General features: G+C 38.2%; 1 non-coding gene and 1 pseudogene across 1 annotated transcript; one reads left to right on the top strand and one right to left on the bottom strand.

Moving 5' to 3' along the window:
- Positions 1–9,362: 9,362 nt before the first annotated feature.
- Positions 9,363–9,468, bottom strand: LOC119505834. The gene has a single exon (XR_005210869.1). It is a non-coding gene; the product is annotated as a U6 spliceosomal RNA (small nuclear RNA).
- Positions 9,469–31,105: 21,637 nt separating this feature from the next.
- LOC119545377 lies at positions 31,106–96,363 on the top strand (annotated as a pseudogene).
- Positions 96,364–144,179: the final 47,816 nt, after the last annotated feature.

The raw sequence follows: 144,179 nt of genomic DNA, 5'->3' as shown, positions 1-144,179 counted from the left end.
TACACACAATTTCCTTTTAAAAAACATGTTGCCTAAGCTGGCAATGGCTGTCTTCTTTCCACCTGCGTCCCATTGAAAATTTCATGGGCTTATTTGCCAGTGTAATTTCCCCAGACAATGCATTCTCCTATTTTTCACTGAAATTCTCCAAAAGTAAAATTGGAGAATGAATGAGGGTAGGGAAAATAAATGTGTTTTCAAGAGACCTGAGTTAGATTATCCTGCTGATTATTTCCTGCCTTATTTGAAAAGCAAAGTGAAATAGAAAATTGAAGCTACTCTTTAAACAATCCAGTTTTGCACCCTCATATCTCTCCAAAAGGGGATAAGAAAAGGTCTTTGTTTAGAACTCTTTGGACCTCTCGGATTTCTCTGAGCTTCTGTCAGAAACACTGGCTTGGCTTCTCCAGTTGCAGAGCAACTAATCGAGAACTGCAATGTTTCATCTGAAATTCTGGATGAGAAGGAAGTCATAATTCCATTGTCTCTCATGATTCTGGAGCAGGACTCAAGAATAAACTTCTCAGGGATTCTGCCATGTTTAAGGAGTTGCCATATTTTAAGATTTTTCATAGTTTGCATATGCTTGTGTTCTTCAACTCAGGAAAATGTTGGGCCATCAGTAATGACTTGGGTTCTTAACACTGATCCTAAATAACATTGTCCGTCTGTATGCTGTGTTGGGATTTATAAAATGCTTTGTCTTGTCACCCAGTCCCTATCATCCAGCCACATTCCCCTCCCTTGAATATGTGTTCTGCACTTTTAGGAGTATTTGAAATTAGGACATATATTTTCCTTTTGTATCTTTGTGCATTTACTTATCCTTTTTTCCCCATCATTCTGTACTCTGTGAGCTATTGCTGATCTTCCAAGACTCATTTCAGGAATCATGTTTTCCATGATGCTTTCCCTGACATTGTCTTCCCCTCCTGCTCACCCCAGTGAAATGTTACATGTTCTTTCTGCTCCACTCCCCTAGTATTCAATAACTGCTATAGCATAAACCTGTTACAGTGTATGTAGATGTGGTTACTTCCCTGATGGCTCTGAATGCTTTCAGGGAGATGATTTCACCCCCTTCATCTTTGCAGCACAGGATTTTGCAGCAATGCCTGACAGAGTTTGTGATCATTAAGGATGTTTATTTTTAAGTAAATTAGTGAAGTAGACAGGATACATTTTAACATCCTTATTTTCACACCAAGAATAGGAGACTTGGAAATTTGAAAGATGTACGTTAGGATGCAAAGCTGACAAGTGGAGGGATGGGAGCTTGGATTCCAGTAACCTGACTCCAAGGAGAATGGCTTTTCCAACTGGGATATCTGACCAATTAGAGGAACTCACATCTATACTGGTTCTACCTTATTGAAATGAAACGAGCCATGTGTTCTCACTGATCCATGCTGTTCTAGTTTGCTAATGCTGCAGAATGCAAAACACCAGAGACAGATTGGCTTTTATGAAAAGGGGGTTTATTTGGCTACACAGTTACAGTCTTAAGGCCATAAAGTGTCCAAGGTAACACATCAGTAATCGGGTACCTTCACTGGAGGATGGCCAATGGTGTCCGGAAAACCTCTGTTAGCTGGGAAGGCACGTGGCTGGCATCTGCTCCAAAGTTCTGGTTTCAAAAATGGCTTTCTCCCAGGACGTTCATCTCTAGCAAGCTTGCTCCTCTTCAAAATGTCACTCACAGCTGCACTGAGTTCCTTCTCTTTGAGTCAGCTCATTTATATGGCTCCACTGATCAAGGCCCACCCTGAATGGGTGGGGCCACACCTCCATGGAAATATCCCATCAGTTATCATCTACAGTTGGGTGGGGTGCATCTCCATGCAAACAACCTAATCCAAACGTTCCAACTTAATCCCCACTATTATGTCTGGCCCACAAGATTGCATCAAAGAATATGGCTTTTTCTGGGGGACATAATACATTCAAACCGGCAGACATGCTAATTAGGTATTACAAAAGGGAAACAGCAAAGAGAGGTTGCTAACCTTGACTCTGGAACTAAACTACTGTTTAGCTCAAATCCCAGCTCCTTACCTGCTGCCAGTTGCCCTCTCTGTGCTTCCAATATAAAATGAGGATAATAGCCCTCATTTCGTGTGGTTGTCATAAGGGTTAAACAAGTGAATATAAATAAAACATTAGAACAATGCCCAGCCAATTAAGTGCAATCTCTATCTGTTTGCTACTTTTATATACATTTTTTTGTTACAAAAAATGGGGAAATGAAGAATTCCTTAGTAAATGTGAAGCTTGGTGTATTAAATCTTTCAGATCAAAGATGGGAATAATTGAAATGTGCTTAGTGGTGAAAAGGTCGAGGATCATTGGATATCCTGCTTGTCCTTCTGGATGAACTTTAAAGATCATCAAGTAAAATCAAATATACAAACTGAAAATGTCTCCTTTCCAGGGAGGGACTGATGGAGGGGTCCAAGCAGATTTTCTAGTTGCTGGGAAGCAATGTTGGCAAAGAAAACATATAAGCAGACATCATTTTGAGTGAATACTCCCTTTGCAATAGTCACTGTAAAGCTATTAAACACGCCTCCAGATCAAAATTTACAGCAGGATTGGCAGATAAGATTCACAGTTCTTTGGTTCAGAAGGGGCCTCCTGGGGTTGCCCAGGGAATGTTCAGAGAAGCCTCACATTGCAGCGCTATGTCTTATTTAAGTGATATTACCCATGCTAAGGACTGCTCTGAAATGCAATAGAAATAAAGCATAAGGGGGATACAATAAAATCCAAATAAACTAAAACAACATGCCTGTTCGGGGAACCACCAGAGCACCTTGGAGTCACACTGGTGAAATAACATGTCCGAATTAGGCAATTAAGTCAGAGTCCTCATTAGAGAATGTGGGGATCCATAAAGGGACTGCTAGCTTTGAACAACAACAAATGGGGTGTTGCTAAGTCCTGTTGTGCATTTGTGAGATCCCCGAGTGGAAAAGGAATAATCAAACAAATATCCCAAGATCAAGAAAGAAATTGAGACTGCCTACTGCTGGCAGTTAAGAGGCAGCATGGAAGAGGAGAATCAGCATCTGATTAAAGTCAGAAAATCTAGTTCTTGTTTCAGCTGTTTGTTCATAGCAACCCGATTTTAGGAAGTTAGGTTCATCTCTGAATTCTGGTCTGTAAATAGGGATTCTAACACCAACTGCTCAGCAGGCTTGGGGTGAAAACCAAATGAGGCAATGGATGTGAAAGTTCTTTTGAAACTTTAAAGTCTTAAAAAAAAGTTGTTTCCCCAAATAATTTTTAAAGCAACCCCCAACACCACATATTTCCCATACACAGAACCTGCTTTTTTTTTTATTTCAAGGAAGATTGAAAATGGGTTGCTTATTTGCAGAAAAAAGGATAAAGCAAGAAAAAGTAATGGAGCTAGGAACAAAATGGTTCGTGTTTAACAAGTGAGCAAAGACAATTGTGCTTTGTTTTTTGCTCAAATATATCCTGGGAGGCTATGTAATTGAAAATTTCTGACTCTTAAATGAGCACAGACCATAATTTTTGAAGAGGCCTTGCTTAGCATGATTTCTTCGGATTGCACTCTTCAGACCTTAAGGGGAAATTGAATGGAAGGCGTAGGTTTCCATTAGGTAGCAATTTTCCTCTGGCTGAGTAACTCGGGATAATACCAGCTGTGACAGTAGGAGCCTTGCCAGCCGCCCAGTGGCACTGGGAGAGGATAATCTGAGCCGCAGGGCTTGTTTTTCAGACACAGTGCCCCTGACTAAATTGAGAATGGGGCCCACAAACCACAGTATGCATTAGAGTATAGTTATTTTTCATCCAGAAGCAGAAGCTTAACTTCCAAACTCGTGATGTTTGTTTGACAGACTGCAATTTGGGGGGTCAGAGTGGGAGTGGGAGTGGGAGATGGATCCTAAATGCAAACTGGCATTTACTGGAATTCAATGATGCTTTCAATCTGAAGCCTCGAAAATGTCTTAGAGGCAGGGAAATTTCATTTTCTGCCTATTAGTTGTTGAATTATGCCTTTCTTCCACGTATAAGTCAGGTCTTCTGAATTTGTCATCTAATCTCTTTTCCCCCTCATGATACCCAACTCTTTGTGAGATAGTTCTTATGTTTTATATTCAAGGCCATTAGGTTTTCAACAGTTAACATTGCCTCTAATTAATCTATTACAGCTTAAACATTAAAAATATTTTCAGTTGAAAAAATACTTTTATTTTGTGCTGTAATTGAATCTCCTCAAGCATTTTTGATGTTTTTTGATGTTTTTTTGCTACGTGTTCAGGGAGCTCTGCTTGTCCCACATCCCTCTGGATGCTGGAGCCCCTTAGGCATATTGTTTTCTTTATTTACTCATGACTCATCTTTGGGGTTTGGGGCTGTTTCCATTTGCTAATGCTGCCGTTTTGCAAAACACCAGAAATGGATTGGCTTTTATAAAAGGGGTTATTTGGTTACAAAATTACAGTCTTAAGTCCATAAAGTGTCCAAGGTAAGGCATCATCAATAGGGTACCTTCACTGGAGAAAGGCCATTGGTGTCTAGAAAACTTCTGCTAGCTCAGAAGGGACATGGTTGGCGTCTGCTTGCTCCCAGGTTGCATTTCAAAATGGCGTTCTCCAAAATATCAGCTTCAGCTTTCAACAGCTGTCTTCAAAATGTCTCTCTTAGCTGCAGCACCAAGCTCCTTCTGTCTGAGCTCTTATAGGGCTCAGGTAAACTAATCAAGACCCACACTGAATGATGGGCCACACCTCCATGGAAATAATTTAATCAAGGTATCAGCCACAGTTGGGTCGGTCACATCTCCATGGAAACAACCTAATCCAAAGATTCCAACCTAATCAACACTAAATATGTCTGCTCCCACAAGACTGCATTAAAGAACATTGCGTTTTGGGGGACATAATACATCCAACTGGCACAGGAGCCAATCCCAAGGGTATGGGAATTGCAGTAGTCTCATTCTCTGAGGGCCAGTAGCACAGCAGGGGATGATTTGTCAGTCTCCTTTTGAGGTCCCAAGGAGAAAGCTTTTCTGTTGCTCTTGTCATCTCAGCTGCAATAGCTAAGGGGTGGGGGGCAGGGGTGGTCTGCAACCTGGCTGCATATGGGTTTTACCTTAGCAGCCTACAGAAAGAACTGATATCTAGTCCCCATCTCTGATTTAATTAGTGTGGATTCCTAGACCTTGGGCTAGACACCGGGCTTCTGATACTTTCATGTACCTGTGAATACTTGAGCAGAAATGCAGATTCTGATTCAGGATGTCTGTGGTGGGGTCTGATTTTCCTTTTCTAACAAAATCCCAGGTGCTGCTGTTGCTGCTGCCCAAAGTAGCTCAAACACTGGTGCTCAAACTTGACTGTTCACTGGAATCATCTGGTAAAACTCAAAAATACTAATGTTTATCTCCCATCCCCAGAGATTCTGATTTAATTGCTCTGGGGTTTGGCCTGGGAGATTGGATTTTTTAGAAGCTCTCCAGGTATTTCTAATTTGGAGAACTTGGAGAACCACTGGGCTAGAACTTTCCAAGCCTCAGGGCTAGGTTCAACTCAGCTGCTTTTTTAATATCCCTGTAGCCCCTCAAGAATTTCCCTTCCTTTCAGGGATCCTTGGCTTTCAGGGGACCAACCTCTCTCCAGGTTTCAAGGTGTTATACTTCATTTCCCTGGGCTTTTTGCTGCCATACCCAAGCTTCCTTCTATCTCACAGAGGAAAAGTTGTGGGACTGCTCTCTTGACCCAGACCCCATCAGAGCCCAAGACATTAACTCTCCAGGCCCTTCCTGGGGGGCACTTAAAAAACCTAATAGTTGGCTTGAAATTGGGATGACAAGGCAGTAGTGGTAAGTTTCACTTACTACTCTGTTCTCCAAATCCAAATATTTAATTATGAAGAGTTCTTTATTATTCTGTTTTTTTTTTTTTTTACGTGTATAATGTGTTTTTGTTTTATAGAAGTAATGTATTCTGAAATGTTTCTGAGGACTCTAGCTTTGTTTTTCTTATTTTGTCATTTTTAAATTTCTCTCCTTTTTTCCCCCCAAAGGCTATTGCTGTCTTTTTAAAATCTTGGTATTTCCCTTGCATGCTCCAGCCTTCCTCAATGTCTCATTTTGCTCGTATTGAGAATGGGGTGGTATCATCTATGCCATCTATGCATCATCTATGCATCATCTATGGAGCTAGTTACAGTTTGTTTACTGCCAGGTTTTCTTTGGAGTAAGGGGCAGAAACTGGCTATGATGTTAGGAGACATTTAAGTGATAGAATGAGGAGGTATTTATCCTATGACACCAGCCCCCAGCCTTAGCCCCTTAGTTCTCTGCAGGTGATTGCTTTTTCTGGGATTGACCATCAAGCTTCAGGCCATTAGAGGCCGGCAAGGGAGGGGGACATGTTTCAAGTATTTTTATGCACAGACCTTCATGTTCTGCCCATTTTTAGCCCTCATTATTCCTTCCTTTGTCATGCTTGCTTTTTACCTCTTGCAGTTACCAGGCTGATCAGCTTCTTCTTTACTGAAGCTCATACCAGGTGCTCTAGGCTGTGGCTTCATCTAGATGATGCCACATCTAGGAAGAGTCTTGCGTTTACCTCCCATTGCTTATTGCTGGCTACTCCCTTCTTTCATTTGTTGTGGGCTTACACTTCCTAAACATTCCTCTATTATCATGAAAGAGTCTAAAGAGGAAGATGAGGATCTGCCCTATTGCATCAGAAACACCACAGTATGATTTGATGGCTGCATAATATTCTGTTTTGCTGATGCACCATATTTTTTTTTGTTCAATGAATCCTCTATTTTAGGGATTCAGTTTTTCCCAATTTTTTTACAGCTCTAAACAATTTTACAATCAGTGACCTTACAGTAAAATCTTGGTATCTTGGTGCAAATCCTGTAGGTAAAGTCCTACAAATATAATTGTTAGATTAATTTATATACGTTTAAATGTATTAATATTAATATGTTAGGCTCAAATCCTTTCAATGTAAATTGCATTAATTTACAGTGCCCATTCTCCAGTGCTCTCTGCAATACTGAGCAAGAGAATTCATTCATTTTTTTTTTTTAATTTTCTTGGTAGTTTTTTTTTTTAATTTATTGAGCTATATTCACATACCATACAGTCATCCACAGTGTACAATCAGTTGTTCACAGTACCAATATACAGTTGTGCATTCATCACCACAATCAATTTTTGCTCGTTTTCATTACCACAACAAAAAAGAATAAGAATAAAAGTTAAAGTGAAAAAGAACACCCAAAACATCTCATTTCTCCCATCTCTCCCTATTATTTGTTTACTTTTTGTCCTCATTTTCTATTCATCTGTCCATACACTGTATAAAAGGAGTGGGATCCACAGAGTTTTCACAATCACACAGTCACACAGTGTAAGCTATATAGTTATACAGTCGTCTTCAAGAATAAAGGCTACTGGGTCACAGTTCAACAGTTTCAGATATTTCCTTTTAGCTATTCCACTACATTAAAACTAAAAAGGGATATCTAAATAATGCATAAGAATAACCTCCAGAATGACCTCTCAACTCCATTTGAGATCTCTTGGTGACTGAATATTTTGTTTCCTTTCTTTTCCCCATTTTGATCAAGAAGGCTTTCTCAATTCCATAATGCCAGGGCCAAGCTCATCCCTGCAAATCATGTCCCATGTTGCAAGGGAGATTTATACCCCTGGAAGTCATGTACCACATCATGGGGAAGGCCGTAAGTTTACCCGCAGAGTTGGCTTAGAGAGAGAGGCCACATCTGAGCAACAAAAGAGGTTCTCTGGGGGTGACTCTTAGGCACAATTTTAAATAGGCTTAGTCTCTCCTTTGCAGTAACAAACTTCATAAGAGCAAGCTCCAAGATTGAGGTCTTGGTAGCCCTCAATGCTTGTGAGAATATCATTAATTCCCAAGGTGGGGAAATTTAATATTTCCACATTTTCCCCCAGTCCCTCAAGGGGGCTTTGCAAATATATCTTTATTCTCTGCCCAAATTACTCTGGGATGTATTGAGGCTTCACACTAACCTGTATAAACCAACCAGATTTCACTCCCTATTCAACGTTCCATGTAATTATGTTGTTTGAATAAACTGAACTTTCAAGTTAAATGTTACAAAAAATATAGATTTTTGCACCTAATACAACATCTCTTCCTTTTGTCTCACACAGATGTTGAAGTTTTAAAAACACTGTCACTATCGTCCTTTACCCTTAAGTCTGATTTGCCTTAGTCCTAACCAAGTCCATTTTGTTCATATCTCTATGAACTCTTTTTTCAGACTCCTTAACCTTTGCTGTATGGGGTCATGCTGACATTCATAGCTGCCAGACTCTGGCTCTGAGTTTCAGGTGTCACACAGATACCAAAAGTTCCACAGACCAACCAGGTTATACGCAAAGAGCTCAGCATCTCAGAATTTAGAAATAACCATTTCAAGTCACGAATAAATGTAACTGTTCCAAGAGCTTACGATCTAGGAACCTTTACAATAAGCCTTTTCCTGATAACCTACGCTTTCAAATTCAATTCTCAGAGTTTGCACATTATAGTTAGTCCATATCAGTGTGGCATTATAATGTTTTTCTTTTCATTTCTGGTTTATTTCACTCAACATACTGTCCTCAATGGCCATTCACCTCACAACTTCACTCCTTCTTGTAGCTCCTCAATATTCCATTGCATGTATACACCACAGTTCACCATTCTGTTCATTTGTCGATGTACCCTTGGGCCACCTCCATCCACTGCAAATAGTGAATTCTGACACCATAAACCCCACTGTGCAAATGTCCATTCGTGTCCCTCTTTTCAGTTCTTTCAAGTATATACCCAGTAACTGAGTTGCAGGACCATATGAAAACCCCATGCTGCGCTTCCTGGGGAACCACGACACTGCCCTCCAGATGGGCTGCACCATTCTACTTCCCCACCAACGGTGATTAGGTGCATCCCTCTCTCCACATTTTCTCTGGCACTTGTAGTCCTCTGTTTATTTTTTGGATGGTTTTATTCACACACCATACATTCTATCCTAAGTAAACGATCAATGGTTCCCTGCATAATCACATAGTTATGCATTCACCAGCACTATCTATATAAGGACATTTCCATTTCTTCCACAAAGAAAGAGGAAAAGGCAAAAAAAGAAAAAAGAAAAAGAAAGAGAAAAAAATGACAACTGAAAAGCAACAAAAGAAAAAATAAAATACAATACAATAAAAAAGTCAGACAACAACAACACTAACACCAATAATCCCATACCTGTCCCTTATATCCCCCTCTTACAGACATTTAGCTTTGGTATATTGCCTTTGTTACAATCAATGGAAGAAAAATGCGGAATGCTTCATGAATTTGTGTGTCATCCTTGCACAGGGACATGTTAGTCTTCTCTGTATCGTTCCAATTTTAGTATATGTGCTGCTGAAGCAAGCACAAGATAATGCATTCTTAATCTTTGTTAACCACCCTATATTAAAAGTACTCCCCCATGCAAACCAGTTACTCGCTGTTATTTTACCATAATACCTCTTCTTCCTAGCACTTATCCAACATAGGTTTAATAGTCCCTCCCACACTTTTCCAAGCTCCATGCCTTCAGGGACATTGCCCACACTGCTGTACTCCCTGCACCGAGATACTTGCCTGTAGGTGCACAGTATTTTCTGAATAAAAGAATATGGGGGAAAAGCAGGCTCTTGAAAGCATTTCTTAGTAAACACCCTGATCTGTTTTGAATGGCTGAGTTTGTAAATATTTGATTTTTACTCTAATTCTCATGACCAAAAACCACCATGACACCTGAGCCTTCTATTCGACATAATTATAAATACAAGCCAAGCAACAGAGGGCTTATCAACTGTGAGAACCCCTTCAATAGAGAGATTTATTTGTATCTATGAAAGGGTAGAGGACCATCTGGTAATTATTGCACGTGTCCCAGAATTTATCCTTATTGAACTGACTTCATTGCAAGAATATGCACACTTAACTATCTTTTGTCTTTAATATAAGCTCTTTAACCCCACGCTGATCTTAAGTCTTCTTTTCCTGTGAATTTAATGATAGGAAATGGAATTACCAAATCTGTACAGATGTCAGAGAACCAGCCTTGCAGACAGCTGGAAGAAACAGGTGTGTGGAAATCCAGGGACTATTAACATATCTAAATGAATAAGTGTTGGTAGTTACAAAAGTAATTAAGAATAAAAGAAAGCCTTGTGAAACTGCTAACAAAAACATTGCTGTAATCACTGCCAACTTATTTTGTGAAGCTTTCTCAAAAATGGGAGCATTTTATATTGAATATTACTTTTTGCCTTGTAATTTACATAGGTATCTTTAATGAACAACTCGTTCATAGTTCCGCTGAGTCCTTCCTGTGTATATTGCTGACATCCTGGAAAGAGCAGTATCAGCAATTTAGAGTCTGCAGTTTTCCTCCTGAATATTTATAGAAAGATTTCAAAAGCATACGTACCAATTTTCTTTAAGACGTCTTTGTAAAATGGCTGTGTTTTCTTCTATGCTGTTTTTCTAAACAACTTTAGAAAAAGAAAATGGGGCTGTTCTGCCATGGCTTTTTTGTTGTTGGGATTTTCAGATTTAACCCCGTGAATGCCTCCATGTAACATTTTATGACTATTTTTTTGTAATTATAATAGAAGTACATGCTTATTGTAAAGGAAAAGAAAGGAAGTTACTTAGAAATTAAATCATTAATGAAGTAACCACAGGGAGAAGGAATGCCATATATGTATAATATAAAAAAGTCTTATCAAGTTTAAAAAAAAATGCATGTTCTGTGTGTGTGCATGTGTGTGTGTGTTTAATATCTCTATTGATGTATGATTGATGTACAATAAACAACATATTTGTAATGTGTATATTTTTATGTCTTGACATATGTATATGCCATGAAATGATCATCACAATCAAAATAATAAACATATCCATTGCCCTCAAAACTTTCTTGTACCTCTATGTAATCATTTTCTCCCTCCCTGGCCTGCCTGCTCTCATCCACAGACAACCACTATCAATAATATATTAATTTGCTTTTCCTAGGATTTTATGAAATGGAATAATACAGTTTGTATTCTATATTGTCTGGCTTCTTTAATTTAGCACAATTATTTTAAGCCACATCTATGTTGTACTGTATCAATATTTCAATCCTTTTTATTGTTGAAAGGTGTTCCATTGTATGGATGTACTATAGTTTGTTTATCCATTCACCTGTGGATGGACGTTTGGACTGTTTCCAGTTTTTAGCCATCACAAATAAAGCGATGAATATTTGTGCACAAGTCGTTGTTTGCTTTCATTTTCCTAGGAGTGGAATGACTAGATCATATGGTATATGTATGTAACTTTTCACAAAACTGCCAAATTCTTTTCCAAGTGGTTATACCATTTTACATCCCCACTAATAGTGTATGAGAGTTCTAATTTGTCACTCAATTTAATTTTCAGCATTCCAGTAAGTGTGCAGTGGTAACATATTGTGATTTTGATTTGCATTTTCCTAATGACTGATGATGCTGGATATCTTTTCATGTGTTGTCACATATATATCATCTTCTGTGCCAGTTTGGATATATTATGTCCACCCAAAAGCCATATTTTAATCTAATCTTGTGGGGGCAGATTGATTAATCTTTTTGATTAGGGTATGACCTCTTGATTGAATGTTTCCATGGAGATTTGCCCTGCCCACTCAGCATGGACCTTGATTAATTTACTGGAGTCCTTTAAAAAGAGCACAGGCCCAGATGCTTGCTGATGCTCTGAGATTCTAGCTCAGAGTTTGTCCTGGAGAATCTAAGAGAGGACTCCCGGATGGTTAGAGAGGAACATCCTGGGAGAACAAGCAAGAATGCAGAGCAACTGAGAGACACATTTTGGAGAAAGCCATTTTGAAACACAGTGGGAACAAAGGACCAGCAGATGCCAGCCACATGCCCTCTCAGTTGAGAGAGGTGTTTCGGATGCCACTGACCTTCCTTCAGTGAAGGTATCCTCTTGTTGATGCTTAGTTTGGACACCTTTATGGCATTAGAACTGTAAATCTGTAACTTAACAAATCTCCTTTGTGTTAAGGTTCTCTAGGGAAGCAGAACTGACAGGAAATATCTGTAAATATAAGATCTCATAAAAGAGTCTCATGCAACTGTGGGGATGCATGAGTCCAAATTCCATAGGGCAGGATGCACAAGTCCAAATTCTGTAAGGCACGCAGTGAAGTGGCAACTCTGATGAAGGTGTTCAATGAACTCCCTGGAGATATTTGCTAGCCAAAGAAGTGAAGGTTCTCCCTCTTTTCCCTTAAAAGTCTTCAACTGATTGAATTAAATCCAGCTGATTGAATTCTCTCATTGCAGAAGACACACCTTTCATTGATGTAATCAGTCACAGATGTGGTCAATTGATTGATAATTTAATAAGCCAGTCTTCTGGTTTATTATCCAACCATAAATGTCCTTGCAGTAATGGTTAGACCAATGCTTGCTTGACCAGGCAACTGGGCACCATTATCTGGCCAAGTTGACACATGGAACCTAACCATCACAGTCCACCCCTTGACAATTTGGCAGCCATACACAACACCTTAAACCATACTTAATCTCTAAATAGAACACAATAACAGACATATATTTTGCTGTCCTGCATACAACCGGAAATGCATGAAATCTCTCCAGAACAGGGTGCAAGTCCTTGGGTAATATTGACTCTTAAACTTGATTTCCTATAAATTAAATACTGCTAAATGAACAGTACAGCTTATGCCATATGATAAGGGGATAAGACAAAGAAGAAAGCAAAGATATTTGCTTTACAGACAAACACAAACATACTCATAACAAAACAAGGAGGAAATATTCATGCCATCATAGTCCTCATTTCTGTAACCAGTCATATGGCTGTAGTTCATATTTATCACTACCTTCTTCCACTACCCATTCCATGTTCCCTTTACCCTCAGCAAGCACTACAGATGGCCATGGTTCTTTGTCTGGTGGGGTGACTCAAACCTTCATTCTTGAGATTTCTGGGCCATTGGTAGTCCTGCCAGGATTAGGTTGTTGCAGTTTTCCATTGACTTGAATCACGGGGCATGGTAGTACTAAGAGATGCCCTAGGGGATCTCCTGTATTTCAGGAAAACTCTTCTTTACCTCCATTGTATAGATGCAGTCCTAGTTCCCCCTTGATAGTCGGGGTCAATCACCCCAGCCAGTCCAGTAATCCCCTTCCTTGCCTGTTGATTCAGAGGCATAAGAAGCCTAAAGTGGCCAGGTGGCAGTCTTAACTTCCAGTTCAAAGTGGTTATTGTTGTGTCTCCTGGTGGGAGCATTCCTCCTTTTGGAACTAAGACTTGTAGACCAGCAGAGTTTAAGGTTGCAGGGAAAGGAAGCAAAAATTCTCCTAGTGAATCACTAGGAGTGATAGTGAGTGGTGCCACTCCTGTTTTCACCCCTTGATTCCTGGACCCATGAATCCTGGCTATGGGAGAAACAGCACCACAGAATTGATGCTGTTTCAAAGCATACACAGCCTCCTGGAGAACACTGCCCCAGCCCTGCAAGGTATTGCCACCTATTTGATGCCATAATTGAGTCTTCAACAGGCCATTCCACCATTCTATCAACCCAGCTGCCTCTGGATGATGGGGAACATGGTAAGACCAGAGAATTCCATGAACATGTGCCCATTTCCTCAATTCATTTGCCATGAAATGGGTTCCTTGGTCAGAAGCAATGCTGTGTGGAATACCATGATGGTGGATAAGGCATTCCATAAGTCCACAGATGGTAATTTTGGGAGGAGCATTGTGTGCAGGGAAGGCAAATCCATATCCAGAGAATGTGTCTATCCCAGTTAGAACCAATCACTGCCCCTTCCATGATGGAAGTGGCCCCATGTAATCAACCTGCCACCGGGGAATGGTGAATATTGGGGACTGAATGTGGGTCTCTGCTGCTGGCAGATTGGGCACTCAGCAGTGGCTGTGGCCAGATCAGCCTTGGTGAGTGGAAGTCCATGTTGCTGAACCCATGCATAACCTCCATCCCTACCACCATGACCACTTTGTTCATGAGCCCATTGGGCAATGACAGGAGTGGCTAGGGAAAGAGGCTGACTAGTATAGACTGAGTGGGTCATCTTATCCAATTGATTATTAAAATCTTCCTCTGCTGAAGTCACCCTCTGGTGAGCATTCGCATGGGACACAAGTATCTTCATGATTTTTTCCCACTCAGAAAGGTCTAACCACATACCTCTTCCCCAGACTTCTTTGTCACCAATTTTCTAATCATGTTCCTTCCAAGTCCCTGACCATCCAGCCAAATCATTAGCAACAGCCCATGAATCAGTACACAGTGCACCTCTGGCCAGTTCTCCTTCCAAGCAAAATGAACAACCAGGTGCACTGCTCAAAGTTCTGCCCACTGGGAGGATTTCCTCTCACCACTGTCCTTCAGGGACATCCTAGAAAGGGGCTGCAGTGCTGCAGCTGTCCACTTTCAGGTGGAGCCTGCATATCATGCAGAACCATCTGTAAACTAGGCCTGAGTTTTCTCTTCCTCAGTCAACTGATTGTAAGGAGCTCCCGGAGAGACCATAGCTCTGGGTTGGGAAAGAGAAGGTAATGTGGCATGAGTGGGAGCCATGGACATTTGGGCCACTCTCTCATGTAACTTACTTGTGCCTTCAGGATCTGCTCAAGCTCTATCTCATATATAGCATTTCCATTTTATGATGGAGTGCTGCTGTGCATGCCTAACTTTATGGCTTGACAGATTGGACACCACCCAGCTCATGATAGGTAACTCAGGTCCCGTGGTATATTGGTGGCCCATGGTTAAGCATTCTGTCTCTACTAAGGCCCAATAGCAGGCAACAGCTATTTCTCAAAAGGAGAGTGGTTATCTGCAGAGGATGGTAAGGCTTTACTCCAAAATCCTAAGGGCCTGCATTGTGATTTTCCTATAGAAGCTGCCAAAGGCTCCAAACAGCATCTCTATTTGCCACTGACACTTCCAGCACCATTGGGTCAGCTGGATTATATGGTCCAAGTGGCAGTGCAGCTTGCACAGCAGCCTGGACCTGTTGCAGAGCCTCCTCTTATTTGATCCTCACTCAAAACTAGAAACTTTTCTGGTCACTCAGTAAATGGGTCAGAGTTGCACACCCAAAAGAGGAATATGTTGTCTCCAAAATCCAAAGAGGCCAACTAGGCATTGTGTCTCTGTTTTGGTCATAGGAGGGGCCAGATGCAACAGCTTATCCTTCACCTGAGAAGGGATACCTCAACATGCCCCACACCACCAGACACCTAGAAATTTTACTGAAGGGAAAATACAGGAAGGCTCCTGTATTTTTGTTGGATTTATCTCCTATCCTATGACACACAAATGCCTTACCAATAAATCTAGAGCAGTTGTTACTTCTAAGTCCAATCAACATAATATCATCAATATAATGGACCAGTGTGATGTCTTGTGAGAGGGAGAAATGATCAAGTTCCCTGCAGACAATATTATGACACAGGACTGGAAAGTTGATATAACCCTGAGATTGGACAGTGAAAGTATACTGCTGGCCTTACCAGCTGAGTGCAAGCTGTTTCTGGTGGTCCTTATGAACAGCTGCTGAGAAAAAAACACTTGCCAGATCAATAGCTGCATACCAGGTACCAGGGGATGTGTTGATTTGCTCAAGGAATGATACCACATCTGGAATAGCAGCTGCAAATGGATTAATCACTGGTTAAGCTTACAACAATTCACTGTCATCTTCCAAGACCCATCTGTTTTCTGCACAGGCCAAATAGGAGAGTTGAAATGGGATGTGGTGGGAATCACCACCCCTGCATCCTTCAAGTCCTTAAGGGTGGCATTAATCTCTGCAATCCCTCCAGGAATCTGGTATTACTTCTGGTTTACTATTTTGCTAGGCATTGGCAGTTATAGTGGCTTCCTCTTGGCCTTTCCTACCATAATAGCCCTTAATCCACGAATCAGGGAACCAATGTGGAGATTGTGACATTTGCTGAGTATGTCTATTGCAATTATGCATTCTGGAACTAGGGAAATAACCACAAAGTGGGTCCAGGGACTCACTGGACCCACTGTGAGATGGACCTGTGCTAATACTTCATTGATAACCTGACCTCCATAAGCCCTACTCTGATTGGTGGACCAGAGTGACATATTGGGTCTCCTGGAATTAATGTCCATTCTGAGCCAGGGTCTAATAATCCCTGAAAAATATGATCATTTCCTTTTCCCCAATGTACATTTACCCTGGTAAAATGTTGTAGATCCCCTTGGGGAAGGCTGGGAGGAAGATTAACAGTATAAATTTTTGGCAGTGTAACAGGGTCCTTCCCCAAGTGTACCTGGCCTTCCCCTCATTCAAGGGGTTGTTGGTTTGTAAACTGTCTCAAGTCTGGTAATTGATTAAGGGCCATGACTCTCTGCTTTTGTAATTCAAATTAGCCTTTCATTCACTTGACGTAGAATACTTCTGCTTATACAGGTCAAACAAGAATTTAGTAGACTGCCCATCTATTTTACTTCTAGGTACTCCATGATCTACTAGCCAATGCCATAAGTCTCTGTGATTCAGATTATTTTGACTACTGCGTTGAGCCTGTTTTCCATTATGGTAGCCATGTTCACCTTGTCTTTTGTGATTAACTGCTGCCACATGGCTTCTGCCAATTCATGATCTGATTATCCTCATTGTGTTTAAGTATTCCGGCTCAGTGACAGCAGTTCCCACAGTAATATCTGATCTACAGAGAAGGGCAACTACAGAGGACTTTAGGGATGATGGAGCTAGTCTCACAAATTTATTCCTCACAGTCCTGGTAAAAGGTGTGTCCTCTGGACATTCCAGGGGTATGTGAGAAGATCTTCCATGATAAATCCATTGTAACATTTCAGTCTCTCTAAGCCTTTGGATCCCCTTCTCTACATTATACCAAGGCAGTTCTGGCATTTCAGCCTCAAGTAATGTTGGCCACCTTTTATCCACATTTCAGCCAACCACCCAAACTGTTTTGTCCTTTCTAAATCCTCAAGCTACAACATTGAATGCAGAATCTCTGCTTGGTGGGCCCATATCAATAAATTCAGCCTGATCAAATTTTATATTCCTTCCACCATTTTCCTGCACTCTTAATATCCATTCTCACACATATTCCCCTGATTTCTGTCTACATAAATTAGAAAACTCAAGCAGTTCTTTTGGAGTATAGTGTACTTCCTCATAGGTCATATTTTGTACCTCACTCTTCAGGGCCTCATGGGATTTTAATCTAGTTGCAGGTCTTGAAGAAAAGAGTGGGGGTGGGGGTGGGTCATGAAAAGAATTGGAAGTAGCCTTCAAGCCAATTACCTCAGGACTTTCCATTCTATTTCCATCTAGTGAAACAGGATTAATCTCTCCAGATGGAGGAGTGAGGGCTGCTTCCTCATGGGAGGTGATTACAGGTTTAGGTGGCACTGAAGGGATTAATCTCTTTAGGTGCAGATTGGATGGCAGGCTTCTCAGGGCAGACTAGAGGTCAGGAAGCTGTTTCCTCAAGGCAGACTGGAGGTTGGGTATGTGTCCTCAGGGCAGACTGGAGGTGGGGGGGGGGACTGTTTCCTCAGGGTAGACCATTACAGGTATATCTAGCAAGGACTCAGCAGAATCCAGGGTTCCAATGTCCCCACTTGCATTGTTATCAACCCAGATGTCTCCTTCCAAATTTTCAGGACCCCATTCTTTTCCAATCAATGCCTTTACCTTAACTGCAGACGCCCTGTGAGATTGAGATTTTAGTTTATGTTGTAAATCTACTACTCTCACAATAAGACTCTGGGTCTGGTTGTCAGAGATGTCAAGTCTGTGGCCACAGGAAATAATATTTTCTTTCAGGGCACACATAGAAACCTTTACATCTGTCATATGGCATTTAAATTTTAAATTTGAAGACTTCAGCCCATCCCTTTCTCTTATAACTGTATCTAGCATATCTAAGAAAAACCATCCTATATCATTATACCTCTTAGTTCCATCAAACTGTTAAAGTATCAAAAACACTGTCACCCAGAACCTTGCCTCATACAAGAATATTATTAGGAGAAACAAATGGTGATATTTTGTGTATCTCCATTGCCAACTCATGCTCTGGACTGTCAGTGCCATCTTGATTACTGGAAATGGAGAGAACCAATTGTAAAAGGCAATTTTAAGATTCTTTTTCTCAAGAACTACTCCTGGTACCAAGCTGCATTAGTTAGGGTTCTCTAGGGAAACAGAACTAACAGGAGATATCTGTAAATAGAAGATTTTATAAAAATGTCTCATGCAACTGTGGGGATGCACAAGTCCAAATTCTGTAGGGCAGGATGCATGAGTCCAAATTCCATAGGGCAGGATGCACAAGTCCAAATTCTGTTGGGAAGGCAGTGAACTGGCAACTCTGATGAAGGTGTTCATTGAACTCCCCAGGAGATGCTGGCTGGCTGAAGAAGAAGGGAAGTTCCTCTCTTTCTCCCTTAAAATTCTTCAACTGATTGGGTTAAATCCAGCTGATTGAATTCTCTCATTATAGAAGACACACACTTCATTGATGTAATCAGTCACAGATGCAGTCAATTGACTTATGATTTAATAAACCAGCCTTCTGGTATATTAACCAGCCACAAATGTCCTTTCAGTAATAGTTAGGCCAGTGCTTGCTTGACCAGACACCTGGGCACCATCACCTGGCCAAGTTGATGCATGAACCTAACCATTACACCCTTTATAAAGTCAAATCCATTTCTGGTCTTTTGCATAACAGCAGCTCTAGTAAACTGAAACATCTCTTTTTAATTGTGTTGTTTTCTTATTGAGTTTTGAGAGTTCTTTAGATATTCTAGACATGAGTCCTTTATCAGATACATGATTTCCAAATATTTTCTCCTGGTATGTGACTGGTCTTTTCATTCTCCTAGCAGTATCTTTCAATGAGCAGAAGGCTTTGTTCTTGATGAAATCTAATTTATCAAATTGCTCTCCCATGGTTTGTGTTTTTGATGTAGTATCTCAGAAATCTTTACTGAATCCAAGGTCATAGATGTTTTCAACTATTATTTCACCTAGAAATTTTATACTTTCAGGTTTTACATATGGGTCTATGATTTGATTATGATATGTAATATTTGATTATGATATGCCTTAGTGTAGTTTTCTTTATGTTTCTTGTATTTGGGTTTCTTTGAGCTTCTTGGATCTGTGAGCTTGTTTCCTTCAAATCTGGAAAAACTTTGGCCATTATTTCTTTAAATGATACATTCTGCCCATCTCTTCTCTCCTTTGGATACTCTAGTTACACATATATTAGATCTTTAGAATTTTTGTCCCACAGATAAATGATGCTCTGTTCAATTTTTAAAAAATTCTTTGTGTTTTATTTTAGATAGTTTCTCTTGCTGTGTGTTCAAGTTCACTAACCTTAACTTCTTCAAAGTCTAGTCTGCCATTAATCCCTTTAACTGTATTTTTCATTACACATGTTGTTCTTTTCTTCTCTAGAATTTTGATTTGGGCTTTTTGAATGCCTTTCCTATTTCTAATTTTTCTTAAACATCTGGAATATAGTCAAAATAACTACTTTAATGTCCTTTTTAAAAAAATAATTCTAACAATTGTATCAATTCTGCATCACTTGAAATCCAAAATTGTTGTAACTACTAATCTCAATGTTTTATGTACAAATTCTTATATTTATGGAATGGGTATGAAATAATCTCTTCACCAATGAGCCTGTTCTTTACTGATCTCTGTATTCCTAGTTCATAGCACAGTATCTGAAATATAGAAAATAGTTATAAAATATTGTTGAATAAGGGTTTTGGTGGGTGTCTTCCAAATTTATATCTCTAGACTAGATATCACCCTTGAAATCAAAATTTTGCATTTAATGGGCTTCCTCATATTTCAATTTGCATGACTAATAGGTATTTAAAATTTAACGTGTTCAAAATGGAATCCCTAATGTTCCCTCCAAAATCTGTTCCTCTCATTTTTTTTTTTTCCTCATTTCAGTAAGTGACAACTTCATTTTTTCCTTTTCCTGAGGACAAAATCTTTGGACTTGACACTCCTATTTTTCTCACCTCCTACATCCAATGCTTTAGCAAATTGTACTATCTCTGGAACCCAGACACTTCTCCCCAGCTTCGCTGCAATCACACTGCTCCAAGAAACCATCATCTCTTTCTTGAATTAATGCAATAGTCTTTCAACTGCTTTCTGCAGTTTGTCCCTGCTAGTCTATTCTCAACTGAGCTGTCAGAATAACTCTGTAAAAATGTCATTCAGGTCATGTTACTCCTTATGCTCAAAACCTTCTAAGGTTTTCTCATGTCCCTCAATAAAAGCCCCACTACAATTACCAACAAGGCTCTATGTAATCTGTTTGCTGGCTATCACCCTAACATCATCTCTGATTACACTCCTTTGTAATCATTCTAGCTGAAATTTTTCAGTTTTTGAAAAATTACCAATTATGCCTCTGCCTCGGAACCTTGTACTTGCTGTCTCTCTGCCTGGAAAGCTCTTTCCCTGATTTATCCTGATATTTCCCTACCTTACTGCCTTCAATTATTTACTCAAATATCACTTTAATGAAATCTTTCCTTGACATTCCACCTAACATTTCAGCTCCATCCCAACACACAAGTCCCCTGAAGTGATCAATTTTTTTCCTTAGTACTTATAACTATACAATATGCTATTACTATTTATTAAACACATTTTTTAAAATTCATTTTTATTGAGATATATTCACATACCATGCAGTCATACAAAGCATACATTCAGTTGTTTGCAGTACCATTATATAGTTGTGCGTTCATCATCAAAATTAATTTTTGAACATTTTCATTACCACACACACAAAAATAATAAGAATAAAAATTAAAGCAAAAAAGAACACTGGGTGCCTTTTTTTTTTCTTTGCCCCCATTTTTTCTACTCATCCATCCATCCATACACTGGACAAAGGGGATTGTGGTCCATATGGCTTTTCCAGCCACATTGTCACCCCTCATAAGCTACATTTTTATGCAATTGTCTTCAAGATTCATGGGTTCTGGGTTGTAGTTTGATAGTTTCAGGTATTTACTGCTAGCTATTCCAATTCATTAGAACCTAAAAAGGGTTGTCTATATTGTGCATAAGAGTGCCCACCAGAGTGACCTCTCGGCTCCTTTTGTAATCTCTCTGCCACTGAAACTTATTTCATTTCCTTTCACATCCCCCTTTTGGTCAAGAAGATGTTCTCCATCCCACGATGCCAGGTCTACATTCCTCCCTGGGAGTCATATTCCACGTTGCCAGGGAGATTCACTCCCCTGGGTGTCTGATCCCATGTAGGGGGTAGGGCAGTGATTCCACCCTTTAAGTTGGCTTAGCTAGAGAGAGAGGGCCACATCTGAGCAACAAAGAGGCATTTGGGAGGAGGCTCTTAGGCACAATTATAGGGAGGCCTAGCCTCTCTTTTGCAGCAACAGTCTTGTCAAGGGCAAATCCTGTAGCAGAGGACTCAGCCCACCAAACCACCAGTCCCCTATGTCTGTAAATACATTTATTAAATGTCCCTTCCACTAAAATGTAAGTTTCATGAGGGCAGAGGTTTTTGTTCACTACTATATTCATAGTCTCTGGATCAGTACCTGGCACATGGTGGGGGCCCTCATTATTAATTCAATGAATAAGTAAAAGAAAAAATTAGTGAGTAGGAGTAGGAGATGAGACATTATAATATATGCAGTTGAATGCCACTTCTAGTTTTAGTGTTCTCTCTGAAGCACTTTTTATAGGCAAGTGAATGAGCCAGATTTGTAGTTTAAAAAATATCTCTATTGGCAGCTAGATAGATATATTTTTTTAGCAGGGAGAGAGTAGAGACAGAAGACCAATTATTAAAAGTCCTTATCTAATGGTTCCTATGTGTTGGGTTTGCACAGAGTCATCTATATTAAAATATCCAGTAAGCAACTGAAGATGTGAACCAACAGGTAGACTATTTTTTGTTTTCGTTTAGGTGAGGGTAAGGAATTAATGGTAAAATTAAGACAAAGGGAATAATCTATTTGCGAAGTTACCACATACAAAAATGCAAGTTGATACAGTGAAAGAAAATATATCTCAGAAACCAATGCAGTGCTTCCAAATCTTAGCTCTCTCACTACCCTTAAGACTTGAAGCAAGTAACAAAATACCTTAGTGCCTGCTTCCCCCTCATTTGAGGATCTTTGTATTGCTTGTTTTTTCATATTTTACAGTGATGTACCTAGATGTGGATCTTCATTTGCTGTGTTAGGGCCTGTCAACCTGAAGACTGGTGGTTTCCCACAATTCAGTATTGGGGAATTCCTGTTCATTATTTCTTTAGTAACATTTTCTTCTCTGTGTTCTGCTTTTGGAAATCCTATTACTTAGATAGAGAATGTGAAGTTCTTACATTGTTGTGTCTTTATTTATATTTGCTCTCATATTTTTCATTACTTTCCTCTCTGTGAACTTTTCTTAATCTTATTTCCCAAATTGACTATGGAAACTTTTATTTTGTTTATTTTATTTTTTAATTTCCCAGGAGCTCGCTCTAGTTTATTTTACTGTGTTTTTTTTTTTTTTTTTTCCTTTCTTTCCACAGAAGGCTGTTCAAGATTTATGGATATCATATTGCCTGGGCCATTTCTTAGAATACTAATATTAACTAGAATGTTTAAAATGCCTCTTCTCTTCCTTAATCAGTCTCTGTTTACTTTGGGGTCATTTCCCCTGACTGTGTGTCTTTGTTTTTCTGTTTCATGTTTTTTATTCCTTAAATGTTTGATCTTTTCAGCTGTCGATTTACTTTTAAATAACAAAGTTCTCCCAAACACTTATTTAATTTCTTTCAGAAGATCCCCCCCAACCCCTTTTCCTCAACTTTAGGTAAATCCCTGCCTACAGGCTGTTATCCATGAAGATGGAAGACAGGAATTATAAAGGGCTTGAAAGTCAGTTTTGTGTATGGGGTGTCAGTTAATATCCTTTTCGGTTCCACTTCTAACTCCTGCTGTACATTTTACTTGACAGTCCTAGAACATTGTTTCTTGGGATTTGTTGATTGAATAAATGCCTTCTTTGCTGCATTGTCTTCATATTTGTTGATGTTACAATGTTGTTCCCATATCCATTCATCATTCCAATATCCATCTCCCAGAAATTTGTTGAAATCTGTCTTCTGCCAATGACCCTTCTCCAGGGAAGCCATCGGGAGGTGTGTGTGTGTGTGTGTGTGTGTGTGTGTGTGTGTGGTTTAATTGACTCATGCAGTTTTGGAGGCTGGCCAGTCCAAAATCTGTAGGGTGAACAGTAGGTTGGAAACTCTGGCCAAGAGTTGATGTTGCAGTCTTGAGTCAAAAAATCCATAGGGGAGACTGGAATAGATGTGGGAGTCTGGGGCAGAATGTCTTCTTCCTCTGAAAACCTCTGTTCTATGCTTTAAGGCTTTCAACTGATTGGATGATGCTGCACACATCATTGAGGGTCATTTCCTTTACTTAAAGTCAACTGATTATAGATGCTAATCACATCTACAAAATACCTCCATGGCTACATCTAAGTCAGCGTTTGATCAATCGACTGGACATCATACCCTAGCCAATTTGATGCATAAAATGGTCTATCACAGACCCCTTTCTTGTTCTCTTTGTTGTTGTTTTTATACCTTAAATTATTTTCATCCACTTTTATCATTTCATGGTCTTGGGAAAAATGAGAAATAAATGCTTGATTTCAGTCCACAATTTTGAACTGAAGTCTGTAATGAGGAGCAATACTGCCCAATCTAAATAAGTTCTGAAGGTTATATGATACAATGCATGCAAAGTTTCTCATTCATATATTAAATACTAGTTCTACTTTCCTTTCACGGAAGACTTCCTTCTAATAGATATTCTGGCAGCTAACTCCCAGGAAATGTAACAATATTTTATCCTATAAAATATTTAATTATTGACTTCCTTGTCCCAGCCATTAGACATGCATCTTGACCAATCAGAAGAGGATTCCACAAGTTAAGGATGTTTAGAAAGCTGATCCTGGTTTTACTTTTCTTCCTGATGCAACATGCCCTCTAGTCAATAGTCTGGTTTTTAGAATATTTTTTCTAAAAATGTATTTATAAAGAGAGTTTTAACATCTTGGGAAAAATATTTAAACCCTTAACCAAACTCAAGTATAGGGATTGATTATTCAACCAGCAAATACTAACTCAGTCCTCAATGCACAATACAAGGACCTGCGGGCAATATTATACACACATAATGAAAGGTTAAGATCACATTCATTAAACAGGGCAGAGATGTGAAAAGTTTATGTGACACAATATAGGGCATGAAATCAAGTGTGTGTTTTAAGAAAACACTGCAATAGTCTGATAGGAAGATATTTGCTGTGGTTTTGAACGATTAGAGAAATTTTCAGTCTCTCTTCCTTAGAATATGAACTCCATATGTTCTATCTAGCTTTATCTCAATTGTTTGCTATGTATTCTTAAAGTTTGGAACAGTGTCTGGCATTTAGTGCAACTCAAAAAATGTCTGTTACATTAATGAGTAATAAATTTGCATTTCAATTTAAAGGCTGAAGACAACTTCAATAGGTGGATTGAAAGTAGGATGTAATATGTACAAAAGCAATTGGACAAAAGAGTATAGGTAGAAATAACCATGATGAATTCACAAAAGAAAATAGAGCAGACTGACTCAAGAGTTCATTATGAAAGTTGGTGAGAGGTTAAGTTGTGAATTAAATTCCAAGTAGCATATGAAGGACTTTATAAATCAGGGCAAAGAATTTGGATTTTCTTTCACTGACTCTAGTGAGATGTTAAAAATCATTGAAAGGAGAAGCTATTTGATATAAGCAATCATTTTGCAGTCCATTTTGAATGTATTAAATTCATGAGAGATGGTAGAGTAGGTAAAAACTCTAAAATGGCCCCCAAAGAAATCCCACCCTAATCCCTGGAACTGCTATATGATGAGATTTTTCTTGTGATTTTGCTATGTTATATGGCAAAATTGATCTTAAAATAGGTCGATTATCTGAGTGAGAGTGATCTAATCACATGGACTCTTAAAAGCAGAGTGTTCTCTGGCTGATGGCATAAGAGAAGAGAGAGAAATAGCAGAAGTCAGAGAGATTTGAAGTATGAGAAGGACTTGATGCACCCTTGATGGTTTGGAGATGAAGGAGTCTAAGTAGAAAGAATATGAATGTTCTTAAATTGCTGACAGAGGTTCCAGTCTGACAACTAGCAAAGAAACAGTGACTTCAGAACTACACCTGCAAGGAATTGGATTCTGCCAGCAACCTGAATGAGCTCGGAGGTGGATTCTCCCCTGAGCTTTCTGATAAGCACACAACTGGTCAACACCTTGATTTTGGCCTTGAGAGCCTCAGCAGAGGATCAGTTGAGCTCTCCCAATCTTCTGACCTACCAAACTCTGAGATAATAATGGGTATTGTTTTGAGCTGCTTAATTTTTGGTAATTTGTTATGATCATAAGAAAACAAATACAGGTAGATTGGAGGAGAGTGAGGCAGGGGTCAGGAGACCAGGTCATCTGTGCATCCCTTCCATACTTATTCACCTACAAGCAAAGGTAATGTGCTTTGAAAGTCCTTGGTTATTAAAAAGGAATAGCTGCATATTTTATTATATCCCCAACACCCACCATGCCCCACCACCAGTAGTGATGATTAAGTAGAAATGCACTAGATCTATGAATAATGGTGTAGTAGATTTTATTCTTGTTCAAAGTATTTGATGTCTTTCCCTGTGGGAGGATTATTCTTCCTCACTCGAATGATACAAGGCTAGGCCTTTTAACTGTTTTGGCCAATGAAATATGAACAGAAGTAGCATGTACCTCTTCTCAGTGCACACCACCACCAGCTTTTCTGTTCCTTTGGCCATGCCTGGGTCCTGTGCATGAAGGAGAAATGAAGCTATCCTCTGATACACATGAAGAATGAACAAGAAATCAGTGTTTATTACTGCAAGTCAATGAGGTTTTGGATCACTTTTTAACCCCAGCATGAGTTGGCCTAAGGTGACTGAGTTGATTCTTGATTTACTATGTGGAGCCCTTTAATAACAAAAACTGAAAATATGTAGCATTGACTCTAAGGCAAGCAATGGATGGCTGCCTTAGAATCTGTTAATGGAAGATGATACCCAAGTTATGCAGTCATGAAATATCTGATGTAAGGTTTGCCTACAATAACTTGGAAGGCAGATAATCTATCAAAGAAGCTAATGACTTTAAGCAGAGATGTGGTAAACAAAATATCAGTAAAGCCTCCTGGTTGCTAATGAATGAATTTAACAGACCATCTAACAGTGGTTTTCAATTTTGACTGTAAAGTTGAATTGCCTATGAATAAACAAAGTCTGATTGAAACAGCTGTTTGGTGAGGACCTAAGCAAGGGTATTGCCTTTATTAAAACCTCTGAATAGGTTATGTTTGTGACCAATAAATTCTTTTAATTGGATAAAAAGTCTCAGGGAAAATTATGGTTGTGGCTTTTTCACAGGAGCCTGATAAGTTCAAGGAAAGGTAAAATAAGTCTGCTATTGACACATATTGCTGAAGGGAATCAATCAATCAATAAAATAAGTCCCAGGTTTTGAAAGAGTTGAGATGCTAAAAGATTCACCAGTGTGGATTAAAAGAAACTCTGTGTGACTTAATACAACCACTAAACTGCCAGCTTTTCATATGCAGGAAAAAGGCATTAAAAGCTGCTTATCTCCTTTCTCCATGTCAGCCGTGGTCAAGGAGAATAATGAAAAAGAAAGGACCTCCTAGAGAGTGAATCCAGGGATTGCAACCTAATCAAGCAGAATCAGTGCCTAATCAAGTGATATTTCCCAACCCAGAGCCCTCTGGCATCTGCCTACTAGGACTTGAGAACTGTAAACAAAGACCACAGTAAGTTGTCTCCATTTCAAGTGGAGATGTTTTTAATGGTTTCTTGGACTTGCTTCCATCACTGTTGTTTTAGTTTCCTAGGCAGCTCAAAGCAAATACCATGAAATGATTCAGCTTCATCAATGGGAATTTATTTGCTCATGATTTTCAGACAGGTAAAATATCCAAATCATCATCAAGGCAATGCTGTCTTCCTGAGGGCATACTGGGTTGGCTGCTGACCCTCCTGGCTCCTCTGTCACATGGCAAAACACGCTGGTGTCTGCTGGTCTCTTCCTTCTCTTCTAAATTTCATGTCTGAATTCATTCCATTTATGAAGGACTCCAGTGATCGGATTCAGACCCATCTTGGCTGAAGGTGGGTCACAATTTAACCAAAATAGCCTCATCCAAAAGGTCCTACTTACAATGGGTCCACACCCACAAGGATGGGTTCAACTTAAAAACACGTATGTCTGGGGTACATGCAGCTTCAAGCCACTGCAATTGTATATTGGGGGTGTAGGATGTAAGTAGCTTGTCTGTCAGTTGATGGTTCTTTGGATCCAGTGAAGTAACAGCTGTTCTAATAATAAGACTATGATGATATCTTGCACTTTGAGTATGATACTATGATTGAGTGGGATTTGGGGTTCTTATCCCTTGAGTAGGACCAGCCTTGTGGCTGGCTATTATGCACTGAATGCGAGAAGTGATGTAAGCAACTTCCATGCAGAAGCCATTTCGTGGTCTCTCTGTCTTCTATTTTCCATTTACCACGAGATCAGGAAGTGCCCCAAGTTGGGCAGGGGCCCTTTTAATCTGGGACCCAGAATAATGTAGCTATGAAGCAGAGTTATCCTACAGGGGACATGTAACATGAGCAAAAAGTAAATATTCTCTGAGACTTCAGTCATTATTATTACTATTATTATTCTGTAGCTTCCTATTCTGATTGATATAAATGGTGATCGGTTTAAATAAATAAAAGTAAATTGCACCCCACACATAAACTAAAAATGTAAAAATTCTGCCTTTTATTTAAAAGGTCAGTTTTTTAAAAGAGCTGATGAAACTGTCCTCAGGCATATCTCCTAGCAAGGAATATTTTATGGATGAAACAATCTGTGGGGTATCTAGAAGGAAGGTTGGGAGAGATAAAATACCATTTCAGTAGGTCACGAAGATGAGATAATTGAGAGAAAAATGCAGCAGCTAGGAAGTGGAGTGCCTGAGTTTTATTACAGTACAGTAGTTTTCATATATTTCTGTTGAAGAGGGATTATTGGACAACTGCAGTTAACAGCTAGGAGAGGATTTACCGGAAGTTACAGTTCTATTCCTACTGTTCAAAGAGGATAATCTCAAAGATCTGAGAGAAGTGTCATTTAACACAAAGGAACTTTTGTCTTTTCAAAGGAGGAAAAAACAAATAGAAATATTTGTTAACTTTTTCTCCTATATAAGACTGTTTCCCTCATGTCAATTCAGTGAACTTGAATTTTGAATTAAGTCTAGGATAGGACAAACAGACATCACCTTTCCTTCTGCCCCTCAACAAATTAGCATTTTAGACATGCACGTGGTTAATGGCCAGACTACATAGTAGATTTGTATATTTTGCTCATAATAAAATATATTGTTAGACTGCAGGGAGACAGAAAATAACTTGGGTGGGAGATTTTCTAAATGCCCAAGAGAATGCCAAGAAAAAAGGGGTGCTTGGGAATAAGCTTGCTTTAGCTCAGTTCTTGGGACTTGAAACCAGTAAACAGGGGCCTGTGTCTTTTGGCTGGCATGCCGCAGGAAGGGACCTTATGATCCTTTGCTGCACAGTGCTCATTGCATACACCACTTCCCAAACCTTACCCGGACCAGACACCTGACCTCTGATTGCATATTTCCCATTTGTGATCCAAATGGGCTCTTTTTGGATATGAAATCCATCGTCCAATATATCTGTTATCCTCCCAAGCTCTTAGTTCCAGTCACATTGGATAAGTGTGCTTTCTACTTCATTTATAGATAAAACTTTGGAGGGAACAGAGCTAAGAACATACTTGCTACATTGCATTAAAATTTATTTATATGCAAACTTTGGGGATGTTTGTTCAAGTCCTGATTCCATCTTCTTTGAAATAACAATAGAATAGGAGAGAGAATAGGGATAGTGTTTGTATTCCCAGGAAAACATTTCATATCTGCCTCAGCATATTACTCAGGATTCATAGCCATGGGAATATAACCTTGAAAATTTTCATAATTTTGTTCTTTATAGAAAAGCTCTTGGAATACACCCTTTTGTTCCCCTGAGATTTTAGCGGCAACCAAAGGCATAAACAAATTTTCTGTGTGTTATACATCCACCCTGGTCTCATTTATTGTTTGCATTAGTGGAATCATGAAAACAGCTTTAATCAATTTATTAAGCCCACTGAGCTCTCTAAAAAATTGCCTTAATTTGCACTATTTAAAAACCCTCTAGCTATTCATCAGAGTTCATCTAAGTTGAAAGATAACCAATGTGTTTGAATTTGCCTACTTTGCTATCATAGTAATAAAGAATGTTAACAAAAGGAAATCCCCAATATAATGCAAACAAATTCTTTTAGAATTTTTCAACTCATTGCATATTCATTGTATATGCTTGTCTTTGCCTAGAATCACCTCATTTATCACAAGATCACATTAATAAATCCATTATGTCAGGTAAAATTTAGCTTGAGGTATCTTGTCTAAATGTTTATATCTGAGGATATTCAGAAGGTTTCCATAAGGGACAATCATAACAATGTGAATTAAAACAGTTTGACTGTATTGCTATGTATCCATTACACTATCAGAAATAAATGGTTATGATGAAATCCAATGCTGATAGAATTTTGGGCTGTGTATTCGTTGCTAGTGGCACTATAAAAGGATTTAATCCTTCTACAAATCATTTAGATTTTAGCCAAAAAGAGTTAAAAATTGTTCATGTTCTTTGACCAAGAATTTACCCAAAGACAAGCAGAAATTCAATTTTAAGCTATTCACTGTATCATAGATTTTTTATATTGAAATATTGGAAATAGCTGAAATCTCACTTATAGAGAATACTTAAGCTATGACACATAAACATCATAAGGTCTGCACATTGGTAAGGAGTTTTAGGTTAGCTTGTGGTGCTTCTGAAATCTGGCTGCATAGCATAATCACTGAGGGAGGGGTCATTGGCAATATTTGCCCTCGTGGTTTTGTGGGAAACCAGAACCAAATGATACTTGTTTGGTTTATAAAGCTAACTGGTCACCACACTTGAGTCCATAATAGTTCTTACCTAAATGCATGTCCCTGTTATCCTCCATCAAAATGAAGAGAATCCCTTTACTAAGGTAGTGGGTTTCTCCAGGGAGCCAAAGAGTTGGACATCTCAGCTACCCACCTTACATGGTCTGTTTTCCCTCCTCCCAAACTAGTTGAGTTACCCAGACATTATGAAGACAGTATCTCTTTGTCTTTATCTTCAAATGGGGTAAAACAACAATGGAAGGGTTAAGAAGCTCATATCTGAGTGCTTTCTAGAACTGAGACCACAGAACTGGAGCATTTTATTCCAGATCCTCTGTGTGAATGCATTACCTATATAGCACAATGAACTACAGATCATGTATCCTTCGCAAAGCCTGTGGCTAATAGTGGTAGTGTGGTTGATGACATAGTTTACTTAATACCATTTGGCAAACAGTTGCTCTTTGATCAAGGGACTGCTCATTCAGAAGAAAAGGTCAGACTAGTTCTTTCCTGTCTGACTCTGATTTATGTACCTATACATCTGCAGGAGACAGACCCTAGCCATAGGACAGATATTGGATTAAGCTGGCCCTTCACAGTATGATTCTTCAAGCTTCTTTAGTGGCATTTGATTTACCTGATACTGGAAGGCACTATTAGGCAGAAAAGCAGCTCTGGAACAGACATGTCCCAGGCAATGCTGGATGCTGGGGTGGTGGGTGAGCAGAATTTTGGACTGGGCTTGGGTCTCCAGAGTTTGGTCTGACCTTGGGGGCACGCATGGAGGTCCATGGCAATGGAGACTGCCACGAGAGCCAGGTCAGGCAGAACCCTTAGGGTGCAGACAGTTCTCATGTGTGGGTGTTTCAGTTTCCTCTTTGCTAATCCAGGTAGCATGCAATGGGTTGGCTTCAACAGTGGGCATTTATTGGCTCATGGTTTTGAGGATAGGAGAAGTCCAAATCAAGGCATCATCAGGGTGATGCTTTCTTCCCAAAGGCTTATGTTCCAGGGTTGCTGCTGGTGGTCCTTGGTCCTTGGCTTTTCTGTCACATGGTAATGCACATGGTGGCCTCCCTGGGTTCCACTGACTTTCATTCTGGCTGCTCCCTGTGGCTTTCTCTCTCTCTGTTTGAATTTCATTCTGTTTATAAAAGACTACAGTAATAGGATTAAGACCCTTCCTCATTGAGGTGGGCCACATCTTAACTGAAGTTCACTCAGCAAAATGTACTACTTACAATGGGTCCACACCCACAGGAATGGATTAAATTTAAGAACATGTTTTTCTGGGGTACATTCAGCTCCAAACCACCACAGTGGGTGAAGCTCAGGAACTTGATTCAACTTGAAGGTAGACAGCAATGTTTCAGGTGAAAGAGAATGGCAGGAGAATGAAGAGAATCTTGAGGTAAGAGTTGAAAGAAAGGAGCTAGTTATGGCAGCAGCTGCTAATGAAGACAAGCTTGCATTCTTGGTGGGAAGGGGTCAAGTGAAATAATTTTTTTTCTAAGCTAGAAAGGAAGAAAACTAACTTTATTTTCAAGCTTTAAGCATTTTTCCATTTGCTAAGGGTAGAGGCTTCAATTTATCTTTATGTAGACTCTGCCTTTGTTTGGGAGACAAGAAAATAATTTTTTTGGTGTGAAATTAAAGGAAGACATACTCCAGACTTGAGGATATCTGAGGCCCTACACTGTGGTAATCTTAGAGACGGTGTATGGGCTAGGTAGGGTGGCATGTGGTTGCATCCATGAGAGAATTACAATTCTAAATATTGGGCTGGATTGAATTAAGCCTGAGACTTGCTGCTTCATATAGACAGAGATCCTGCAGGAAGGATGTTTAAGCAAGCCTGAATTATCAAATTATTAATGAATTATTAATGAATAGTTAATGAATTATTAATTCATTACCTTGAATTATCGAAAATAATGAGACCCAGTTTGGGTAAAGTCAACTGGACTGGAAGGTTAATATCCCAAACACTGTAAATTCGATCTGTATTGATGTTGGATTATTGGGTTCTAGTGTATCTCACCCACGTCGGTGAGAAGAACTTGGGGCTTAAGTTTTCCTTTGAAGGCAATTCTTTTGTACTCACACTCCTCCTTGAAAGAGACTGATCCTAGGGTAGAAAAATGTGAAGGGGAGGTAAGAGTGGAAATAGAATGAAGGTCATCTGTCCTTTATAAACCACAGTCAGAGCCAGCCATCTCCGCCTGGGGATTGTCCAACCCAAGGAGGGCCCTGGTTCCAAGGGCACTAAGAGGAGGTATATCTGCTTTCTTTATCTCTAGGTTACAAGGTATGCTCCATATTATATTTCTCTTTCATTTTCCTCAAACTTTCAGTAGAGTCCTGTGAAAATTGCAGGCTGCTTTTAGCAGTGGTTTTCAGGATGTGTGTTTAGGCCGGGGGTAAAGCCATGCAGGTGAGAGAGCAGTAGACACTGAGGAGACAGGCCAACCCCATCCCCTCCGGCAACGACCTGCAGCAGGACAGTGGGTGACAAGAGGACACTTTTGTGGAACGTTTATTTGCCATCCAGGGAATCTCAGCCATACTTGGAAAGGGCAGTGTATTAAGGGAGGACTTCCTGGAGTTAAGTGGAGTGGGGGCTTTGAGTCCTTACTACTGAAATAATTGAACCCTCTACTAACCTCACATTAGTGTTAGAATTCAGATTCTCATGGAGGCCTACAAGGCCCTCTCCATCTTCATCCAGGTTACCTGTTGACTGTTTCAGACATGCCGGCGTCCTTCAGTTTCTGAAAGAAGCCACACTCTCTCCAGCCTTGGAGATTTGGCCACGCTGTCACCTCTGCCCAGGAGGATTTCCCACCAGCTCTGCTCCTCAAGCCTGGTTTCTTTTCCTCACGCCTCAGATCTCAGCTTAACCATCAACTCCTTAAAGCGGTCCTCCCGGACAAAAGGATTGAAGTGTATTCTCTCTCCTTCCCTGTTTCTCTCTCACACAGCACCCCGCTCACTTATTGAACAGAACTTCATAATTATAAATATATATTGTATGTTAATCATCTGTTTCCCCACCAGACTATAAAATCCATCAAGGCAGGTGTGATAACTCTTTCACTAAGTACTGCATAATGAGGTCCTAACCACAGTTCTTTGATCATAGTAGGCCACTGATTCAAAAATTTAAATAAATAAATAGTGTGCTTATTAATGAAAATGTGGCCTCATTTCAGTTGCCAGATTGGCAAAGCCAAGGGACAGTTAGGTTACATAAAGGTTATTTCCAGAAGCATTTTAAGCTTCATATTCACATGTATTTCTTCTGTCTGTAATGAGGCCTCACTTTTGAGAGAGACCTGCCTGCCCAGTTGCCACATGCCTATTGGCATATAAAGACAAGTCCCATCTTTTCAGCACTTTTAAAACAATCTCAGGGGATTCTCCTTACTTCTGTTCTGCTATGGTGCCACTTTTGTTTCTTCCTGCTTTTAGTCTTGGACTTCAACTCCCAACTTTGAATGCACCTATGACCCCAGCCTTGGTGTTTGTTTTTGGTTTTCTCAACATTGAATTTTAGTATTCTCCAAAGACTCTGGTTTGCACTTAAGCTTCTGGCTGTTTCTATTTCTGACACTCTCAGGTTTATTACCCTGGCTTAGCTATGGGTGAGGACTTGAACTCTAGTACATCTTGTCTGATCCCTGGTTTGATCCCTTGCTGCACCGATTGCCTTGGTGAAGAAGGCCAAAAGTGTTTCTTGCTCAAGAGTTGTAGTGTCTTTAGCAAATGGCTATATATATATTATAATTAGGTGCTAGGCATCTGTATTAGGGTAATAACACTGTGCTCCTTCTCACGCTGCCTCCTTCTTCCTTTTTCCTGGATCCATGCTCCACCCAAGCCAGATTGTCCCTACACTTTTGGACTTGGATTTTGCCCACCCTAGGTTGTGTGGGTGCTGACTTCCTGAGATGTCTCAGAGGGACTGGATAAGGGAAACAAAGTGCAGGGCAGTTAGCTCCCGACGTAAGATCAGTGTGAAACATAAGACAGAAGGATGTAGGCAAAAGTCCCCCCTTTTTCTTTCCTAAAGGCTCCTCCAAGGCTCACTTCTTCTTTGTGACTCTTCTGGAGAAGTCCTGGGTATGGAGTGAACACGCCTGCTGGATGAACTGCTCCACCATTTTTGCAGGTTATTTTGGAGGGGAAGCTACCTCATGTGCCATCCCCCTTTTCTTTGCTTCAATTCCCTTTTTCTCTTTCCCACTGTATTTGGGGCTTTCAAGTAAGCTATTAGCAGCTTAATCCTTTCCTCATCCAAGTTTAAACTGTGTACGGTGTCCAGAATGGGTCATCAGGACAGAAATTCGAAGGATCAGTAACTAGAACCACTATATGAAGTCAAACAGGAGAGAGGCGGATCCTGAAGTCTGGCTTTAAGGGAAATGATCCAAGTGAATTTTCAATCAAGGCTTTTATGCACTTGCAATGTGTATTCCAGTGTGTATTCCAGTAGAAGTATGTGATTCAGATATCATTTATAAATAAAATAGAAGACGTAAAATAAAATATGTAAATGACATTCTGGAAAATGGAATTTGGAATAATAAGCAATTTGAATGTTTTAATGAAAATAAATCTCTCTTTTTTAATCTGTAAGATTTCTTTTCAATAAAGCTGTCATAAACAAGTTGGCTATCAACTGATTACGTTTAGAGGCAGTATAATTTGAGAAGTCTCTAATTCTCAGGATGTGTGACATAAACAGTGCAGGAGAAGGATAAGAAAAGATCCTTTTACAAAGGCCAAGTTGTATCATCCAAATAGGTCTCCCCTGAATATTAGGAGATACAAGTATATTTCTGGTGCAAGCATAGACTGGTCCCCATTATTCTACCCATTGTACCAAAAACATCATATCTATAGAAACATAATATAACTAATTTCCTATGTCCTGAGAATTCTGTGAAAATGAGATAGTGTCAGCAAAAGTGTTTTCAGCTGCTAGAGTGGTATTTTGACCTTTATTCTCCACTTAGAATTAGTCTGAAAATAGTTCCATGATAATCTCTCATTGCAGTTTTTGAGTCAGTTTCAAGCCACTGGTAGAGAAGGGCAGTAGCCAGAGACCACACTGAATCACTCATAGGTAGAGCTGGGGGACAGGAAAAGAAATGGACAATGGTAGAAGAAAGTTGTTAAACTTTTGACACAAAAGTTGGCTAGGGTATGGTAAAAGGTACCTCTCAAATAAAGAAGAGTCATTTATTCTATCATTCATTCATTCTTTCTTTCATTTAACAAATATTTGTGATTGGACAAAATTATTAATATACGATTGTCACTGACCTTTTTCCTTCCCGTGCACTTGAAAGCAGATTCTGGGTTGGCTCCGTTTCCCACTCTCCTCTGACCACTGAGGAGCTCCCTGCTTTGCCAGACCATTTTTTTTCTTCTTTTTGTTTTTTGTGAGGGGGTGGAGCTTAGAATTCAGAATGGGAGGAGAGGGGGAAAGGCAAGAATGAGAGTTACCTTGAGCAAGGGGCTGAGGGGTAAATTGTTCCAGGATGGTTGGGGATACTAGGAACAAGAAAGTAGCTGAGATGAATGAAGAAAAATGCTAAGGAGGGGAAACATTATTTTTAAAGAAATTGTTGACCTATCTATTTTTTTTTTTCTTTGTTCCCTTAACTTTTTTTTTTTTTTTTAAATCTTCATTTTATTGAGATGTATTCACATACCACGCAGTCATACAAAACAAATCGTACTTTCGATTGTTTACAGTACCATTACATAGTGGTACATTCATCACCCAAATCAATCCCTGGCACCTTCATTAGCACACACACAAAAATAACAAGAATAATAATTAGAGTGAAAAAGAGCAATTGAAGTAAAAAAGAACACTGGGTACCTTTGTCTGTTTGTTTCCTTCCCCTATTTTTCTACTCATCCATCCATAAACTAGACAAAGTGGAGTGTGGTCCTTATGGCTTTCCCAATCCCATTGTCACCCCTCATAAGCTACATTTTTATACAACTGCTTCGAGATTCATGGGTTCTGGGTTGTAGTTTGATAGTTTCAGGTATCCACCACCAGCTACCCCAATTCTCCAGAACCTAAAAAGTGTTGTCTAAAGTGTGCACAAGAGTGCCCACCAGAGTGACCTCTTGGCTCCTTTTGGAATCTCTCCGCCACCGAAGCTTATTTTGACCTATCTATTTTAATAGTTGAAAAATTCAAGTAAAGAATTTGAGCTATCATAAAATTGGTTTTAGCTGAGGAGCAGTGTTTCTTGAGCTATTGTGGGGCTTTTAAAAACCTAATGTTAAAATGAGTTAGATGCCAGAGACACAAAGTAAAAACAGGAATAAACAAGAGGAAAAGACAAGTGAATAATGAGGAATATAAATTGTTAAAGCTGCTGTGCTAGGAATAAATAAAGGTACTTTGGGGACAGGAAGAAAGAACTCTCCTTTTCTAGAGGAAAAGGGGCAAGAAAGGGGGCAATTAGAAGTTCAGCTTTAAAAAGTTAAACATGCAAAAAATTTCTTTTTCCTTCATTTTCTCAGAAAAAAAATCCTAAGAAATACTTCAATGATCTTAATTATTGCAATTAAATTATTTTATTGCATCTGCTTCTTCAGGGGTTCAGGGAGCAATCAAAAATAATTTTCTTAGAGAGAGTTTGGGTTCTTTTCTAGTATCTCACAGAATCTGCATAGTGTGAAATTGATTATAAAACAATTAGCCTGATTTTTGTGGCAGTCATCTCCCATTGGAATGCAAGGAAGCTTATATCCCTCAGTTCATGGGTAGGTGCTCCAGTTTCTTGAGGGGCATGTTAATTAGCAGCCATCCCTGGGACTGATCTAGAAGAAGCTGGAAATACACTGGTCAGCCATGTTTTGGAGGTACACGAATATCAGAGAGCAAGTTGGATTAGAGAAGCACTCAGGTACATTTCCAAGTCACATGTTTATGATTTTATGAGCGTTTTTACACCAACAGCTATTTATTTCAAATTATATCTTTTTAGAAATAACTGTTTTCCTTCTTGAAAAATACATTTATCATATAATTTTGGGACAATCAAAGAAAAGAAAAAATCTTTCATAATCTCTACACCCAGAGGTAACTCCTGTCCTCCCTCCCTTCCTTTGCTACCATGTAAGGGGAACGTAGAGTAGTATTAAAAACATGGATGCAAGACAAAGTGTCAGAGTCCGGTTATCCTTCTGCCACTTATTAACCACGTGACCTTGGGCAAATTGCTTTGACATTTCTGTGCTGCAATTTCCTCATCTACAGATAATAATAGTTACTACCCCCTAGGTTTGCCACAAGACTTGAGTAAGTCAGTATACGTAAAACATTTATAATAATATTTCGGCCGTAATACATGCTAAGTCTGCATCACCTACTATTATTAGTGCTGAGTGTGCATCCCAGCTCTGCCATGTACTTGTGATGTGGTCTTGAGCGAGTTGTTTAATTTCTCTGAACCAAGACCTCATCACCTTTAAAATGGAAGTTGGAACAGGACCCACTTTGAGGGTTTTTGTGAAGATTAAACGAGTAAGGCACTTAAAACAAGTAAACACCTAACAAACGTCGACTATACCACGCACTTAAATCAGTTTTGAATACTTAAAATGTAGGAGGAACTCTGCAGATACAAGTAAATGAGAGAGACAAAATCTCTCTTCTCATGATACTTACAGATCATTGAGATCATACTTTCACCATAAGTATATTATTATTTAAATGTAGTGAGAAGTGTGAATGAGAAGGATGGAGAGTTATAAGTATGTATCAGAGGGTCTCATATAGTTGCCAGAGAATGTTTCTTTGAGTGTGTGATGATTGACTTGAACTGCGAGTGTGGGTAGTGATTCACAAGGTAAGGGGTGGTGTGTGTGGATGCATATGTATGGCAAGGAGACGTTGGGTAGAGAGCAGCTGACAAGAGGAGGCTGGGTTGGGAGATCATTCCAGGCAGCAGGAGCAACCTCAGTGACAAGGATCATGTCACATTTTGGGCACTGAAACAAAATTCCAATGTCTAGAAAGTAGATGGGTAGAGTGACGTGAGATGAGGCTGCTGGTGTAAGCAGGGGACTTATCAGGAGGATGCTGAGGTCCATATTGAGAATGCTGACATTTTCTTAAGTGTAATGGGAAACTTAAGCATTTTAAGCAGCAGGGTGACATGACCAATGATTACATTTTAGTGTTAACTCCAGGTTTAACTTTAATACTATGATTATAGTACAAAGAATACCTCCTCATCTGGTTTTTTCACTTATAACATAGCATCAGGGTTTCCCCATTCTGTTAAATATTCTTTTACAATTATTTTAATGACTGCATTAAATTATATTGTATAGATGAATCATAATTTATTTAAACAATATTCTGCTGGTGGACATTAGGCTGATCACATTTTTTAAATAAAAAGAATGCTGTATGGATAAAATTCTACCCAAATCTGTGTGCTCCTCTACGTAGGCCTAGTGCGTGATCCTAAATGCAGTGTGCAGAGTCTCCTAGATTCACCTCGCTGAGCTACTGTTTCCTATTAGAATTCTACCTTCAAGTTAGTTGTGCTTTGGAGACCTGGTTGGTTTAAACACATTGTATATTATCAGTTCAGTTTATATTATCTGTTCAAAGAAGAGGAGAAGAATTTGGGTCTGGGGTAGCCATGTAAGGACAATCTCAATTCCCTGCTGTTACTTCAGCTGCTGTACCAGGATTTTTTTCCACCTTCATCTTTCTGCTGGTGAGGCTCCTATACAGTTTTAATCTGCTGTCCAAACTCATAATTTGTGCTGCTATCACTTCAGGTATAAGACTCCACTGGTTCTCTGCTAGGCATAGCTGCTACATAAACCCCATGGCTTACCGTCAGCCTTGCTTTCAAACGCTATTGACCCAAGATAGAGTCTAAGAGTTTGGTCTCCCTCTAGACTTTAGATGTTTGATACTAGACAGAATTTCTTCACAGTTGGTGACATTTACATTGTTCCCTTCCCTAATCTCCAGTGGTTTATTTGGAATTTTTCATAGTCCTTTCAATGGAAATTCTCTAAATCCACCATTACAGTATTTAAATTTTGCTTGTAAGAGTTTTAGAGACAGTAATCAAAAAATAGTCTTCAGTTTTGACTTGAGGTCCTTAATTACTATATGACTGTCAACAAATTATAGGCTCATTGCTAAACTCAAAAGCACTGTGCAACCTTATTTGAATCACCTACCTTGTCTTTAACTCAAATTTCTTGTTTGTAAATTGAGAGGTTGACCACAAGATCCCTGAGGTTGTAACGTAGTATTCTATATGTCACTGACTAGACATTGCACTTTATAAAATCACTACCTAGTCCAGTTTTCTTCCTGTTAGAAAGCCCTGATTTTTTCTTCTACTTTAAAAACTCATATAGCTTTGATCCCCAACCCATACATTTCTGTCACAAACATGCGTTGAATATTGTGGAAGCTCTCGGGTCCAGAGAATAATTCACTGCCCTGAGGAGCTCTCAGACTCAAGAAGAGACCCCCAAGTAAAGAGATCCATTATAATTCAGCATGGAAAATGCCATAACAGGCGAAGAACAAATTGTTAAGGAAGATTGTGTTTTCTTATCACACAAACATACACAGATGAAGTAATTGTGCCTTGACATTCTCAGCTAAAAGGCTATATTTTAAACATGGACTTCAGAGGCAAGCAGACAGACATGTTTGAATTGCTGTGTCATCATTGACTGACCTTGGCAAAGCTAATTTCAATCTCTCTGAGCCTCAGTTCACTTTTTTTGGAAAAATCAAGTAGTTAATACTATTTATTGTAAAGTTGACCCAAAATAAGTGAAAAGGGTATAGCACAGTACCTGTCCTCCATATAGAGTTTTTGTTTTTTGCTTACTCATTTCTCAATACGTTTTTATTGAGTGCTGTGGTAGACTGAATTGTATGCCCCAACAAAGACATGTCCTTAATCTAAATCTGCAGTCTGTGGGTGTGCACTCATTTGTGCAGAGGACCTTCTAAAATCCTATTTAATTGTGACCCAACTGAAGCAGGGTAGGCCTTAATCTGTGTCACAGAAGGCCTCATAAAGGGAGGTTGGAGAAAGCCACAGAGAGGATCCAGAAGCTGAAGTCAGTGGAAACTAGAGGAGCAGAACCAGGAGAGAGAGATGGCCACGTGATAGGAAGCAGAGCTGCAAGTCAAGCTGGCACTAGAAAGTCACAGATGCCCTGGAGAAAGCATGGCCTTGCTAATGCCTTGATTTTGGAAATCGAGGCTCCAAAACCATGAGACAAGAAATTTTAAGTCAATCCATTGTATAGTATTTATCATGGCCACCTGGCAAACTGAGACGAATGCCCACTAGGTATTTATAGAGAGGAGAAAAAACAGACAATGTCCTTCTTACAGAGCTTACATTCTAATGGGAGAATCAGGTAATATACAAATAACCAACTAGAAACCCAAATAATTTCAAGCTTTGATAGGAGTCATGAAGTAAATACAAAAGCTTATATGAGAGAAAGTAAGCAGGTGGAGAGGGCAGGGCAAATGACTTTAGATAAGTTGACTAAGGAAGGATTTTTAGAGGCCATGGAACTTAAGCTAACACTTAATTTAAGACAAAAAAGGACAGTCCATGATAGGCAGCCAAAGGAAGATCATTCCAGGAAGAAAATGATAATTGCCTTTTCTTCACTCTGCTCTTCTCCCCCCTTCTCTTGCTTTTTTTTTTTTTTCTCTCCTATCTTCTTCATGAAGAAGAAAGATCATCATTAATATTTGACCTGAGCAACGAATGCTCTCCATTCCTGGTTCATCTCTATATAATACTGTTCTGGTTTGCTAATGCTGCTGTTTTGCAAAATACCAGAAAATGGATTGGCTTTTACAAAGGGGGTTTATTTGGTTGCAAATTTACAGTCTAAAGGCCATGAAGATGTCCAGATTAAGGCATCAACATGATTATACATTCACTGAAGGAAGGCCAATGGCATCTGGAAAACCTCTGCTAGCTGGAAAGGCATGTGGCTGGTGTCTGCTGATCCCAAGTTGTGTTCCAGCTCCTCTCTTGGCTCCTATGCATTCTTCAAATTATTGCTCTTGGGGCAGTTTGTGCTTTCTTAGTTTCTTTGGAGCAAACACTGGGTTAGCATCTCCAAAGTGTCAGTGAAAGTCTGTTTTTAGCAGCTGTCTCCAAACTATCTCTCTCAGCTGCTCTCCAAAATGTCCTTCTCAGGTGCTCTGAGCTCCTTCTGTTTGTGAGCACTTTTATAGGACTCCAGTGATTAATTAAGACCCAACCTGAATGGGTGGGATAACACTCCATGGAAATAATCTAATCAAAGTTCTCACCCACAGATGATTGAGTCACATCTTCATGGAAACACTCAATGAAGAGATCACACCCTAATCAAAAAGATTAATCAATCTGCCCCACAAGATTACATCAAAGAACATGGCTTTTTCTGGGGAGCACAATAGATACAAACTGGCATAAACACATTCAGAGACCAAGTGTTTTCAGTTGTTAAAAATGGAAATAACTGAGTACACAGGAGTTCCTTAGAAGTCTATCACTGAGATAAATGTAAAAAAAAACAAAAACAAAAACAAAAGGTTTTATAGGTTGATTCTGTGATACTGATTTATGTGCCCTTGTCTAATATAGTGCTTCCTGATCTTTTTAAAATTATTTATCCCCTAACCATTATGTTCTGAAAGTTATTATTTACCAAATTGCATTTATTAAGCAATAAGAAGCTTATTTTTCTATTTATTTTTAATAAAAAGCATCAATGAAAATTAGATCTTCCGGTTGGATCTGATTCCTAGTTGAGGAAATTCTGGATGAAGGCAGGATTTTATTTGTTCTCTGTATTTCTGAGGATAAGTATACACATTTATAAAGCTTGTTGTCATATAGAAAATAGCTCGAGGACATTATTTCTATATTTGAGGATGTTTAGAGTTCCCAAGAGACCCCAAGATGAGGTTTACTCATTCTGGAGAACTAGAGATCTGGAGTTAGTTATCCAAGACTAAAATGCTCTTGTTTTGGCTTTTAATCTTTCTTCAAGATGATCTCTGTATATGATTTTAGATAAAGTCTTTTAAACTACTCTGGATATGAGTTCTTTATTCCAGACATCTGAGTTTGAGAGTTAAGAGAAGCTGTTTGGCATTTGCTCTCAGGCAGGGTCCTATAACACAATTTTGGCCTCCTGATTTCAATTTGTTTTCCTCCTTCATTAGATTGAATATCCTGAAGGCACAGACATATCTATTTTTCTTATCACTGTGTCCCAAACACACATAATTGCTAATTTACATTAGTTTAATGTGTCAAAAAAATATTTTATGTATCAGCCTCTGGCCTGGGTCCTTTGTGGTAAAGCTGAGTCTACACAGGCTTGAGCTCTGGGACTCATTCTTTCTTGATTCTATTTTGTGAGGAATTCTTTCAAGCACCTGTGGTGGTTTGGAGCTATGTACCCCAGAAGAACATTCTTAAACTCAATCTGTTCCTGTTGGTGTGACCTCATTCTAAGTAGGACCTTTTGATGAGGTTACTGCAGTTGAGGTGGGGCCCAACTCAATGAAGATGGGTCTTAATCCTATTGCTAGAGTCCTTTATAAGCAGAATGAAATTCAGACAGATATATAGAGAAAGACACAGAGGGAGCAGCTAGAAGCTGAAATAAATGGAACCCAGAAGAGAAGGAAGAGGCTAAGAAAGGCCATCACATGCATTGCCATGTAACAGAAAAGCTAAGACCAAGGACTGCCAGCAACCAGTCCCAGATTGCCACAGTCTTCGGGGAGAAAGCATCACCTTGTTGATACCTTCATTTGGGCTTTTCCTAGCCCCCAAACTGTGAGCCCAATAAATTCCCATTGTTGAAACCAACCCATTGCATGGTATTTGTTTGAGAAGCCAAGAAAACGAAAACAAACCCTAATGTAAAACAGGTCAAACTGGCTGGTATGCTCTCCGACTCCATTTATCTTCAAGTTTTCCTTGCTTTTGGTTCAGAAGTCTAACTTTTCTTGACCTTCAATGAAACATTTATTATGTGAGCATTTTAATATTTAATATTTTATCTTTTAGCTTTGTTTCACTTGCTTTACATTTTATTGGAGTTCTGTGGAAGAGCTGAAAAGGTCAAAAGAAAGGAGCAGCCTGGTGGAGAGCAGGTATCCTAATTAAGAGACTCCTTTCCCTTTGTCAGCTCTCTATAAATCCTCCTGGATTCCTAAAGTAGACATTCCTCTCAAGTCTCAGAGACCCATTTGATGAAATGCACTGTATTGTGAGAAAAAAACAAGAGGAATCCCTGCCCCTAGGTCTTATAACTGACCTCTGCATAACTGAATTTCTGGATTCACCCATCCTATCCAGTCCACCTGTAAACCACACTAGTAAATGCCCTGGGTAGTTAGGACGCTAGCATGCCCACGAGTGTTGCTGTCTCCAGCTGAGTTGTTAGCTAATCAAGATTCAGTTGTGTGTGTGTGTGTGTTTGTAAGCCTGTTTATACCAGTTGTATTTATTACTGTAATTATATAATATAATTAAATAATACATAAGCTGAAGATACATGAATGTTTAAAAGGAGACTTGTAGATTCTATTAAAATCAAATTAAAAGGTTTGGAAAGCTTTGATAATGTCAGCTCTCTGAAAAAAACAGGTTTGTACAATACAGCTGTAAAATATTGGCAAAAATCAGACAAATCTATAAAAGCTTGCTTAGATTGCTTTAAAAGTATCATTAAGTTCTTCCCTTACTTTAAAGATTGTAGAAATTGGAGATGATACATTATTAGTGCAGCTGAGGATAAAATGAAAATGAAACTTCATCATTGGATCAAACTTAAAAAAAAACAAAACCAAAGGAAACTTTGGTGCAATGTAAAACAAAAAGTAATTGAGGAATAGGCACATTGATACAGTTTGTGTTAAGTTAAAATACGTATATAGTCTTTTTAAATGATTTTAAATGCTTATTCGAGTAACTAATCCTGTCCAGGTAGGATGAAAGGGTATGACTGTAGCTGTTTCTATGACGTCAGAAAAAAGGCCTGGAATAAAGATAGAATAATGATCTTCTACTTGAGCTAGAGCTACTAAAAACAGTGCTATGTCCTCATTTAGATCTGACAAATTAGGGGGAAAAAAGTGACGAGGACGTGTACATACAGTGAAAATGCCATTAGATTTGTAATTAGAAAATTCGGATTGAAATTACAATTTCTGGCATGTACAAATGCTGTATTCTAGGTCAAGTTACTTAACTGGATAAAACCTCAGTGTTTTTTCAGCTACAGAAATTAAATGTTGATCATACATACCTCACAAAATTATTGAGACGATTCAATATTATAAGATTTTTCTAAAAAATATGGGCCACTATAGAAATTTGTTATAGATATTGTTGACATTTTGAAACAATGCTGTTTAATGTATGATTCTTAAAATCACTCAGATCTTCTAAGTCATCTATGCTCAGATGTAAGAAGTGAGAAGCAAGCTAAAGTACAGAGGATCATCCAATATAATCTTTTTATAAGTCTAACTAACAGAATAATAAAGGTAAACGTGATGATCCTGAATAACTTTAGGTAAATAACCTAATCCTGTTTGCACCAGATTACCTCTACAGAAGACCTGAATTTGCTGAATTTTTAGAGGACTCTCTGTTTAGCAATCCTGGGTTGCCTTTTTTTTTTTTTTTTTTTTTTTTAAATCATGGAAGCAATACAGAAGTGGGCTCATCCAGAATATTTCTGATAGCATTCTCCATCATGGGTGGGATTATACCCTTGCTGGATAACTAACCACATTAATTAACTAGATTAACCCCAAACTGTCTCAGCTAACCCCTGAGTACCTTCTTAGAGAATGGGGACATCTGTACCTCACTCTGACCAGGCCAATAGATAGACTTCTATTATTAGGTCATTTCTTAACCACCAAGAAACAATCCAAGAGAAGCTTCTGAGTCCGTACTCTCTTTTCTCCAGAAGTAAATTGAAGTTTATTTGAAATATGAAGACTTTGTCTCTAAAAGGCAAATTGATTGGTGTATTCAAGTGATTTGTATATATTTTCTTAGAATGATATATTTAAAGAAGACAATGTGATAGTTTGTTTTCATTGTAATTTTAGGTGTGTGAATTGCAGTAGTGACAATAACTTTGTGGGTGCTATGTTTATAAAACAAGTGCATATATAGGATATTCCTAAAACAAGAACTTTTAAATGCAGTAGTAGTTTTATTCATCAGGTATTTGAATCAGGTATAAAAGCCTTTGGTGTTAGAGAATAGAAGCATAATATTTTTGTAAATCAAGTCAGCAACCCTTTCAAGACGAATTTAGGCCATCTTGCTGGACAAAGATGAATGATAAAAACTCATTGCTAGTGATTGGACATTAATTTTCTTTTATTAGAGAAGTTATGGGTTTATAGAAAAGTCACGTAGAAAATATGAAGTTTCCAAATACCACTGTTTTAGTTTGCTAATGCTGCAGAATGCAAAACACCAGAGATGGACTGGCTTTTATAAAAAGGGGGTTTATTTGGCTATACAGTTACAGTCTTAAGGCCATAAAGTGTCCAAGGTAACACACCAGTAATCAGGTACCTTCACTGGAAGATGGCAAATGGCGTCCGGAAAACCTCTGTTAGCTGGGAAGGCACATGGCTGGCGTCTGCTCCAAAGTTCTGGTTTCAAAATGGCTTTCTCCCAGGACATTCCTCTCTAGCAAGCTTGCTCTTCTTCAAAACGTCACTCACAGCTGTACTCCGTTCAGTCTCTTTGAGTCAGCATGTTTTATATGGCTCCACTGATCAAGGCCCACCCTGAATGGGTGGGGTCACACCTCCATGGGAGTATCCCACCAAAGTCACCACCCACAGCTGGGTGGGGCACATTCCAAGCAAATCTAACCAGCACCAAAACGTCTGTCCCACAAGACCACAAAGATAGTGGCATTTGGGGGACACAATACATTCAAACCGGCACAACCACCCTCTCACACACAGTTTTTCCTATTATTAACATTTTGCATTAGTATGGTACCTTTGTTACAATTGATCAAACAATATTATTATAATTATACTGCACTATAGTTTGAAGTTTATATTAGGGTTCACTGTTTATGTTGTATAGTCCTATGGCTTTTTAAAAATTTTATTCTGATGACATATATACAACCTAATTCTCCTTTTAACCACATTCTAGTATATAATTCAATCTGTTAAACATTCACAGTGCTGTATTATCATCACCACCATCCATTATCAAGAGTTTTCCATCACCTAGACAGAAAATCTGTACCAACTAAGCACTAACTTCCCATCTTCTACCACTCCCCAGCTCCCAGTAACCTGTATTTTAGTTTCTGACTCTATGAATTTGCTTATTTTAATTTTGTCATATCAGTGAGATCATACAATATTTGTCCTTTTGTGTCTGCTTATTTCACTCAATGTGGTATCTTCAAGGTTTGACCATGTTGTCGCACATATCAGGACTTCATTCCTTTTCACTGCTGAATAATATTCCACCGTATGTATATACCATATTTTGTTTATCCATTCATGGGTGGATGGGCACTTATGTTGCTTCCAACTTTTGGCAACTGTGAATAAGGTGGCAATGTGGTGTGAAAATATCTGCTCAAGTCCCTGCTTTCAATTCTTTTGAGTATATACCTAGAAGTGGGATTGCTGGGTCATATGGTAACTCTATATTTAACTTTCCAAGGAACCACCAAACTGTTTTCCAAGGCGATTGCCTTATATCACATGAAAGTTAATTCCAGATGAATGAACAATTAAAAGCAAACAAAACAAGGCAAAAAAACCACACCTTTCTAATCTTTGCAAATTAGCTCTGTGTTGGCTGGTGGGCTCCTTCAGAGTTTAGCCCTCCTATCAAGAAGATCAGCCCGATTAAAAAGTGAAATGCAGGGTTCTTTTGGTCTTTTCTGAACCTGTGTATAGTCATGGGCATGTGCTAGTTAATGGCCTTAGGGATTTCCCTTTTACAGGAATCTGAACGCCCTCTTCTCCCCGTAAAATACACCCCCTCCCCTTCTGTACTTCCAGCAAAGCAGGTAATCCTTTGCCCCAGGCTGCTTTGACTTAATTGCTTCTTCTACTGCTTTAGCTGGCTGCAAGCTGCTTCTGCCTGCAGGGCAATTCTGGGAGGTCTAGCTGGAGCATTTCCCTGTTTGGTTTTTCAGGCTGCCATTCCGCTGACTGGCACTGACCTAAGGGCACACAATATGTGCACGGGGGTTACTCTGCACAGGGCTGGGAACACACAGTGGGAGCACAGGCTGGCTCCACATCACACTGGGAAAGGGGTGAGGAAGGGGCCAACAAGAGTGCCACGAGCTTCTCCTACCACTTTTAAAGCTTTTTTTTTTTTGATTTGGTACTTGCCCAGTTACTGCAAACCTTTAAATGTTGCCCAGAGTTTTGAGGAATATGGCCCTGCTGTAGCATCTTTGTCCACTGGACTCCATCAAACTGGAATTTTGAATGCATTGCCCAGGACCTGTAATTGACACTACAAAGCTGCGTGTTTCGCAAAGCCCTGCCACTTTTCAATCCATTCATATTCTGGACTTGCCAAAATATATGATGTATACAGATACATAATTTCACCATGTCTTATGCCTAGAGACTGATACAGATTCATATAACAGATTTGAGCCTTGGCCACTGGATGCCACTGACAGTCGAATCAGGGAATAAAATACACTGTAGCTTTTCAATCTCAAGTCAGTCTAGGGGCAGTGCATGGTGTAGTTAATGCACCTCCTTAAAATCTGAGGTCAAATTTCACTTCCTAAATCATCATAGAGAGGATGGGTTTATGGATCTGGAGACACGGCCTGATCTAAGAAGGGAACTCTAGGTTCCTTATAATTATAAGAATGGACTGTTTGTCTGCTTTAGAGCCTACAGGCCCAGGCACATCCCTCCCTAGTTTCTGCCCAGCTTTTTGGTGGTACAGACCTTCTTTCTTTTCTCCTAAAACCCAGGTGTGTCCTTTGGTGAGGGTCTCTACTCCATAATATCTAGGTTCTATGGACACAAGACGCAGACTGAGGAGTTCCCATCTCACCACCAGCCTAAGTCCTTATTTTTTGATCTTGGATTTTCCCCTTCCTCAGATGGTGTTGGGAATATTCATTATCTTTAAGAAATTCTTCTCTCTTGCTCATGGGGAGTAGTTTTGCCCTGTGGCCTCAAAACAGAATTATCCCAGCAGAAAACGATAATACAATGATTAGAACATTTCCTACATTTTTAGTTATTTAGACCACAATAGATAAAATCTTTTGTTATGGTTCTTTCTTAGGGAGAGGGAAGGGAAAAGTCTGCCAGTTTTTCCTGCAGTATTCCAAGTCTCTATTAAAAAATGCCTGTGGGCAATCTACACATCTCTACTTTATCTTCACAAGACCATTCAACTGTCTGCAGGTATTGCACCAAGTTAGGACAGAAATATTTCTCCAAAGATAGGCCAATGCAGACCATGCTCTCACAGCTGGGGTTGCTGAGATACCGGGCTGGTTGCTTATTAAGACAGATCCCAGGTCTTATACACAGAAATTCTGGTTTGGTAGGTTTACTATGGGGCCCAGATTCTGTATTTTTAAGTGTCACAGGTGGTTCTGAAGCTAGCCAGGTTTGGGAATCACTAAGTTGATAAAGCAGGACCAGTTTCACAAATATCACCACGTCAGAGCATCCTCCTTGAGAATTTTCTTATTTCAAATGATTGCGTTGCAAAAAAATTGAATTCAAATCTCCTTCTTCAGCAAAATAGAGAATTTCTTAGTTTGAAATTTGAACTGATTTGGGGCAGAAGTGTTTTTTACACTCCCTATCAAGTTAAAAATTTCAACACTCTGGTTCAAAGTATTCTGTGCTTCTTCTCTCCCTACTACTCTCCAAATCATTCAAGAAAGGTTTCTCAAGCACATGTACTAAGAAAGTACCTCAACCTTAAGATGTAGACAGTTCCTTCCATATCTTGAATCACATGCTATTAAATGTATGCTGTAATCTAAAAATACTTGATTTTTACATCATCATGATGTACAATCTAATTATTTTCCCATTTGTGGCTTTAAAAAAGTCTATCAAGCTGCAAGCTTTCATCCAGGTTTTAGCTAATTAAAATTAATGCACTTTAAAAGGAGGAAATACGCATTTAGCAATAAATGAATTAAAACAAAACTATTTATTCTTTGCACTTATTGTTAATAGGCTCAGGGATAAAACAGTTTTGTTTTTAAGGCTCCTTTTAACTTTAAGCAATGATATTATAGGACAAATTTATGGCAGACATTTAAATATATAGGTATTTATCTTCTTGACATTATTTCCATAAATAAATGTGACCCATTTAATTTTAAAAATGGACTCAATTCTGGAATGGAAAAAGAAATCTATATTCTAACCCTTGTTCTGTCCCAGACTTTTGTGATTTCCTAACTTCATTCATTCATTCAACGAGCTTTTGAGTCACTCTCATGCATGCTGGGCCCTATATCAGGCACAGGGGATACTTTTTTTTTTTAATGTGTAAAATGTGGGGACTGAATTAGATTCTTTTCAAGATCCCCTTCAGCTTCAAAACAATAAACCTAGGATAAAATTCATGCTTTCTCTTCATAAGGATTAAAGAGGCAGCAAGAGTTTTCCCTGGAGAGCCAGATTGTAATCAGATATTTGAGAAAAGATGCAAAGGAAAGCAATAACTTCCTTAGAATTGATAAAGGCTCTCTGATGATTGTAACGGAAAATGAGTCAAATGGCATTTGGAGCCAAGGAGAGGCTTAGTGAGTAAGGTGTACCCCAGGGCTCATGCTCCCACACAATAAAAGAGAATTGCTATGGGCTGTCTTTGCAACAAGAGCAGCTTCTTCCGCAGCTGAGTACTGACCTGTCCTTGGTCCTGAACGGACAACAGTGAGTAGAGCTGAACACACACCCAAAGGAGAGTTCCCCGGAGTATGGAGAGCCCAGTCCAGGGGGATCCTTCCCTTTTGGATATGTCCAGGGTCCACAAGTACCTCCCAAGTTTGGGGGTCCTGGTGGCCAGGACTCTAGCGACTGCCCGTCCAGGGTGTTCTGACATTCAGGAACATGCCATGTGGTCAGAGAAGCCCTGCCCTTCCTCAGATGGCTGGCCCAGGGCTCTCTTTCCTGCTCTCATGCCTGCAGCCTGTGCTATTCCAGAAGGCACACCACACTGCAGTTTTAGGAGACTCTGTTGGGTAGTAATCAGTTAGACCACAGTTAGTCGTTTGCTCTGATTTGTCCCTGAGTTGCTGGTTTACTCTTTACAGACATGGGAGAAAATCCTTCAATAAAGAAAAGATCTCGTGTCTGAGTTCAAATTGGGGAAATAACTGTTTAGGCTTATTTTTAGCTTAGTAGGTGCTACAGTTGTGCAGTTTATTAGAAGTGTTTATATTTAAACCCAGTGTGAGGCATCCAACATGAACTCAAATCAACAATAAGATGATTACACTAAGAGGACCTTATATATAAGATATTTAAAAAATAAATGTCTAAAAAATCACCATGAAAATTATGAAAAGAAGTCTGTCTTGCCTTCTGATATATTCATCCTTATTATAAATTCATTCAATGGATACTTATTGTGGCAGACACTGTCTAGGTTCTGGGAATAAAAAGATGAAGAGAACAAACAAGGTCTTTGCTTCAAAAGCTAGAATATTCATTGATTAACTGGACAAAATAAAATAGTGATTAATGTTTTAAAGACAAGAGGACATGTTAATTTAGGAGAGTGATTTGGGAGGAATGGTGGTAATCTCTTGCTTAGATAGGGTGATTAGAGCAGGTTTCTCTGAGTCCTCAAGGATGAAGAAGAGCTAGCCATCATAACATTTGAAGGAAGATTATCCCAGGAAGAATGAATGGCAAGTGCAAAGACTAAGACAAGACAAACTTGGATGGTCAAAGAACAGAAGATGACTGTCTAGGTGTGGATATGGTTGTGAGTTTGGCAGAGCATCATCCAAGAGAGCAGAATGGGGGCCTGGACGAGTGTGTTAGCAGTGGAGATGGTGTAACATTTATAATACAGGGGGTGAGCTGATGGGCTAACTACAGGAGGTAAGGGAAAGAGAGAAGCAAAGGCTAATTCCTAGGTCATTGGCTTGACCAGATGGGTAGATGGCAGTGCCATGTAATGAGACAAGGAAAAATGGAAAGAGGAACAGGTTAGGGGTTGTGAACCAGCAATTCTGCTTTGGACTCTGATCACAAAAATAATCAAATAAATCAGTGGCAGAGAATAAAGTCTTGAAATTGTTCCAAGTATGAATAAGAAATGAGGAAATAAATATATTACAATACAGAAGGAAGAGGATGGCTTAGATATTAAAAATATTGGTATGATTTATTATCCATCTGGAAAATACTAAGCTAGAGTCTTGCCTCTTGTCATATCAAAGTTAATTCCAGAAGAAATAATTAAATATATATTTTTAAAACAACTCTTTCAACAAATGATGCTGGAAAAACTAGATGCCCGTGTGGAAAAATAAACCTCAACTCTTATCCTACACCATGCACAAAAATTAACTCAAAATGAATGAATCAGACACTTAAATGTAAGATCTAAAACTGTTGAATTTCTAGAAACATAAAATTGAGAAAACAAATGATAAAATCTTTGTGACACTGGGCTAAACAAAAATTTCTTAAATAGTCTCCAAAAGGCAAAACTTGGAAAAAATTGATAAAATTACTTCTTTAAAATTAAAAAGATTTCCTCTTCAAAAGACAGTTAAGAAATGAAAACACTAAGCCTAGATTGGCAGAAAATATTTTCCAAACTTATTTCTGACAGAGTGCTTGTTTCCAGAGTATATAAAGAACATCACAACTCAGTGATGTAGGAAAAACAACCTGATTAAAAATAAAAAGAAACAAAAAAGATTTAAAGACACTTTGCATACAAATGGCAAATATAAACACATGAAAAGATGCTCAACCTCACTCATCATTAGGTAAATTCAAATTAAAACCACAAGGAGAGATCACTGTACTTCCTTTGAATGGCTAATATCAAAAAGCCTGACAATATCAAGTGCTGTCGAGGATGTGGAGCAACTGGAAACTCTACATTTCTGTTGTGAATGCAAAATGGTACAGTCACTTTGAAAATAGTGTGACAGTATTTTATAAAGTAAAACATACAGTTACAACCTAGCAATCCCACTTCTAAGTATTTACTCAAGAGAAATGAAAAATGTGCCCATACAAAGACTTCTACTCAAATGTTCTTATCAGCATTAGCGTATAATAACCCAAAACTAGAAACAACTCAAATGTTCATTACCTGCACATGGATAAACCAGTTGTGGATGATACATACTGTGGAATACTGTTCAGGAAAAAAAAAAAAACAATGAAATGTTAATGAATGTGTTGGCTGAAACAACAGGAATTTATTGTCTCAGTTTTGGAGGCTGAAAGTTCATCCATAACTTAGCCTCTGCCACCATTACATGGTGATCTTCTTCCTCCTTCTACTTCTGTGTCCAAATATTTCCTCTGTCTATAAGAACTCCAGTCATATTGGATTAAGCTCCACCCTGATTCAATTTGGTCTCACCTTAACTTATAACATCTTCAAAGATCCTATTTACGAATGAGTTAACTTCCACCGGACTGGGGCTTAGGGCCTGAACTTGGCTTTTGGGGGAGTGATTCAATCCATCATAATGTGAAAAGATGGATGCATCACAAACATACTAAGTGAAAGAAGCCAAACACAAAAGACTGCATACTTTATGTGTCCATTAATAAAAAATTTCTAGAAACCATAGAGCTATACTGACAGAAATAGGTTAGTAGTTGCCTGGGGTTGGAGTCCAGGAGAAGGTATCAGCTGTGAAATAGAATAAGGAATCTTCAGAATGATGGATGTATTCAGTATCTTGATTTTGGTGGGGGTTACATGATTGTAGTGTTTTTTGTTTTATTTTGTTTACTTTTTAGCTTTATTGAGGTTTAGTTTACATATAATAAATTCACTCTCTTTAAGCATACAATTTGATGAATTTTGATAATTATATACAGTCATTCTCCATGTACCATTTAACAAAAATTCTTCTGTGTTTATGGATAGCTAAGTATCTCCATTGGCATTTGATTTTTCCATAGAATGGAGGCTAGGTGGAGAAGGAATATATTACAAAATGCTTAATGTTTAGAGATGTGGAGACTTCCGATTGATTTTATTCTGTATATTTAACCCTTTTTTATACTTTTTAAATTGGGTCTACTGTTATTAATTAAAAAATATATCAGCACTATTTTATCGTATTTGATCTTTATTTAGCTTGCAACATTTTTACATATTTTTATTGTGAAAAATATTAATGGCTTAACAAATTATTATGAAGCAAATATCTGTGTAATCACCTCTCAGATCAAGAAATAAAATGCAAGGGTAACCTAGGATCCTCAGAACTCCTACCCCCCTTTGTTTCTTATCCTATTCTCCGCTCTCCCCCATGCATAACCAGTATGCTTACTTTTAAGATCATCATTTTTTCCTGCTTCTGCATATAAACTTGCCACTTGTTTATCTATCCTTACACAAGATGGCTGCCTTAGAACTTCATATTAGTGGAATAATACAGTGGGTCTTTATTTCTAGCATGCAGAGCTTGACACTGTATTGCCAAGGCCAGGTCATTCAAGTATTCCTTTGGAATGAAAATTTGAAAAGCATTTAAAAATTTGTCAAACTTGGATAATTTGATGAAAATGACTTCTATTTAAAAATATATGCTTTTTTAAACCTTTCTACTTCTTCCTCAAAGCTTTCAATTTATTAAACTATAGTTTTCCATTCATTGCTTTGTTTTGAACACAGATTCCTTGATTTTCATTTGCTCCCTCAATTAGTATCTTGTTTTTTTAGAATACTTATGGGTAGAACAGTACTGAGGATAAGTATATATTTTTTAAAATAAAATTTTCTATTTCTTGAGTTGCCAAGACTGGTAGAAGTATTATGTTTGCATTGTCTTTATTCCATAGCTCATTAAAACATCACCAATTTGTGAAAATTCATACTCTTTTGTTTCCCAGATGCTAGTGTTCTCACAATACTTGACATTCCATTCAGGTTTGTTGAAAGAGTGAATAAAAGTTCTAGATTTTTTGTTGTTGTTGTTGTTTATCGCTTAACTGAAAGCTGGAGCTGCAAACATAAAGTGTGCGTTGATTAACCCAAATGCTGCTTCTTGATATTGGCAGATTAACATGCATCATCTGATCCCTAAAACAAAAGATTAGAAATTGCAATGGAACATAAGGAGATGATCGAAAATCCTCTAAAGCAAACACAGATACTAGCTTCTAAAACTTCCAGAGAACAAAGGAGCAAACCTCCTTATTAGCTTCCTGATTTAAAAGTCTAATTTCATTTTTATCATGTCTATACACTTACACATAAACACACCATACACTTACACATAAACACACCATTAGTCAGAGGATATGTGATGGTACTTTGGAAAGCTAGGTAGGGAATTGGGGACAGAATTCCTTTGGTGCATTCTAATGAGTTAACAGCTGTGACACATAGATCATCGACTCCAGGAGCTTGAAGGCACCCTCGGGAACATCTTCTCAACCCGCTTAATTTTGCCGTTGAGAAAAAAAATGAGATTAAGAGATTATTGATTTATCCAAGGTTGCCACTAGGTAGTGGCAGACTAAATTCAGATCTCAGATGTTCTAAGCCATGTCAAAGTTGTCCGTTTGACAGGAAATAAAGTATGTTAACCTAGCAAATGCTTTGCTTAGGAATTCAGAAAATCTGTATTGGTCACTCATTCTGCATCTGCAAACACCACAAACTTGGTTTGCAACATCTGCTATCACAAACACCACAAACTGGTTTAGGTTTAAGCAATGGGAATATATTGACTTCCAGTTTTGAGGCTAGAAGAAGTCTAAATCAAGATCTTGACAAGGCTTGCTTTCTCTCTAAAGACTGTAGCATTCTGCTGCTGGCTGCCAGCTATCCCGGGGGTTCCTTGGTTTATACTTCTGCCTCCTGAGTCACATGGCAATGTCCTCTCCTTTCGCTTCCAGGTTCCTGCTGACTTCCTGCCTCTGGCTCCTTCTTGTGGCTTTCTCTTTACAAGATCTCCAGTAATCTGGATTAAGACCTACCATGATTCAGTTGGGTCACTGGGCCACACCTTAACTAAAATACCATCTATAAGAGGGTTTATTCACAATGGGTTCACACCCATAGGGATTTAGATTAAGATTAACGACATGTCTTAACTGATGTAAATACTTCATTCTACCACAGGCAATGTGCATGCAGAGGTAGGTAAAACAAGTTCTCAACTGCTGTAGAATTTGCCAGTTTCTGTGCAGTTAGACATATAATAAGATGTATTACTGTAGATTTTGTTAAATGCTATAACAGAGGCATGGAGATAGTGCCAAGAAACCACTGAGGAGGGACTAAGCAAACAGTTTATTGCAATGCATTTGTCATGTCTCTCCAGGTCACTGAAACTGTCTTTCAAAGAAGATATGGTGGGAAGGCTATGCCAATTAACTTACTCTGCATTTGACAGAGATGACTGGATTGTCCAAAGTATATCTAGTTTTTTGGAGTGTAGAGACCTGTGGGTTAGTTATTGCCTTTGGTTTGAATGTTTAAGAAGCACTGAAATAATAATCCCCTAAAAACAGGCCTTGATATGGCTCCAGAGGTTCAGAGCTATCTGAATGTTTGACAAAGGAAAGCATCATAGGAAAAATGTATTTCACCTTCAGAGGATGGTGTCTTCCTCTTCCGGGGCTGCTATAACAAATATCACAAACTAGTTGGCTTAAACAGTAGTAATTTGTTGTCTTACAGTTTTGGAGGCTAGAAGTTCAAGGTTAAGGTGAGGGAAGGATCGTGCTTTCTCCGAAGTCTGTAGCGTTCTGGTGGTGACTTGCTGGCAGTTGAGCTCTGCATCTTAGCTCTTCTCTTGTTCAGTCATCTGTCCCTATCTAGATTTCCTTTCCTTATGAGGACTCTGGTCACATGGGATTAAGACCCACTCTGATTCAATTTGGCCTCATCTCAATATCATCTTCAAAGATACTATTTACAAATGAGTCACACCCACAGGACCAGGGATTGGGATTTGAACATGTCTTTTTGGGGGGCAGGATTTAATCCACAATAGATGGCAAGTGGAGGAGAAATTACCACATGTTCCTGGGTATAGGCTGTCAATTTGTCTTCCCACTATACAGCGCCCCACACATTTAACTGGCCCGTGAAACATTTTGCCAGCACACAGCACACATAAAAGGATGATGACCATGCTCCATTAGCTCTACTAGCCTCCTTCCCTTGTCTCTTACTGCTCACCAAAAAATGCAGACAGATTGAACCAGATATACTTCTCAGTCTTCTTTATCTGTCCCGAGGTCTCACTACCAGACCATTCATACCTGGAATTTCCCTCCTTTTTATTCTCCAGTTCTGCACCTTTTCAGAGCCCTGTGTCAACCCACCTCTGATTTCAGCTATAGCTGTGTTGGACAGTTCCTGCACCCTGATAACCTCCGATCCCAAACACTTCCTATGCCTCTCTCCGAAGTCTATGGAGCTTGCACAGCTCTTATGCAAGCAGCCTGGAAGTGCAAGGAAGTAAATGCCTCTAAGTAGACCCTCAACCAAGGGGGATGTTTGATGCTTCAGCTGGATTGCGGTGGCCTAATTCCAAGGTGCATTCTACACAGCCCCTCAGATGGTCCTCAGATCAGCTAAGACTCATTTGTCCATAGCAATAAACAGCTCAGTAACTGTTATTGCTTCCCCCCACCTCACTCTGGCCCCATCTCTGCCGATTCCTGTGAATACTTTCCAAAGAAGCTGCCTAAACCCAAATCCTTGTCTCAGGCTTTGCTTGTCAGGAACCCAAAAGCTAAGACACTTCTAAATTCTGAACCCTTCTTCTAATCATCATTTATAGCCTTGGGCCAATTGTGATCATTACTGCTTTGATAGCAGGATAACAATTTGTTCTGGGACTAAGTTATGGGAATGTACTCTATATGAAGTCATTTAAAATAGTTTCATGCCCAAAATGTGCTAATTTGTACATTAAAAATAGCGGCATGAATTCTGTTCAGTGATGTCATAAATGAAAAAAGATAGCAGCTCATGTAGACCAAGAAAACTGTAAGCTGAGCTGAAATGCTGGTTTCTGCACTACATTTTGGGACTATTATTGAAGAGAGTAAGAGAATGTGACATGTTTGAGGTAGATCTACTTGTATTACTGCTCAAATAGTTTACTGTTCCTGTTTGCTTAGAAACTGTCAGCTGTAGGGAGTGGTTTTATTATGTTCACTTTTCCCCCTCTAGTTATAAATGTGATAAATGGTCATAGAAAATGTATAATACCCAGAAAAGCCATAAACAAGAAAGTAATAATCATGTGCATTTCCATAGCCCAGAGATAACCACTAATTAGCATTTTATTAAATACCCCTTAAGTTTTGAGATTGTGTATGGAAGACAGGAGAGAGAATGGGAATAGGTTATACTTTTCATTTTATGTCCCCCTTTTTCTATTTAACGGCATTTTATAATGTCATTATAAAAATTATTAATATCTTTTAAAATAGCACACAAACCATTCTTAACCTATTGTGATGGTTAATTTTATGTGTCAACTTGGTTAGGTTGCAATGTCCCAGATTTTGGTCAACAATCAGGTGATCTTAGGTAGATTACTTTCCAGAATGTGAGTGAGCCTTGTTTAACCAGTGGGATGTCTTAGAAAGCAAAAATGGAAGGTTCCAGGGATCAGGAGAATTTCTGCCTAAAGACTTCAATGTCAACTCTTACTGGAATTTCCAGCCTGCCAGACTCCCCTGAGGAAAATTTCAACATCACCTTATCAGAATTTACAGCCTGTGTGTGTGGCCTGCCAGATGGAATTCAGACTTATCAGCTCCCACAGTCACCTGCACCAATTCCTTATAAGTCTATACCTGTGTATCTATCTATCTACCTCTCTATCTATCTATCATCATTTGTCATATCTATCTATCTGTTCTAGTTTGTTAATGCTGCTGGAATGCAAAACACCAGAAATGGACTGGCTTTTAGAAAAGGGGTTTATTTGGTTATACAGTTACAGTCTTAAGGCCATAAAGTGTCCATCAACAAAGGGTACCTTCACTGGAGAAAGGCCATTGGCATCTGGGAAACTTCTGTTAGCTGGGAAGGCATGTCATTGGCATCTGCTTGCTTCCAGGTTGCGTTTCAAAATGGCGTTCTCCAAAATGTCTGCATCAGCTTCCAATGGCCGTCTTCAAAATGTCTCTCAGCTCTGTCTGAGCTTATATTGTACTCCAGTAAACTAAACAAGACCCACGCTGAATGGGTGGGGCCATGCCTCCATGGAAATTATCCAGAGTTATCACCTACAGTTGGATGGGTCACATCTCCATGGACACTGAACCAATAGGTTCCAACCCAATCCATACTAATATGTCTGACCCCACAAGAATGCATTAAAGAATATGGCTTTTTCTGGGAGACATAAACATATAAACAGGCACTCTATCTATCTATCATCTATCTATCTATCTATCTATCTATCTATCTATCTATCTATCTATCCTATTGGTTCTGTTTCTCTGGAGAACCCTGCCTGATATATTTCCTATTTAAATTTTCCATTTTCCATTATTGCAATAACACTAAGAAATAGATATTTTTTATGCAAGTGTAAAAATCTCTGGTATTTTTCCTTATGAAGAGGCCGGAAAGTGACATAAACAGGACAAGTTGCATCTGCATTTCTAGGGATCTTGATGTTTATTGCCAAATTGCTTGATATGTCTGCAATTTACACTTCTTACAGGGCCAGTTTCATCAGTATTTATTTCATCCATGCTTATGTACAGGGACCCACACTTAGAAGGACCAAACCAAACCCTTTGCTGAGTTTAATGCTCTGCAGTTACCATCTTGATATTCTTGATGATTTTTGAGTGAGGCCCTGCATTTTCATTTTTCCCTGGACCCCCCAAATTATGTAGTTGGCCCTGCTCCCAGGAGAAAAAGAGAAGAAAATAAACATCAAAGGCATTTTGCAACATGAGGTGTGGAAAGGTATGAGGGGGCAATGATTCAGATTTTAAAAATCTCAAACTTGAGTGAAATATTTTTTCCCAATGTATTTTTCTTTATTCCGTTTCTCACTGGGTATTATCTACATATATCTAGTCAATTTAAGGCCTGCCCAAGAGCTGCAGGCAGTGTGAATTTGACCAGATAAGAGGCAGGTTTGAAATTTTAAAAATTTTAATCACTGCCCCCACATACCTTTCCATATCTCACATTATAAAATTCCCTTATCATGATGTTTATTTTCTTCTCTTGGTTTTATCATGCAGGCAGGACCAACTACATGATTTGGAAGATCCAAGAAAAAATGAATACTCAGGGCCTCTTGCTCAAAAACCAGTAAGGACATCAAGAAATGCCTTGATTGTTTTTGCATTTATAGTGACTATTAACTCAAATGGTTGAGCAGGAAATTACCCCTGGTCTACAAGCTAATTTAGTACTGCTTTTACCACTTTGTCTTTAAAGACAACACTGAGTAGGACAAATTAGAAAAACAACAAAAAGATAGAAAACAATAGGCCAAAACAGAATGCCTAAAACAACAAATTGAGAAATAGTCATATATCTACATACATCCATTTCATGTCTATTTATTTCTTTAGTTACTAATTCTTAACATAGAAATAACTTTGGAATAGTTTTTATAAGCTTTACTCATCTTTAAGCATATTTGTCTGTATTTCAGAAATAGTGTACGCTGTTTTCCTTTTGTCCTAATTTAATATTTTAGTCAGTTTTGCCTGCTCTGATTATTGGCAGTGTTTTTGGATTTTAATAATTTATGTGAAGGTGCAAATGAATTAAATTTTTATCCAGTAGCTTAATTTGATTGATCACCTTCAGTGATTTTGGATTCTTTTACCACTCTGTGACTAACTTCATGCTGGTTACATGACAGAGTGTTTTCTAGTTGGTATAATTCATTTTCTTTCACAGGCTACTATATTGAAGCATTTGTCAGGAATTTTGGTGGCAAGTTCTGGAATTCAACTTAAATGATAAGCATAAGCCCAAAATAGGTAATGTAGTAATTTATGGAAGGACTTAATCTTGGCCCTTGGGTATTATGTGCCCCCTATGGTGGAGGTTAAACTGGGCTTCTGCACTGACAACCCCATCAAGGAAAGGATACAGGGAAGCTGGGAGACATATGCAACTGGCCCCTTCACTGGTGAATCCAAGCCCAGCATTATTTTCTTCCAGGAATCTGCACTGAAGTTATATATGCTTTTTACTATAGTTCCAAGTCTTAAAACACAGAAGTATCAATGGTGATGATATCTAATCTTGGGGTGGCAATGACAATTTCATGTAAAAGCTGCTTAATTCTAAAGGAATCACAAAATAAAAAACGCTTAAAACTATGGCACAGTATGTAAAGTTGGCCTTGCTGTTTGAAAATGAATTTAAAATACCCAAAACCAAAATAATTTGGAAAAATTTCAGTGTTTACCAAAATCAGCTTAGAGCACATGAACTTTAAAAAATACCAGGGTTTGCTGAAAAACAATAACCAAGTTGTTTACAGATGATTGACAAGGAACTGTAGGCAAACTGACTTATTTATTAAAGAACTGCTAATCAAACAAAGCAAGCAAGCATTATTGACTAAAATTACATTTAGAGTTAGAAATTCAAAAAGTGTTAGAACCTTCCTAAATCTGAATATTGGGAAAAATGTTGGAAATTCTAGAAGTCATTGCACAACTGTCTCATGTGACTTTAAAGTTATAATTATATAAAAACTAGTGATGGAAACTTTGTTTTAACTGGCTCTACATTTTAACCAATTTGATTTTAACTACCACATTTATGGTCATTGAATACAAGCAAAAGCTTACAATTAAAGAATCGCGGTGATAATGCAATTACAATTTCCAGAGTATTGAAAACCTTAGCATTCATCTGGTTCAATTTTTTTCTATTTGCAGTTTGATGAGATGATACAATTCCTCTGTATTGCAAATGTTCTATTAAGTCACCTTGTTTATGAGTGTTGCCGCTGTGGTTGGCTTTATCTCTCTTTTTGTTCTTCATAGAGAGTTTTATGCAGTGTATTATTTGGGCTGTTACAGATGGATTATGATCCAAATACAATCTTTAATGGTGAAAAAGTTGAGACCAGACTATATCATTCTTTCCTGGTTTTTTTCACTCTACCCTAGAGCCTCAGTATGCTCTTCAGAAAACTGTTAAAATACTATATAATATAAAGTTATCTTCCTCTATAATTTCCAGGAATTGTTTTATTTTTCCTAAGGTTTTATTATTTAGAAAACATTTTCAGAATTCATGCTTGCCCTGCTGAGAAGATGGAGTAGACATACAGTCCCCTATTATCCCTGTTAAGTAACACTGAAAATTCTAGACATTATATATAAAATAATATAAAAGACTGAAAGGTGGAGAGAAGCAGGCAGACTGCCTACTGATCTCGGGACCGAGAAACAAGACAGAGGTGAGCTCCTTGGATTTTCTTTCCACCTCCATACATCTCAGAATAAAGGTAGCAACCCTAAAATGCCAAAGAATACAGACAAAAAATAGTCCCCCCCCAAAGCTGGCTCTTTCTAACCAAAGGACCAGGAAAGTGGCAGCCTAGCAAGATAGAAACTTTTAGACCATAGCTGTTCTAGTCTAGCAAAAACCACAGAAAAGAACTCAGCCCTGCCATTGCCTATGCTACAAAGGTGAGAGAGGAGCCGGGGGTGATGTCAGAGAAGGCCAAGGGGGAGCTGGAACTTCCAGCCCCACTGGGTAGTAGAGAGCTTCCCCAATCACATCCTGATGGGTTTTGTCAGAGGGGGGCCCTAAGGACAGTCAGGAATTTTGCTATCCCCCAGCAGCCATGTGGCCATGCCCATCAGGGTGTCGTCAGAGAACACCACGGGGAGCCAGAACTCCCACCACTGCTAAGCTATGATGAGGAGCAACCGCCCAGTCTTGGGTGTCAACAGGAGCCAACTGGAGAGCTTTACCTCAACTTACAGTAATGAGACAGCACTACGTCCCCCACCCATTTCTCCTGCCTTGGTGGGGGTCTGAATATCCCAGCTAAAACAGAGCATTTAAATAAGATCCAGAGTCTCACAACAAGTATATATACTTGGAGATGTTAACACCCTACTCTCAGCAATGGATAGAACAAGTAAGCAGAATATCAGCAATTATATAGAACTCAACCACACCATCAACCAATAAGATCTAATTGACAATTATAGAACAGTCCGTCTAAGAACAGAAGAAAATGCATTCCTCACAAGTGCCCACAGAACATATAGCAAGGTAGACTATATCCTGAACAATAAAACAAACCTGGACAAATTTTAAAGAATTGAAATCCTGAAGAGTGAGTTTTCCAAACACAATGATATCAAACTTCCAGATACTTGGCAGATAAATGATATACTTTTAAATGATGCATAGGTTAAAAAAACTTTTTCTAAGTGGGATAAAAAAATGAAACATAAAAAATACAACTTGTCAGAGTTTGTGGGACACAGCAAAGCAGTGCTGAAAGGGAAATTTACAGCATTAAGTGCATAAATTAGAAAAGATGTAAAGTTTCAAAGCAATACTATAAAACCACCACCTCAAAAAACCCAGAAGAAGGAGGGAAAATACATGTAAAGCAAGCAGAAGGAAGGAAATAATAAAGATACGAGCAGAAATCAATAAAATTGGAAACAGAATAACAATAGAGAAGTTCACTGAGAGAAGGAGCCAGTTCTTACAAAGGATCAATAAATTTGACAAATCTCTAGCAAGAACAAAATGATAAAAAGAGAGAAGATACACTTGACCAATATCAGGAATGAAGTGGAGAATATTACTACAGAAATGCAGAAGTCAAAGGATAATAAGGGATTACTAATAACAACTCAACACATGTGTGTGAAAATGTAGATGAAACAGACTGCTCTTTTGAAAACACACACTATGAAACAGATAATTTGAAAAGCACTATAACTATTAAGGAAATTGATGTGCAAACACACACACGCAAACGCAAAAAAAACCCCAAAATTCCCAAAAAAGAAATATCCTAGTCCAGGTGATTTCACTGGAGAATTATGCTGAATATTTAAAGAAGAATTAACATCAATTCTACACAATATCTTCCAGAAAATAGAAAAAAAAAAAACACCTCCCTATTCATTTAATGAATCTGGTGCTACTGTGATATCAATATCAGACAAACATAATAAAAAATTAAACCAGAGACAAATATACTTTAAGAATGTAGATGCAAAAACCCTAACAATCTATCAGCAAAAAGAATTGAGCAATGTTCAAAACAAATTATATACCAGGACTGTGTGGGTATGCCTTAGGGATTCAAGGCTGGTTCAGTATTTGAAAATTAATTTAATCCACAATATTAACAAGATAAAGAAGAAAAAAATCACACAATCATATCAACTGATGCAGAAAATCACTTGACAAAATTCAATACCCATTCATGTTTAAAAAATCTCGGAAAAATAGAAATAGTGGGAACATCTGTGATGGTTGGGTTCATGTGTCAACTTGGCTAGGTGGCCTAGCTATCTGGTCAAGCAGGCACTGGCCTGACAATTCCTGTGAGGCTATTTGAGGCTGGTTGGTTTGTCGGATCATCAGTCAATTGACTGCAGCTGACTGATGACTCATCAAGGGGCGTGCTTCCACAGTGAGAGAAAGCAATTGGCTGGATTTGGTCCGGGTGATCAGTTGGAGGCTTATAAGCCGGACGGTTAGAGAACCTTCACTTCTTCAGCTGCTCAGTGAAGCTTTTCCTGGGGAGCTCGTTGAAGTTGCCAGTTCGTTTCCTGAGGTGTTCGTCAAAGTTGTTGGTTCGTTTCCTGAGGAGTTCGTCAAAGTTGTCGGTTCATTTCCCGAGGAGTTCGTCGGACGTCTTCCTTGGAGTTGACAGCTTGTTGACGGCTCTGCAGAATTTGGACTCGTGCGCTCCCGCAGTTGCGTGAGTCACTTTTACAATTTGATAATAAGAGACATCTCTCATTGATTCTGTTTCCAAGGAGAACCCTAACTAATACAACATCTTAACTTGATAAAGTGCATCTAAAAAAACTACAACTACCATCACATTCCAAGGTGAAAGACAATATTTTTCCACTAAGATCTGGAACAAAACTCTCACAGATCTTATTCAAATAGTGCTGGAAGTTGTAGCTAGTGCCATCAGTATAGAAAATAAAATAAATTTCCTACAAAACAGAAAGGAAGAAGTACAACTGTCCCTATGGCAGATGATATAAGTGTTTACATAGAAAATCCCAAGAAATCTACAAAAACCCTCCTAGAACTAATATGTGAGTTCACCAACATCACGGGATGGAATATAAACATACAGAAATCAACTCTATTTCTATATATTAGCTATGAAACATAGACCCTGCAATTAAAACTATAACACCATTTAAATCATTAATTAAAAAGAAATGCATAGGCATATCTCTAACAAAACAGATACATGTCTTGCATGCTGAAAACTACATAACTTGATAACTTGATAAAAGGAAATAAAGAAAATCTAAATAAAATTAGAAGGCATACTATGATCGTGGATTTAAAGACCCAACATAAAAAAGACGTCAATTCTCCCCCAAATTGATACAAAAGTTTAATACAATTCCTATGAAATTTCAGCACAACTTTTCATAGCTATAGACGAGACTATTGTAAAAAAATATATAGAAAGATAAAGAACTGAAAGAGCAAAAACCAATTTGAAAAAAAAAAAACAAAGTGGGAGGAATTAGTATACCTGACTTTAAGACTTATCATACAGCTGCAGTAAACAAAACAGTGTGCTGTGGATGGAGAGACAGACACATAGATCATTAGAACAGAGCAGAGAACCCAGTGCCCAAATGATTTTTGACAAAGGTACAAAAGCAATTTGATGAAGGAAAGATAGACTTTTTGACAAATGGTGCTCAATTGGACATCATTAGGGAAAAAAAATGAACTTCTACCTAAACCTTACACCTTATACAAAAGTTAACTCAAAATGGATTATGGATTTAAATGTAAATTTAATACCATAAAACTTTTAGGAAAATACGTAGGATAAAACCTTTGGAATATAGGGCTAAGCAAAGATTTCTTACATTTGACACCAAAAGCATGATCTATAAAAGGGAAAAAAAATGATGAATTGTACTTCATCAGAACTCTAAAAATTTTGCACTGTGAAAAACCCAATTAAGAGGATGAAATTGCAAGCAAGAGAGAGGGAGAAAATATTTGCAAATCACGTATTGACAAAAGACTGGTATTTAGAGTAGATGAAGAACTCCCAAAACTCAACAGTAATAAAGCAGTCAACCCAATTAGAACCTGAGCAAAAGACATGAAGAGACTTTTCAATGACGAGAATATACAAAACCATGGACTACAGTTAATAGTACAATTATAAAAATGTACTTTCATAAATTGTAACAAATGTTCCACACCAATGCAAGGTGTTAATAATAGGGTGGTATATGGGAATTGAATTCTGTATTTTATACATGATTGTTCTGTAAATCTACAACTTCTCTAACAAAAAAAAAAAATTAAAAAAACAAAACAATACAAAACAAAACAAAAAACTTAATGAGATAACACGAGTGTCCCCCAACTACACCTCCTCTAAAAAATAGTGACAACACCAAATGCTGGGAAGTATGCAGAGGAATTGGGTCACTTCTGCATTGCTGGTGGGAATGTAAAATGGGAAAACCAAATGGGCAGACAGCTTCTTAAAAAACTGACAATGCAACTGCTATTAGGGCCCAGAAACTGCACTCCTGGGCATATTTCCCAGAGAAAGGAAAACATATTCTTACAAAAACTTGCACACAAATGTTTACAACAGCTTTATTTGTACTAGCCCCAAACTAGAAATAACCCAGATGTCTTTCAATAGGTGAATGGATAAACAAACTGTGGTCCGTCCATACCACGGAATATCACTCAGCAACAAAAAGAAACGATCTCCATTACACATAACAATTGGATAAATCTCCAGAGAATTAAGCTCCTTGAAAAATGCCACCCCAGAGAAGGTACACAGTATAAGATTACATTTATATAGCATTCTAAAAATGACAGAATTACAGAAGTAGAGAACAGATTAATGGTTGCCAGGGATTTAGGAGGGGCTGGGGGAGGGAGGGAAGTGGTTGTGACTATAAAAGAGCAACATGAGGGAATCTTTTGGTGATGGAAATATTCTGTATCTTGACTACCAATGTCAATATCCTAGTTGTGATATTGTGGTATTGAAAACTATTACTATTGGGGAAACCAGGGTAAAGCAAAATGGAATCTCTCCGTACTGCTTTTACAACTGCATGTGACTCTACAATTATCTCAAAATATAAGTTTAATTAAAGATGTTATCAACATTTGAGTTTATTCATTTATTCAGTAATACTTTATTGACCACCTACTTTGGTCTAGGCTCTCTAGGGCCATGAAAATGAATTAAAATTCATCTTTGCCCTTTAGGAACACATTATCATGCAGAAAACAAAAATGTGCAGAAATAACTAAATTTTGATTAGAGAAATGCTGTAATATATCCGTGTCAACTGCAGCTGTAGTGTAGGATTAACTAAACCCATCTTGACATGATGGAGATGGGCTTCAAAGACAGATTTTCAGGAAATTATGAGGTGATTTATGTGACTAGAGTATTGAATTCCTCTGTGAGTGGTGGCTGAGAAACAAACATTTGAAAGCCACTTTGGAACCAGTTAGTGTAGGAACTTTATACCATGCTAAGGGTTTGGGCTTTATTTTAAAGAAATTGGGCATACCCTGAAGAGTTCTAAGAAGGGGATTCAAGTTCATTCATTTATTCATTCATATAATCAATGAATATTTTCTGAGTAAATAGCATGCTCTCTCCTCATCACTGTTGTAGGCCTTTGGACTGTAAGAAATGAGAACGTGATTAGAAACTAATGTTGAATGCTTGCTCTGGAAATGCACTATCGGATAGATCAGATGATGTAGTTTAGTGCCTCTCAAACAGCTTGTGGGTGAGGGCCAGGTTAGTTTATTTCAAACAGCTTGTGGGTGAAGACCAGGTTAGTTTATTTCAGCTTGTGGGTGAGGGACCAGGTTTGTTTATTTCCCAATTTTTTGTGGACCAATACTTCGGTAGGATTAAATGAAAATGAATTATTAAACCATGAAATGAAAAAAAGTACAAGATGCAAAAACCATTTTTTATTATTAGATTTAGCAGATATAAAATTAGTCTGTCAAATTGCTACAAAAGTTTCTAAATGCTTCCTCCTTTATTGTACTTACCTTGCTCTGGACCAGTAATAAAAAGCTTGCAGGCTAGTGCCTGTCCCAAGACCACACTGGTGTAGGGACTAAAACTGGGGCAATGAGTTAAAAGACAAATTTGGTTAAACAGATTCAAGTATTAAAGATCTGGCTTCAAACAGCTGGCCAATATTCTTGTCTATGATGTCCAGATAGTTACATAGCTGTGAAGATTAAAAGTTTGGGAGGTTGCTTTGCAATCCTACTGTTTCAGTTTGCTAAAGCTGCAGGAATGCAGTATACCAGAAATGGGTTGGCTTTTTCAATGGGAACTTATTAGGTTACAAATGTACAGGTCTAAGGCCATGAATACATCCAAATTAAGGCATCAAGAGGAAGATACCTTGTCTGAAGAAAGGCTGCTGGCATCTGGGGATTCCTCTGTCACATGGGAAGGCACATGGTTTTGTCTGTTGGTCCTTCTCTCCAGGTTTCTGTTCTCTCTACGCTCTCTCCAAAACATATCTGAATGTTTCCTTCTGAGTGTCCATGGGTCATCTCTTAGCTTCTCTGGGGCAAACTCTGGATTTCATCTCTTAGCTTCTCAGAGCTCTCTGAGTTTCATCTGTCTTTTATCCTGTTGTAGAGGACTCCAGCAAGGGGATTAAGACCCACCTTGAATGAAGACAATCTATTCAAAAGGTCCCACCCACAACAGGTCTGCACCCACAAGAATGGATTAAAAGAACAGGTCTTTCCTAGGGTTCATAGCAGCTCCAAGCTTTCACACCAAAGTAAAAATGAAAGGATATAGGATTCTAGAAGTTAGAAAGGGAGGAATGATTCAATTGGATGATTAAAATATTGGTTCTCATCTTTTTTGAGTTTTAGTCATATGAATCCCTTGTCTCAGAGAACCCTGTAAGCAACAGGCAGGGCTGAAGTTAACTGAATTTCTTGTATCAACAATTGCTTATATACTGATTAACCAGTCCTTTCTGGTTTGGCCTTTCTGGTGTGGCTCTGCCTGTTATAATGAAAAATGAAATACTGTTTTTAGATATGTTCTTTATAGAGGATACACAATAACATTATGATATACCTGAACCTTCTTCTCAGACTGTCACTTACATCTGTGTTCTCAGCTCTACTAATTCATTTGGTGTCAATACTTTTACTAGATTGTGAATGGCTCAAAGACAATGACTTTGTCTTTAATTCCCTAGTGTAGAAGATGATGTGTGGAATATTGCTAATTGCTCAATTAATGCTTGTAGGACAATATGCATTCATGAAAAAATACTGGAAAAAAAGGAATGGGTTGTTTGTGTAATTTGATATGAATTTGCACATAAAACAAAACAAAAGCAAAGTAAAAACCCTCATATATACAGTCTATTGTTTTTATATTTAAAAATACTTGAGAAATAGTATGCGTTTTTTATTGGTTTTGCTTTTCTAGACACTTCCTGCCATTTTGTATAACTAAAGATTCCAAATTCATTTAAATACAAGTGAGATGCTATTGAAGCAGGAAAAATTGAGAGAGGTATTTCATAATTTGTCAGGCAATGATTACAAGCAACACATTTAAAATTTTTAGATAGGAAAGGCACTAGAATGTAGTTTAATAAGTTGACACTAGCCTAATTATGATTTCTCATCTGACCTTAAGAAAAGTATTTGCACAAGATTAGAGGAAGTTGAACAATGACTCAGCCTCCTCGAGGACCACAGAATAGAAAATGAAAGAACAAAAGAAAGAATGGGGAAAAAACTCAAAAAAATCAAAACGGATCTCAGGGATATGATAGATAAAATAAAATGTCCAAATTTAAGAATCATTGGTGTCCCAGAGGGGAAGAGAAAGGTAAAGGTCTAGAAAGAGTATTCAAAGAAATTGTTGGGGAAAACTTCCCAAACCTTCTACATGATATAAATACACAAAGCATAAATGCCCAGCAAACTCCGAATAGAATAAATCCAAATAAACCCACTCCAAGACATATTCTGATCAGACTGTCAAATACTGAAGAGAAGGAGCAAGTTCTGAAAGCAGCAAGAGAAAAACAATTCACCACATACAAAGGAAACAACATAAGACTAAGTAGTGACTACTCAGTGGCCACCATGGAGGTGAGAAGGCAGTGGCATGACATATTTAAAATTCTGAGAGAGAAAAATTTCCAACCAAGAATACTTTATCCAGCAAAACTCTCCTTCAAATTTGAGGGAGAGCTTAAATTTTTCACAGACAAACAAATGCTGAGAGATTTTGCTAATAAAAGACCTGCTCTACTTCAGATACTAAAGAGAGCCCTACAGATAGAGAAACAAAGAAAGGAGAGAGAGATATAGAGAAATTTAACAGACATATATAGAACATTACATCCCAAATCACCAGGACACACATTCTTCTATAGTGATCACGGATCTTTCTCCAGAATAGACCATATGCTGGGACATAAAACAAGCCTCAATAAATTAAAAAAAAATTGAATTTATTCAAAGCACACTCTCTAACCACAATGGAATACAAATAGAAGTCAATAACCATCAGAGACTCAGAAAATTCACAAACAACTGGAGGGTAAAAATGAGGGGGAGATGAAAACATTCCTGGATAATCAAAAGCTGAGGGACTTCATCACCAGTAGATCAGTCCTATAAGAAATGCTAAAGGGTATTGAGCAGGCTGAAAGGAAAGGACACTAAACAATTGACTGAAACCACATGAGGAAATAAAGATTTCCAGTAAAGATCACATGGTAAATATAAATACCAATACTAATGTATTTTTGATTTGTAACTCCACTATTTACTTCCTACAGGATCTAAAATACATAAACTGTAATGACAAATCAGTGATTTGGGACTCAATGTAAAATATGTAATTTTTGACAAGAACTACATAAAGGTGGGGGAATGGAGGAGTATAAGAACATAGTTTACGTGTCCTATTGAAGTTAAGTTGGTATCAAAGAAAAACAAGATTGTTTTAGATTTAAGAGGCTAAATTTAAACCCCATGGTAATCACAAAGTAAGTATCAGAGAATATGACCATTGAGATGAAAAGTAGAGTATGGGTTATGAGAAGTGGGGGAAGGGGCAATGGGGAGTTAAGAAATGAGTGTAGGGTTTCTGTTTGGGGTGACGGGAAATTTCTAGTAATGGATGGTGGGAAGGTGATAGCATTGCAACATTCTAAATGTGATTAATCCCACTAATGGAATGCTAGGGAGGGGTAAGACTGGGAAGATTTAGGCTGTATATATGTTTCCACAATTGAAAAAAAAAAAAAAGACAGTCTCAATAGATAATGACAATTAAATGCCAAGCATGATCCTGGATGGGATGTGAGGATGGAGGAGAGGAGGCTCAAAGGGACACAGCTGGGACAAAAGAAAGAAAAAAATGGAAATATAGAATGTAAGCTTTGTATCAATGTTGAATTTCTTGAACTTCTTAGCTGCACTTAATGGGATTTCATAAAAGAATGTTCTTGTTCATGGGAAACGTATATGTGAATTATATTGTTTGTTCAAGGATGTGTGCAGCTTGCTCTCATATGTTCAGAAGACAGAGCAATAGATGATGGATAGTAGGGAGGGAGGGAGGGAGGGAGGGAGGGAAAGAAAGAAGTGGTGGTGTGACAGGATGTTAAAGTTGGTGGATGGGGTATCGGGGGAGGGGGGTTGGGGTATGCCGGAGTTCTGTGTATGGGGTTTGTATTGTTTTTGCAACTGTTCCTGTAAGTTTGAATTTATTTCAAATAAAATTAAAACACACACGTGCACACACACACACACACACACACACACACAAAGTATTTGCTAATTTCATTTCTGATTATTTCATTGTATGAATTTTAAAAATTTTACTCATCAATCTTCATTAGTTAACCACATTGATAAGTTGACTTTTTGGGGACCCAGAGCCCAGGCTCCCCCTCCCTAATGGGGAATGAAACCCCATAGCAAGTAGCAGCCTGAGTGACCAGGACAGAAGTTGAAGGTCATCAGACCTCCTCAAGGAAGAAAGTATGCACAGATGATAACATGAACAAAGCATTGAAACCCTCCCCACCCCGATCACTGTTGATAACAAACCTCCAGTCCCCTGTGTCATGAGACTCTGCCAAAACTCTTTTCTCATACAGAGTTCTCATACAATACCCTTTGCTTCCCCCAACCTTGTGGAGCACTAATTCCATTTTCCAGCTGGCCACCACCAGGAGGAACTGTCTCCTGTCTGTAAGTCCTAATAAAACCATGTTTCACCCTGTGCCTGGTGTGTTCTTTGGTCTTGGGGCTGTGCTGACCCAAGCTCATCAAAAGCTGGGTTGGAACAGACTTCAAAAGGGTTCTCAAATTCTTTAAAACTGTTGAGGTATCAGAAGCTAGAATTAATAATCTGGGTGAATGTACTTTAAAACCTATTTTTAATGCTTTGGTGTATGTTAGTATGTATGTATATGTATGCTTGTGTTTTACTAATAGTTTTATAGAGATATAATTCACATACCATACATCATCCACTTACAGTGTACAATTCAACAGTGCTTAGTATATTCACAGAGTTGTAAAACCATTCCTAGTATCTCATTTCAGAATATTTTCATTCCCCCAAAACGAAACCCCATGTCCCATAACAATCACTCCCTGTTCTCTCTTCCCCCCTCCTGCCCTGCCCCAGGCAACCACTAATCTACTTTCTGTCTCTATAGATTTGCCTTTTCTGGGCATTTCATATAAATGGGGTCATATAATACGTGGTACTTTGTGAATAGTTTCTTTCATTTAGCATAAAGTTTTCAAGATTCATGTTGTATCATGTATCAATACTCCATTTAGAACAAAGTTATAAAACAATATGTTTTAGTCTAATCGAGTCAGTTGGTGGGTGAGAATTTTAAGGGCTAGTCACTCATGAGTTTTGTGGATAAAATTGTGACAAAGGTATGCAGGCACTTTATCTATTTGCCAAATCTGTTTATTTACCACATCTATTATATTGCTTACCACATTATGTTGAATTTATATATATGTATATATAAACACACTTAAACTTAACTATATCTATCTATCTAATCTGTATATCTCTATCAGATACATCTCTATCTACATTTCCCTCTCCATCTCCATCTTCTTCTCCATCTCTATCTATCTCTCCAGCCTCTAACACTTCACTTGGAAGATAATGTTGCCTATAAATGCTGAATGAAAGAGTGAATGAATGGATGTGAACTTTGAAAGTTGCCCATCTCAGCTGCTACTAGATTTCACAACATCAGAGACCTAGGCCAGTGGGTTTCTTGAAATATGCAATCCACAGTAAACTATGCCAATGAGTCAAAAACATAATCAGCAAAGTTAGGAAAGAAAAGCTTTAACTAAGTAGTTTCTAGACCAGAGGCAGTTAAGAAATTACTCTTGCAGTTCTTAAAATCATGTATGGTCAACAAACAAAATGGATAGAACTTGCCAATCAAAGAAAGTCAATACAGACAAAAATACGTGGAAAATTACCTAAACACATCAGCAATGGCATTAATGGCTACTTTCGAGAACTACCTGCCAGGAAACCAATTTGCCTTGATGAATAGTATGAGAAGAACCAGAATTTTCTCAGTGAGGCCCTTTTGCCTGGATGCCCATTATGTATTTTCCATATCTAAATTCTAAGGAAACATAAGGGTAGAGCCAGCTGTGTGAAATAGTGGAAACACTTGGCGGTCAGTGAAATGCAATTTAGATAAAGTGAAAAACCTTCCAAACAGTGCCAAGGATTTTCTTAGTATCTAATGTAACAATGATGCTTTCAAAGGAGAATAACAGCTGATGTATATTTGTAAGCAATCGGAAGTCACTGTAAAATGAAGACGGAGATCCCTGCTAGTTTCAAATATTCTGCAATTTTACACAGGTTTATTTTTGATTTTCCATGCAGTGACTGTACAGAAATGTCAGATGGGCTGGGGAGTATTTCATGTTAGCTTTGTGGATGATTTAGCAGCTTTTTGTTATTTATTTGGGGAGCACAAGCTGAAGGTTGCAGTTAAGCTTAAAGGCAGCACCAATTTGCATGTGTAGTTGGTAATCTATGTTAAAAGTGCTTTCCAAATCTAATTTATAAACAAGAAAAGTACAAAAAAAAAAAAAAAAAAAAAAAAAACCCGGCAGGGAAAGAGCATTACAGTACATAACATTTACTGTCCTGGCAAAATGGCTATGAACCTATTAAATGTACTTTTAAATAAACTGGATTTGAATGAGTTTTCTTTTAGATTAGTCACATTAGAATTATCTAAAGTTTAGGGAATGTGAATAGAGCCATAGGTTTAACATCATGAGCTTTTTAAGTAGTAAATACAGTCAGTTTCAAAATATCTAAGTATTTACTGTAATATTTTTATTTATAGATGTCTAGTGAGCATAAGAATCCAGTTGCAAAGTGAAACTTGTAACTAGATTAACAGCACCTAGAAATCTTCCTCAAACCATAAAATATTATTATTACAATGATTATAAAGAGTAGAGATACAGAGAAAATTTTCTCTTGGATTCCCATCAAGGAATTAAAAAAAAAAATCCTGAATAGGACATTAGCTTTTGCATTTTCTGTGTGATTCAATTAAGTAAAATTATTGCTCGTGTCCCATGTGGTAGATAGACACTGTTAAATGTGACACAGATACAATGTTTATGCTCAAGAAGCTCCTAAAATAGTTGGGAAGATAAACACTTTAATATATGATTCTTAGTGCATGGCAATTGCAAGAGAAACATATATGAGAAGCAAATATTTCCCAGGGAACGCCATGATTAACTATGCAGAGTGTTGGCCAGGAGAAATTTTTCTGGAAGAAGCTATATGCGAACTGAGGTTTAAAATGTTAACAACTGATTTGCTTGGCAGGCAAGGAGGGAAGGAGAGAAGATATTGCAATCGGTGGCCCTGTTAGTTACAAAGTGAAACATGTAGTGTTCTGGGATCTAGGAAATTGTAGCCATTCTACCTGAACTGTATATCTATTTAAATAAAAAGAGAAAAGCTTCAGACCCTACAATCATTAATCTGACACTTTCAAAACAGTGCAAGCTGGAAGAGCCTATTCTTTTTTAATGCCAATAGGATTATATCTCATAATATTTGCATGGACTTTCTTTAATGCATTTGTTTGTATCATATTTTATTGTGATTAAAAACAACACTATAAGGCTGTGACTTATATTCTTTTTTAAGCCTGTAGCTCAAAATGCAAGATACATTATACTTTTCAAACCCTAGGTTTATCATCTAACAGCTGTGTGACTTTGGGCAAGTCACTAACCTCTGTAAGCATCTGTGAACTAAATAAGGAAATCACCTTTCTCTTCTGGCCATCCCCCATCTAAAGGAAATTGCCCAATTTACAGTCCCAGTAATCCGGGGACTCATATTTTGTATTGTACTTCAAGTCAGAGCCTTCTCTACTTTCAACGTCATTCATATACCCAGTCAGTTTTCCCTTCGGGAAATATTCTGTTTACTCCTATGAGATATGGATGCCTTTCTCACCCCATTCAAAAACAAGAAGGAACATGGAAAGGGCAAGGAATAATTGCAAAATATTTTCTTTTTTTTTCCCAAATGGAATAAAAACATTTCTTTAGATTATCATTCTAGAAAGCTGAGGCACTGATTCTGAGAGATCTTGTAATTAAAAGACCACGGACTTTGAGTCTAGAGGAATACTAATTGAACTCTAGCTCCAATACTTTTGTGGTATGGACAAGTAGTTTTCATTCCTCAGCCTCATTTTGTGAATCTGTAAAATGAACAATAGTAACTGACCATCTATTTTGTTCCCATACACTGAATATCCTCTCTCTGTGGATTATGCTCAGTTAAGGTCTTTATTATCATTATTTTAATCCTCAAAAAACAATATCATGACATATTTCGCAGGAGGAAACCAACTAAGAGGTTAAGTAACTTGACTATGATATTGGCTAATGAGTGGCTGATTCCAAAGCTTGTGTCTCTAGCCTCTGTACTTACCGTCCACATCTTTCAAGATTGTGGTGAAATTGAGAGAGATAATGTAGCTAATGAATTATGATTTTCCTGGTAAAGCATCAGTACTGGAAAAATGTCAGTTCCTTTCATCCCCTCCTTCATTTCCTACTATTTCATTTAAGGGCTCTATACAGTGAAAACGTATTCGTGAGTAATGCATTTTACTACAAAAATATTCATACTGGAGCAAGAAAATTTTAATGGACCATGGAACTCATTTATATAAGATTAAAAAAAAACTGATTTTCCTCTTGGTCTTCAAAAAAAATGAGTTTAAATAAAGTCTTTACAGATTTCAGCAACTAATTTTCTTTATGCCAAATTTTTGATGACTGCTAGACAGATTTTCTAGAACATATCAGTGACTTCTCCATTATTCTCTCAGACTACTTGACTGCTACATGGAGACACCCACAGACCCTGGTAATGCTAAGTCTTGTGGCTGCCAGATTCTCTGGGGGAGAAAAAGAGCTTTGCTATGTGAGATGCATTTAAAATAAAATGGCTATGAAGAATAAGAAAAGAATGTGTTGCTTCACTGACAGCCCAACTCTTCAGATTTTAAGTTTCTGTAGTAATCAAAAGGAGTGAAATGTTAAAGCCCAGAAACCTATGCAAATCAGCAATTATTATATTTCTTCTAAATTAAAATAGAGCTATGTCCATGTAATAAAACATAACTTAGCCCATATCGTTGTGTGAGGGACTGCTGTGTTTCTCATCTGACTCAGACGTGCAGTAACACATTAAATAAAGGAGTCATCATATTTTTTGTTACTTGTGAGGACACGGTATAATGTGAATTATAACAGAAAATGACTTCTTCTCTTTGTTCTACTAAGGATCACCAACTTCATGGTTTAGCTGTAACCAAGATCAAAGTTTGGATGTAAAAATATATTTAAATATGCCATCAAAGCAGTCCCCCCCCCCCCCCCCAGGTAGTGGGTTTGAAATCTCAGGAGCACAAGATTTATAAGATGACTGTTTTATCCTCCTGGTTGTTAAGTCTTCTCTTCCAGGTTCTTTTGACTTCCAGCTTTGGGCTGCTCCCTCTAGGGTTTTTTTTTTTCTCTCTCTGTGACCTTCCCTGAAAGGACTCCCGTAATAGATTAAGACACATCCTTGGCCACACCTTACCTAAAGTAATCTCATCCAGAGGTCCTATTTACAAGAGTTCACACCCATGGGAATTGAGTGTGGATTGAGTATAAGAACTTGTTTTTCTGGGGTACATAGCTTCAAACCACCACAGTGACTTTGGTTTTATGCAGCTTTGATCATCTCTGGTAGCGAAATGTGGGCAGGTAAACTGGTTGAGCCAATCTTATACCCTTTTACATTCCCCTTTCTGCAAAACCCTTACCTGATAAGAAAAGATATTATGTTGCAAGGCAGGCTGAAGCTATAGAGACTTAATGTTTTGTGCCATGCAAATAATGCCTGCAAGTTACATTTAAGGTAATTAGGCCTTTCCTGCTTAGTATCAGTGTAGGAAATTTGTATAGGAACAACTTGTATAGAGCCCGTAGGGTGCTTGCCATTTGAAAATATTTGAAAACCATTTAGTCTGAAGAAAACCTGTCAATCCAGTTTTCTCCAAGAAGCCTTTAAGCCTACGTCAGGACTGGAAGTGGTTTTCGAATTGGGGGAGTTTGAAGTGCTCCCAGGACAAACCTGGGCATACAAAATGGAACCAAAATTAGGGAACTAATCCATCCAACATTCATCTCAATAGTTATAAAAGTTTCTTAAGGATTGGACTAAAAGTTAATGCACTGAGTTCCAAAGAAGTCGCTTCATTTCTTGGAAACAAATCATTAAATCAAAAATGACAAACTACCAGGAGGTCAATGATGTTTTGCAGAAGACTTCCTGAATGATTTCCTCTCTGATGGTTACTTGTGAAAATCTGTACATAATGTCCATTGATGAGAGAATATATTGAACAACCAGCATATTCTATGCCAGGTTCTTTTTAATACAAACCTGTATATGCTGGTTTGGCTTATATTGTGGTTGTTACAGGATATTGCTAAGAAGTTTGATATTTTATTAAGAATGGTAAGGACTAAAATAGCTATGTGCCAGGCATGGGATGAAACCCATAACTTGGATTATTTCTCAGTGCGGAAACACTATACTACAAAGTGGCATAAATTATAATTTTCTTAGTACATCTCATTTGATGCTTCTTACACCCCATAAGAAGCAAGTATTATTTCAAATTAACCAATGAGGGAATGAGCTTAGGAGTTTAAGACATGAACTAACAGTCACACAGTCCTGATGGAGAAAGAATTCTAATTCTAGGGCCATTCTCTTAGTAACTATCCTACAGTTTCTGAGTAGGGCTGGACTCAATTTAGTGAGAGCAGAAGTGTCTAAAATTTCTTCAACGGATTCTTGACTTTCAGCTTGTTTTTTATGAAAGTGCAGAGAATTCCCACTCCCTTCTCCACATAAGTTTTGCCCTTTTTTGACACCAACTCCTCTCCAAGGGAGATGCATTTACTTATTGATTAAAGGGTGAGTCATTGGGCTACAATTAATACGTAGGCTATTTGAACCTTAAAAGCATAGGAACTTGAGATCCCTTCCCTCTTTAGGGCATCGAGCCTTGGGCACAGGGGCAAAGACTGTCAATTTCTTGACATATCTGCTTCCACCCCATGTGGCAGAATTAATAAACCAAGTCAGGGACACTAATAAGGCCTGATAACTTTGCTTGCTCTATGCAAGCATTCTGGAGCATTCTTTTCATAGATTTGGATCGTGGGGTATTGAGAGGTAAGGATTAGAGGATTAAGAGGCTCTGCTGAAAACCTGAGACCAAGGTTTGTGTTCTGATTCAACTTTTACTGGAGAATTCTGCATTTGGGATATTAATTGCTTGAATAGCTGCTAATAAATGGTAGTTGGATTCATGTGTTGTTTTGACTCCTTGTTTAAGTCTCCCTTGGGAATTCTATTTGGAGGTAGGAGTGGCTTGGGCTGACAATGGATTGGGATTCTGTTGGATCCATGAGAGTCATGTCTTCAAAAGTGCCATCACAACTTCATCCTGAATGATACTGACCTTTTTTCTGTTGTAGATTCAAAATTTTTCATTTGCCTTTTCAAACTTTCTTTGGCGTATCTTCTGCTATATAGAAACTTGATTGGAGTTTGTAGTCAAAGTTGTTAGTATTTTCCTTTATTATTTTGGGCTTCAGTAATATGTAAAACCTACACATATACTTCAATGTTATTATTTTTAAATGTTTGTCTAAATATTTAAATTGTTGCTCTACCTGGAATTTATTTTACTTATTACCACCTTCCTCCACCCCGTGTTTAGGCATTTATTTCCACATCATTAATTTTATTACTGTTTGAAATTCCAACTGTAGTAAATCCACTATTTGTCTTTTAAATTCTTGTCCATAACCTCATACATTCCAACATGATTCATTTGCTTTAAGAAATCATATTTCTTTGTTGCAAAATGTGCATATGGTCTTGTGGAGCCACCATAAATACTAATGTCTGATGAATAATTGAGCCTATTTATCTCTTCCCTATTAATTCTCAAATTGAATGTTTTTACAGGCAAGCTGACAATGCTAGTCTTTCTTAATTTGAGAGATTCTAAGATATGGACTACGAGAGCCTGCCTACTGGGAACTCAGGGACGTGACACCCAAATGCTACCTTTTATAGTACAGACATATTTTCTTGAAAAAGACAATGACCTCTTGTCCTATTGAATTTTAATGAAAAACATGTCCTGAATTCCAAGGATGCCAATGCCAGTTATGATAATGATTATAGGTCTAAATAAACCTAGATGGGCAAAACTGAAGCCTGGAGAAGCAAAAATGTAGAGCTTGGTCTAAAATCTAGATAAATAATAATGATAAATATAAAAATGGTATCAGCAATGATTTGGCTATTTGTGATGTTGGCTTTATGTTAGGCATCAATTAAATTCTTAAAATAATTGCAATATTATTTTCACTTTATAAATGAGGAAGCTGTGTTCAGAGATTACAAGTAACTTACTTATATTCATATAACCAGTCACTGACACAGGTAGGAGCTGAGATTTATGCATCTAATCCAAAACCTGGGCTACTTTTCTATTTTGCTAACTCATCTCCTCTTACTTTTGACATCTAGGCTGAGTGATTAAGGCTAGCAAGCTGAATATGGTGATAGAAAACAATGTCTTCCACTGAGAATATCTATGTTCAATGACTGCCAGTCTAATCAATTAAGCTTTGTCTTCCTGCTACCCTGCAGAAAAGTCAGAGAGAAGAGGTGCTTGCTGAGAGGCTGTTTCTATTTAACAAACATGGAGTTATGGATGAAAAACTTTGAAACTACTTAAAAGGCATTTTTATGCAAACTTTACTCTTACCTGTCATTAGGAATATCTTAATAATTTTGCTTTATATTTGAAGTTTCTTAATTCTCCATCAGGAGTTTTTCATATTCTGCAGGGTGAAGGCCAACCTTTATAATTTAATAAAATACATATTTATACTAAGAACTTCATTTAAAGGAACAGTTTGAAATGTGTTGGTTATGGCTTCTGGGCTCACTTAATTTACAAACAGCCTATTTCAATTTACTTAGCTCACACACTCATGGTTCAACTAAATTAAATAAGCTTTAAAATTGGAAAAGGAGGAAGGGGGCCTATTTACTGAGCAAAACAAAAAAAGTAGAAATAGCACCAATAGCTCGCACCCTAACAGTCCCACCTCTAAAACCAAGGTAAATGATGTTACTCTCTCGTGAAAACTATGCGTCTTCCAGATCCCCATCTTAGGGTGCATGGTAGATTGAGTTATGTACCCCAACAACATGTTCTTAATCTTAATTGGTATGAATCATTTTTAAGTAGGACTCTTTGAAGATGTCAAGGTGCAACCCAACCAAATAGGAATGGGCCTTAATCTGTATTACTGGTGTCCTTTACAAGAAGAAAAAATTTGAATGCAGTAAATCAGAGAAGACCAGAGGAGCCAGAAGGCAGAAGTCTGCAGAAACTGTAAAAGCAGACAGAAGGAGAGAGAGATCGCCCCGTGATAGAAGGCAGAGGTGCAAGCCTAGACTTTGCGGGAGAAAGCTGGGTCTCACTGACACCTTGATTTTGAACTTCTAGCCTCCGATACTGTGAACCAATAAATTCCTGTTGTTGAGCCAACTCACTGTATGATATTTGTTACAGCAGCCGGCAAACTAAGGCAGGTAGCTTGGCCTGATTTAATTGAGGAAGCTGAGAGGTGTTGATTTAGGTCTCAGATCATCATCTGAACACGGAAGCTATGTTCTGTGGCCATTTCTTTCTCTGATTGTGCTCATCCTCCCCGCCCTAGGTGCTCTACATTAAAGCAGGACTAGATCTCAACTGCTCTCTTCCCCAAGGCTATAACATCTGGGGAGGAAGGAACTGATAATTAGAAACATATCTTTGTCTAGATTATGGGGACCAGTAAGACTTATGTCCAATACATTCACCATGTAGAACTGAAACAAAATTACTATCTAAACCCTAAACAAAACTTCATTTGTTCTTCTATTTTTTAAAGAGGATAAATAACATTATTCAGTCTTGAAAAATATCCAAAACTTTATTCTTTATCCTAAGATTGAACATTCACAAGCAGAGCTTTAAGAAATAACCTCTACAAAATGAAAGACATGCAGGAGGGACTGATGCCTTTTATTGTAATGGGCTGGTCCTTCACACACAAACACAAGCAGATCTAGTGGACAATTCAAACACTCAACAAGGAAGAGAAATGATGATGTTATCCTATACTAGATGATAAATTGGGAAGAGAAATTTAAGTATCATTTATCACAAACTGTTCTCAATATTTGGCTTTTTTTTGGAAAAAAAGGGAAAATGCAGCCCAGAGCCAATACGTTTCATCATTTGGGTTTCATGACAGAAATGACAAAAGCCTACTGGCTTGGAAATATTAAAGGCAACATGATGGGCTGTAGGATTCTGTTAACAGTTGTAAAAGCTAGAGAAATTTCAAGCGAGGAAAGAGGAGGGGTGTCAAATGGAAAGTTTCTGAGTCTCTTAAACATAAAGTCTTTACAGAATTGGTTTCCCAGTATTTCTCACTAGTGCGTAACCTTTTGCATATTTGCAACATTTTCCCACTCACCTTGTGAAGCCTAGTGATTTATTATGCATTGAAGCCTAGTGATTTATTATGCATTAAACCAGCCTTGTTCCACTAACAATGGCAGTTATAATGGGTACAATTGCTGAAAAAGACTTGGGACCCCAAAGGACAATGCTTAGAAGTCTATAGTCTGCTTCAAGAAAAGGATACAATATGGCAGCAACATTAAATTAAAGCCATGCATGGCAGCCTTATGGCCAGGCTGCAGAGAGGCCAAGTACCCCTCCCCTGCCCTCCTTCTGTAAGATCTGCAGGGAGAACACTTCTCTCACATCGGTAACCACTGAGGAGTGCAAGGAACATCTTGGAACCAGGGAGCCCAAAATGGAGTCTTGGCCAGGGTTTCTTGTGGCCTGTTGGTCAGGGAGACATTATTTTTATGCAACCAGCCCCAACAGCAAAGCCCCACTGCCCTCTGGGGTTCTTGCCAAGACCAGACATAAATCATTAATCTCACTATCAACAGTAGACAAATGACCCTGAAACGCCTCAGACTCACGGATACAAAGCCACACTGTTAATCAGTGTATTTCACTCTTTAGCCAGGGATAGGTGTCTCACAGGACTTGAACAAAACAGCTCAGATCAATTTCAGACCCTCTGGAATTAACACTCACCATACACTTGCAAATAGCTGTCTGCCTACTGGCCCATAGTAGCTGCTCAAGAAATCAGGGTGAAATGTTGATTTCTTGCCAGATAACTAGAGTGACATTATTTGAGTGGATATATGCAGCGATGCTTTAGGATTTCCAGGATGCCAATTGTATAAAACAGCCATTTTATGAGTTGTGTTGTGGAAGTCACAACACTTTTATCTTTGCCTTCAACCTCAAAGGTAAGCAAAAGGCCATGATTCTTATAGAAACTAGCCTAATTTTTTTGCTGTGAATTTTATGCATTATTATTCTCCGGGAAACTCATATTCTTTCAGAGAGTATAGTTGATCTCTGACATCTTAATTGCAGGTGGATGTATTACTAGTTTGTTCATTTAGGTATTGGTATATGAAATGGTGTCAGTGATAAATTAATGGCCTCTTAGCTCCAAATCTACCATTCATTTCCCTGTTTGTGTTGCTAGAACATTTCTTCCTTGCCAGCTGGCACAATGCTAATTTTTGTCAGTAAAGGGCACTGCAGGGACACTGAAGAGGAAGAGGTTTCTCTTCCTGGGTCTGGTGTGCTTTGCTGGAGTACAGGACGCCCCGTGGAACTTACCCCTGATGAACTTAGCAGCACCCCGATACGTGGCTTTGTGAGTTCCACGGGCACAACTGATGACTTCTTGGAGCCTTCCCAGCAATGACCTTTTGGTGGGTTCTCTGATCGCTCTCCCATTAAAGCAGCTGGTAGCCCCACTGGCTTCACAGCAAGGTCAATAGCAATCTTCTTGTGCAGCTTCCTGCCGGATTTTGCAGGGACCCCAGCAGACAGTTCCCTGCCTCTAACCTGGGCCTGCCAACTTTGGACAAGTTTCTGGCCTTGGATAACACAGCAAATTTCTTTCTTTTCCAGTGGGCTGCACTCTGACCTTTGCTAATGAGGTTTGAATCTCCACCTTTGGGATGAAGGCACATATTTCCAAATTTTTTCCATCCTTGGGTATATTTCGACAGCCCTCTTTAGATTTTTCTTTTATCCCCTCAGTTAATTCCTTGTAAAAGTTAATAATTCTTTATATTAAACCTTCCCTGTTCAAAGTACAGTGTGGTTTCTGAACACCACCTGAATGGACAATAACTGGTACAGAAATAGGGAGGAAAGCAATAATGACTGGTTACTCAGGAAATTTTATTGTGCTTATGAGGTCAGGAAGCCCTATTAAAGAAAGGTGATGAGGTACTTCTGTTGAACTCATTTCAAAGAGCTACATCTTGAACCCAATGATCTAATTAATAAGAAAAAAGTCATCTCTTTAAAGTGCTTCCAAGTGTTCTAATTTCACCCATCTGACAATGTAAAATTTCATGTTGATTGATTTGCAGTGGAGGCGGGAGGACAGTAACTAGAGACTTAAGAAAAGGCAGTAAAATAGGTATATGTATGTATATATATTCTTTTTTTTTCAGTTTATTTTTTAATTTAATTTTATTGACATATAGTCACATACCATACAATCATTCAAAGTGTACAATCAGTTGTTTATAGTACCATTATATAGCTGTGCATTCACCACAATCAATTTTTGAATATTTTCGTTACTGCAAAAAAAAAAAAAAAGAATAAAAATTAAAGTAAAAAAGAATACCCAAAACATCCCACCCCCCCACAACCCTCCCTATTATTCATCTACTTTTTGTCTCCGTTTTTCTACTTATCTGTCCATACACCAGATAAAGGGAGTGTGAGCCATAAGGTTTTCACAATCACATTGTCACACAGTATAAGCTATGTATTTATACATTCATCTTCAAGAATAAAGGCTACTGGGTTGCGGATGAACAGTTTCAGGTATTTCCTTCTAGCTATTCCAATACACTAAAAACTAAAAAGGGATATCTCTATAGTGTATAAGAATAACCTCCAAAATGTCCTCTTGACTCTATTTTGAAATCTCTCAGCCACTGAAACTTCACTTTGTTTCATTTCTGTTCCCCCTTTTGGTCAAGAAGACTTTCTCAATCCCTCAATGCCAGGTCCAAGTTCATCCCTGGGAGTCATGTCCTACTTTGCCAGGGAGATTTACACCCTTGGGAGTCATGTCCCATGTAGGAGAGAGGGCAGTTAGTTTACCTACAGAGTTGGCTTAGAGAGAGAGGTTACATCTGATCAAGAAAAGAGGTTCTCTGGGGGTGACTTTTAAGCACAACTATAAACACGCTTAGCCTCTTCTTTGCAGTAACAAGCTTCATAAGGGCAAGCCCCAAGAGCAAGGGCTCAGCCTTCTAAATTGGTAGTCCCCAATGCTTTTGAGAATATTAGTAATTCCCCAGGTGGAGAAGTTTAATATTTCCACATTTTCCCCCAGTCCCTCAGGTGGGTTTTGCAAATATATTTTTATTCTCTGCCCAGATTACTCTGGGATGTATCAGAGCTTCACACTAACCTGTACAAACCAATCAGATCTCACTCCTGATTCCAATTTCTATGTAATTATGGTGTGTTTGAGTAAACTGACCATGCAAATTAAATTATATAGATTTTGCACTATAAAACACTGTCAATATCATCCTTTACCCTTTAGTCTGATTATCTTAGTCCTAATCAAGTCCATTTCATTCGTATCTCTAACTAAAGTCTAGTCTCTTTTTCAGCCTCTTTAACACTTGCTGTATGGGGTAATGCTGACATTCATAGCTGCTGGATTCTGGCTGTGAGTCTCAGGTGTCACATTACACAGATACCCGAAGTTCCAGGGACCGACCAGGTTATACACAAAAAGCTCAGTATCTCAGAATTCAGAAATAACCATTACAACTCAGAAATAGATGTAACTGCTGAAAGAGCTTACAATCTGGAAACCTTTGTCATAATCTTTTCCCTGATAACAAAATGCTCTCAAATTCAATTCTCAGAGCTCGCACATTATGGTTAGTTCATATTAATGAAGCATTATACTGTTTTTCTTTTCATTTCTGATTTATTTCACTCAACATTCTGTCCGCAATGTCCATTCACCTAGTTGCATACCTCACAACTTCATTCCTTCTTGTGGCTGCTCAATATTCCATTGTATGTATACACTGTAGTTTGTCATTCCATTCATCAGTCGATGTACCCTTAGGCCACCTCCATCCACTGCAAATCATGAATAGTGCCACCATAAACCCTACTGCACAAATGTCCATTCATGTCCCTGTTCTCAGTTCTTCAAAGTATATACCCAATAACAGCATTGCAGGAACATATGACAACCCCATACTTAGCTTCCTGTGGAACCACCACACTGCCCTCCTGATGGGCTGTCCCATTCTACTTCCCCACCAACGGTGATTAGGTTATCCCTCTCTTCACATTTTCTCCAGCACTTGTATCCCTTTATTTTTTAGACAGTTTTATTCACACACCATACATTACCTCTTAAGTAAACAATCAAAGGTTCCCAGTATAATCACATAGTTATGCATTCACTACCATAATCTATATGAGGACATTTCCATCTCTTCCAAAAAGAAAGAAGAGGAGGAGGAAAAAAAAAAAGAAAAAAAAAGAAAAAAGACAGCTGATAGTTCTCTTTCTTCAATTCGGCACTGGTAGGGTCCTTCTCTAGTCTATATCCTCCTCCAGAGTTTCAAACAATTCAGAATTGTCTTTTGTTTCATTGAATCTCTGGAGAGAAGTTTTCTGTAGCTGTTTGCATCACCATGTTGATGACATCACCATTTGTGTATATATATTCCTGAAGAATCTCCTCTACATTTTCTTTTTTGTGTAGTCTTTGAATATCTTTAAATCTTAAAAACCCTTGTAAACGTTTAACTAAGAAGTTGATACTAATGGTATAACCCTGATCTTCTTTTGCTTCCAGCATTATTAGATCAAATGAGCACCAAAATTGCAGAGATCTTTTATGTCATCTAGAGGAAAATTGAAAAGTTGACAAGAAAATAAAGGAAACTATGTTTGATAAGGAATCCAGGTAACCCAGTTTGAACTGGAGACCGGGAAATCTAGTTTGATAAGGAAAGGGAGTTGGCTATAAGTTGCTTAATACAAAATAGTGGAGATTGAAAACATTGTCTTGAATAGCAAAGGCAGGTGAAACTTCCACCAAATCAGTTTGACAGTTTTAATTCAGCTGATGAGTTTCCCTGCAAAGCTTCTGTATCATAATGAAATGTAATTACATGGAGAGAGGATGCAATGGATGCAAATACTTGATCATTGTCCCAACAGTCAGGATGGAAACAATGGCTTGAAAGTGGGACAGCGACTTCTCTGGTGAGGAGAGGCTATGAACGCCTCCAGCAGTGACCCCCTCTTCTGCAGGTAAAATGTACTCTTCACCTCAAAGTTCTCTGCTACTTCTACTGCAGAACAGGGCTTCTCGGACTACTGCCTCCAAGAGCCAGAAAGACAGAGTCCCCAGGCCAAGGCAATGCAGAAATAATTACTCCTAATTACCAGAACATTAAAGTGCAGTTCTGATGCACCATTAGGGTTTTCCCAAGAACCCAATTTTATTAAGCTCCTTTTCCCCCTCCAGAGAAAGAACAATCAGCGAGTCAGCCATCAGCAAAGTGTTAAGTATCTCCAAAATGTTACTCAGACTGGATCAGAGGAAAGAAATCTAATTCTACTCTCCTCAAAAATGAGGCATCGATTGTCAGGACATTTTGTTTAATGAGGGTGAAGCTATCTGTGTTACAGTCATCCAGGTCCACTTTCTCTTTTAATTGCTCCTCCCTCTCGCAGATGGAGAGTTTAAAGCCACTCTTGTTGGCCTCCTGAAGTCTTCCCAGTGATGGCTTTTGGTGGCCTTTTCTCAGAGACACCCCTACAGAACAGCACCTAGGGCTCACCCTTCCCCAGCTTTCCAGCTGTTTGATGGCTGTGCTTATCTGTAGTGCCATGGATCATTCATATGACCAGCCTTTTATTTTGTGTATTTCCAGTTACATGGTTACCTTCTGGAGGACAGCAGTTTCCTCTCCAGTCTTCTTTAGTAGAATTTTTCAATAAAGAGTCTACATCCATTATTTTCATGTTCTTGTTATCATTTTTTTTTCTTTCCTTCCTCAACCATTATAAGATTGAAACTTCCCCTTTTCAGGTTTTCCAGTGACACCTCTCTTACCTAATTCAGTGGCTTTATATACTTGGTCCTCACTTTCTTTGGCTTTCCAGCTGAGAAAATCAAGACTTAGAAAGAAACAGGTACCCCAAGTCATACACTAAATAAATGAAAAGGCAGGAATCAAATTCAGGAATTGCTATGCTGTAATGTTTGTGCCTCTGAACACTGTAGTGTGCTATCTTTCTAGTTTTTGCATTTCCCAATACTTCTCTTTCCTGTCTCTAAATGCAAACATTTGAGGGATGTTTTGTTCTCAGCTTTCTATACTTATATGTTTATAACTCACATTTATTGAGTGCTTACTATGAACAGAGTTCTGTGCTAGGAGCTTTTTTTGTATTATTTAATTAAATTTCCTCAGCAATTTTATGGGATATGTATTATTTTCCCAATTGAGCAAGTCGAGACTCACAGAAGATGGATTGACTTAATCGAAACTTATTCCAAATTTTTGGAATTTCAATATATTACTTTTTCATTAATTTTTATAATCCTAAAGTAGTATGTGCTCTTTGTGACAAGTAAAGCATCGTGAAGATTCCTAAGCACTTGCGCTAGTCAATGTTAATGGCCTCACACTAATATATGCAAGTATATAGGTATATATTTATGGTTTTAATGTTTAATTTTATAAAACGTTTTGAATAATATTGGATCTACTACTCTGAAACTTTCCAACTTAAAGATCATGCACATCATTCCTGATCAGTTGGCATAACTCTTTCCCTGTTTTTTTAATAGTTGGTCCTTAGTCTATAATATGCCTGTATCAACAATTCTCCCATTAACATGCAGGTTTCCAGGTTTTCAACTGCAAACTGCTTTCAAAAAACAACTTTCTATGAATAACCTTAGGCTTATATTCTTAAAGGATCTACTCCTAAAAGTGAGATTACTAGGGCAAAAGGGTGTATGTATTCTAAATTGTATATATATATGTATTCCTTTCCAAAATAACTTGTAACTGTACAGATGAATCCAGTGATATCAAGAATCTATTCTCTGTTTTTTGCCTCTGACTTCTTTGTAGGTTTTATTAATAGGCCAGTTCACCCTTTATAGAAGGAAATTGGCCAACAGGTACTGACATCTTACCAGCTTAGCAACTCCTGTGGAAAGGGAATTCTTTCTTTTCAATAGTTCTAGCAACAGTCCCATGTTCCCCTCCCACTGCGATGTCTTGGTCCTGGTTACTCCAACACCTGGTGGGAGTGAAGTGTTTTTGAACTGAGTCACATGATCTGAAAGCAGTGGAAAACAGAATTCCCAAGAAAAACCAAGGTTCTAGAATCAGAAAAGGCAGAAAGCAAAAGTGATTTCCACTAACATTAGATTGTGAGTTCCTGGATAATATGGCCTTTGTCTTACTCATTCCTGTTTTCTAGCATGTAAAGGCATTGCCTGGCACATCATATGTTCTCAATAGGTATTTGCTGAGGGACAGTTTTTTTTCCATATTCTTCCCCCCTGGAATGACTTCTTCTCTCCACTCTTCTATGTCCTAGAAGGCACCGGAGTCTTGCCTTCCTCATCTTACATTTTCTAAGCACTCTAGCTACTCATCAAACTCAAGGCCCTTTTCTGTTTTAACACTCTTGCAACTGTATTCTGTATTGCATTATTATTTATATGTTTCACATGTATGTGTCTATTCATGGCAATTAAATTTTTAATAACTTAAAGGTAGAGATTTGAGTCTATACTCAAATAATATTCTTCATGGTATTTAATATTATATTTTTCAATTTGGATGTAATAAAAATGTAGGCAAAGCAAACCTATGATTAGACAAAGTCAATACAGTGGAGTTTATTTTATAGTGACCAAAATTTAAGAAATATGAAACTGTTGTTAAACTTTTGATTCAAATATTATAGTACCAGAACAATCAAGCAAAATCTATGTGAAATATAAGGAGAAATGGGAAAGTGCAAGATTGCCATTGAAAGTTTTAACATTTCTGTTAAAGTTCCAAGGAAATTTTCATGTTATAATAATGTTGATAAATTCCTAATATTTTGCCCTGAGTAGAGTATATTTTCTTTTCAATGTCTGTGGAATAGGTATGATATCTTTGACCCTGATATATTTATCTGATATTTTCTTTAGAAATGCTTATTATCTCATTGGCTCACCATTCTCTGACTTCTCATATCTGCTATCTTTTCTGCCATAAATTTTCTTAATTTACGGACAACAGAAAACATTCTCTTTTTCTGTACCCAGACTCTTTCTCCATACATGTCCTCCATCCCCCTTTTCCTTGCCTCCCTGCAACAAATAAGAAAATGGATATTCCTGCAATGATATGAACTTTATAGATCTCATCTTTTCCACTGACTTGAACAAGAAGAAACCCCACAAAGAAGCGGGTGGTAAATATGCTTTTACAGTGGAAATTCTTAAACTACAACCTTGAACATATACAAAACAGTAGCTCACTGTACTAAAAAAAAAAAAAAGATTATGTATTTCCCCATCCCCTCAGCAAATCTTAGAAGTGCTGTTTAGGTATGTGAATTTGCCACTATAAACACTTATATTGTAAATTAAATATGTGTATATTAAAGTTAATACTCACACACATTGCTTTGGCACTTCTGTAGTCTTCCCTATTTTAATGCTTCATGCTGTCCAAGCATGAATTTTAGATTTGGCTAAACCATTCAAACAAGCAGCACTTTTTCCTGGTAGTTGATGACAGAGAAAAGGGTATAAATAAAAGGAGCCATTCAAAGGATCTCTAGGAGTTGCTTTGTTCCTCAAACAGTGGATGATATGTTACACGTACACCCTCTTGTACCAGTGGATATATGCTCATTAAATGCAAATATCCCTATTATTTTATGAGAAGCACATTCCTTTTAATGAGTGGGGTAGCAAACATTCTCTAACAATACCATTTGTCTTTGGGAACTTAAATCTTGGAGGGCTGAAGTGAGCATATATTTTATGATGAAGCTCTCTTACCTTTTAATTAGCTGGACTTCAATCCATAACTTGTATTCATAACCGCAGGGAATTGACAAATCTGGACTGATGTTTTCTTCTTCCAGTTTTCCAGTCTAAGTAAATTGTCTCCATTCTTCCTGGGAAGTTTTTTTCCTTCGCTTTTCTGAGAATGCAGTATATACACTTCCAGTTACAGACTATTAATAATCTACTGTTTAGCAGCAACTCCCACACTCCATATCAAATTGGGAGATAATCAGGAGCTTTGCTGAACTTGGATTTTTCTTTATTAGCATCTCATCACTCTGTTGGTCTGTTTTAAAGCTGCATGTTGACTCAGGCCTCTGCCACATTACTTAAATGCTGCCTGCAGTTCTTTAAGTTTATGGAGAATCCTTGACCATGTAACTGGGAATTGCATAGAATAGCTCTATGCAATTTCTGTCTTGGCTCTGATACATGTTGCCCAGAGACCACTTTAGAAGTATTTTCTTAATGTCAGATCTAAAAGACTCACCCAAAGCACTCCTTGGGCAATTAATAAAAAAGCAGAGTCTACAGAATAGAACAGGAAAATATTCCAATTTTATTATTGTCATAGTTTAAATTGCTGCATTAGATACCCAGTTACTATAGTTTCACCAGAAGCAAATTAACAAAGGGCATGATTTTTAGGCTTTTTTATTTTAATGGGAAAATCAGAGCAAAAGGACAGTGTACAGCTTTGTATCTTGTCACGCTTATTCAGACATTTTCCTAAACAGCAAACACACAGGTTTATTTTGCAATTTATAATCACAAATTCTTCCTCTAATATCTTTCATCCATAGGGTTTTGCTTAAGTTTCTATCAGTAAAAAAAAAAAACATATTTTTTGATCTTTTAATTGATGCACACAAAAAGCAATGCTAGAGGTAACACATTGCACAAATTGGAAGGAATTATTAAGGGCATATTATAGTGAGAAATACTTTATTTCTTTAGAGAAAAATATAATGGCCTCTTTTATGGGACAGCTTGTCTTCTACCAAAGACATTAATTCAGTAACTCACAAATATCAAGCATCTGTTATAGTAAGGAATGATACTAATGTCCTCACTAAAGTTCCCAAGAAAATGTAATTATCTATTTTTCAGCAACTGTAAACTCTCCAGTTACAATAAACAGTGTTTACTAAAGGCAGGCCAAGACACATCTTATCTAATTCTCAAGGTTGATAATTGTGGTGGTTTGAAACTGTGTATACTGGAGAAAATCATATTCTTAAAGCTAATCTATTCCCGTGACTGTAAACCCTACTGTAAGCAGGGTCTTTTGATTAGGTTACTTCAGTTAAGGCATGGCCCAAGGTGAGTTTTAATCCTCTTACTGGGGTCCTTTATAAATGGGATGAATACAGAGAGAGAGAGATGAGAAAGAGAGAGAGAGAGCAAGATGGAAGTAAGTAGCTGAAAGCATTGAAACCTAGAAGAGAAAGGAGAGACCAGCAGATGCCGCCATGTGCCTTCCCATGTGACAGAAGAGCCCAGGATCGCTGGCAGCTGGTCTTTCGGAAGAAAGCATTGCCTTGATAATGCTTTGATTTGGACGTTTTTCTTAGCTTCAAACTGTAAACATGGAAGCTAATAAATTCCCATTGTTAAAGCCAACACATTTCATGGTATCTGCTTTGAGCAGCCTAGCAAACTAAAACAGTCGTTTCCAAGTACTAGCCCAGGGAAATTTATTATTTTGAGACAGTTTCCATTAATTTTGGAAAAAATGTGAAAAAATAAATACAATGAAGTAAGTTCAAAAGAAACATTAATTTACCTTAAAGGGCTGGCATTTATTATTTTGAGATTATTTTCTTCTTACTCTGTTTTACATAATTATTTATGGAATAATTGTGATAGTATGCTGATAGTATACCTTTAGTTGGTAAAATGAAAAGTCTGTAACCCTATGTTATCCTTCTACATTATTTTAAACAGCTTTACTGAGATATACACAACTACAATAAGATCAGAAATTTTAATTTTGGTGAAGTCAAATTTACCTAATTTTTCTTTTATAGATTGTGTTTCTGGTGTCATATATAAGAAATTTTTGTTTAACACAAGGTTACAAGAATTTTCTCCTATATTTTCTTCTATAAGCCTCATAAATTTAGATTTTTCATTTAGGTATTTGCTCCATTTTAAGTTAGTTTTGGTGTGTGGTGTAATAATGGATATGAGTTCATGTATTTGCATATAGATATTGTTTTTTTCTGCCAAAATTTTTTGAAAAATATTATTCTTCCTGCACTGACTTTTCTGTGTATCCTTTCTGAAAACCATTTGTGGGTGTATTTTAGGACTCTGTTCTGTCTTCTTTATCTATTTATCTACACTTTTACCAATACCACACTGTCTTAACTTAGCTGAGCTGTATACTACTATTTGAAGTCAGGTAGTGTTAGTCCGACCTTGTTCTTTTTTTCCCAAAGTTGTTTAGGTTGCTCTAAGTATTTGCATTTCTATATGATTTTTAAAATCAATTACTTGCTTAAAAATACATGCTGAGGCTTGCTCTAGTGAAACTTATGGCTGTAAATGGGAGGCTAAGCCTATCAATAATTACCCCTAGGAGTCACCTCCAGAGAACCACTTTTGTTGCTTAGATGTGGCCTTTCTCTCTCTAAGCCCAACTCTACAAACGAATTCATTGACCCCTCCCCTACTTGGCACATGAGTCCCAGGGGAGAGAATCTCCCTGATGATGTGGGACACAGCAACCAGGAATGAGCCTGGCCCTGGCATCGAGGGATTGAAAATGCCTTTTAGACCAAAAGAGGGAAAAGAAAGGTAACAAAATAAGGTTTCAGTGGATAAGAGATTTAAAATAGAGAGGCTATCCTGGAGGTTACTCTTATACAAGCTCCAGCCAGATATTCCAAATGGTATAAGTGTTCTCAAAAAATGTAATTATCTCAAAAAAATAATATATGGGCATATTCCAAATGCCCACATATGCCCTAACAAACAGTAGTCCCAAAATACTAAAGAATACTTAGTTCCCTATGTGAGACTCTATAAAAGTTTCACTCACTAAGTTTATTTTTCAGAAACTTAAATCCCCTGGAGTGTTCCTATGCCAGCTATGTCCCCAAACCCAGAGGCAATAGCCTCTTCAAGAACATCGATCAGATGCACCCCCTCCCCCATAATGTTGACACCCCTTTTCAATATAAACAAATTAGGGTGGTCTCTGCCCAGATATCCCTGAAGATTGAGACAGCGATCAACCGAGAGAGAGGGGCAGCAATGGACAAGATAGGAGTTAACAAAGGATTTCGGATACTGTGTGTATATAAATAATGTTTTTTTGTTTGTTTGTTTTTATCTTTCAGTTTTTAGGGTACTAGAAGGAAATAACTGACATTGTGGAACTGTAACATATAACATGCTTCAAAATTTGCTCTACAACTACTTGTTAAATTGAACTTTGAAAGTTATCACTTTTCTGTATACTTTCTGTATATATGTTACATATCACAATAAGGAAATAACTGAAATGGTAGAAATTATAGCCCATAACATTCTTTGAAATTTGCTAACTACTTGTTAAATCTTACTTTGAAAGTTATCATTTTCTGCATATAAGTCATATTTCACAATAAAATATAAAAAAATACATACTGGGATTTTTTTGTTTTGTTTTTCAGAATTTGTTAATTCTGTAGTTCAATTTGGGGAGAAGTGGCATATCAACAATTTAAGTCTTATGACCCATGAACATAGAATATCTCTCCATTTAATTAGGTCTTCCTTATTTTTTCTCAAAAATGTTTTGTGATTTTCAGTAAACAGATATTTCATGTCTTTTGACAGATTTGAGCCTAAGGATTTCACATTTTTGATGCTATAGTTTTATTAATTTCATTTTCAAGTTATTTGTTTCTAGTATACAGAAATACAATTGATGTTTGTATGTTGATCTTGTATTCTGTCACCTTGATAAACTCACATACTAGTTTTCATTACTTTTTAGTAGATTATATCAGATTTTGTGCATGATCATGATTTCAGCAATTAAAGACAGTTGTACTTTTTCAATCTGGATGGCTTTCATTTTATCTTCTTATTGCATTGGATGGAATCTCCTCTCTAATTTTGAATAAATGTGGTAAGAACAAACATTCTTGTGTGGTTCCTGATTTTAGAGGGGAAGCAATTAATCTTTCATAATTAAGCATCATATCAACTGTAAGTTTTTATAGAAACCCTTAATCAGGTTGAGATCTTTGGGCTGCTGGTGGCAGCCAATGGGCCCATGCCCTTCCTCATCAGGGCTGCCCATATGTGCTGCCACTGACGTGAGGCCACCTCCCAGCCAGCACCTTGGCACGCAGTGACCCTGTCACCCCCACTGGCTGACCATTCTGCAAAGACTGGAATCAAGGCTGAGAAGGAGCTCCTTGCTTCCCTGGAGTGGCTTATGTCCATTTGGTTCTCCCAGCTCTAGAGGCTGACTCTCATCTACTGGAAGTCCAAGGTATATTCTGTGTTGATTCTAGCTAGCAAGTCCATCCTCAGCTCACCATCCCCAAGCTTTCCAACCTCTATGGTGTAACTCCTGACATTCTAGTCATGCTGGTCAAAGCTGGCTCCCAGCTCCTCAGCCTGGATCTCCAGCATTCCATGGCAGAGTCCACAAGTCCACAGCGGTGGTGAGTTTCTTGGAGGAGACAGGGCCCTGAATGTGCAAGCTGTGGCTGACCTACAGCTCCCAGACAACAGCCTTCTTGAGTGTGCTGCTGGGCAGCTGCTGCCACAAGCTCCAGTTCGACAGTCAGCTGGAGGGGAGTGCTGTTGTGACTCCAGCTGGTGCTACCTTGCAGAAAGGCTGCCTCCAACTGCAGGTGCTGTGGCTGCTAAACCTGGTGTGGCTGCCCAAGGCTTCTGGGAGAGGGGCAGCCCAGATCAGGCTTCCTTAGCCTCAAGGAGCTCTGCTTTACTGGCTCCACCCTCAACTGTGAGCAAGGAGTCTGGGCTGACTGTTCCATGGCTCCTCCAACCTGTGCCTGCTGGTTTTTCACAGCTGTGCTGGCATCATAGCTGGGCTCTGCCAGTCTTTAGGATCTACCCTGTCAGGAGCTGGAACAGCTGCACCTGTGCCTGAAAGGTATGTCCAATCAGCTGACTCTAGCCAAGGAGTTGACCCAGAAGTGGTACCACCCTCTGTGGTAACTGGACTTGAGTCACCAGAGTGAGAAGGACATGGAGCAGCAACTAGCTGCCTTCTCAGGTGCCCCTGGGGACTCACTCCTAGCCCTCTGCTTCCTCAACCACAGGGGCACCCTGGTCACAGTTAGCTCAGTGATCGGCAGCTGCCCAAGACCTGGTGGACATCAACCTAGTGTTCAGCCATTTTCCCTGGGCATGAAGTGGGACTACTGGGGGCCAGAGCTGCTCCAGTGGTGCTTGGAGCAGCTATTCATCAGCCCAGACCCCCCTCCACTGCCTTCCTCAGCTAGGTGGCTGCAAACCCCAGCCCCCAGTCCCCTCAGCCAGACCCACCTGTTTTAGTTTGCTAAGCTGCCCAAAGCAAATACCATAACGTGGGTTGGCTTTTAACAATGGTAACTTATTAGCTTCCATGCTTACAGTTCTGAGGCTAAGAGAAATGTCCAAATCAAAGCATCACCAAGGCAATGCTTTCTTCTTGAAGACCAGCTGCCAGTGATCTTGGACTCCTCTGTCCCACGGCAAGGCACATGGCGGCATCTGCTGGTCTCTCCCTTCTCTTCTAGGTTTCGATGCTTTCAGCTACTCGCTTCTTGGCTTTTCTTTCATCCCATTTATAAAGGACCCCAGTAAGAGGATTAAGACCCACCTTGGGCCATGCCTTAACTGCAGTAACCTAATCAAAAGGCCCTACTTACAATAGTTTTAGTCCCACAGGAATGGATTAGGTTTAAGAGCATGATTCTCTGAGGTACAGTTTTGAAACACTACTCCACCCCATACTTTGCATCAGTTTTGGATGTTTGAGCATTTTGTAACAATAAAACATTTTTTAGGAAAAAAAAAAGATCATATAAGACTGACATAAAAAAAGACCATATAAAAGGGGTGGAAAAATAGAAATCCCAAAGGCAGAGGTTTCTCATTGAGTTTCTGTCACATTCTAGGTTTCCTGCATGTAGCATTCTGGGTCCAACAGGAGATGGAAATCACCCAGTGGGTTAAATGGGAAATTTCACATAAACCATTATTAACTATGATAAAAAGTTAACTGTAAGATATAAGAAAGCACTGTCTGGTACTGTAGGGCTAAGGGAGAGTACCCGAGGAAGGACAAACTAGGAAGGGGGTTAGACCTCCCTGGAGGAGGTGTGGCTCATCCCCCCAGATAGCCAAGAAGCTTGCTGGTTGGGCCAGGCCTGAGCTGGTCTGGAGTTGCTGGGTGGGCAGCAGGCCCTCCTCCAGAGAGCAGGTGGGGGAGCAGGTGATTAGCAACTGATGGGTGGGTGTGCAGTGGGAGCCTGGTGCCAGCCTGATCAGGGTGCCATCAGAAGCAGGTGGGCTGTGTAGGGATACCTGGTTGCCCGAAGAGGCAGGAAGCTCAGAGATTGTGGCCACCACAAGTGGGCTCTGGTTTCTAGCTGGAAAGGGCTGTGAAAAGATAATGGCCAAGCTAAAGCTGAAGATCACAGAGGGACTGCGTTTTCCCGTGGCTGGGGCAGTGCTCCATCGATGTCTTTACTCCCACGCCACTGACCCCCGGCTCATACCAGAAACTGTAGGAGAGGCTCTTTCTCTAGAATATCCCTCAAGCACTCTCTATGCAGGCTCAACACCATCTTTAAAGAAGAAATGCTTAAAGAATTTCTGTTATCACAGAACATACAGATATTGAAGAATGCATTCAGAACTGAGAGGCAATAAATTGATACCTGACGCACTGTCACACGGTGAAGAGACAATGCAATTCAAGACAGGATTTTGGATTATGTTGGGGGAAAATCTTGAGCAGGCTTTTGGGTCACCAGTCATCCATATGAATTGCTGTATTTTTGCTGTCACAGTGAAAAGGCAAAACATGTGAAAATAATGTAAAAAAAATAAAGAGGAATTTCTTAATAGGACATTAAATAATTCAAGAAAGTCCAGATATTCTCAAAGCTAAGATGTTTTTAAAAGATGCCTTATTTTTTCCCTTTTTGGTAAAGCTTCTAAATCATAAGTTTAAAACATTTCTTGCTCTGGGAGGAAAAATAATTCTTCCCATACTTTAGTTTTCATGTTGTCTACAGGACACAATCTGGATTAAAATTTAAACAGGAATAGACCTATTTTCTCCATGGCCAAATCTCATACTTCTTTCCAACCCCATATAATAAATCTGGGGCTACATTTTAATCTTCAGATCATATCCTATTTTAAGGCGTGAAAGTAAAAATGGTACTTTAAAATTGCTATGAGATTTGCTTGTTTAGATGTGTCTTTTGGGGTATGAAAATCATGCTTCAAAACATTTCTGAGAAAGGCAGTAGTTCAAGGCTTATTAAACAAGTTGTCAGAAGACTGAGAGACCGGGTTTGCACTCAGACTTCAAGTCTGAGCACAGACTTTGCTACATTTAGGTGACAGGAATGGAAGCTGAGGAAGGTTCCTCAAGAGGGACATGAACTACTCCACACAGAGGAAAGAACTCCAAGAAGGCTGCAGTGACTCAAGAAATTTTATTTTAAATGTAAGGCCCTATTTGAGAGCACACTAGAGAGCCATGTATTCCCATTTGGGACTCAGATCTTAAATTTTGAAGAATGATTCCTATTTTCTGGTGTAAGTTACGAATGACTCACAAATCTTAGACGTGGAATGATGTTGTCAACGAGGTAGAGCATCTTCTCAGGCTATGGTTTATGTTTCTGTGTTTTCTGGGTATTGTTCCAGCAAAGAGACACCGACTGTTATTTTATCCTGCCAAAAGTATTGTGACTGATCATGAAGGCTGTAGGCTTATGCCCCTGAAAACTCTGAAGCTCAAATTGGATTAAGTCCTGATGAAATAATATATATGCAATTAAAAATAAAATAGGAACAGGCATAGCAATGGAGCAGACTAATCAAGCAGAAGTCAATGTCTACAGAAGGCTTTTTATGACCCATTGGTGTTTGAATTCCAACTTCTTGAGCATCTGAGAGGGCAAAACCAGCACACTGGTACAGTCAAACCCCTCACTGCAGATTTTGCAGCCTGGTATTTCCATTTTTGTGTGTAAGTTTGCAAATACTCATTTTCTCATAATGTTAAACTATAGTTTTATAAAGAAAAAAATATCACTCTGTGAGTCTTAGATCAAATGTTGTTAGCCCTGATCTTGTGCCTTTTGACCCTTTGATGTTCTGTCCACAGTTCACTTAATTAAAATGGTCATCCTGTAGTTGTCTGCATTTCTTCTATTGAATCAGTTCTGACCGCCCACTGCCTGAGCATCTCAACAGATAACTCAGTGTCCTGCACACCCCAAACAGTAGCAGCAGCTTTATTTTGGTTCTAGACTCAAGGAACTAAGCAGCAACAAACTTTTTCTTATATAAGCTGTCCTTGCCCATCATTTCAAACCTCAGGGGGAAATAAAAACCCTCTCCTTCTCAAAAGAAAAAGGAATAGGTAGATAATAGTGCAGATGAAAGAGAATTCCTGACCTCAGTCTTCTGAGATTTGACCTCCTCTTCAGCTGTTGCTTGAATAGCCGGCTGCTTCGTCAAAGTCATCTCTCCTTAAATATGAATCCCCTGTTCAAGGACATAAAGCTTTGTGACTAAGAAGCACCAAGGACAGGACAGGCATTGAACAAACTCAGAAATGAACTTGGTGCTAGTGTTCATGAAAATACATACATTTGTTTCTACGGTTTTGCTGGCAGATTCCAGAGTGATGAGTTGCCTAATAGCTCTTCAAGGTAAAAGTGTGGGTGTGTGTGTTAGGGAGGTGGGGGAGTGATGACTCATTCCCCAAGGACTAGGGAAGCTATTTTCAGTCCAGCTACTGCTCTAGGTGATGTCAGATATGTCTTCACATCAGATTTTTGAGGAAAGCCTCAGTGTCTGCTAAAAGAACCTTCCCTGTAATACCTGAAGGTGGAAAGCTTTGGAGTTTGCTTAGAAACAGAAAAGGATCCTTGAAGATTAACAATTATTAGTCTTCTTAGTAAATATTTGAATGAAATTCTGGGTGGGAAACAACCCATTTTATTTTCAACATTTCTTTTAAATGACTTCTGTTCGGAAAATGTCTGCCTGTTCATCAAATTTAAATACAGATCTGCAACACAGTGCACAGCTAGCCTTTTCCTGTCAGATACAGAAAAACGGCAACATTCCTTTTATTTTTAAGGAATATGTGAATTTGTTAAAGAAAGAATTGATTCAGGGATAGAGTTAAAAATAATATCCGAGAGAGGGCAGCGAGGAAGAGACTTCTGGGAAGATGGTGGGATAAGGGCAGGCAGAACTTACTTCTCTAGCAAATACACCTAGAGAACAGGCAGGAGCTATGCAAAGCAGTGGTTCTGGGGCTCTTCCGGGAAGCAAGGAAGAACCATTGCAACGTATAAGTAAGAGCTGAATGAAAAGACAGAAACTAGACTGAGAAGTTGGGGTGTCTAAACTCAACTACAGCATCCCTCCTCCACCCCTGAGGCTGGCAGCTGTGGGACAGCTTGGTTCTCACCAGCTGGAGAGACACCAGGCAGTCCTGCTCCAACCTAGGGCTGGGGAAGTTAACTCTCTGGGTCCCACAGCCCAGGTCCTTTCCACTTAGGAGCTCAGGAGCTCAGATGCTCATGGGTCCACTGATCCCACAAATTGAGAGACTACAGCAAGACACTAATCTCCACTGTGGTTACCATTGCCCATTCCCCACCTCTGAAGCTGGCAGACAGGCACAGTCCGGGGCAAACTGTTGGCCAGTGAAGTTAGCCCGCTCAGTCCCACAGCCTAGAGGATTTCCATGCAGGAGCTCAGAGGCCTACATCTCTCTTTGTTCCACAAACAGAGAGATCGTGACAAGAGATTGATCTGCAGCAGGGTGCCTGGCACTGATCCCCCACCCCCGAGGCCAGCAGATCTGGGAGTGTCTTGCTCTCATCCAGCTGGCTGCAGTGGGCTGGGAGACACAGGGAGGCCTTCCCCTTGAGAAAAGTGGGGGACATGGCACAGTCCTGTTACAGCTGCTGGCTGGAGAGTGTGAGACTCTGGGTCCTGCAGCCTTGAACCTTTCTATATAGGAGCCCAGGGTTCTAGCACCCAAATTATGTCCACAAACAGAGAAGTTGCAGTGAATGACTGAACTCCACTGCAGCCCTGGGCACCCCCCACAACTTCTAAGATCAAGAGCCTCAGGTGTAACTGCTTCTTGGCTGGCAGGCTGCAGTGGTCTGGAAGAGACAGGGAGACCCTCCTCTCCAAAAAAGAAGAGGATGTGGAACAGTCTGGACCCAACTGTTGGCAGGTGACATAGGGCAGCGGGGGCCTAAAGCCTTGGTCCTTTCTGGACAGGCACCTGCAGTGCCATGGGACCTTCATCCCCACCCACTGTAGACACAGAGGGGTCAGAGGGATAAAAAATAACTTACCTTTGTAGCGCTGTGGGGGCATAAGTCACTGAAGAGTGCCATCTTCTATGAAGACTGGGAAAGTACAGTCTGAGAAGCTGCTTTCCTGACCCTTTCTCTAGAGCCCTCTGGTAAGGGTCTGCACCTGCTGTGTGGGACCATGGCCCTGGTTTGGCTGTGAAGTATTGAGAAAACAAAATGCAAAGCAAGGCTTCAACATGAACCCAATCAACAACAAAATCTTAGATGCGAGGGAAACCAACTTTCAAAATAATCTTATCAAGATAATCAGATGTCCAGAAACCAGCAAAAAATTACAAGGCACATTAAGAAACAAGAAGATATGGCCAAGCCAATTGATCAAATTAAAAAGACAGAGGACATACAGAATTTGGAACAACTAGTTTCAGAAATGTTCAAACAAATCTCCTAAATAATTCCAATGAGACGGTTAAAGAGATAAAGGATATTAAGAGGACACCAGGAGAGCATAAAGAAGAATTTGAAAGAATACATAGAAAAATAGCAGATCTTATGGAAATGAAAGATACTGTAGATGAAACTAAAATTATACTAGAGATGCACAACAGCAGATTTGAAGAGGCAAAAGAAAGAATCAGCAAACTAGAGGAAAAAGGGATCAAACTCAAACACACAAAAGAACAAATGGAGAAAAAAATGGAAAAATTTGAACTGGGTCTCAGGGAAATGATTGATAACATGAAGCACACAAATATATGCATTATAGGTGTCCCAGAAGGAGAAGAGAAGGATAAAGGGTCAGGAAGAATATTTGAGGAAACAACAGCTGAAAATTTCTCAACCCTTATAAAAGGAATATTTTTATGTGCAAATCAAAGAAGCCCAAAGTACTCCAAATAGAATAAATACAAATAGAAATTGAAGAAGACCTAAATAAATGAAAAGCTATCCTGTGTTCATGGATTGGAAGGCTAATTATTGTTCAGATGTCAAATCTACCCAAATTGATCTACAGATTCAATGTGATACCAATCAAAATTCCCACAGCCTACTTTGCAGAAATTGAACAGCTAATTATCAGATTTGTTTGGAAGGGAAGGGACCTCAAATAGCCAAAAACATCTTGAAACAGAAAAATGAATTGGGAGGAATTACACTTCTGGACTTCAAAGTATATTATAAAGCCACAGTGGTCAAAACAGCATGGTACTGGCATAAAGGTGGAAATACTGTTCAATGGAATTGAATCAAGAGTTCAGAAAAAGACCCTCAGATCTATGGTTGATGTTTTTAAATTCAGTTTTATTGAGATCTATTCACACACCAAGCAATCATCCATGGTGTACAATCAACAGTTCACAGTACCATCACATAGTTATGCATTCATCATCCCAATCTATTTTTGAACATTTTCCTTACACCAGAAAGAATCAGAATCAGAACAAAAAATAAAAATGAAAAAGAACACCCAAATCATCCCCCTCTATCCCACCCTATTTTTCGTTCAGCTTTTGTCCCCATTTTTCTATTCATCCATCCATACACTGGATAAAGGGAATGTGATCCACAAGGTTTTCACAATCACACTGTCACCCCTTGTAATCTACGTTGTTATACAATCATCTTCAAGAGTCAAGGCTACTGGGTTGGAGTTTGGTAGTTTCAGGATTTACTTCTAGCTATTCCAATACATTAAAACCTAAAAAGTGTTATCTATATAGTATATAAGAATGTCCACCAGAGTGACCTCTTGACTCTATTTGAAATCTCTCAGCAACTGAAGCTTTATTTCATTTAATTTTGCATCCCCCTTTTGGCCAAGAAGATGTTCTCAATCCCATGATGCTGGCTCCAGATTCATCCCTGGGAGTCATATCCTGCATTGCCAGGGAGATTTACACCCCTGGGAGTCAGGTCCCACATAGGAGGAAGGGCAGTGAGATCACCTGCTAAGGTGGCTCAGTTAGAGAGAGAGAGGCCACATCTGAGCAACAAAGAGGCACTCAGGGGGAGACTCCCAGGCACAATTATAAGCAGGTTTAGCCTCTCCTTTGCAGTAACAAGCTTCATAGGGACCAGCCCCAAGACAGAGTGCTCAGCATGTCAAGCTGTCAGTCCCCAGCATTTGTGAGAACATTAGCAACAGTCCAGGTGAGGAAGTCCAACACCGCCACATCCTCCCTCAGCTTCTCAGGGGGGTCCCAGATATATATTTTTATTCTCCACCCAAATTACTTTGGCATGTGCTGCTATTTCATTCTAACCTATACAGACCTGCCATATCTCACTTCCTATTCAAAGTTCCATGTAATTGTGGTGTTCAAACAAACTGACTGTAGAAGTTATATTGTTTGGAAAATATAGATACTACATATGGTTGATTGATTTTTGACAACACTGTCAAGCCCACTCAATTGGGACAGAACAGTTTCTTCAATAAACATTGTTGGGAGGACTGGATATCCATATCAAAAAGAATTAAAAATGACTCCTACTTCACACCCTATATAAAAATTAATTCCAAATGGATCAAAGACCTAAAAATAAGAGCCAGTACCATAAAATTCCTAGAAGAAAATAGAAGGAAACATTTTCAAGATTCGGTGATAGGCAGTAGTAGTTTCTTAGACTTTACACCCAAAGCACAAGCAATGAAAGGTAAAATAGATAAATAGGAATGCCTCAAAATCAAATACTTCAGTACTTCAAATGACTTTGTCAAAAAGGTGAAGAGGCAGCCAACACAATGGGAGAAAATATTTGGAAATCACATATCTGATAAGGGTTTGAATCCAGAATATATAAAGAAATCCTGCAACTCAACAATCAAAAGATGAACAGCCCAATTAAAAAATGGGCAAAAGACATGAATAGATATTTTTCCAAAGAGGAAATACAAATGGCTAAAAAGCACATGTAAAGACACTCAGCTTCACTAGCTATTAGGAAAATGCAAACCCAAACCACAATGAGATATCATTTCACACCTGCAAGAAAGGCTGCTGTTAACCAAACAGGAAACACAAGTGTTGGAGGGGATATAGTATAATAGGAACTGCTGGTGGGAATGTAAAATGGTACACTCGCTGTGGAAGACAGCTTGTTGGTTCCTCAGAAAGCTAAGTATAGAGTTGCCTTATGATCTGACAATCCTGCTACTTGGTATATACCCAGAAAATCTGGAAGAAGGGATGACAACAGACACGCCAATGTTCATAGTGGCGTTATTCCAGTTGCCAAAAGATGGAAATCACCCAAGTGTCCATCAACTGATGAATGGATAAATAAAATGTACATACATATGATGGAATATTATTCAGCAGTAAGAAGGAATGAAGTTCTGAAGTATGTGACAAGATAGATGAACCTTGAGGGGATTATGTTGAGTGAAATAAGTCAGACACAAAACAACAAATATTGTAAGATCTCAGTAATGTGAACTAATTATAATATGTAAGCTCATAGGCATAAATTCTAGAATATATGTTACCAGGGGATAGAATGAGGCTAGAGAATGGGGAGTTGTTGCTTAATATATGCAAAATATTTAACTGGATTGAACTTCAATGTTTGGAAATGGATAGAGGTGATGGTAGCACATTATTGTGAGTATAATTAATAGAGCTGAATTGTGGGTTAATATGGTTGAAAGGGTAGTTTAGAGCTATGTATGTCACCAGAAGGAAACCTAGAGGTGTAAACATGGGAATGTATAACAAAGTGAATTTTCTGATTGGTAGAAGATGACTGTGAATAACAGTACAAATATAAAAAAGTTCTTTTATGAACTAGGACAAATGTATGACACTATTACAAGGAGTTAATAATAGAGGGATATTTGGTAAAAATGTACCTATTGCAAACTCTGGACTATAATAACAGTAATATCTTAATATTATTTCATCAACAATAGTAAATATACCACACCAAATACTAGGGGTCAGCAATAGGGGGGATAAGAAGTATGGGATATTCTGGGTTTTATTTTATATTTTTATTTTATCTTTTTCTTATTTGGAGTAATGAAAATGTTCTAAAATTGATTGTGGTGATGATTTCACAACTATGTCATGATATTGAGGGCCATTGATGGTATACTTTGGATGGATTTTATGGTACATAAATATATATCAATAAAACTGCATTTAAAAAAAAGTGACCCAGAAAAAAAAAATCCCAATGATAAGTCAATTGCAATTAGCAAATTGAGTTTCAGTGGAATGTGACATGTCACCACGATCTGCAGATATCCCATTGGTCGGTGTTGACATGCCAGCTAGGTTTCTTTCCTACACCTTTCAGAGTATTTGTTTTGCTCAATAATGACTTTCCCTGTAGGTCTGGAGATGTGCCCATGCTTCCACCCTCTTAAGATTGTATGTTAACATTTCAGTCCTCTCCTTGACTATCTTGATCTACCTACCTCCTTCCTATCATAGCAAAAAATAGTGGGCTCTACGTGCTCTCTCCATTTGATTCTTTTCATTCTATTTAAAATTTTTCCTGTAAATATTTTGTTACATTTGATACAACAGAAGAATATACATCACATACATGCAAGTTATCGACCCATCACACACCAATATCATTGCATTTACAGAGGTGTTTCTTCCTTTCCCCTCCTCCCTTCTTTGACTTTCCCTGAGATGGCCATTATTCTGAAACCTGTGTTTGTCGTTCTTTCATTATCTTATTAAGTACATGCCTCCATACATATATCCATACCATATATTGTACACACATTTGATGTATTTAGTTTTATTTCTGAGCTTCATAGAAAGTTTATACTGTGCACAGTATTCTGTGACTTGTTAATGTGTCAGAGATTCATCCATGATGTTGCTCAAGGCTATAGTTTTTCATTTTAGTTGCCGAATTGCATAAGTCATGTGTTCTTTCTTCTGTCGAGGGGCATTTGTGCTGTTTCTGTTATTTTCCCACATGATGAACACTGCTACTATATACATTCTATGTGTTGACATTTTGTGCATTGCATATACCTAGGAATGGACTTGCTTGGGTTTATTCACTCTTTAGTTAACTTCTATCCCTCCACTGAAAGTGTTCCCAATAAAGTTGCTAATTAGTTTGTAATTAGGGTATGCAATGAACATTTTCCTGCATCTCATATTGTTGACATTATTGACCATCTCACTCCTTGAGACTCACTATTTTTTATTTGATTGATTCCATTTATTCTTGAATTTCTTCTGACCTCTGTTGTCTATTTATTTCAGATATCTTAGAAGGGGTCTCTAAATTTACTTGCTGTTTAGTCGTTGACATCTATTCTGGTTACTTATTATATGACAAAGTACTTTTAAAACTTAGTGGCTATATAGATATATAGATTACCATTTAATAGGTCAAAGACTCAAGCAGTGTTTGCACATGGGCAATTTTTCTGTGGCACCTGTCATCCACTGGAGTCACTGGGTGGTATTCAGCTGGAAACTGGTCCAGTCTGGGGACTCCAAGGTGGTTTCACTCAAATGCCAGTGACATTTAGTGGGAAAGGCAGTAGGCAGGGCTCCACTGTGCCTAGCAGGGGAGATGGACTTCTTATGGCGGCACAGGGCTCAGAGGGACTAACTTCCCCATTGTCTTAAAAGAACTAGGCCAGGAACTGCTTTAGCAACACTTCTGCTTACCTGTAGGTTAAGACTAACAATGACCTTTATAAACAACTGAAATCAACATTGATTGAGGCTGTTTCAGGAAAATCTTCCCCAAATACTTTGTTGTTCAACATGAAATTATTAAAAGAATGCCCTTTTGTTTTTTTTTTAAAAAAGAAAAAAAACTACTAATGGTGGAAACGTTTTCCCATTGTTATTTAAGTTTGTACTTCCTTGACTATTATTGTGGTAAAGTTTCCCTTCATATACTTATTTACTATTTGCTTTTCTTCTTCAATGATTTGGCTGTTTGACTAATTTGCCCATTTTTTGATTGGGTGTTCTTTTTACAAACACTATTTGTCAGATATCCTTGCCTATTAGGGATATTATTCCTTTGCCTATCATATATTTTGCACATATTTCCTTCCTCTTTATATTCTTTCATTTGGTTTATGGTATATTTTGGCATCAAGAACATTAAAAATGTTAGTCTATCCAAATTTGTTAGTTTTTCCCCTTATTTTGAAATCCTTGAATTGCTTACAAAGAATTATCTTAAGAATTGTGGCAATGCATTTTGCTAACGGCAGTACAAAATAAATACACCTTCCATAAATTTCTTTAAAGTAAATAAAATAATCATAAACTTGTCACCATATTGAATTCAGTTTAGAATAGCTCTATTATAGTGATATATGGACACCAGCTTGAAGGGTTGATTAGAACAAGAAACAAAAGCCTTTACCTGAACTGGGCTTTGAAAGAGATGTTATGCCCGGGGATTTTATTTAGACTAGGACAACCTCTGGCAGCCACATGCCTTTTCCCCTGTAATTGGGTGATATGTAGCCAAGAGGAAAGGCCCATTTCTCCCCTTTTCAGAATATTTAATGTGAGCGCATCCTTGTCCCCTTGTCTCGAGAACTCTGGGAGCATCAGTACCTGTGCAGAATCTGTTCAAGGGCCTGAAACCTCCTCCTCTGCTCCCTAATTCTACTCTAGCTTTGGATATTCTTGATTTCACCTCAGCCGACGTCCCCTGAGCCCTGGTCCCCAGTGCCATGCTCTGCTTCAGGTCAGCAGCTGTAGCCCTAAGACTGTGCCACTGTTGGCCTTGGACCTTGGGCTAAAGTCAGCCTTTCTGCTTCCACTTGGGACTTCTGTGGGTGGAAGTCAGTGCTGGCAGGGTCTTTAACAGAGGGAGCACAAACAGTGAATGAGGAAGACCAGCTTAGGGTTATTAACAAAAGTAATTACCCAAACACACTTGCCTCTCCTTCTGTTAAGAAACTGTACTAGTTCTCAGGAGTTAGAAATGGGGATTAATTCACTTGGCAGTGACATTTTTGCAGAAACTCTCTTTTCGGTCATGACCCACTGAACGTGTTCACTGATCATCCCATTCCTGCAATCCCTCTCCTTTGCCTTGGATGAAAGAGATGATGTTTTATGCTTTATTTTATTTATTTTATTTTTCACTTCCAAGGGGTCTCAATGAAGCCAGCAGTAGAGATCCCTCTACTGGGATTGATCACATTATTGTTCCTACACAGTTTTTGTCATTACAGTGGTCATGGTGTGGCAGTGGCGTTAGGTAGCCTGGGACCCATTTCCAGCTCTGCCACTGAAGAAGTCAGGTCACTTTACTTATTTTAATGCCTGCAAAATATCAGCATGAATCTTATCTTGCAGGATTGTCATAAGGATTACTGATAATGGATGAAAGCCATCCAGAACAGTATTTGACACACTGTAAAGTACTCAGTAAAATGGCACATTTAATGTATTTTATTTGCTTAGGGTGACTTAATCCACACACATATAGACACCTGGTTATACTTTTAAATAGCTTATTCTCAAGGGCTCTGCCCATGAAAAGACACCTGTAGGGTATTTTGACAATATTCCAGTATTCCCAGAGAGGCAAATATGAAGAATAAGGTCCAAAAGATGCCCTGCGGCTGTATTAATTTTTATATTCTGTATCTCAAATTCTTCTCATTGGTTTGCTTAACAAAAAATGTGTAGGCTCTAAATTAATGGATATAAATTAACTTTGACTTATTCCATTATAGAACTTGTACATTTGCCTGCAAACTAGAAACCAGGAAAATGAGTATCACAGACTTTTGTAGGCTGTCTTGTGACTTTAATCCTATATTTATTGGTGGGATTTTAGGTGGGGAAGAAATAATCACTTGAACTTCAAATTCTAAGTCTGGGACCTCAGCACTTAGGCCCAAATGTCAGTGGAAATACCTAATCAAATTTTAACATGGAGTCATTTGCCATAACTAGTATTAGGCCAAACATGAAGAGGCAAAATAAATTATCAAAAGATAATTTATTGAAACATATATAATAGGGCTCATTTCCTTGTAAGATGCTTAAGTCCTTTCGTCCCAGATCAACTCCCAAACTTCGTACCCCCTCCCCAAAGTGCGAAAAAATCAAATAAACAATATTCCTTCTAACACTTCTCTGATCCTTCAACAGAAACAGGCCTAGATCTCATCTCTGTTCTTCCCAGGAAACACCCCCAGAAAATGACATCAAAGATTTGTTGTTGGATTCCTGTTATCCTAACATTTTGGTCTCTGTAAGGCTGATCATTTTATTTTAATTGCTTGGTCCTTAACTGTAATTAATACTACCAGCTGTGCCCTCTCCTGGGCTTTCTTGACCTAGCTAAACCTATCTGAACACTAATTACAGATACTGAGATTGATCACATTATTGTTCCCACACAGTTTTTGTCATTACAGTGATCAGCTATTGCATATAAATACCCTATTATGCAGAAGGGGTGGCAAGAGAGGACCGATGAACAGCCCTTGCTCCATTGTCTGTTGTTACAGGATGTAAATTCCTAGATTGGATGGTCTGACTAGTCTAAAGAACATGATTTGGTACTGATCTCTCTCATTTTACATTTACAAGCATTTATGAATAGTTAATTCTATTATTTTCTATTATTTTCATGAATATCATATACCCTTACTAATTTCTGCATTGCTTAGGGATGACACCACTTCTGTTTTTTCTTTTGGGTTCCTCACTCTCTAAGGTGACAATGTTTTAATGTTGAAGTTTGTTAATACATTAATGTAGATTTATCCAAATATTCTCTCATGATTCTAAAATTATTTGGTTTCTGTTTTGCCATTCTCATTTCAAAGTTTATTTTAAGTAATTCCTTACTTCTGTTTTCAAAAGTAAGTTTTTTTTTGTTGTGTTTCTAATTTTTAATTGGTATATGCTTCCTTATCTAGCAAGTTAATGTGTTTATAACAGGCTTCTCCTCTGAGTACATAAATTAAAGGGCTTTCATTTCTAGCCTTTTCCGTTGTTTTCGGATGATATAGTCTCTGCTTGTCCATTTTGAATTTACTGAGGCTTTCCTTGTGACTTAGCATATTATACTTTTTTTAATAAGTGCCTCATTTTCAATTGAATAAAATGATATTCTCCTCCTGCAGTTTTTATGTTTAAATACCTCTATTAGCTATATCAACCCTACAAATTATATTTCTCTATTTAATCTTTCAAATATTAACTTTCCCTTTATAGTTATGCTTCTCTTCTTGTATAATACATTTCACTTTATAATGTTCAAAGCCATTGTCTTTTTCTACCCTTACATTCTTTAGTGTGTATTTCTACCCTAAAAGCAAGAACAATTTCTTATGTAACTTCAGTACAATTATCAAAATCAGGACTTGCAATAGTGATGCAGCAGTATTATCTAAGCCTCAGCTCATTCTCATTTTTCATCAATTGTTCCAGTAATGCCCACTATAGCTATTTTATTTTCCTGGTGCAGTATGTAACCCAGGATCACCCCCTGTATTTAGTTGTCAGGTCTGGGAAAGTTCCTCAGTCTTTCTACATCTTTCTTGACCTTGACGTATTTTAAGAATATAGGCCAGTGGTTGTTTCCTCATGATTAGATTCGGATTATGCATTTTTGGCATAAATTTAAGAAATGATATTATGTTCTCCATGCATGATATCAGGAGCCACATGGCATAGGGTTGTCCCAGTATTAGTGATGTTAGTTTTGCTCACTTGGTTAAGATGGTAAGAGTCAGGTTTCTCCACTGTAACGTCACCATATTTCCCTTTGAAGTTAATAAATAATTTGTTACAAAACTATTTAAGACTATGCAATCCTGTTCCTCATCAAACATTGCCCACGAGGTTTTCTAACCCTTGATGATTTTCTCCTTCCATTATCTCGTCTGCATTTATTACCTGCCATTCCACGTTAAGGAAGAACCATCTCTTCTCCCCCATTAATTAAGTAACATTATGGTGGACTCCTGGATCATTTTACTTATTTTCTTTACATTTTATTGTAGTATCAAATATAAAATCAAAATTTCCCATTTTTACTATAGTCTAGTGCACAATTCGGTAGCATTAATTGCATTCACAATCTCATGGATTATTTTATTCAGTTGGTTACAATTAATTATTATCATCATTTATTTTCATGCTCATGATTCCCAGATTCGGCCAGGAAGTAGCCTCTTCCAGCTGGCTCTTATATCTTTTTGATATATTCCCATCATTATTTGGACACTTCTTTAAGTTCTATCACAGTGAGATGGGAAACTATTACTTTTGAGGCATGAAGATTCATGACAATATTGCCTATTTTTGTGGATGTAATCTCTCCTGTAGTTTTATAACATCTATATAATTTTGGTAAATGGAGTTATTTTTATAGTTGCCAAAAGCAATGCTCTGTTTCTTGAAGTTTTGACAAGTACTAGTCAAGATAGAATTTTAGGACATTTTATTGTCTGTACAATGCCTTGTGACACTTTGGAAGCTGGCTTTATTTAGTATAGAAGATAATTCAGTAAGGGAAATTTTTATAAAGATTTTAAAACTAAATCTCAACAGAGCTAAAGGTTTCCCTGAAAAACTATCTAATAATATGAAGATAATCGTATTAATTAATCAAATCAGTAATTTAGTCAATACTATTTCTTCAGAGGGACCATGGGTAAAGTAGCTAAGACTATAGATGTTGGCAAAAAATGGAGCTGGATTTGTGTTCCAGCTGTGCCACTTACTGGGTGATAACCCTGAGCATTTGATTCAAAATCTCTAACCTTCAGCTTCCTCATTTGTAAAATGAACTTAATAATAGTACTCACCTTGTAGGTTTTTGTGAAGATTAAGTAAACTGATGTGGATAACATGTCTAAAACAACGCAAGGCATATGGTGAGTGTTCAGTAAATATTAACTCTTGTAATCATTTTGTTAGTAATAAATTAAAAATTTAAAAATAAACCGATTTGTTTGCTCAGTTTGCTTTCATTCACTCACTCAAATGTTTATTGAGCTCCTTCTTTGCTCCCGGTTCTGTGCTCAGTGCTGCAGACAATAGCAGTGAATAAAACCAGACCCGAATCCTGCCCACGTGGAGTTCAGGGTGCAGAACTGAGGAAACAATAGTTGTTCAAATTGTTCTCCCTTTGCTAAGTTTAAAAAAATCAAGAAAAGAAAGCAACATTTGTAAAAGTGTGTAAAACCTAATGTACTGCAATTATTAAAACCTGATGTCATGCCTTCCAAATCAAGAAATAGCACACTGTTGGAGCGCAGAAGCTCCGTGTGTCCTTATTTGATCTATTTCACCTCCTTCCTCTCTTCTGGATATAACCACTATTTGAAATCTCATGATAAAAATGTATCAGCTTTTCTGTGCTTTGTTTCTCACTTGTATATGCCTTTCCATTTAACACAGTTTAGTTTTGCTTGTTTTTGAATTTTATCTAAATGCAATCATGCTATACGAATTCTTCTCTATCTTGCTTTATGTGTGTGCATCTAATCTTTTATTTCCCCCTGAAATATGATGTTAGTAAGAGTCACCATATTGTTGCTTCTTGTTCTGGTTGCTCTGGTAGGTGGACATATGAAAGCTCTTATTGTTTGTTACAATGAATGCTGTTGCACTGAACGTTCTTGTACACGTCTCTTGTACATTTGCACACATTCCTGTTGGGTATATACCTAGAAATGAAACTGCTGGGACATATGATAGACATATCTCATATTTAGCAGATTATGGCAAATAACTGTTTTGAAATAGTTGCAGCAATATATACCCATATTAGTGGCTCTTGATGATTTTATGAAAAAATAAATAAAAGGAACCAAACTGAAACCTACCAAGTATATCAGTCAGCGAATCAAGTGGGAATTCTGTGGCTTATCTTTATGCTTGCCCTCCATTCATCTCTTTTTTTTGTTCATGTGATCCAGAAACACAATCTGCTTTTGTCCTGCCTTTAAACGTGTCAGCTCCCTGTGTATTTCCTGAGACTCTCTTCTTTCTTAGTTTGGTGGTAACATAGGAAGCAATCTACCTTGTCCCTGGGTTTCCTGCTATGCTGCTGATTAACCACCTTAATTCTTTGCATGAAGTATAAAGACAGGTAGAAGAAGGATGTAAAAGAGGAAGGAGGAGGGTAAGAAGTGACACAAGGACAGAATACTTTTTTGTTTTAAAGGTTTTCATGCCAATCACAAAAGCATAATAAGATGCAAGAAAAACATCCAATAAAAGGGTTTGCAAAATTTTCCAAGGTTTGACATTCATACCAGGACTACAGTTTCTTACTCTTTCTAACATAGCAACTGGAAGCTCCACTGAGTTTCAGGTCTCTCTGTTTATTCCTGCTGTAATAAACTAACCTCTACATTTTAGTTGTCTCAATTAGGTGGCTTCCATTTCTGAGCACATGCAAGCAGGCAGCACCCATGTCATCAGATTTTTATCCCACTTGAGAATGGTTTCCAATTTTAATTTCCCACAACAGTTGTCAATATTGTAAGGTCTCTCCTGCATTTAGGCTCACATTTGGAAAATTTAGCACATTCCTGCAGTTTGAGATCTGAGCTTCTAGCTTATAGGGGCAGTTGATTCTATTTACTGTAATGTGCTCTCTGTATACAGAGAGATTTACTCCTGTCCTAATCAAAATTTGATTGTGTAGCTCTTTCATACATCTATCACCAAGCTCTAGTCACTGGTGTACAGGGTCAATTATAAGGCAATAGAATTAACAACTCCTAGTGATTGGAAGCTCAGACTCCAAACTTTAGGACTAGTCTGCTTTTCAGAGAAAGAAAACTATTCAGAACATCTGACAATAAAAGGTTAATCAAAGAGAATTGGAGCATTTTATTATTACAAATGTAATCATAATGTCATCATTCCAAAAGTGATAGTGAAAACCAGACACACATAAACGTCAAAAATTGGATTGATTTTGCCATTGCATATATTTTTTTTTATCAGAAGCTGATCTTTATTAACTAATAATACTCAAGACTTCCATTACTCTTGAAGTCAGCAGGTTTGCAGTTTTGATTTAAGACACTTAAGATATGACAGAAAAGTGCTGTGTGTGTTTGCACATTAGTGTGAGTGTTTGAACCCAGAATGCATATGAGTGGGTGCACACGATGAGATTTTATTTCAAATATTCTTTTAAACGTTTATTTGATCAGAAAGAATAGGGAGAACCTTGAAAATGGCTTCTCTTACAATGGGAATATAAACACAATTTAATTAAATATCTCAGAATGTATTCAATTCTTACTATCATAATTAAGATTCAGGATTATGAGAAAAGGGAAATGAATTGCAGAATCTCAAAAAAGACACAGATAATAATATATTGGTTTTTATTTTTCATGAAATGGTAAATGTTTAGGTAGAAAATCTTGCTTTTATATATACTGAAACATTATATTAACCGCTATGTAGTGCCAACCATGAGTTAAATTGCCTGTAGTTTTCATTGGACACCAGTAGATGGCAGATTTATTTTCTTTATCATTAGGCCAGTGGCATCCTATTCTAGTGAATAGGGAATAAAAAAATCTTAAATTTATCATTAGGGTTATTGAATTCTTTGTTGACAAATTATAGCTTTATTTGGTTTATAAAAATCACTCAAAATAGCTATCAGATAGAGATATCATTTGGAATATTATGATTAGGTTCCGCTTTGTAAGTTGAAACAGATCATGTATGTGCCTATAAGATACCTGCAGGGGCTTCATTTGGTTGGGATGGTTTTTGGGGTTACGTCCAACTAGAGAGATTTTTTATTCATGTAAGTTTCCAGGCAAGGAAAAGAAATGCAATTTAAACCAGTAGAGAAGTTGTAGTCAAAGGCAGAGAAAAAGTGGACCGAGTGTCTAAGTGGCAGCTGGATGACCAAGCTCTAAACAGTTACTCAGTGCAGAAATCAGGTGCCTTAAGATCTGGGGTCCAAATGAGTTCAAATCTGGGGTCAAGATTAGCAATTTAGGATCTAAGTCTATTCACATTCTATTAGTTTCTTACTGCTGTAAAAAATCACTGCCAACCTTGTGCTCACAACATCACAAATTCATTACCTTACAGTTCTGGAGGTTGGAAGTTCAACATGGGTCATCTTGGGCTAAAATCAGCAGGTCAGTTGGGCTGCATCCCTTTCAGAAGGCTCTAGGGGAGAGTGCATTGCCTTCCCTTTTCCAGCTTCTAGAGGCTGCCTATGTTCCATAGACCACGACCTCCTTCCTATTCAAAGCCAGCAATGACCTGGTGAGTCTTTCTCACATCACTTTGACCTTCTGCCTCCCTCTTTCAATTACAGGGGCCCTTGGGATTACAATGTACCTGGTTAATCAAGAATAATCTCCCCATCTCAAGGTCATCTCATTAGCAACCTTCATTCCCCTTTCCATGTAGCATAACATACCCACAGATTCTGGAGTTTGGGCCATTTTTAGGGGGCCATTATTCTGCCTCCCACAGACACTGAGCATGTTTTTCACATGAGTGGGGTAAGAGATGCTTTTGTAAAATAATAAAACTAAACCAGGCTGGACCAAATAGACATACTATTCTATGGCCACATCTGACTCATCTAATCTGCAGTCTAGTTCTCTGCATCCTGATAACCACTAGAGATGAAGAACTCTTTGGTGGCATGTTCCAAGCATGAAGTCTGCATCATTCTCTTTTTTTTCTTTCAAGCACAAAAATCCTTTCAACAGTTTTTATAATAATTCTGTATCCTGCACCATGTCTCTGTTTCCCTAGAAGCCAAGTAGACTGAGAGTCCCAGACTTGCTCATTGTTTAATTACTGAAATATTCAAATTAAGCAAGTGAGAGGCTCTTTGCCATTTTTAGTGCTGACAATTAAGAGCCTCAACTCTGATTTTGCTAATATAGTCATTCAGATTACTGCAATACTCATAAAGTTTCAATGGTTAAGAAATCTTACCAAGAAATATTCTTGCAAATGAATAGACAGTCAAGCAACAATGAGCTCATGGCTCACGGACATCCTCTATTTCAAAGATTCTCAAGCTGAATCTGTATAAAAGTTATCTGGGGAGTTTTAAGAAATACTATGTGTGGACCATACACTAAACCAAATGAGTTAAAATCCCTGCGGTTGGGGTCTTAGCAGCCACTGTTAAGAACCGTGATGTCTAGTTTTTCCCCTATTTTTCATTCTTTTCTTGTCTGCTTTTCCTTCCTTCTACTCTGGGCTTAGCTGAAAGATTATTTTTTCCACGTAATAGAGGGAGTTAATTAGAACCTCTGTTTTTATTGAAGCTGCCAGCCTGTATTTCCTGCAGAAAACCAAACTGGCTTGCTCCTGACAGCAACTGCTTTACCTGCTTTTCTGAATCAACAGACAAATAAAAGAACAAACATATTCATGCAGATAACAATGGGACCTATTCTATGGGCACAAAGTCGTTTTAAGTTACTCAAGTGTTTTATTATTTATCGATGATCATGTTTTTCACAAAGAGATGCTGAGTTATGATTACCTTAAGCCACTGGACAACTTGCCATTTCCAGTGGAAAGTATGTGTGCAATGTGAGTTATTTGCATTTATCTCAAAACCAGTCAGATTTAAACTACTTAAAACCGACTCCATAACACATTACTTTTATGTACAATGTTTGGACTCGAATGATGTTAAAGACACTACGAGATGTCACAAAAATTAAGTGCCTCATGTGTCGTGGCATCTCTGCTATTTTATTTGCAAGCTTCATGATCCACAAATATCTGGGGGAGTGTGCACAGTGAGATATAGTATTTTACTAGAGATGATTCTGAATGAGTATAACATCATATTACAGATTAGGAAGAGAAGGAAGTTAATTTCTTTATCTAAGTGGCTATTTATGTGTAGCCTACAATGTAACTGTGACTTTTCATGCCAGTAGTTTTTTATCTGTCCCTCTTGTGTGATAACGGATTTGGTCAATATTCTCCTTTTATATTTTGAAGGTATTAATTATGTAAAATTAATAATTAGCTGCAAGTCTTCCTTTTTTAAGGTTTGTTGAATCTCCTGCTAATTCAGAGTTTCTCTCTGCTTCTATAGCAGTGTTCCCAGAGTGAAAACCGACACTGGATATACATGATGCATTTGTCCACATCAAGGCTTCTTGAGTGCTGCCAATGGAGAAATGATTTACATTATGAACTAGAGTTTTACAGCAAAGACACCTGACTGGAACCTGAAGGGGAAGTGAGTCTGCAACAAACCTACAGTGAAAGAAGAGCGTCCTCTTCACTGCAACCTTCTCAAAAGGATGGGATGTCAGCCTGAAGAAAGAGAGGGTTGAGATGTTTAGGGCCTCCATGTCTGATACATCCTGTTGCTGAGGTGCCAAGTCCCCACACTGGGCTAAAGCTAAAGTCTCAAAGAGAGGTGACCTCCATAAAGAGCGATTCAAATAGAAAGCAAATAACATGCTGGTTTCTGCAGTAAAGCAGAGAACCAGGAGCAGTGGGGAGAGTGGGAGGCCATTTCTCTGTGCCATGTCAGCACAGGAATATTTGGAGGAGAAAAGCATCTTCTCGGGTCAATGAGGAGCAAGGGCCCATGAAAGATCAATAGGGAGTCACAGCAGAGCTGACCACGAGAAGTATTCCTGGAGTAGCACCTTTCTTGGCAGTGGCTGGGAAGTTTTGTTCTCCATTTGGGCACTGTGGCACCTGTGCCGCCAAGCACCGGGGAGTCACTAGGAGTAATGGAAGGTGACAACTGTTTCTCAATGAACCCCTCTGGAGCCAAAGGAAAATGTTTGGAAGTGGTTAAGGTTTCAGTGACATTGTCTACAGGTGAGCCTAGAAAGCTGCTTTTCTTTTCCTTCTGATTCTGTTGCATCCTTCCGATTGATGTAGCTTTGGGAGTGACAGATTTTACTGAAAAATAATGCACTTACTGAATTATTCAAAGCAAAATTCCAATTTTAGGTTTGCCCCTTACACATCTATGTGAACTTGGGCAAGTTACTTTACTTCTCTGTGCTTGAATTATATTTTTTTTCTTTTTTTGTGAAATATCAATAAAAATACTTATTATGCATGATGAGGGTGAAGATTAAATGTATAAAGGCACAAAGCCCAGTCCATGGCATATGACAAGAACATAGAAGGATAAGTCCCTTTCCTCCATTGTTTTCCTATAAATGGACAGAGATAATAAAGTATCAAACATGTCAAATTGTCTCAAATGTCAGGAACTTAACTGATGTTGATGACCAGACTAAATTATTTGCTTTCTGTAAGTGGTATCAATGCACAGAATGTTTAGAGATTTGAGAAATTCTTCAAATTATTAAGATGACTGAAAACCCCTGACCTCAATTACTTAGATGAAAAAAAAAAAAAAGATATATTTCTGTTTTAACATAATGAGCTCAATTCTCTTATCTATTTTGCATGTTTAGGCATAGCTAGTGAGTGAAAAGGACTGGAACAAAATGACTGCAATTTGCAACTAGAATATCACTAAGCTAGTTCTAGTAACAAACTTTGACAAGGAGCACTTATATCATGTGTTAAGGCTCTGTTATATTTACAAGAATTGTAATTTTCCTCTCTTTAACTTTTCTACAGTTTACAAAAAGGATAAAGACACAATGGAATATAGATCAAACACCACCTTTGATTTTACTGTATCTGACCTGTGTAACATGTATGAAAATATGTAATCTCGATGCATAATTTACAAAAATTTGATGCCCCTGAAAGTAACATTAATAGAAGATAAATGAAAAAAAAAAAATAGGGGTAATTGTGCTCCTCTGTACACAGATGCATATGTATGTGTAAATGGGTCTGTGGAGGGCAACTTGGGTCAATCTTACTGACTTCTGATGATCTCTACAGCATGCAGTTGAGTGTGTGTATTTGTGTTTTCCCCTGTTCCTGGCTTTGGGTAGTTCTCCTTTCCGTGCAATTAATTTTGTGAGTTTCTCCAGGTCACTGGTTATATGGGATTACTCTTCACTAGCATTCCTAGAAACAACTTAGATACTGAAATCCGATATCTTTACATAAATACAGGGACATTGTTGGAAGCGACTATGCTGAACCTTGGGTAGGCTCTCTACTGTGTCTTAAGCATTCCTTTTTTCCAACTTCAGTCTCTGAAAGCCCAGTTCACCTCATCTATATCTACTGATACTCTATATCCTTATGTGGTAGGCAGAAAAATGGCTAATCCACATTCTAATTCCCAGAAACCGTGATAATGTTACCTTACTTGGTAAAAGGAACTTTGCAGATGTGATTAAGTCTGAGGATTTTGAGATAGGGAGATTATCCTGGATTATCTGAATGGAGCCGAGCTAACCATGTGAGTCTTCAATAGTGAGTGGAGAACCTTTCCTGGCTGTGGTTGAAAGAGATGTGACCACTAAAGAAGGGTCAGATGCGATCTTGCTGGCTTTGAGAAAAGAAACCAATCAGCCAAGGAATGTAGATATGCTCTAGAAGCTGGACAAAGTAAAGAAACAGATTCTCTCTTAGAGTCTCCAGAAAGGAACACAACCCTGCTGCCTCCTGGATTTTGGTCCGGTGGACCCATTCTGGACTTCTGATTTCCAGAACTGTAAAAGAATAAATTTGTATTGTTTTAAGCCACTAAACTTGTCGTAATTTTGACAGCAACAATAGAAAATGAATACACCTTGGGCCCATATATGAAACCTCAGTATAAACTAGATGGTGAGAATGGGTGGGAGGGGAGAAAAGGCACTCTACTTCGTGTTTCAAGTTTAAGGGCTGTCATTTTCTTGGAATTCCATGGAATGGGCTAACTCTGGATCCTTCTGAGTACATCTTCTGCAGAGTATGTTAATCCCTGGCATGTTTTTTGCCAGAACTAGTCTTTGTACTCAACGTGCCTTAAATTTGGGGGCTGTGTATAAAACCGTCTCAAACAGAACCACTCCAACTGTACTGCTATCTTCACACACTTCTAAGAATCTACAGGTTATATGGTTGCTGCCAGCCAGTTAAACTGCTCTCTCAACCTGTGATTTCTCATGGCTAACTGAGGGTAGGGAAACCTAAATTGTTTCTTCTTTCTCCATTCTTAGAGACTTTAATATTTCTCTCCTTCTTGCCTCTTGAGGCTATTTCCTCCAACTCATTCCACAAAATCCTCCTATTTGCTAACTCCCATGAGGACTGGTTGGGGAAAGGGGATTCTCTAATACCAATTTGCTAGTAATAGAAGTGGATGGTTTTGTTTTTTGTTTTATTTTCTATTTCGGTCCACCTTCCTACCTCTTACTATCTTTGAATTTTTCCCTTCAGTTTGCCTTCCCAGTTCTCATCACCTAAGTCTTTGCCCTTAGATATCCACAATATAGAAATCAAGATTAAATTTATGGTCATGTATATAAATGCCTGCATATGTGTACCTGCATGTGTTTATTGATTAGCAATTTAGGTCTATATTGCTATTTAATTTCATAAAAACATATGTTAACCTAAAACAAAACAATTTAAGAATAAAATACATAAGGTAATTTTTACCTCTGAGTGATTTTCTCTGTAAGCAAATGGGTATTGATGGGAAATAAGTCTGTAAACTGCTAACTTTTTGAAGGTCTCTGGTTAGTACAGGTTATTGTTGTCATCCCTTACTCATGACTTACCATATACTCTGATTGCCAGTGCTAATATTTGGTTCATACTGAGGGTGATGACAAAAGTCCTTTATTTGAAACCTACACTATCTCCTGTCCACTGAATAATTCACTGAAAAAATACATATTGCCTTCACACTACATGCTACATTTCATTTAAAGAGTTTATAGACATATATTTTTTATCCTAATCAAAAGTAGAGTAAAGATAGCATTATATGAAATTTAATTAATGGTACACATCTGGCCAGTCCTTGATGCTATTGAACCATTTTGCTCAACCTCTACTATTTCCCACCCTTATTCCCAACTCTCCAATACTCTTCCTCTACTATTTTTCTTCCATATCTCCTAAAATAAATAAAGGATTTATCAAATACAAACTCAAAGAATAAAGTTCAGAAAAAAAGCTGAATATTCTTGTAGCAACAACACTATTTAAAACCTAGAGTGAGCATCTCTATTCCACTTAGAGAATTTCAAGATGATGCACCAGGCTGGATGCAGACACACTCTTACACAAGTTCCTTTGGGGGCAAAAATGTGGATGCTAATGAGAAATTGGAGCAAGCTGAAAGAAATTAGAAAGAGCTGTTGCAGAGTGCAGATGGTTGACCAGGGGGTTTTGAGACTTTTTAATATAAATAGTTCTGTGAGGCCAGCATCCAAACTAACCAAGCCTGATTTCTTTTGGACTGCAATTCAGGAACAGAAAATTGTAGGAATGATAATTACTTATGTTGGATAGAAACGATGCAGAGGTAGCTATTCTCTCCCATGCTTGGTTAGGATTTCAAAATAGAATAAGAGAAGCAAAGCATGGCTATTAAAATATCTTCTTGTGCTACTTATGTTTTTATTTTTGTGCATCACTGTCTCTTGGCACCAGCTATGTTTAACTGCTTGCTATATATTCTAGCTAAATAAATTGTGCTTCCTTGAGTGCTAACTACTCATGGGCATGTTCTGATGACTATGGGGTGAATTTACCTACTTCAGTGAACACAGTAATAGGCCCGGCTCTTTATCCCATATTCTAGAGGAATTAGGATACTAACTGCATGGCATTCTGAATCTTTGAAGCAGCAAAATGCAGTTGAACAACTGCTGACCTCTAATTGGAAGATAACTCAAAAAAGTGAGGACTTTGAGATCATTTCACACACACACAAAATCACTGTGTGTGTATATACACAAGTTGTAAAAACACATGCATATATGTATACATATATATATGTTTACACATATTTATAAAACAATATATCTACATTTTGGTATAGCCATATCTTCATATAGTTCTATTTCTCCATCTCTCTCTACTCATATTTTTCTTGCCCATAAACCTTCCTATGTTCATTCATCTTGGCATTCAAATGCATTTTGTCAGGGAAGAAATAAAGTCTCAGTATAGAAAGCAAAATTAAACACACAAGTCTTGGTTTCATGTATCCAGAGTATCTGATAAATAAGTGAAAGGCTTCCAGCTGCTCCCCCCACAACCCTTGAGACTAAGCAGAGTTTCCAGAGGATGGAGGAGAGGTAAAGGGGGACAGGAACAAATAGAAGCTGTGGGTCCCTGGTTAATAGGATCCTTGTTTAACTCTGGGATAAGTTTGGAGAGAGAGGAGGAGCAGAAACCCAGAGGGAGTTAGGTGCTTTTGAATGCAGAGGAAGCCTGTGTCCCTTTCACCAGGAAAAAAAACAAAAACAAAAAACCAAGAAGATAGCAAGGGCTAGAGTGGGAATGCCTGTGTGATTTGTCTAAGCAAGTGGGTCTGAGCCAGCTCCTCAGAGCTGCCTTGGGTCTCAGTATAGAAGTGGAAGAATGAATTTCATGCTCATGAGAATGGAATGAAGTCATGTCTCTGAGTTTTCTATGTATTCACCTTGACTATAGGAGCAGAAAAACGATCCTGTGTGCAAAAGAAGGGCAAAGGTTTGACCCGAGAGTGAGCTGGACCAATGCAATCTGCACATAGTGACTTGTATGACTGATGAACAAAGAGTAGACTTGGAACTGGGAAATCTCAGCAGGTATTTGCAGGCACGGGTGAAGGATAACCCAGTCCAGATGACCCTTGCTGGGTCTTTGCATTATGGCAAGGCCCCAGAATTTTGAGACAACTTGGGGAAGTGAAACAAACCCTTGAATTGGCTGAGATTAGGTTCTGTCACTAAGCTGAATAGGAAAAGTTTTCTGTAGAAATTAAGTTTTGTTATAAAGGAAGTAAATTGTATTTCTTAGACATCTGAGCTTGTAGACTGAGATTAGTTCCCCATATTTATATATAGCACAACAGAAATGCACTATTTAAGTGGCAAAGACAAATAATGTGGGGTGTCTCTTGGTTTATGGTTGCCAGATAAAATCAGGCCACACAGTTAAATGTGAATTTTAGATAAATAGCAAATATTTTTTCACTTATATTTGTCAAATATTACATGGGGCATAATTACATTAAACATTATCATTTTTCTGAAATTCAGAATTTAACTGGGAGTCCTGTACTTTATTTGTTAAATCCAGCAACCCTAATTGGGGTTGTCCAGCTGAAACTTAATCTTTTATAGTTCAAAACTCATTAAAATGTGAAATATAACTTGAGGCAAATCTTAAATGCTTTACAAACTGTCTTGTCTTTATATTGTAGACAAGCTTAGGCTGGATTTCCAGGATCATTTTTTTATGAAATCAGGTATTTAATTTTGCTCCATTTCAGAGGGGGATATTTGGAAGTATTGAACTCAATGTCCCTATACTCTTGCCTGTAATTGTTATGCTATTTCATTCACTTTAAAAATAGTGAATTTTAAGAAAGAGGTTTGATAAACAATGTAAAATGACAATATACAACCATTTTTTACTACAAAAATGGCAATCGCATGTGGCTCACTCTGATAACGAAGTCCAGAAGTCCAGTAAGTTAAGAATCAAATTGTTTTAAGCAATTAGGTTATTTTCATATTTCAAGGGAGGAGAAAACCAAATTTCCCTGGATTGAATAATAAATGGAAGTGTTAATGTGGTAAAAGCAAAAAATTTGAATGAGATGGTGATGTAAGAGAATGACTGTGGCATCTGCCCCATCTTTCTGAGTGAGTGTGGGTCCTGAGATTGTGTCAGAAACTTAGGTGCCAGAAAATAAATGGAGCTGAAAATGGAAGGCAAGAGGACTAATTCATTGGTGCAGAATGTGTGCAAAATAAAATCCAAAGCTTAACTTGTGAGTTGGGGATAGGGAGAATACCAGGTCCAAGGAAGCAGACCAAGTTCAAGAACAAGAACCTAAGAAAAGATTTACAACAGTCAATGAGGAATACAAGATTTGTAGGAAAGGTCAACCTTCCCAAGAAGCTAAAGACTTTAGTGGTAAAAAGTTTTTTATTCCCCCCTGGGAAAAGGTTTAGATGTTTAAGATGATTTGCCAATAAAGAAAATAAACAAATAGAACCAGGGTCAAAAGAAGGGCCATTTTTTTCATGGGAGACAGTTGAGCATTTTGGGGGCTAAGAGAAATTAATCATTTGAAAGAGAAAGGAAGGTGAATGCATCTAGATTCTACAGGACCAAATAAGAATGAGGTCAAGGACAATGACCAAGTGATTACTTTTGGAAACGAGAAGAGATACGTCTTCCTCTGAGACAGGAGGGCACAAGGTGCCTGAGTATTAAAACACTTTTGAAGTTAGGGAGGCAGAGTGTTGTACATCATGTTTACCACCTTATCTCCTTCCATATATTCAAATACTACATTCCTGTTGAGAACACGTTTGTCCATTGAGAAAGGGCTTTAAATGTAACTGCAATCTGTGGATGATGATGGTGAGCAAAGGAAAAAGAAGTAATTAGTGGGTAGCTCCGAGAGCTCAGCTAGAGGTTTGCCACCAGGGTTTGTAGTGACATTAGTCTTTGCAGAGAGGGCCTCGAAGTTAGGTTATCAAAGTTGATAGAGATGAGAAGAATTGGGCTGCCTGGTTGCTTTAAATGTATCTCAGAAAAATCATATCTCCCTGTTGATGAAAACTGAGACCTGGTTAAACACTTGTCCACAGCCAGGACTGGCTTGTAGGTGCAGGGCAAAGCTGGAACAGAACTAAGGTGGTTAAAGCCTCTGTCTATAGGCACTGAAGCGGATGCAGGAACAGATGTCAGGCAGCAAAAGGATGGTGAGGAAAGTACCGTAATTACCCTGGGTGATGAGAGGTCTTATGTGCTTCAGTGTATGCACATATGCTGCACAGATACACTCAGAGATTTTTTTACTTTATTTCTAAATTAACTTTGAATCACCTTAATGCTTAATTAAATGTGCATTTATGTAACTTCACTTTAGTAGTTTAATTTTCACATTTTAAAGGTGGAAAATGATCTTATGTCTCAGATGCTATGTATAGTGGTTTACCAAAATAAATGGTTAAAAAGTGAAAATATCTACCAGCAGTTTAATCTCCATCACATAAAGAACTTCTTTTTCCTATTGAATGGGTCATTCTGGATTTTTTTTTGGGGGGAGGGGGTTGTTTTATATATAACCAAAGAACAACCAAAGTAGATTTAATACTCATAGCATGGAGAGTTTTCCTGATTCTTTCCAGTGGGAAGCTGACCTGCCCTGGCTTTTTAAACAGGGCACAGTAATAGCTGTTGGAGTGGTGTGGTGGCAGGTTTACCCAGTGGGTCACCTGCACAGAGAACAGCTTTCCTAGTAAAGTTAATCCACCCATGAAGGACCTTTGAATGTGCTACTTCTGCAGGGTTGGTGCTTTGCTGAAACATTCTGCTCAAACCCCAAATGAGGAAGCACTTGGGTTATTTTTTATTCAAAGCAAGCAAAGGGATGATAAACAACTGTCTGTGCAATTGGAGCATATGCTCGCTGAGTTCTAATTCCCTCTTTGATTTAGGACCAGATGCTGTATCCTAGTAATTCCCAAATGTGGCTGATCTTCAGAATCATCTAGGGAGCTTTGGAAAAATACCGGGATCCAGGCCTTCTACTAACAGCTTTTGATTCATTCTACCTTGGCTGAGGTATTGCATTAGAAATAGGCTCCAGGTAATTCTTTCCGGTTTGGGGATCACTGCTCTTTATTAGTGGTTCACAATCCTGGTTTGGGATTAGGGTGGTGAGGAGAGCTCTCCATGTGATTAAAGTACATGCCCCACTCCCAAGCCCTCAAGCCCCAAATGAGAATCATTGCTCTATACCACTTATTAGACACAGATATTTGTCTACTGGATGGGCATGCTTTGGGACAGCATTGCCTACAGAAGTGTACAAGGGTACTTTCAAATGGGGAATTGTTGACTCTTTGACAAGATACAGAACTCGGTCACTGCTCCTTCTCCCCTACATACACCTTGCAGGATAAAGGCGGTGCATACTTCCTGATTTACTTGCTCTAAGTCACATGCCTCAGGCTTAAGTGCCAGCCATGTCATCAAGAAATAACTTGAAACACTTTAAGCCAACACCAGTACCTATGCTTACCCCCAAAGTAGAATCATGCACAAAAACCAGGGACAGGGCACTTACAGATAGGGTTGCCCCGAGGGAAGTATTTAGGTCTGGGGAGACTGGCACCATGTAGAGAGCATTTTTAATAAGTGATTAGGCCAAAGTTATGTTGGGCCAAGAGTGAAAACTCGAGTTGGAACAGGGATAGAACACCTGATAAGGTTTCAGAGAAAAGGTAAAGAATGGAGAGGCTGGATTTGTCTAATAATTGGTAGTAGATCAGCCAAGGATAAACGAAAGTAAATAACAGAAGAATCATAAATGAACTGGGATGTCAAAGAGTGAGAAGGCAGTTCAAGAACTAATTTTGCTTACACTTACAGCAGAGTTATTTTTACTTGCAGCTCAGTGGATTTATTGAGGTAGGTGGAAGGCTCATGGAATGGGTGAACAGAGCATTACAGAAGGGGAAGTCTCCTGCCAGGCATTAAATTATTTATTATTTATGAAATGGTTGCATAGAGATATCAGGTATCCTCTGTGGTGTACTCTATTGTTTGTGCCTATCCAGCATCTTTAACCACTCTTTTTAGTAACGTCACTCTTTTTTATTTTGAGGAAATGCCTCTTCCTCAATAGGCACATGACCAAGTCCTGGCCCATTATATTCTCATGGTTACAGAGATGGGTAAGTTACCAATTAGACCCAAATGAGACTCAAACATGGGCCATTGGCTGGAATAATTTATGGGGGAGGCAGATGTTTTCCACTGGAGTTGCTGGAGGATTAGATAAAAGCCTGGAATGCCTGGCAACCACCTTGCTATAAGGGAAAAACTGCCGAAGACTGGAATCACCATAAGGAAAACAGAGCCAGTAAGTTTTCCTTTTCTGAATCCAGCCATTCGTTAAGCTATATAACCTGGACTTTCCACAGATGTGAAGGAATAACTTCTTTCTCTCTTTTAAATTGGATTGTCTAAAACCTTTAATCAAAAAGAGCTCAGATTAATATTTCATGAAAGATAAAGCTATTCACCTGTTTAAAATTGTGTTTGCTTATGGCTCAAATACAGTTGTGAGAAATAAAAGCCTTTAAAAGAATGCTGAGTGAAATCAGCCAGGCACAAAAGGACAAGTATTGTATGATATCACTGATTTGAAAAATTAAATAAGCAAAATCACAGAGTCAGAATATAGAATATAGGTTACCAGGGGATGGGGTAGGTGTGGGGATTGGGAAGTTAAGGCTAAAATATAAGAGGGTTTCTATTGGTAATGATGGAAGTGTTTTGGTAATGGATAGTGGTGATGGTTAACATAATGAACAGCACTGAAGTATGTATCTGAATGTGATTAAAAGGGAAACTGTTAGTTTGTATATATGATAATAGAATAAAAATTTTAAAAAATCCGTGGAAATAAACTATATAAATGGTGAACCCTAAGTTAAACCATGGACTATAGTTAATAGTGCAATTATTATAAAAGTGTGCTGTCATCAATTGTAACAAATATTCCACACCCATGCAAAATCTTAATAATAGGGTGGTATATGGGAATCCTGTACTGTGTGCATGATTCTGTAAACCCACAACTTTTCTCATAAAGGGGAAAAAAAGAACACTGATAAAAATCATCTGTTGAAAGAATGGATCCAAGTAAAAATGTTTGAAATAGTTGTGAGGGATAGTACCAAAATATTCTTGAAATTTTCCAAGTATTAAGGTATCAGAGAGGGAGAGTGGCAAGAGAGAAAGAAAAAGAGAGAGAAGAGGAAAAGAGTGAGAATCTTAAAAAGCCTTGGAATTGACTGATAGGAAAAAGCTGAAAATTGATATAGAAGATTAAAACCATATGACCTAAGGGATGATTTATTCTTGTAGAATTTAATGGCTGTTTGTTCTTATCTCTCAGATTTAGGGACAGAAGAGTCAGGGATATATATATATATATTCTCTAGCAGTGACTGACTACTAGCTAAAACAGACAGGTAGATGTGAAAAAAAAAGAAAATGTCTTGGGGGTACTGGTAGGTAGCACGTTGTCAAATACTGTTAACTTAGCATGAAAAGTTTTTATTTTATTGATTGTGTCATTAGTTTAATCTGGTAAGGGTTATTTGAATTCTCCAGATGCTGAGACAAACTCTGTAGGATCATGAAGTGAGAAAGTTCCTGGGCTACTTTGAACTTGCTGGGGTGCTGGCACAAAGCCAAAACCCCACAAGGGGAAGGAGCGATTGACTGGTGGGTGAGAAAGAATAGGTGACAATTAAATTCAGTCAATCCTATCCTCATTCTACATGAGCTGTAGCAAAATGAATAACCTGTAGCCGTGGCCTTAGCTTGAGGCTAGGCTGTGTGATTTCTGGATATATGTGTATATGTATATATATGTGTATATGTATATATCCCTGACTCTTCTGTCCCTTCTGTCACAGACATATCTGGGCATGCCTGGAAAGTTGGTCAGACAACTAGAAGATATTGATTGATATGCAAGGCTGATATCCCACCCGGGAGACAACTCACTGTGAAGTGTGGTGCAAAGAACTTGGTGCCTGCGGGGAGAGATTCCAGTCAAGCCTAATAGGGTCCCTGGGTCTATTGCTACTTCCTGACCGGGGTGGTATATTAGAAGGAGATAGGAATGCATGGACAAGCTATAAAAGTGGTTACATAGACACACAATCAATAAAAAAGGAGGCCACAGGCATCACAGCTTTATTATCTTTCTCAAGAAGTGTAATAAACGGGAGAGAGGCAATCTCACATACTTCCCTTCAGCCTACAGGACCCCAGGCCCTTTCGGTGGTGTCCGGAGAACAGTGGCAGCAACATCTTGCAGGGACAGCAGTGGTATCAGGCAGTAGCCTCTGGACATGGTAGAGAGTATTGCACTCAGAAGCAGAAGTTGCGTTCAGCAAAATTAGAGTGACTTTCCAGAAGAGAATTCTGCGTTCAGAGTGGTGGCGTGTGCCTAGTGGGCATGGCCGAACCTAAGAGGATGCAAAGCGATGTCCACCACAGGCACATGTTGGAGAGGAAAGACGGGACATGGTGGAGGAGGGGTAGTGTGCAGCGGATGGACTGGACCCCAGCTGAAACCACAGGGACGCTCATGGGAGGGAAGCGGGGAGACCAGTGATCTGACAGAGCCGGATCCTGCATTTCGCTGTAGGAGCAAGAGCCAGTGAAATATGGCTCATGGGTAGAAACAGGTGCGCGCGCGCACACACACACACACACGCACACCGATACTTATAGAGCTAATTTCTACTCTGCTTCTAACTAGCACTCCATTCACAAAGTAAATTTCAGTTTCTGTGAGTATTGAAAGGCAAAGCCCCCCCCTCTCCCACCCCCCTTCCTGCCTCTGTTAAAACTAAGAGATGGTTTTCAAATCATTTAGACAACCAGTGGTCAGCAAATGGGTGTTAGGCTCCAGCAGCAACGAAAAGAGCTGCTCCTCTCATTCCCCATTTTCCTAGAGAAACGAATTCACATAATGCTACTTTGACATTGTAGGAATAAGTCTATTAAAATATGAATTTATGGTTACTTTGTCCTTATGTTGGTCCATTTAGCATAATAGTTGCAATTGACCTAAATAGCAGAAAGTACATTTTAGTCTAAGTGTTTGAAATTAAAATAGATTGGATGATTTTCTTGTATAGATCATTGTTGAAATTTTTGTTACTCTCAGAATTAATACAAAAATTGCAGTAATAACACAATTGGATGCACCTGGAATGTATTATTGGCTTTATACCAAGCCTCTTTTTCATAATGGGCATTTCTATCCATGTAACTGAAATTCAGTAGCATTTTAAATGTTTTAAAATCAGAATGTTTTGAAAAACAAACCTGCAGAAATATAATCAATATACCGAGCAAGGTAGTTGGTTATAGCAGCTTGTAAAATAAGAATTTACCACCTTTCTGAAGTGTGTTTTGGCAAGGTACATCAATAGCCATAAAATGTGCATACCCTTTGATCCAGCAATTCTTCTTCTAGGATTTATTCTGAAGATATAATTAAGGACGGGCATGACAATTTAGCTAAATTCTGCTTATTAGAACACCCTTGATACTCTAAAGGAGTGGAAATAACTTAAATATCTAATAATAGGGGCTTGCTGTCATAAAACACTATATATCTCTTTATGAAAAACTAGGTAAATTTTAAATTATATTAGTAATACTTTTTAATATTGCAGTAAAATGCAAATATGGAAGACCATACAACATGCATAATTCCTAATAAGTTATTTTAAGTGGAGCCCCTTTGTAAAGAGCCACCCCCATATTTTCCATCTGCTCCATCCCAAGCACCTCTCCATCACCATATTTAACTACTGTTCTGATACAGCAGTCACTTCTTTGAAATTTCATTGGCTTTATCACCCAAATGTTCATCCAGACACTGTAATTCAGTCTTGCCAAACAATAAAACCAAAATCTAAAAAGGAAGCTAGATATGTCTTTTAAGTCTCTTATAATCTACAAGTTTCCCTTCTATCTTCTATTTCTTTCTATTCCTTATAATTTACATAATGAAGACTCTGAGGGCATTTTGACTGGTTTCCATGGTTTGGATTTTATAGGTTGTATATTAGTGGTCCACTTTAACTCATTCTTCTGTCCTCTGTATTTCCTGCAAACTGACAGCTGGATCCAGAGGCTTGATCGAAGTCATGTTTGATTCCTTTGGCAAGACTATAGAGAGTGTTGTGTTTCTTCATTAATGGGTGCATAGTTTCAGAGAGTTTCAAATTTATGATGCTAGGAGCCGCTGATGATGAAATGTAGATCTGTTAGTTACCTGGAGTTGTAAATTAGTCATAACCTAATTCTATCAGCTCTTTTTTAAAAATTTTAATTGGAAATCTATTATAAAAGCATGATCCATCTTATCTACTATTTGGTGACCCAGTGAGACTGTTCCTATGGTAGAGCCAAGTTTCTTATGGAAGTGTAGTTGCCAGTTTTCAAGATTACTCTGTGCTCTCCTTTTTACCTTTATTTAGTCCTTGGTTCCAAAAGAAACTGTGTGTTTAATGATCAACATCAATCTTTATTTTTACATCTCTCTAGTCATTTTGGTTATCTGAAGTGCTTGCTGTAGTAGATTCCTCAGGAAGTTCTCATGAGAAAAATAATCTACTAGTTTTTGCATGTTGATAGTAGCTTGTGTCCTTTAAAATAGAACGTTAGTTTTTCAAGATATGAATCCTTGGTTTACATCTCCTTTTCTTGAGTCTCTAAAATATGTTTTTCCATTTTCATCTGACATAAAGCATTGTGTTAGAAAGTTAGATGATTATCTAATTTTCTATACTAATATGTATTGTGCTGTTTTTAACTAGATGCCTAAGGGATTGTATTTTTTAAGTCTAGGATTTTTTATAGAATATACCCTGAAGTTAATCCTCCTGGTTTGATATTCTCAAGTGTGCTCATCAAACGTTTTTTTTGTGTTAGGAGCATTGTTTGGATTTATAGGTTTTAGTATTTGTTTTGATTCTTTGCATTGGGTTTCTACTTTGGGGACACCTATCTTAAATATATGTCATTTCCTCTCAGACAATTTCTATTGCATTATTTCATTATGATATAAAATTGTTCTTTCTATATTCAGTTTTTCTTAAATAAAAGGTCATTTATTCAATCTGGTGTTCTTCCTGGTTTGTAATCATTTCTTAAAAATTTTTTTCCTGTTAATTTTATTCTGAATTCTAAACCTCATTTCTGAGACGTTCTATTCTGACTTCTGTTGTTCTTTTACCTTTTGTATTGTTTTTTAATGTCTTGAAATGGAAGGTTAAATATTGATCTAGTTTGTAGATGTCTTTCTGGTACATTTTTATCATCTGCAGGGATGTTATTCTGCTCCTTAGTTTCTGTTTCTTCATATTAACTTTGTAGGGGATTTGGCCTTGATACCTTTCTGTTGTTCATTTTTATATGAAACTAGTTTTCCTGCACTTTTAGAATGAGGTTCAGGGTAACATCCAGGGGACTTTTTTTTTTTAACTCCACAGATCTCTCTCTTCTATCGCTTTTGAGTAATGCTCCTAAATACCACTTGTGATTGTTAGATCCATGTGTCAACTTGGCCAGGTGATGGTACCCAGGTGTCTGGTCAAGCAAATACTGGCCTAATCATTGCTGCAAGGATGTTTGTGGCTGGTTAATAAACCAGAAGGCTGGTTTGTTAAATCATCAATCAATTGGCTGCAGCTGTGACTGATGATGTCAAGAAGGGTGTGTCTTCCACAAAGAGAGAATGCAATCAGCTGGATTTAATCCAAGCAGTTGAAGACTTTTAAGTGAGACAGACAGAGGACCTTTACTTCTTCTGCTGACCAGAGAAGCGTTTCCTGAGGAGTTCATCAAAGTTGCCAGTTCATTTCCTGAGGACTTCATTGAACACGTTAATCGAAGTTGCCAGTTTGCTGCCTGAGGAGTTCATTGAACATCTTCATTGGAGTTGCTAGTTTGCTGCCTGCCCTACGGAATTTGGACTCATGCATCCCCACAGTTGTGTGAGACACTTTCATAAATATTATATTTATAAATATTTCTCATTGATTCTGTTTCCCTAGAGAACCCTAATTAATACACTGATTTTCTGCTTAATTTTGATTCCACCCCAGCAGTTCTTCCTCACTGCCCTGCAAGGTTGGAAACCAAAAAATGATGTAGGGGCTACCTTTAGGTTGAGGTATTAAAGTGGCTCAAGTTTCTCTCTCCCTCTCTCTCTCTCTCTTTCTCTCTCTCTTTCTCCCTCCCTCCCTTCTTCCTTCCCCTCTTATTTTGCCTACAATAAGTTTATGTCATGAATAACAGAGCTTTATTTTTAAATGGGAGTGTAAAATGGAGGAATTTAGATACAAATAACAAACCTCCAATTTCTCAAGTTCAGTAGATTCACTGAATTATTCAAAAAACAAACATTAACTGAACACCTACCTTGAGCTGGGTTATTGAACTTCACCAGTAAACAAAGCAAGCAAGACACTTAAAGGTCTATGGCAAGCTTGTAGGAATACTCCAAGTTCTTCATGCTTACCCAGCTAGGACTCTGCAACAGAAGAGGTAAAAGCTGATTATAACATAGTGTAGCTTCTCCCCATTGCTGGGGGCATTTAAAGTAAATTTAATTAATGGAGGTTTATTGTGTGGCTAACACAGCACCTCTCCGTCTGCCACTGACTTTGTAAGTCTCTATCCCCTGCCAGGTGGTCAACAACATATTTCACTTTTGTGCAATGTATGCTTTCTGTCACCACTGCTTTTGCCACTACTACTAGAGCTCTCTAATCCCGGGATTAGTGGCCCATCTGTGGAGGCAGGAGACCTTGTGGCTTTTGTTGCCATTTGCCTTCCATCTCCTACCTCTTAAGGTCCTTGATTCTATGTTTAGGATCACTGATTAACTTTATTGATGCCCAATTCTCCTGCAATTCATGCTATTTCTCTTGTATGAAGTGACTTATTCTATCAGTGCCTCCCCAGTTCAAATGTCAGAGGTTGAAAGGACAAGCTAATTCTTTCTCATCCACTCCCTCTGTTCTAGTTTGCTAATGCTGCTGGAATGCAAAACACCAGAGATGGATTGGCTTTTATAAAAGGGGATTATTTGGTTGCACAGTTACAGTCTTAAGGCCATAAAGTGTCCAAGGTGTCACATCAGCAATCGAGTACCTTCACTGGAGGATGGCCAATGGTGTCTGGAAAACCTCTGTTAGCTGGGAAGGCACGTGGCTGGCATCTGCTCCAAAGTTCTTGTTTCAAAGTGGCTTTCTCCCAGGACATTTCTCTCTAGGCTGCAGTTCCTCAAAAATGTCACTTTTAGTTGCACTTGGGATATTTGTTCTCTTTCAGCTTTTCTGGAGCAAGAGTCTGCTTTTCAATGGCTTTCTTCAAACTGTCTCTCATCTGCAGCTCCTGTGCTTTCTTCAAACTGTCACTTTTGGCCATAGCGCCTCTTCAATAGTTCACTCTCAGCTGCACTGAGTTCCCCCTGTCCATCAGCTCATTTATATGGCTCCAGTGACTCAACTTAGACCCATCCTGAATGGGTGGGGTAACACCTCCATGGAAATTATCCAATCAGAGTCATCACACACAGCTGGGTGGGGTGCATCTCCAAAGAAACACTCAAAGAATTACAATCTAATCAACACTGATAGGTCCTCCCACACAAGATTACATCAAAAATAATGGCATTTGGGGGACATAATAGATTCAAACTGGCACACCCTCTGAACTGAGTGTTTTGTGCCAGGCCAATTTATAAATTGACCGTCGGTTTGGAAATCTACCTGGTTCCCGATCATCTGTTGTCCTATGAGTGTTCAGTAAGGGACAAATCTAGAGCTTTTGACTTCAGGAAAAGGTGGGCATGACTAGTGAAAACATAACTTTGGTGTAGTCTGGTAATTATATGAAATAGATATCAAATATGTAAATGTGTGTGCTAATTTAATAGTGTTAAATGTTTGAGGTTTGATGAGTTGAAGTGAAGACACTCATTTTTCCCATATACTCTAGCTTTACCACAGTGATTGCCAAGTAATTGATGGATACATCTATTTGAGGTATGGATGGCTTAGTAAACAAATAATACCTTTATACCTTCAACAAAGTTTCATCTAATATAAAAGCAGTATACATAGAACATGTACATAGGTGTTTAAACAATAGATTAAATCCAAAGGGAGACAGATGTAATGTTTATAGACACTCATAGAGAGGATAGGGTCATTGACTTCTTTTTGAATGACCAATCAGTGGTGAAGAAATGAAATCTTAACCTGTTCTCCCCTCTTTGTACTTAAGAAGTAATCTATGGGATGATTCTTTTAGAATATATATATACACACACATATATACATACATATATCTTGTTTTCCAATATCTTTGCCTCTGTTGATTCTTACCTGAATCGATTATTTCAATGGGGGTTATGAACTTGCAATTTTCTATTTCTTTCATTCCTTCTGCATTTATTATCTGGGATTCTTCTGTAAAGTGTAACTACCCACCTCCCCCTGCCCCCCCCCCCACACACACTCTCTCTCTCTCTCTCTTTCTCTTTCTAGTATCACTATGATTTGTTTTTATTCAATGTGTTACAATTTCATCACCATAATTATTATTTTTTTTGATACTCAAATAGTCCCTAATTTGGTCAACGGAAGCCACTGCAACCAGCTTATGAGCCCTATTAACTTGACCTTATCAATCTTTGAGCTCTTCCTTGTTTTCTGGCATGACCCAAATTTCCAGGCTCATCTTGTACTTCCCTATCCCAGAACTAGAATCAGCTTTTTAAGGACCACAGGTCCCTTTCACAGTCAGGGAAGATAAATAGAAACCAAGAGGTGGGACCTCGTTTCACTTACTGCTACTGGACTAAGATTGCATCCAGTTCTGTCTTAGTGGACAGAGCTAGAAAAAAAAAAGTATGATCTTATAAATGCATGATAAAAATATCTATTTCTTAGATATATACATATGCAATAAGTTATTAAATATGTATATACATATACATACTATTATATAATAAAATATAACGTTTTTTAACATCATTAATTAATACTGATATCTCCAATTCTAATCCAACTACAGGTTCATCCTTACTTTTTCCCATTACCTTTTTCTATCCACCTTCCTCAAAAATGAAAACCGGGTTTGACATGTACTACAAAGCATTGAAGAATATACATCATCCTGAAATGACCTAAGTCAGGGCTTGTTTTGTTTGCATATAGAAGTCCCCTGATGGCATAGGTTAAAAAGTAACACAGAAGGAAAAAAAAAAAGCAAATGTTAATCTGTCATTTCTGGAGTTTTGACCTCACAGTTGCAAATTAGTTTTTAAAAGATAACTTTTCAAAGCTCTACTTAAGTGCTAAAATTGAGCAGATCACAAAAGTTTACAATAAAAAAGGAAAGCAAAGGTCCTAAGCTTTTTTGAATGAGTGCTTATGGCTTGGGAGGAATTTTGTGTTTCAGCAACATCATATGTGAACTCACAAATGGATAAAATCTTAAACTATTTTGACAGAAGTGAAAATAAGGCACCCTGAAAAATTATGTAATTAGTTCTGGCTATGATGAAGACATTGATATTGAAGAGATACATGAAAAGTTTGAATAAAAACATTTCATGAAAATGATTTTTAAAATGGATATTTCTGAATTAATATTTCATATACTGAAAGATTTCAAATACATATGTGAACAAAATCATATACTCAATACATTAAGTAGACATATGACCCTATCATACATATTCCTTAAAGTTTATATACTCAGGTTGAACAAAATAAGCTATTTGAAGGTTGACATTGGTAAAATGATAATATATTATATGCTGTCACAATTGCTATTTGTCCTTTTTAACAGCCTTTATTATTTATTTATTCATTACTTTCCTCAAGGATTTGAAACTTCCATGGCAGTGATCACATCTTGTTTATATTCACCTAGACACACAATAAAGAATTCAATAAAATAAGTTGATATGAATTACATGTTAGAGTCTATTTGAAAGTTAACATTTTCATTGTGTGGTTTTACTAGATAGCTAGAGTTTTTTTCAAATATGAAGATCCTTAGGTCACTCTTGCTTTTATTTTTCCTACAGTCCCTCCAGGCACATATTACTCAGTACACTTTGATGGCTTTCTTTCTCATTTCAGACTTTTATGAAACAGCCTCTCTCACTATTATCTTCACTTTCCAAGTTCTGCTGATGTTCCTTACTTAAATTTGGTTTAACTCCTTAAAGTTTTTTTTTTTTTTTTTTGGGTGGGTGGGGGGAGATAGTTTTCATGGAAGCAAGTCTTCCAAAGAAAGTTGTTTCATTTTCCTACAAGAAAAGTTTATATCTTTGGAGTGGTCTTGGACTACAGAATTACTTATCAGTTTTCAGTTTTTATTTTTAATATCCCAACATACTATTTGTCTGGCATCCAGGAGTTTAGTTTTTGGTGTGTTAATTTATTCTCCAATATACTAGGTAACTTCTTATGCTACAAAGTATATTCCCCAGAGATTTAACATATTCTTTGATACAAAACATAAAAACAACCATTTCTATTTTTAAAAATCAGATGTACAGCTCATGTGGATAATTAGAAGATATTGCATGAAATATATAAGGATGATTTTGTAAAACCAACCTAAGGCCATGAATTTTACTTTATGGTGAGAGTTCTTTCTTGCAGATGAAAAGAAGCAGACAGGCAACATAATACACCACCTTATCTGCTTCATATCTAGACTTTAAAGTAGATGAAATATGAGAAGAAAATTGAGTGTGGCAGATGCTCTGCTATTTCACAATTTAAGAGGTGAGAGTGGTTTCATGTATGTGATAATGTTTAACCTGGAAAAAATATACAGCGTACTAAAGTTAATTGGGAATCAATTGGAAGGAAATAATGAGACAGCAATTGCTTAATAGATATTGTAGAACTAATCTTCAGTTATTCATAGCACCTTGAGATTACAGAGAACAGAACTTAAAAACTATCAATTGTTCATTTTCCAAGTGGAAACTTTCTGCAACTTCCATATACACTAAAAGTTTTTTAGTTTGTGATATTCCCCACCTCCAAAAAATGTTATAAGTCTGTAGTCTAAAGCCCCTGGTTTTCTTGCCAGACCTGAAACCAAGGGTTATAACATCTGTTTCTCCTGCCAAACTCGAGCTCATACAATACACTTTCCTACCATAGGATGTCTATTTATGAAAACAGGTAATTGAGCACTTGCCTTGCTCCACACATCTCATTCTTGTTTCTTTCTTCTTTTCTCTTATTTTCGGGACCAACATAAGTCCCTGTAACATATAAACCCTCTGCTAACTGCAAAAAATCAAGTTTTTCTTTTTTGCAACTGTTTTCTTTTGGATTTCCTTTAAGTCCATCAGTATCCAGAACTATCTATTGATTGCCATTATGCTGGGCATACATAGAAAATCAAAAATGAGATGAAATGAAACAAAATTTAAAAAAATAAAATAAAAATCTACAAATTCTACAGTAAGAGAACATATACCCAGTTTAAAAAGTGGACCAAAGGTCTAAACAAACACTTCACTAAAGGAGGATACATTGAAAGAAATTAAGCACATGAAAAGATTTTCAGTATCATCAGCCATAGGAAAATGCAGATTGAAGCTATACCATGATGAGCTACCACTACATACCAATTGGAATGGTTAAAATAAACAAATACTTGAAATATCAAATGCTAGTGAGATTGTGGAGCAAATGGAGCTCTCATGTTTTGGTGGCAGTAATGCAAAATGGTACATTCATACTGGAAAACAATCTGGCATTTTCTTACCTAATTAAGCACATACTTACTAAATATTTCAGAAATCCCACTACTAGTTATGCATCAAAGATAAATGAAGACATATATTCAAGCAAAAACCACACACAAATGTTTAAAGCAGCTTTATCTAGTCATGATTTCCCTAGACTAGAAACAAGCCAAATGTGCTTAAATAGTTAAATGGCTAAATGGACTGTGGCACATCTATGCAATGGAATACTACTCAGCAATAAAAAGGAATGAAATATTGACTCACAACAACTTGGATGAATATTAAAGGCATTAAGCTAAGCAAAAGAGACTATTCTCAAAAATTACCTACTATATGACTCAATTTATATAACATTCTGGAAAAGGCAAAGACTTAGTGATAATGAACAGATCAGTGGTGGCTGGGGGAGGGGTAGGGGTTGGTGTGCCAACAAATGGATTGTACGGGATTTTTTTGAGCTGTTGGAACTGTTCTGTATACTGATTGTGATGTTGGTTACACGAATCAATATATGTCTTAAAATTCATGGAATTATACATAAAAACTTGATTTCATTGTATGACAACTTAAAAACTAAAACTAAGCAAAGAATTGTAGCAATTTATAAGCATAGCTTTATACTGAGGAAAGCAGGACACCTGACCTGGACCTTCTGGGGATTATTGGATGTCAACTCTTACTACACTCTAATCACCAGAAATCCAGAAGTCCTCTGTGGCTCACCCCATCATAGCAGGACCCTATAAAGGTCAGAGGATGGATGGAGGTTTGGTCCAGTTGTCATACAGGGTTGTATGGGCAAAGGACCATGCTGGTTATTACCCCATTAACAAAATGTATAGTAGAAACACATATATGTAGTTACCGCAGAATTCCTACATTGATCTCTGACTGATGGAGTGGGGGCTATTTACTCCACAATGTAATTTCATTACATCCTGGTAAAATAATAAGGCTGACCTCCTTGATGTCCCTTGAATGCCAGTTGTCATTTCTTTAGCCACTTAAACAGCTCAAGCTCTAGTCCCTTGCTTTCTCTTCAGTCTCTACGCCATATCTCTGGTTGACATATGACCTTATAGGACATACTGATGAAGGTCAGGCTCACCTCAATATGTGTCCTTTTCTTTTTTCCTCCTGGGATCTTAGATCATCATATCCTGTAGTTGCTCTCCAGGGCAATGACTTCAAAGAGCTGGAGGTTTGTGTTGTTGTTGGCAGTGGTGGTATTTGTTTATTGGTTTATTTTATCTAACTCTTGTATCTCTTCCTGGCAAGTTTGTTGACGTGGTTTTAAGTGCCAATAAAATTACCATTTTTTAACAAAAGAAAATAGTAGTGCATCAGTTCTCAATGCTGGTTGGCAGCGATTGATACATGTGTCACTTGGATGCCCTAAATCTACGGAGCATTGACCAGGTTGCCTCAGCACACCGTGACTGCCCTCTCGCCAGCCCTGTAGGCTTCTACAGCTCTTGCCAATGTTTCCTTGCAGGCTGCCAGTTTTGAATGGGGTCAGAGAAGGAAAAGGTTTAGAGCAGGTCCAGAGTGGGTTACAAGCTGCTCTGCCACTCAGGTCCTTATTACTCAGCAAATGTGTTGGAAAGATCTGTAGCCAGGGGATGCTGTATGGAGCTTCTGGTAATCACTAATAAGATCCCGAAGGTTTTGTAAAAATTCATGTCTTCTGCTGCAGGCAACACATGCTCCATCTGAAAGCAGCTCCTGTGGATGGGACCACTAAAGACCGAGAACCTGATTCCTGGACACCAGATAACTATTTGAGCCAAAATCATCATCAAGAAATGTGTGTTACTTATACAATTTGATATGCACTGTAGCATTTTATCATAAAATAGAAACTTTATATAGGAGACTGTTGGAGATCGTATCATGTATCCTACAAAAGACATGTTCTAGTCTTAATCCACGTTCTAATGGGTGTGAACCCATTTGTAAATGGCACCTTTGAAGATGCTATTATTAGTTAAGTTGTGGACTCATTTGTGAAAGCATATTTGAAGATCCTATTTTGGATGAGGCCACATTGAAGCAGGGTGGACCTTAAACCAGTGACTGGAGATGTTATAAAGAGAAGAAATTCTGGCACAATGAGTCAGAAGAATCCAGAGGCCAGAAGTAAGAGAAAGCCACAGGAGAAGACCAATAAGGGGGAGTATAGAATGGAGGCAAAAATGCAAGTCAAAGAACCCCAAGGATTGTGGCAAGCCAGCACCTGAATGCTGCAGACTTCAGGGAGAAAGGATGGCCTACTGAGACCCTGATTTTGGGTTACTAACCTCCCAAACCATAAGACAATGAATTCTTGTTGCTTAAGCCAACATACTGTACAGTATTTGTCATTGTAGTCCTGGCAAACAAAGACAGAGACATTGCCCAGTCAATGCACGGGCAGGCACAGCTTCTCATGGGAACTTCTCCCATTGCTTACTGCCTTTCTCTCAACCCACATCTCACAAGAAATTCCCTATGACATATTAATTCAGAGGAAAAATTGCAAGCCTTGTTTACAGATAGATTTGTATGACTTGCTGGCATTAGCCATATGTGGATGGTTTCTGTTTGCACCCATGTTCATGGGTGGTCCCAAAAGAGTGGAGCAGATCTTTGGATGCCACGTTTAGTTGTCTCCTTTATGTGGAAATCATGATTGACTGAGGTGAGCATTACACTAATTTACTGGCAATTGTTAATGATTTGACTGACTGGTGAGGAATTCGTAAAGATCAAGATAGGAAAATCGGCAACCAAGTGGTCTAAAGAAGTACATGAATGGTTGTATTAGTTAGGGTTCTCTAGGGAAACAGAATCAATGAAAGATATCTATAAATATAAGATTTATAAAAGTGTCTCATACAACTGTGGGTATGTATGAGTCCAAACTCCGTAGGGCAGGCAGCAAACTGGCAACTTCAGTGAAGATGTTCGATGAACCCTCAGGAAATGAACTGGCAACTTCGATGAACTCCTCAGGAAATACTTTGCTGGTCAGCCGAAGAAGTGAAGGTCCTCTATCTGTCTTGCTTAAAAGTCTTCAACTGATTGGATTAAATCCATCTGATTGCATTCTCTCACTGTGGAAGGCACACCCTTTGTTGACATCATCAGTCACAACTGCAGCCAGTTGACTGATGATTTAATAAACCAGCCTGTTGGTTTATTAACCAGCCACAAATGTCCTCACTACAACAGTTAGGCCAGTGCTTGCTTGACCAGACACCTGGGTACTATCACCTGGCCAAGCTGACACATGAAACTAGCTATCACAATGGTCCTCTCAGACTGAGCATATTTTTGTCCTACATAAATGCCATCAGAGGACACTTATTACTAGAGGGCATGCTCAATGAACAGGTAGACATGATAACTTGTTTTGTGGATGTCAGTATCCAGCTTCCTCTTCAGTCTTTTGATGCAAAATTGTTATAGTGACAGAGAACCAGGCAATAGCAGTTGCTGCTGATGTTCCACCAATATGCCTTGGACTCTACATTTTCAATGCATTTTGATGACTTCAAACTGCCAATATCAGCATCTGTGTCTAAGCGTTTTTTCCCTTGGCTGTTCTTCTCATGCATACATCAGACCAGAATTGCCTGAAAATTAATGTCACCTGGGAACAGACTTAACTAATGACTGATGGGAGTTGGTGGATAAATATTGCGGCTGCGTCAGACTTAAGATGGGACAGTTCGGAGGTGTGTGTTTTACACTTCTAAGAAATTCACCCAGAGTTACGCTTTAGGTGCCCATGTGGTAGCTGGCTATAATAACTCACCCCTTATTGGCTGCCTTCCTTTCTCTAGGTGACTTTGCCATTTCACTGCTTTATCTTTCCTCCTTTATTCTGGTGTCTCACATGCTCCCAATCTTCCTCTCTCAACCATATACATAGTTATCTTTGTTCAGTGTACTTACATTGCTTGCTACCATCTCCAAAACTGTGTTCCAAACCATGCACTCCTGCCTTCTCCTATCACTCTGCAGTGCCCCCTTTAGTATTTCCTGTAGGGCAGTTGTCTTGTTCACAAAGTCTCTCATTGTCTGTTTGTCGGAAAATATTTTGAGCTCTCCCTCATATTTGAAGGACAGTTTTGCTGAATATAGGATTCTTGGTTGGCAGTTTTCTCTTTCAGTATCTTAAATATATTACACCACTTCCTTCTTGCCTCCATGTTTTCTGCTGAGAGATCTGCACATAGTCTTATTAAACTTCCTTTGTATGTAATGGATCACTTTTCTCTTGCTGCTTTCAGGATTCTCTCTTTGTCTTTGACATTTGATAATCTGATTATTAAGCATCTTGGCGTAGGCCTATTCAGATCTATTCTGTTTGGAGTACGTTGTGCTTCTCGGATCTGTAATTTTATGTCTTTCATAAGAGATGGGAAATTTTCAATGATTATTTCCTCTATTATTGCTTCTGCCCCTTTTCCCTTCTCTTCTCCTTCTGGGACACCAATGATATGTACATTCTTGTACTTTGTTTCATCCTTAAGTTCCCAGAGACGTTGCTCATATTTTTTCATTCTTTTCTCCATCTGCTCCTTTGCGTGTAGGCTTTCAGGTGTTTTGTTCTCCAATTCCTGAGTGTTTTCTTCTGCCCTTTGAGATCTGCTGTTGTATGTTTCCATTGTGTCTTTCATCTCTTGTGCTGTGCCTTTCATTTCTGTAGATTCTGCTAGTTTTTTTTTTTTTTTTGAACTTTTGATTTCTGCCTTATGTATGCCCAGTGTTTTCTTTATAGCCTTTATCTCTTCTGCGATATTTTCTCTAAACCTTTGGAATTGATTTAGCATTAGTTGTTTAAATTCCTGTGTCTTAGTTGAAGTGTATGTTTGTTCGTTTGACTGGGCCATAACTTTGTTTTTCTTAGTGTAGGTTGTAGTTTTCTGTTGTCTAGGCATCTGACCTCCTAGGCCACCCTAATCAGGTTTTCCCAGATGAGAACAGGCTCAGGTCACAGAAGGAGGAAATACTCAGTATCCGATTTCCCTGATGATTTTTCTTAGAGGATTGACACACCTGTGCTTTTCTGCCCAGGAGGTGCACCTGTCAGCCTGTCATCAGCTGGTGTAAGAGGTTGTGGCCTGTGGCTCTCTTCCCCCTGGGTTTGGGGTCTGGTTCCAGTAAGACAGGCAGTAGAGCTGGGCCCCTCCCTTTCCTCTTGGGAAGCTATGCCCCCTCCAGAGAGGTCACTGCATATCAATAAGTTCTTTGTTTCTCTTACTCTGCTGGTCAAAGTGCTGTGATTTTAAAAAGGCTGATGCTTTCTTTACTGCAAAGCACTGCGGGCAGAAAACGGCTGAGGCTTTCTCCACAGAGAAAGGGACAGAGAGCTCC

Source organism: Choloepus didactylus, chromosome 10, assembly GCF_015220235.1.
Source record: "Choloepus didactylus isolate mChoDid1 chromosome 10, mChoDid1.pri, whole genome shotgun sequence".
In the NCBI taxonomy this organism is placed as follows: domain Eukaryota; kingdom Metazoa; phylum Chordata; class Mammalia; order Pilosa; family Megalonychidae; genus Choloepus; species Choloepus didactylus.
This window is presented reverse-complemented; position numbering and strand designations above follow the sequence as displayed.